Source organism: Chaetodon auriga, chromosome 14, assembly GCF_051107435.1.
Source record: "Chaetodon auriga isolate fChaAug3 chromosome 14, fChaAug3.hap1, whole genome shotgun sequence".
Lineage (NCBI taxonomy): Eukaryota > Metazoa > Chordata > Actinopteri > Chaetodontiformes > Chaetodontidae > Chaetodon > Chaetodon auriga.
The window spans coordinates 23225394-23348023 of record NC_135087.1 but is presented as its reverse complement, the minus strand read 5'-3'; the positions used below and the strand labels follow the sequence as shown (position 1 = coordinate 23348023).

Genomic DNA, 122630 nt, shown 5'->3' with positions numbered 1-122630 from the left:
ACTGTTCAGCAATTTAGGCACTCCCTACACATTAGGCCAAAGGCAGTTACCTAGAGCACATAGGTGGAACCACACCTGCCAGCATTGACAGGTGTTGAGTACAAATCCTGTGGCTGCTTCCTCTACTATAGATGTTGCATTAAAACCTTTAAAAGATCAACAAAAGATAAGATCAAAAGTAGTAGCAAATCATAGCATTTAACCAACTACTGTTTGATCCACCACAAGCTACAATGCAGCATTTTGGAACTGACATTAGAGAAAGCAGAATGTGTTACAGGCGAGAAAAACCAGACTGCGGCTTTGTGTGTGTGTCTTTATGTTTTACACATGGTGTGGGGTTAAGAGTTTGGCAAATATATACATAGTGAATGCAACAGTCCCTTATGGTACTTGCCAGTTTTTATTCAGGCACAAGCTCATACACACATACATAAACATCACACTGCAGCTGTCCATTTAGAACTATATGGGTATGTATTTCTTTATTGATGTGGTTGAAAATGACTTTAGCAATCTGATTTATACAACTTTGATTTTACCAGCACGGCACAAAACTTACAAGAAATACTGAGAGCATATATCCAACAGGAAAAAAGAACGACATGCTCTCTTTCTCTTAGAAACTCATAAGGAACACAAATTCACTTATCAGCTGATTTACACAGAACCATATGTCTTGCATTTTGGAAGGTGGGGGTGGAGGATGGGGGGGTGGCTTTGACCCCTGTCTCTAATTTCAGTGTATGTGTGTCATGCTGCTTCTGGTATTTCACCTGAACCCTGTATGTTCCCCCAAATATACCCTCGCAGGAGGCCTGCTCCCAGGCTGCACACCAGAGAGCACTCTGGGAAGGCTGTGTGGTTTCATGGTGGCAGTCAGGAGAATGTATCATGTTTGTTCCAGGGCATTCCTTGGTGCCACAGAAAATACTTCTTGTGTGGTTCCTTGTTTTCAATAGAGTTGTCTCTCTCTCTCTCTCTCTCTCTCTCTCTCTCTCTCTCTCTCTCTCTCTGTGTGTGTGTGTGTGTGTGTGTGCACGCGTATGCGTGTGGAGTTGGAGGAAAGAATTGAAGAGCACTAAGCTTGTTAACATCAAAGTGCAAAATGTTGCCCAAAATTAAAGCAAACCAAGTTAAAAATAATGATAATAATCATATATATATAAAAACTGCAGAAAAAATCTAAATAGTCCAAATACCAAATGAAAGCCTTGTTCCCTGTGTGTCCCATAATACCTACTTGCCCTTGTTCCCAAAGCAAAGATTTTTGTGACTTAGAAAATCAGGTAAAAAGTCCATGCGAAACTTATTAAGACAACGTAAACCGTTAGTCCACTAACACAAGGATGAGAGAGAGGATTGTGTGAGGTTAAGCTATTGCACAAAACATGCTTCACATGGCTTCCAAATGGTTTAACATGCAGCTCTGCATTCCTTCAGGCTAGGCCATGTGTGTTTGGGATATTTTGTGTGTGCAATGGCCTCTGTGAGAAGAAAGTCAGTGTTGGTGTGTGCTATCAGTCATTTGGTTCAAAAAGCTGTCTTGCAGGTTCCCCTTGCCATGCAGGAGGAACAGAAGCTGTGTTCGAAGAACCCTAGAGCACTTCAAGACAACTTCAGAAATGTACCCTTTTCACATGGCTTTCAGGTGGTGTAACATACCCTCTGGCAGCCATGTTGGAAGTGTGGGCAAGACAGTCTGAACTTGTTCAGTTCAAAGTATACAGTTTGCACACCAGTTGCTACCAGTATGTTAAGATAAAACGTTTTGCAACATTAGCCCATAGAAGTACAGTTGTTTTCTGTTGCAGCACCTTGAAGCCAAGAGCAAAGGCAGTAAAGACAGCAAATTCATCTGCTACATAATCTAAATGTGGAAACAGATGTTTTTTGGTTTGATTTAAAAGGTTATTAAATGAATTTGCTCAGGCCATTATCTTTGTCCAACATTTTGTCTTTTTGTATTGTCCTTTTTCTTTTTCTTTTTTTTTTTTTTTTTGCACATTAATTTAGGCACTATTTCTGTACAGCTGGTTCTCCAGTGGACCTCCAAAATGTTTTGTGTTCTGCAAAAAGTCCTTCAGACAGCGGTGAAGTCACTACTGTATACTGTATGTGTTGACAAGAAGATCCAGTCACATGGTGGTGCATATCGCAACCACGTCCACAGTTTGAACCACAAGCATTCCAGCTGGACCAAATAGAGAATTTCTTGCAGTTGTGAACGCTGGAGCCGGTGACAGTATGCCATCTGTAATACTGTACAGTGGTTTAACAATATCACATGTATTTTGTTTCACATCACTCCTGAAACTAGAAGATTGTGACCTTTGCATTATCAATGAGGTCCTGTAGAGTATGACACACGACACACAGTTATTGTTTGCGGAAATCCTTGACATGTTTTCCCATGACAGGGAGATGGCCATGAAAAGCAAAACCTTAACATATGGAGATTATATTACATGATATCAAGCTGGAGCTTTTGCATACAAAGTGCAGCTTTTTCAAGTCCCATGACTTCCAAGAAGGAAGCGGCCACATCCACTTTCTACAAAACAATTATACAGTGTAGTTAAATCTGTTTCCTTGACAGAAAAGTGCACGCAGTAAACATCAACCAAGGGCTGGACTGGGCTTGTTAGGGAGCTGTGAACTCTTTTTTTAATATCCTGTTTTGGTCCACGAGTTGTCTTTAGCTTTAGCTGACATAGCTGTGGTTTCACCCCAAAAGAGGCAACCAACTGTACTGCATGAGTCCGACACACGGAAACTGACTTTGAATCTGGATGCAAGACATTTTTCAGAACAAATAAGTGACAAACATTCTGCTTTTTTATCTTCACAAATGTTGCACGCAAGCAAACCACACTCAGTTCTTTACTCTGGTAAAGTGAAAGGTCATAGGTTCAAATATCTATCACTTTTTACCCCCTTTCATCTTTCCATTTCCTGTGTTAGGTTTACTGGAAGATCAGGTGACAATATAAAGTATGTAAGTGTCACAATGGAATTGTCACCATGGATGATGATTACACACGCTGACATGTGCAAGCATGCACACACACACACACACACACTCACACAAACACATGCTTCATCAACTCTGAAAGGACGGAAGAACAGTAGAGACTGTTGTTCTGATACAGATAAAGGTTGAGGCTTCAACGAAGTACATTACAAAACTTGCAGAACCTTAAAGGCAAAAACATCTTGTGCTCTCATAGCAAAAAAAAAAAACCTGTTTTTTCAGTCATCTTTGCCAGCATTCAACACCTTTGTCTCCAAGCACTGGCCTGGCAGTTAATCAAAAAGGTGTGCTCAGTGTCAGGGGATTTCAACTTGAGTGTATTCAGCGCTCTCCTGACAGACTATTTGGTCTGGTTTGTGGTCGTGATTTTGTTTGGATGTTTGCAACATTACTTGTTGCCCACTTCAATGCATGTGCTATTAAACAGGATTACATTTGTTGCATGCAGTGCGGATAAAATCTAAAAATGACCCAAACAGAAAAGCAGATGGAGGAAGATGCAGTTCTTGTTCCTGGATGCCATACATGTCCACCCTTGGATAACATACAACAACTTCACATCTTGAAAAGTCCCTCCTTGAATCACATTTAAAACAGCAATTACAATATTTCCTGTTTTTCGAGGAAGACGAGATGTCTCTACAGTTTCGATTCTTGTCATAAAATCCAGCTCCATTAGATAATGCACAGATGCAAAGAGGAGGATCACGCATCAACAGTACTTGCCACTGCTTGTTTGCTTGCACTGCTAGCACCAACAGTAGCCTGACAACTAAGCACAAGCAGTACACAAGCAATTTGTGGGAGTCTTTGTGTTCCTCTGCATCTCTGTGTGTGATTAGTTACATGAATGTGTGGGTTTATACTGTAAATATGAGCATTATTTGTGAGCGCACATTCCCAGTCAGCAAGCTGTAAACACTGTACCCTCCACAGCTCCTGGCTAATCAATCCCTGCAGACGGCATCTTGGCATTCCTTTCAAACAGGGTGGTTTAGATTTGGCCAGGGCATTATTACAGACTAGGAGATGCTTCAGTTCAGGAGCTGAGGGGAACTGCAGAGTTGATGATAATTCTTTGTGGGTTTTTCATTACAAGGGGTTCCTCTGACATGACGCAAAATATTGATTTGTGCAGCTTTAATGATAAGATGTCTCCCAGACTAAACTGCATGTCTTGCTGCTTTTGATCTGCTAGACATCCTCCTACCTGGCTGTGTGTGCATGGTATGTATATTTAAGTGTGTGATGTTAAAAACAGAGTAAATCACAGTACAATATATTTAATGTCCCTCTCAGTATGAAGACATTGTAAATATATCTTTTAATCTAATTTCAGTTATGGCCAGAAGCAACACTAACCAAAGTGCTGAGTGTTTGAGGCGGTCACCAGCACTGGAGTCTGTGCTATTTAAGTCTGGGGTTGCAGCAGCTCTCCTGCCTTCCTCTACAGTGCACAGTTTTCTGGTCAGTACTTGTGTCCAAGGGAATTCTTTTGGGCTTTGGTTATGTGTTATTCTCTGAGGCTTCTGCCCTCTGTTATGCTTGCTAGGCCCAGGCATATCAGACTTCAGTCTGCATTCTTGAAATACTGTATATGAATCTCCAAGACCAGCAATATTGTGGGATGGACGTAGGGATGAGCAAGAAGTCATGGACAGGGTGACATTTTGCTTTTTTTTTTTTTTTTTTGAATCTGCTGGCATGTTTGTTTTTCTGTCAGTATGAAGAACAGTCAAGGAAATGTGAAACTGAGAGGTGTATGCGGGGAATGTTTTGCTTTGTTTTTGCTCTGCACTCAAAACGAGTTCTGTTTCACGGCAGGCAGAATATCACGTACTCTCAGCATGAGGCAATCTGAATGTAAAATACAATCCAGAGTAGGAGGAAAAGGAAAAATCTGATATTTGACAACATCCCATGACATGAAAATGCCTTTGCCAAGTAATTATTTTTCAGCATTTCAGTGACTTAGAGAAAGTTGAAGTCCTTTTTTTTCTTGTCAGTATCTAAATGCCACACTATTACCAAAATCAGCTAACAGTACATTTTAACACATCATCTCATTCAGTATTTTGGCTTTGCTCTGCCATCAGTTAATCCACTCATCCACCTTTTCCACTGTAATACTATGTTCTCACATAACTCTCTTTGTAGACCTCCTGATAAGAGCTTGATAAACACTCATCAAAGTACTTCCAAAATGACTGAATGTATGTACAGCTGATCCATTTGCCTGGAAAATCTGACGCATACCTCCCCTTATTATAGTAACTTGCTATAAAAGGAGAAGGTAGTGCTATTAGCAATTCTCATGCTTGACATTTTTAGCAAGGGGGGATTTTTAGGCCATTGTTGCATAATGGCCTGCATGTCAAAAGTTTTCACTGATTGCAGCCCAGCCAGTCTCTCTTGTCTTTTTCTTGTTAGACCCTTGGAATTCATTGTGACCATCTGTGTAAATAACCACTAAATATTTTTCTTAAGTTGTTATGTTCTCCATTCTCAGCCCCTCAGACATTTGTGTACATTCCTGTGAAAACATCTTTTGGAAGAGATGTTTGTGAATTTATGCTCATGTAAAAGACTATAATTCACATACAAGTGGGGATACAAGTAAGTGAACTGCACAGCATTTTGGCTGTTTGTCCTATAGCTTCTCATACACTTCATATAGTACATGCTTGTCATGTGTCTCTCCCTCTCCATTCCTCCCACCGTCTATTCCTTCCATGCACACCATCTCTCCATCACAGCTGCATGTGGTCAGGAGTTTGGACAGTGGGCAGGGACATGGCTGGGCGGTCCTGCTGGCCTGGTGCTTGGCGGTGGGGAGAGTGGGTGGATTAGGCCCTCCCTCCATGGGTCTAAAACGCCTGGAGCTCTGAATGCAGAGCTAACCACTCTAACTGCACAGTATAAATAGAACAAAGTTGGGTTTGAGAGGGCCCACATCTTCACGTCTTAACTGTCAAGCAGATAAGAGAGGCAGGAGCATGAAGGACTGAGGCAACAGACAGAATGTGCGTATAATGAAAACATAAGTAATGTTATTGAGAGGTGGAATTTCCTTGTGAACTTTTGTAGGTAGTTGGGGAAGAAGGATAGGGAGTACAGGAATGGAGAGAAAATAAATGGATATGAAATAAGAGACAGGGTTGAAAGAGCACGAGAGGAATATTTGCAGCTGGAATGACAAAGTTAGTAGCTAAAGGAGCTGTAATGTATTGGAAAAATTGGCAGAATTTCCACAGTAAATCCATTTATCCACCTTTTCGAGGCGATGACCGGCCAGAGCTAGCAACCTTCTGTTCAAATCCACTTCCCCACACAAGCCAAGCTCAGGTGACAGTCCCGGACACATGCAGCATTATATAAGAATAGCGGGAATGCGTTCTGGCTAACTGTAACAAGCTGAGTTGGAATTTGACATGAGAGCCCCTGTAGGTCCGCCGAATTTCTGCTGCCGTGGAGGATTCTAGCATCCAAATTCCTCTCCTCCACAGTGTGGTAGAGTTACAATGAAATACCTTGTGGTGCTGAACCCTACTGCCTTTGAAGCCCTATTCAGGGCTGTGCGTTGGGCTACTGTTGTTGCATGCCATTCCTCACACAATAAGCTGTGTTATGTCACGATAACCCCTGGCCAACCCCATGATGTGCCGCACCAGAGGAGGCAGATCCATACTCACATCAACCCAGCCAAAAGATTTCTGCTGAAATGGGAAAAAAATCAGGAAAGTCAGATTGGATGCATTGCAAAAACCACTAAGTGGTCTCGAGTGCTTTACAGTGTAGATCATCTGTTTTGATAAAAATATTATTGCTATGCTCTATTGACCACTTGATTACATAATGCTATAATGCAAACAGTGTGACTCCAGCAAATATTACGTGTAGAGTGTGTTTATTGAGAATCTGTGGCACAAACAGGAAGGGAATGGGACAGTTCACTGAGGATATTTCCATAGCAACAATGGGTCTGTGTATTGATTAGTAGCAATGTGTTAACTTTCAGTCAGGCAATACTGAAGAGACAGAATGTGTGTGTGTGTGTGTGTGTGTGTGTGTGTGTGTGTGTGTGTGTGTGCGTGTGTGAGTGTGTGGATGCTTTGTTTTGTTGTGTTTTTTTCTGCTGGCCGGAGGGCAATGCAAATCCTATTTCTTCTGTACTTGTTGTTGAAAAATCGATATTTCTGTCAGCATCAGTGTCCGTGTAAAGGCTTTGCAATGATATTGCTTTTAAACTCACACACAAGCACAAACACATCCACTATCTGACCATAAACCAAGTAGATAATTGCTTCACTGCTCAGCAGCTGAGATGGAGAGAAAGACAAATGTAGAGAGACTTTAATGACAGCCAGGAAATGAAAGGGAATGTATTACATAAGACAGAAACAGAGCAGAGAGCCATATTATTGATTCTTAGATTTTGCATTATAGAAGTCACAAAGTATATAGGGTGAGAGGAAATGGGAGAATGATGGAGGCACGAGGGGCCAGAGAGGGAGGGAAAACACACAGAGGTGACTTTGTATGCTCCCAGGGTGAAAGCTAATGCAGAAGTTTTGTTGGAGGTGTAATCGAGCTACTCTTTGTCCTTCTGTCTTTCAGTCACCATCAGGGAGGTTACTGAGAGACACACAGAGTGGATGAGAACATAGATACTATATGGTGTGTGTGTGTGTGTGTGTGTGTGTGTGCATGTGTTTCAAAAGAGAGTAGACAAAAACCCGCAGAGCATGCAGTTTGATGGACGACGTGAGCCTCTGTGTTGTCCGGGTCAGCTGTTCAGAACATGTCATCTGAGCAGAAACAGGAAGCTTGAAAGTTAAGGTGACAGTGGTTTTCATTTATTCAGAGATTCAAATTAAAGGCACGTGTCTCTGCTGCAGGTCACCAAAACACCACCTTCCAAATGAAGGATGGATACTGTGTAGTTGATATCACGCCTTCAGTATGTTTAGACTGTTGGTGCATGTGTTATATATCCTGACACAACTCTGAACCTGTATAAAAGACCTGTTTGTTATGCATGTTTGGGCCATAAATACAGATTGGGCATCCATGCTGCCCTTTTCCCAGAACGTGTCACTGCATTCACTTTGGAAGGACTGTTTTTAGGAACCCATATACTGAGTGCAAACCCCACTGTCAGCCATAAAACCAATGGAACAATGAATCTTCTATCACTTTTATGTTTTGGCAGAGACAATATATGTCAGTCAGTCATGACAATTCATGACAATATGAAATATATGTGTTTTCTAGTCTCTCGTGTTTTCCCATGCTGTTTGTTTCTATGTTTTGTCTAAATTAACTTGAATTTTGCCTTTTGTTTTACAAAACAAAACAAGCTGCTTCTGGTTTTAATTGTGGGCCTCCTGATGAGCATTCAGAAACTTCTCAAACCAGAACACTTATTTTAACAAAATAAAGTTGTGACTAGTTTTTATATTTGTTGGCCCAGGCCCCATCACATATTTCACTCCTCACTCTGGAATGATCTGGGCTACACGAATATCTTTGTGCTTTTATTCTCTTAGTTAAATCTTGAGGTCAAACCTCTAAAACACACACGAACACTACTGTGAATAAATACAGCAGGGAATATTCAATTTAGCTGCAAATTCATCATTTAGAGTGCATGTAGTCATTTCCCTCATTGCAATTTTCCATGATCACTCACACACTACAGCTGAATGGACACACTTACCAGAGTAATTTTCACCACTCACATTGAAAGTTTCAGTCATTTATTTGGCAGGCTTGTTGCTCAGGCAGTTTGGGGTAAGTGCCCCTGGTCAAGGGCACTGAGTCTTTTCATCCCAGGAGGTAGACCTGACAAGCAATCCCATATCTGGAGAACCACCACATTGTAGCTGCACCATAGTGTGAATAAAAATGCACCATGAAGGTGCTTCCAGGCTTGTGTGCCATGGCAACAATGTTTATTTTGATCCAGACAAACATTCAGTAGAGAGAAACTGACTGGGCTGAATATTCAAACCTGTTTAAATTGTTTTGTGATAAGCAGGTCTGAAAGAGATGGCACTCCTTAAAGCAGTACTCCAGCAATTTAGATCTGCACTTTCATTAAGTTGGGGGACTCATGAGTTACAGATTTAGAAATAGAATGCAGTGGTCAAAATAAAAGCAGAGGGTGAGACAGCTTGACTTTAAGTAAGTCCCTAGTATTGGTCAAAACACTATACTTGCAATAATGCAACTAAATAGCATCATTCACTGGGCCTTCCATGCCTGGTGATGGCTGCCCTTCAAACCCCACTCCTAAGTTTGCAACATAGGTATTCTGTTTAAAAAATGTCTCCTTTTGTCCACAGTTTGAGACAACCACGTTGACATCGACATGACATCACATTTTCTCAGACTTTGGAAAAGTCCCTGCTGTGCCACAGAACATTATACAACTTTGTGGCATATAAATTGGGTCTGGAATCAAGTCATGTTTAGGGCAAGGCCAATCAGACCTTTAATAAATAGACATTTATTGGGGCATCACAGCCAAAATGTCGGGCACCAAAGCCAAAAGTAGTTCTTAAACGTGCACACAAAGGGTTTTAGGTTTTTCTAACATAATGTTGGATACAAATAATGTACTGTAATGTAGTGTTTGACTGTTACTCTGGCTGCTCTTTATCCACTTTTGCAGCTCGTAGAGATATTTTGATACTTCAGCGATATGTTAGTTTGAGCATGTGTAATGTACTGTATATGCATGGATCATGCATGTCTGCAAGTTTCACTGTATGTATGTGCATACTAAATGGACATGTGTGAATTCAGTTAGTGCCATTTCTGTCCTGCCAGACACCCTTGAGACGACGAGGTGTCGACTGGACCTTTCCACATCTGCAGCCCTGTCAAATCAGCTTTCTGCGTCAGACATGAGCAGGGATATAAAAGCTATACGGTTTCAAATTATTTGAATGGTTTGAGGTGTGCTTGATTTGTCTGCCTGGACATTCCAGTAGTCTCAGAAGTGGGCCTTTCCCTTGTGAGATCCTCAAGTCCAGCAGTCCTCATGTCCTCCAAATTTTTAAAGAATTCCAAACAGACTTGAGCAGCGATTTTGTCTCGGCCCGTTCCCCACAAATCTCTCTGAGGTCTGTAAAACCTGGAGCAACTAACTCTGGGCCTTGGACAGATGTTCCCATTCACTGGTTCACTGGAAAAATACTTCATTTGTTGTGGTGTTACTACAGACACTGTTCACGCTACATGATGGCTTAATTATATAATGTCATATACTTCCAAACAACAGAATGGTTAAGATAAGTCTGAACAAACTCCTGGCTCCCCACAAAGTAAATCTTTTGCCATAGTGTGTGTGTGTGTGTGTGTGTGTGTGTGTATATATATGTGTGTGTGCGTGTGCGTGTGTGTATGTATAGCCATCTATTCCTCATGTTGTGGGGATATATACAGTCACATTGTGGGGACTCACCTTCCTTAAGGGGACAAATCATTAAATTTTAGGATGAGGACTGGACTTAATGTTAGGCTAAGTTTAGGTTTAGGTAAAGGTCAGGGTTAGGGTTCGGCAAGTAGCGGTTATGATTAGGATAAGTCTCCAGGAAATGAATCTAATTCTATGTAAAATCCCCCAAAATGATGGCAACATGACTGTATGTGTGTGTATGTGTGTGTCCACATGTTGCCAAGTCTAATGCACTGACTGAGTTCGGGGGGCAGGCTAATAGACTCAGGTTAAAGTTACTGATGGAGTGTCATTATCTGACATGAATCTACTGTAACTTCCCTATGATATACTATCCGCTCTGGATTATAGATTTGACATCCCCTCAGTTTGGCTAAATTGAAGAGATTAATGGAGGCCTTTTGCCTGGTTTTCTTCCAGGAGCGCTTCCACTGGATAATGTCATCCTGGCTTTGACAGGTCAGGCTGCTGAGCTCCTGTACAGCTCTTTCTCCTCCTGAAACTTAAGTCAGAGTAAAGATATATGCTCACCATCTGACAAACCTGGCACTTACAGTAGCTGACACAATTATTTCTGACCAGAAAGTGAAACAACTTAATGCTGAACTCATATGCTGTCTTGACATATTTTAAGTACATGAGGATTTTTAGTCAAAATGGACGTGCAATGACCACAGATATGCCCCCCTAACAGGTATACTATTCTGTATGAGCTAACAGCTTTGGAAACTGTTTCGTACTTGAAGCATGAAGGTTTTTACAGAATCCTAAACAATGTATTTAACAGCTGTGTTTTCTACTTTCATTCTGACACCATATAGCTGCATATTTGTCACGCTGGTGCAGGTTGGAAACCCTTTACTTCTGTACTCACAGAGGGTTGAATCAAGAGCAACTGGACTTGGTTGTAGAAACTTGAAAACCTTTAGCCTCTCATCCAAGTAGCTTCTCCAGTTCTAACTGACTGTTAGGGAGTCCCAGGCATCTATTAAGGTCATCAATGAGACTTGGGTCATTAGCGACCCAAAACAGTGTGAGGCTCAAGGGACAGTCTACTCTTTTACTCAATGTTAGCAGACATGCACTGAAAAAGACCAAATAGCTGGAAGACAATTCAGGAAAACAACCTAAACAAAAATTACATGAATAATATGATTGCAGAAAACTATCCAGGAGGATGTTTGTTCTGAGGCCATCTGGAATTGTGTAATTCACTGAATTTCATACAAATTCATGCAGCCAAATATGAGATATAAGGCCCATCTGAAATTCCACACTAACATACTATTGAGTATGCTAAATTCGTTGAAAACTGTGTCATGGACATAACACGCAAAAGTCACAGAATAACTGGAAATACTCACTGTGACAGGAACGCTGGACACAAAAGGAATGAAGACGAACTGGCAAAGACTGAGAACACAGAGACTTAAAGACACCGAGGAGGGAGAACTGATGAGACACAGGTGAAAACAAGCAGACAATTAGACAGGCAGGAAAACACAGGAAGTACTGTGACACATACGGCAAACTTTTCAGTAACTTCAGTAAATTTCACACAAGGTAGACGCTACATATTAAAAGCCGCTGAAGTACTGTGAGTTTCGCTCCTTTTCCAGTAGTTCAAGGCGCTTATTTGGCACTGAAAATACAAAATAATAACAATTATTTGTATTATTCAAATAATTCAAACAGGCTAGAGTATTCATTAATGCATGTACATCAAGATGTATTCTATGAATATCGTTATTATCATGATTAGCACTCCATAGCGCTCTCTGATGACTCTGCCATTGCCGGCCTCATCACAGATGGGGACGACAGGTCATACAGAGGACTCATCCAGGATTTTGTGGACTGGTGCCAGCAGAACCACCTCCAGATTCATCTTCTTTTACCCGCGCATCCCATTTCGGGGTTGCGGGGGGCTGGAGCCTATCCCAGCTAGCAATGGGCGAGAGGCGGGGTACACCCTGAACCGGTCGCCAGCCGATCGCAGGGCTACATACACATACACACAGACAGACAACTCACACACTCACACTCACACCTATGGACAATTTACAGACCAATTAACCTAATGAGCATGTTTTTGGTCTGTGGGAGGAAGCCGGAGTGCCCGGAGAGAACCCACGCATGCACGGGAAGAACATGCAAACTTCACACAGAAAGGCCCTGCCCGACCCAGGGTTCGAACCAGCAACCTTCTTGCTGTGAGGCACGCGCACTACCTGCTGCCCCACCTCCAGATTAACGCGGGTAAAACCAAGGAGCTGGTTGTGGACTTTCGTCGGCGCCCGCACTCTTCATCAACACCAGTGAAAATCCAAGGAAAGGACATTGAGATGGTGACATCTTATAAGTACCCGGGTGTTCATCTGAACAACAAACTGGACTGGACTCATAACACCACTGCACTTTACAAAAAAGGACAGAGCAGACTCTATCTGCTCAGGAGGCTGAGGTCTTTTGGGGTGCGTGGGGCACTCCTAAAGACCTTCTATGACTCTGTTGTGGCCTCTGCCATTTTCTATGGTGTAGTCTGCTGGGGGAGCAGCATCACTACAGCTGACAGGAAGAGGCTGGACAAACTTATCAAGAAGGCCAGCTCTGTCCTGGGATGCCCTCTGGAACTGGTGGAGGAAGTGGGGGGGGGGAGGATGACAGCCAAGCTGTTCTCCATGACAGTCAATGACTTCCACCCCCCCCAACACACTCACTGCACTGAGGAGCTCCATCAGTGACAGGATGCTACATCCAAAGTGTGTGAAAGAGCGGTATTGCAGGTCATTCCTCCCTGCAGCTGTCAGACTGTACAATAAAAGCTACTCCAAGTAATCAGTGCAATAGTCTGGACAATAAGCTGTGCAATAAAAACATGTACATAACAATCTGTAAATGCGATCTACAATTTCTTAAAATTTTTTTACAATTTCTTTCTTTTTATTTTTATTTAAATCCTCACTCTTTTGTATATACTGTTTTTGTTTCTAATTTCCATGCACTTCTTATATTAATCTTTACTGATGCTGCTGTATTCTGGAATTTCCCCTCGCGGGACAAATAAAGGAATATTGATCTTGATCTTGATAAGGGACTACTGCAAATGCCAGGAGAGGTGAGGTTGGTTGGCACGGGTTACCATGATGACATGTCTCCGACGGGGGCGGGGCTTGCAGACAGGTAAGCCAGGCAGTTGCTTGGAGCCCGCGGCCACTTATTTACAACAATGATTATTGATAGGCCTGGGCTTTAAGGGACCTCTGTTGGTCCCTGGACCTCACTTTGAGAACCACTAATCTATTTTTTCAGTATTCATCTCAAATGTCCCGGAAATTGTGCATTTATGTGTGCAAAAAACACATTTTTCCAGCGTGCACGGGTGGCGTGGGGGCCCCAGGGATTTCTTGCTTGGGGCCTCAAGTGACCCTAGCAATGCCACTGCTCTCCAAGGAAGCTTTCAGAAAGTGGCGGATGCGTCATTTCCACACTGACCAGTACAATTAAACAACAGTACAACAGTTTATTTACACAAAACTATGTTGTGCATACTATGGAAATTCGGACGGACCATTAAACCTTTCACATTTGGAGCGCCCCCTAGTGGCAGAATATCCCAAACTTAAAAGAGAAACATGAGAAAAAAGAATAATAATGAGAAAAAAAATAATGTGAAACCGTAATTAAAGGTAATGAGCTTGAAACATCTGAGTCGGTTATCATCCACACACACACAGACACACACACACACACACACACACAGCAGGGCGCAGAGGACGGGCGGACGGAGCGCGGTGGCTTTAAGGCGGAGGCGTGGAGCTGCTGCTGTTCTGTCATCCCTTCACTCTCCTCGATCATTGAGCTGAATGAAGCCCCGCTCAGCCAGCGCAGGGAAGCGGCTCTCTGTGCTCACCCCGCCGCCTCTCTCCAACTGCTCATATCTGCCTGCTGACAGCGACAAGGGATTATTATTATCGAGCAGTCATTGTTTCTCCGCAACGAAGCTGGAAGGTAAGTTTACTATTTCTCTGAAAATCGCGCTGGATCGAGCGGTGCCTTGTGATGGTGCCCGCTCCTGGTTCTCCCTTCAGCTGCCGTGGCAGAGGGGGCCACCGGCTGGGAATGGTTCCACTGAGGGCTGGATGTAGACCAGGACATGGACGTGATGAGGGGTGTGCAGTAGTGTGAGCTGCCCTGGTCATCCTGCATTAGAAGCAGACTGAGGCAGCTCTCCTGTGTTTTCAGATGGAAGTGTGCTTTGACTGGCTGCTGTTTTTCTGCTCATCATGCCAATTAAGATCCAGCACCTGATTTGAAGCCTGGATTCATTTAAAGGAGAAAATGATTATGCCCACTGGCTTAATATCACACGCTTCCCATCAAATAGAACACGTTATTGACCGCCATTGGATTCAGATTGGTTCATTTCTATGCAATTCTGCGCAGGAGACTCTGCTTCTACCGATCATTTCTCTCTACATTTGATGTTTGATGACACTGTTGTCGTGTTCAGTTATTAATACCTGATTGTGATCTAACGATGGGCTGCAGTCAGCCGTCACATGAGGCGCAATGCATTTGACCTCAATATTAGGCGGCTGTATGTTGATTGGGCTGAACGGACAGACATTTGATTCCCGTGGCCGTCCACAGGGGGCGCTGTGTCCCCTCAGCTGCTCTTTCAGCCTCAGTCATGCTGCAAAAAATGTCTGTTCAGAAGAAGCAGCATGAGTAGTGTTACAGAGAGTCTGACATCACATTTTGTTCAAATCAAGCGAAAGATTCTTCCATCTGAGTGAGCTTCTTCCACTGTTTTATCTTTTTTTCTCCAAAGAAAAAGGAAGAACCTTAAGAAATGTACACTGCATTTCTGCAAATAATTTATTTATATTTGTTGCTGTAAAAGAAAACAGGTGTCTCTTCATAACTCCTCAACCAGAGTTTTAGACATTAGTCTGGACAGTGCTGATGAAGGCTCTTGCATCGGGTTTTGCGCTGTTGTTTTGTTCCAAATAAAAAAAAAAAAAAACCAAAAAAACAAAAACAGCATTCTGTATGTGTAATCAGGAAAATGTAGGTGAATACTTGCGTACTTTGGGGCATCCACATCCTCTAAAGGCCACACTAAACAGTCAGTTTAAAGGATGGGAAGGCATCAGGAGCCATTTAATCTAGCTGAACATCTGGCAGATGTGTAGTGTTGGGTCCTTTTCATCAGTGTTTGAGGCTTTTCAAGCACTGCACCACGCTAAGCACAAACTGATCCCCTTCTCACCCACACAGCTCTGCCCATGGAGCACTTAGCATCTGCTCCATTCCTCCTACTGCATCAAGACTATGCTGCTTGGGAGTTAGCCTTCACTGGTTTTGGCCACGGTTCAGAGAAATAAGAAAAAGAGAGAAAGACATAAAAACAATGATTATGGGTGAAAGAATTGGAATGGATTATGACAGAGAAATGACATTTTAATCATGCTAACCCATTGGGAGTAAGTGGCTTGCAGGATTTGTTCATGTAAGGCTGCTTTTCATCAGTGTGTAATGTACAGGCATCAATAGGCTGCCCACTGAACCCAACAGACTTGTGTTAATGGACGTCAGTGCTGGATGGATTTATTGAAAAACCCTGCACCATAGCCGGCTGTATGAGCAGAGCTGCAATCCACTGAGCTTTTAATACACTCTAAGCTTTTTCACAGGTTCAGCTTCAAGTATTTAAAATCATACATAAAAACAGGAATATTTGTCTGTTTACTCTCAAATCAAATGAGAGCAGCTGATCCAGCACTTCAGCTGGAGTATTTTTAGGTCCGCTGTTTTCATTATTGCGCATACCCTTGTCCAGTTACCTGTGTGTTTTCAGAAGGGAGGGAAGGAAGAAAAATAGATTTAACTTCCAAGAGTAACAAGGTCCTGGCCTGAGGTGTTCTGCTTCTGGCTGTGCCCCTGCTGATAGATGCTACAGGGCTTTTGGATGTGTGTGTGTGTGTGTGTGTGTGTGTTTCTGTGGCAGAAGGACAACTGGAATCCTCGCTCAGCTCAGAGTGGCTGCATGTGTGTTACCAGGTATTGGAGCGGCCACACATGGCTGTGGTGTGTGCCCAGTCTAAGCTCCTCTTCTGAGGGTGGCTAGCTGGGGAAAGACAGGGCCATTGTTCCCAACCAGCTGCCGAGGCAGAGGTTTACTCACTTCCACCACGGCCAGATGTTTTGGTTGGCAATTGCCTCTGAGAACTGGGGCTGTAAGGTGAGAATCTGGTGTGGCGGGCAGGAGCTGAGGCAGGGTGGGCTTTTTTGTCTTTACCCTTCACTAACACACAGAGCGGCCACAGTGCACATACAGTATAAGGCCTGGTGCCCGTCCAGCGCACTCCTGTCTTTGTGCAGTGGACAGGCAGGCAGCATGTCGGCGTATCTGTATCTGTGCAGTTTCTGGCACAGACCAAAAGAGTCTGGGAGTAATTAGCTGTGAGGGTATAATCCTATACCAGACACAGCATCTGTTAAAAGTGTGCACCCCCCTCCTTCTCCTCCCAATTCCCAGTCACAAGTGGTTATGACTCCCACAAACTCCACCTCTCCTACTTTACTAGCACCTTCATTTATGAGTACATGAAAAAGTGAAACTTGTTTGGTTGGCAGATTTGTTTTTGCCGCAGGGGGCGACCATATTTTCACACCATGAATTGCACTTACATAGCCAGTGTATGCAGTGGCAAGTCCCTGAAGATAAGGTTTTAAAGTTGGCTTCTTTTTGAACAGTAGTTTTGGTGCTACCTGTCAGACTCTGAAATCCAAAATGAGGGACAAATTGTTTAGTGACCAGAAGCACCCTTAAAAACTGTACAAGGTTGGTCAGGCTCATCTAATGGCTGCACACTATTGCACAGTCACTGTGAAAGAACTTAGATCATAAACCTGATTAATATAGAACTAAAATTGCTTCTTAAATTAGACAAGACATGGAAAGGTTTACATTTTGAACACAGGACACTACAGGTATATAAAGACCTTCAATCCTGACATTATGTCCTCATTCTGTCTGTCTCATTCTGGAGATTCCTGAAGTGTGTGGTTCAGGTTGACTTTTTTATAGGGGATGCTAGATTAAATACAGGTTTGGATACATTTATTTGAGATTCAAATATCCTTTTTGTTGTATGTTTATAATAAAAAATAGATGACAGCACAAAGAATAGCCTGATCTCAGCTTTGTGGAGCAGGTCCTGGCTACAGGGGCTCGGCATGCAGGTCTTGTTGATGGGTGGTTGCTGCAGGCTCTGGTCTGTTCCTTCCATACAGTAGTAGGACTGTTTTCTGCTATGAAGAATCTGAGTTGGAGAGGAACGGCAGTATGGCAGGGCTGCCCCAGCATGCCAGAGATCGTTGGCATTAGATCAGCATTGGGGTTACACAACTGTGAAGCAGTCATCTTAATGTTCATTTGCTGGCGTCTCACCTCACTAATCTGGATATCTCCTAAATGGACTTACTCCTTCTGTTCTTTGCATCACTTGTCCATCTTAGTCTAGTTATTGTGGTGTGTGCATACTTGAAACTATGAATCTATTGCTTGGAAAAGCCAACATCCCCGGGTCTTGTGTCACACCTCTTCAGTGAAGGAGGAAACCTCTTGTCCAATGGGACCTATTAAACAAAACAGTGAAGGAGACTTTCTATTCATCTGCCAACCTTCCCTTTCCTTTTTCCTCCTGTAATCTGTCCCTATAGTCTAATTTCCTGTCAGTCTCATCACACCCACTCATTCCAAATGTAAAAAAAAAACGGGTTATGCAATCATGTGGTTAATTAAAATATCATAAGTCCGGGATATTTCATTATAGAATAGACACCTCAAGTTCTGTTGTTTCACAGTTCTGCACAATGTGTCATTGTTAGCCAGGTTTTTGTGCACTCGTGCCACTGTGGTGTTTTTGGAAACAGTAGCTTGCTACCTTGACGACCTGATTAGACTCGCATTTTTCCACCACTGGTTTAAATGAGAGGCAATTTAAGTCTTGGTTTCACCATGCATTGTTCTGATTCTACAGAAGGGAGCTTGTGGCTACAGTAAAGCTGGTATTTTGCATTAAGTGTGCATGATGCCTGGGTGATTGGTTCTTCAATCATATCAGGGCTAAACACACAGGGAGCAGGTGCTTGTGTAAGATTGCTTCTTTAATGTCTTGAGGAATTATTTCCCCATCACTGGGAATGATTTAGCACTGGGGGTAATGGAGGTTGAGAATATCCTAATATGTCCTCAGTTCCTGACAGCTCCCTACCCCCTACCCCTCACTCCTTGTTCCCAACCTTGGTCCCCTCTACCATCTTTCCCCCCTCAGACGACTAACTCAATGCAACACTTGTTTCAATTCCCTGTCTCTATGTAGTCACAGGCAATTAGCTCCCGTCAAAATACGCTGCTGGATGGAGGGTTGAGACTCAGGCAAACAACAGCCTGCTCCTGCCCCTACCCTTGGATAATATTACTCTGAGCTACTGAGAAAGGAATAGGTTTTGTCAATAGATGGAAGGGAAAGAAATGAGGGGGGCTTCACTTGGGACCTGTGCGCATGCTACCTCGCCGAGCACAAAGCAGCTCTTTCACTTGGGATCTGGAGCACATATGGAATCGTTTATCAAACCGCCAGTGTGCCAATCCCCCGTATTCTGTTGGCTGCAGGTTTCCCCTCACCTCCACATCTCAGATTCACTTTGCCTCTGAAATTAGCTTGAGACACTGCACCTGGTGATGTTCCTCCCTTAGTCTTTTCTCCTTGGTTCTTCTCAAAACCTGGATCCAACGTTACCCCACAACCTACTCAATTAAGTACCCTTAAAATCTATTATCTTGTCCTTCAGTTTCTGACATTTTCTGTTTTGACCTTGTGGTCTGTATACACCATCCAGTGGACATAACTGACCACTGTGACTTTTGGTTTTTGACAACAAATGATCACTTACACACTCATCCACATGAGGTAGATCATTTTATTGTGATGCCTAGATTCAGATCGGCCTGGTTGATATCACAGGTAATTCACCGGTACTTGTCATTAATTTTTTGTTGCTGCTTTGTTGAACTGTTTCAGTTAAGGTAGACCAATGTGAATTCAAGGTTGACATTTGGTAGTTTACTTTTTCCATGAATTAATTAGTATCCACGCAAAATTATAGGGACACTGTTTTAACAGTAACACAATGCCAGCATGACATCATTTCCAAGGATTGGCTTCGAAAGTGCACAGCTGGGTGTAGATAACCGAGCAGTTTGGATGTGTGTTTTTTTCCCTTCTGCATTCCAGCTTCTTATTTATAATGGCTTGGGGGTTACTTCTATAAAAGGAAGTTTGAAGACTTTTGCCGACCCACTCGAAAGTAGACTTGCATACCACATTTTCTCAAGATGTAACCTTTAGATTTCCGGGAGAAGGACATCAATCACACAGCAAAAGAATGGTGAGTTTGGCTTGGTTCAAAGACAGTGGGATACATGACAGTCCAAACACTAAGCTGTCAACTCCCTCAGTAGGGTTCTGCTTTTGTATCATCCAGGTGTATCCTCAAAGCAGTGTTAAGTTTTTCTCCACTCTAAATAGTCAAAACTACAAAAAGTAATTGTGAAAAGAAGCTGTGCAAAGTGATCATAATAGATGCAGCTCTTTGTATCAGAGGTCAACCCTATGTTTTTGTTGGGAATAGACTCCACACATAGTTAACTGTGGTGAAGGGTGACCTTTCACATGTGACCTGAAAACTGCCAGGCTGGGCCTCAGATTGTGTTTACAAAGAAATTGTCTTTATGTGTTTTAGATTTAATTATCTTGACATGTTGGGTCGGGTAGCTAATAGCATTCTAGTGTTGTCATGACACTGGAAATCTGATACAATACCTTGAATAATGTCAATATTCAATACCATTTCCGATACCACATGGAAAAATTGACATAACACTGAGGGCAATTTTTATTAAAAGATAAATATAACAAGCCTATAACATAACATGATGATATAACATGACAATGATGACAATGTAAAGTTAAAAGTAGGACTGTCAAAATTATATTGAAAAATGTCAAAAATGACTTTAAATTACTCCTTCTGAAAAAAATTGGTTCGAACAATTAGAATATCTATTTTTATACATTATATCATAAGAGGGCAAACCAGTACAAGTGGCATACTACTTGTGTAGTTATATTTATTTCAAAATTAAATGTCTTTTAAAAAATCTACATACTTACAGATTACAAAATAGACAAATAAAAGAATGTCCTCTGCTGTCTTGAGGTATTCCCTCTTTTCATCTTGAGCTACATTTCATTTTCAATCAATGAAAGTGAGGTGTGCAGTTTCCAGTTGGTGCCGTCCACGTGTCCTGGATGTCTCAGACAAATGGGAGGAAGCCCGGTTACTTATTATCTGTGATTATGACCCTATTTTCCCATGTTTGTGTGTACAGGTGACAAATGGAGACAACAATTTGTAAGTGTTTTAGTACTCAGTGTTAGTATATAATGAGAGCACAGCAATCGGCAGCCATGAAATGTAATCCCGTCAATGTACGTCCAATAAAAGTGTTTGTTTTTGCCACTGATGAGCTCAGATTGTTATAATAAGTGTCTGACACCATTATGGAAGGGATCCCTTCAGAGATGGACTTTTTGTTAAAGAGTAAGATCCGTTTTGTTTGACCAGAAACAGCTGTTATAATGCTTTCGCCAAAAACCACCAGACTCCATTTACAGAAACAGTAATTTTATCATCATAAAACACACTTCAATCAAACTTGACATAAACTAAATAAAACTCACCAAAACCTTCTTGGTTTATCTTTCACTGTGCCAACAATCACCACCAACTCTGGTTTGGGTGAAATAAACTCTTAATTCACCAAATCAGGAGGGGAGCGAGGGGAGAGGGACATTAGAAAAGCAACAAAAACAGTGTGTAGAGCCACAATATTTTCACCGGACATTGTCACCAGGAAGATTTAAGTATGTCGAACTTCAACAGACTTTACTGGTTAAAAAAAAAATTACTGGATAATGCAAATCATGGTTATGTGACTCTTGTTTGTCTAACAGTGTATTTAGTGCAGCATTCCAGGCCCATGCAAGACCAGCTGCCATTATAGTGCTGCTTTTTGTTTGTTTGTTTGTTTGTTCATATTAAGTTTGATCATATTTTCAGCCCTAGTTAACAGTACTTTGTGTCAAGGTCAGTACTGCAACAGACTCTCAGCTAAGTTACTTCTGAACATAGTCAAAAGTATTTTCCTGCCTGAGGTGGCTGTGGCTCAGGAGGTAGAGTGGTCCTCCACTTATCAGAGGGTTGGTGGTTTAATCCCTTGGCAGCTTATGTGAAGAAGTGTCCTTGGGAAAGATACTGAACCCCAAATTGCCCCCCCATGTGCCATCAGTATGTGAGTGTGTGTGAATGGTTAAAAGCTTGTAATGAACAGGTGGCCTTGCCATCATATGAATGCTTGAGGAAGTGTGAGTGCAGACTTGTGTTGTCCATTTACCATTTAACTGAAACTCTGCAGTCTGAGATTCCTTAGGCCTGTTAGCTTAATTAGTGTCGGTATTAGTATCGGGGTTAGCTTAGCTTTGAGAATTACAAATGGCTGTTGGGCCAACAACAGAACAACATACTTATCAACAACAGTTTACTGGACCATCTTGTTTAATGCTTCAGTGATTTTGAAATGGAAGGTCAGCATGTCTGTCCTTTGCTAAATTTGTTGTGTGAGCACCTTTTGTTAGCACTGCTCTGTAGCATTTATTGCATAAGGTCTTGCTTGTATCATTTGCCTTTCCTTGTCAACCTTATTAACCCAAACCATTGTGGAGGCTCTATGCTTGCCATCTGTAATGAGCTAACACTGTGAGTTAACTGCAGTGAATGAGGCAGGTGACGGGAAGAAGACAGCACTGTGAATGAGTGAGGGCACTGCAGTGGTGTGTGTGTGTGTGTGTGTGTGTGTGTGTGTGTGTGTGTGTGTGTGGGTATTGAAACTATGGCATTCAAATCTGTCTGGAGTCACGTGGCTTTGTTTTACCCAAGACCTAACAACTAAGTTCAGGCAGTTCTTCCTTAACCTGAGAATTACCTCTGCTTGACTAGATTTGGTCCACACTGCCAAACTGATGACCAGTCATTTGGCCTTGGATTGTCTGCCTTTGAGTTTTCGTCATGCCCTGTTCGTGTCACAGGATTCAATCCTCCAAAATTATCCTAAACTCTTTGACACTAACAATCCAGATGTCCCAACACCCCATTTAATGCCTAGCAGATGGTATCTGTAGTGATGGATTGTGCTGAAAACAGATTACCTTAATGAGGTCATGTACCAATGAACTGTGTGGGTCTGGCCTCGTCATCTGGTAGAGGCCCATACCTGCCCTCTAAGATTCTAAAATTTACTTAAAGTTACTTACAGGTCAAACATGATGGGAGAAATGTTGAGTCCTTGCTTGGACCACTGAATATCCTTAACAGAACATTGTTTGTCTGTAGAGTGCATCCACTGTGAGGGGCCTCACGAGAGATGCTGGATGCGATGTACTTCTTTGGCCTGTGTTATTCTAACTATCAGATCTTCCTCCATTCTCCCTCCCTCCCTCAGTCTCTTTGGTGGACAAGGGTCCTTTTCGCTGCCCTGTGTGACTCTGTTTGTGTGACTGATTGTGGGAAAATTTCTTGACTGTCCGTGAGAGTCCCCCGCTCTCTGTACTGGCTTTTCCCTTGGGGTCCTCCAGGCTTGGAGGGGCTGAGCCCCACCATTGCTCTGAGGTCCTTCTCCTCTCAGTAACCCCTGGTGGCAGTAGCAGTGGTAGCTAAATTCCCCTGCCCTGCCTTTTGAGTCCTGAACTACTTGTCTAAGCTGTTGTGTGTAATCAGTCACGAGGTTCGACAGTGCAGTTTATCTTTTCAGATAGGGGAGATCTTTTCAGGCTTTTCAGCACAGCGATAAAGAAGCCTGGTGAAAAGCACTCCCTGCCAATGATGGGGCTGAGATCGAGTCATGGATATGTAACACAGTTGGGAGAATGGTCCCGACTGTGATGGGTTTACTTTGGTTACTTTTGCAAAATATGTCATTGTAGATTGTGAATTCCAGTTTTCCTTTCAGTGTTTGCATTGTCATTCTCATGTAGTACAGTATGTGTCACTACAAGTTCTCCGACTTGAAATTCCTCACTGACTTGCTTGTGTTTGACTCTGTGTTGAACAACAGATGAATAGCCTGTAATTCTTTCCTGAAGATAAGACAGGCTGCCAGATAAACAAGCCTCCCACCTCCATCCTCAATTCAATTTATGGTACTGTAATTCACATTACTGGTGTGACAGATGTGTTTTATCGCAGTGTTGTAAGGCTGGAGCATCTTAACAAGATTTAAGATGTAAATGCATCCCATTCACCCACTTTGTTTTCCCTTCTAATCTGTCATGATATTCTCATCATATCCTCACATGCAGGGTTTGGGAGCCAACCATAAATTGTTTGACCTGAGGAAGAAAAAATGGATTAAAACATACATTATCAGACAAAACCTCCCCAGTGATCTCACTTTGTTTAAAACCAAAGGCCATTACTAAACAGTAAAACATTTTATAAGCTCAACACTGTCATAATTCTTGCTAAGACTTTTGGATTACTAAATTTGGCCTGTGTATTTTTTCCAATGATGTAATGACTTTATAGTACAGTTCAAAGCTCTTAAGCAGACTATACTTTTACTGCGTTCTACAGACTCTCTCCCACCCTGCCATCTTCTTGTGTTTGAGATCTGAGATGGATGAGCGAATGCATATATGGATCTAGGAATGAATCAGATGGTTCTGTTTTTTGCTATCGAGTAACTCAACAGACAAACACCATCTGAACATTGAATCTGAGCCATAGATCCTTCATTCCCGGCAAGTTCTTTTCAAAAACGTCTTTTTGCCAAGTGACAAACCGCGTGGCTGGCAACAACTAAAGCATTCAGAGACCGTATGAATAGGGGTCTGTCTCAGGAGAGGCTTGTTGAAATGGGGCCTTTGGCTTTTATCCCTCTGGAGAGGCAGACTGATCTCGCACAGGTTTTATGCTGGCAGTGCACTTCAAATGGACTGTTGAAAGGCAAGGCGTTTATTTGTGCTGCGTTATAAACTGTATCCTTTTCCCAGATTTAGCATCTGTGGGTGTTCTCCATCATCCGTAAGCACTGCCAGGCCATCCCTTCTACCCTTCTGTTCTTACGTTCACATGTAATGCTACCCTAAACTCTCCCTCTTGACCTGTTGTACCTTGCGTACCTTCATTCTCAAAAAGTTCCTCCTCTCATCTGCTCTGTCTGAGTGATGATGGCATTAACCACAATTTTTTTTAAGTTTTGCAGATGGAGAGGAGATGGGGAAGAAGCTGTTAAGTGTTCCTTCCTCCTCTGATATACGCTCCATCACCCCTTCATGGTAAATCACATGTGGACATCAGGTGAACCCCCTTGGTGCTCTTCTGGTGGTTACTAGGATACTGCCCCCCCTCCCCATCCTACCCCTCTTCCTCCTTTGCATCATGCAGCAGCCTTTATAGCAGTGGGCTGTTTTTCTTCTCCTTCCACTTGTATAAACCAGGAGACTATCTGCCATCAGCATTCAGGAAGTGTGGGGGTAAACAAACGACAGGAGCCAGCAGGGAAAACTCAAATGACCCAGCCATGTCATAGCAACCTCAGAGAGCAGGTTATTTTTGGTAGTTTCTGTGTCCATGAGCATTGTGTTTATAAGGGGCTGTTTCTGTTTGTTTATGTGTCAGGATAAACTCGTTTGTGCACTTATGAGATTACATGAGTTGGAAAAATGAAGGAGGGTTCAGCTTCCTTTCATTTTAAGCATCATCACTGACTCTGCCAGATGGTGTATAATGTAAGTTCTTTCCAGTCCTGCCATTGACTAATGAGTCATTTAGAGTGTATTCACTCCCATGCAAACAGTTCTTTGCTACTGTGGTTGTGAAGCTCTCTTCAAACTCCTCTCTACTAATGTGCTGTTGGCAGTATTTGCTCTCACCAGTTTTGCCATTACTGGTGTGTAGTTAATGAGTAAAGGGTGGCTTTCTCTAACAGAAGTGTCAGCATGAGAGAGCGACAGATCTAGAGGCGTAAAAGCGCTGCATGTGTGTCTGGGTGCACATGTGTGTTGAAAGTTCTATCCTGTCAGCAGTGGAGTGATGGAGAGATAAGCCATAAGCAATTGTTGTGTGTGCCAAACCGTCTGAGTGGTTCAGCCACACAGGAATTGGCCTGCATTAAAGCTACTGGAGGCTGATGTCTTCTCTCTCTCTCTCTTTGTCTCTCTGCCTCTCTATCTATCCCTCTGGATTTCCCATTTTCAAGCAGCATCAGGTCTGGAGTATTTCTTCAGGCAGTGATCCTTCGAGAAAATGGCTTTTAAAGTCCAATATCCCTCAATCATCACCCCCCCCCCCCAACCCCAACCCCAACCAACCCCCTGTCTTCATATTGTCCAGCAGCCACACGGATTAGCTGTGCCATATAGCAGGAGGACACTGAAAGATATAATGATAATCAGCCCATACACATGTCCCTGTCAGCCCACCCCCAACCGCCATCATGCTGAGCTGACAAACAAAATCCCTTCAATGTGCACTTACTTGGGGCTGTTGCAAAGGTACAGAGATCAGCTTTAATATGGCAGGAATATGGGTGGGATTCTTTTTTTATACTGCTGAAAATTCAGTGATTACAGGATGCCAATAGCCAGCTTAGCCAATAGCTAATATATCAAGTTGAAGCCTTGCAGAAATATTACTGGAATAATGACTAAAATCCATTTAGTGAGAATTAAATTAGATTTTCTAGTGGATTTGAGTGAGGGACCTCCTGTGAAGTCAGTTTAAAGGCAAAGCACTTGCCTCAGCCCTCCCATACGGTATTATCATGAATGTAAGAAGTGGGAAATACAGTGACAACATGATGTACACTGCCATAGCTCCAAGATTAAAGCGGGGAGATATTTAAAGAATCTGATCTAGATCAGCTTTCTTAAAACAACTAATTTTTGAGAACTGCTCAAAGCCTGTTTCTAAAACCACCTTGTCTCCTTCCCTCTCTCATTCGTCCCCCTCCTTGGATTGCTACCACTGTTGTGCTTAGCCCTGATTGGCTGCGAGATTGCCTTGACGACGGGCCGCAGTACATAAACGGGGCAATGTTTGTGGAACGCAGCACCGCAAGGCAGGAAATCTTGTGCATTCTTATCTCTCACCCCTTGGATGGTGCTCCCGCGGGCCTCAGTGGGGAGCAGGAGCCACAGAGGCAAATGGAAGCCTTATTTTTATATCTGGCCCATTTTCCACACTTTGAGCCAGAGATAAACAAAATCTTTGAGGTTCAGACAACCCTCATTTCTTTTGCAAGTATAGGGAAGAACATGAAAGGAAGCAAGCGAGTATACATACATATCTATATATGTACATACACTCATGTATAGCACACGTGAATGAGCACACTCGCACACCCTAGCCGTCGTTACCTTGCCTTCCTGACATTCCATCCAAGAGCTTGAGGAAGAGGAAAGGGATCTGCTGATCTGCAGCTTTGGCACATGAAACAGAATGGAGGGAACAAGCCCCGCTGTGATTCATTGGTGTGTTGCATACATTTGAACTCACTCACATACACACAAACTCTCTTAGAACACAGTTGAGAAAGTATTAAAACAGACACTCATCATAAATCTGTCTCGTGCTTTTGGCCACTGGTCAGTGGTGTGCAGTACATTTCCCAGACTTCACTTCTCTTCCTTTTTTTTTTCAATCGAATCCACTCCATTTAAACACTTCAGATGTAATGGTATATCAATTGTCAGTACTTTCACTGTAGTGTATTTTTAGCTGTGGTGTTCAGCTTTGGGTGGACAGTTGCAGACACCTCTCCAGTTTGGCTTGGCGTCCTTTGTTCACCGTTGTCTCCAGTGAAACTAGAACACTAGGCCAAAGCTGAGAAAGTTGTTTCGGCTCCACGAGGAACAGTGGTACTCAAATCGCAGGCTGTTGACAGCGTAAGTGCACGAAGGTGCCGTTGAGCCCTTTTTCCTGTTAATCGATCAACTGATGAAATTATAATCACTGACTGTTATAATGGCAGCTTTGTGAAACGAGGTTGTGAAGCAAGGTCACTGAGTTCTGTTTCATATCACGCCCTGCATCTCAGAGGGCAACCATGTTAACGGTCTGTGTGCACTACATTGAGCATTGTGGTCATAATAATGCCAGTTCTCACTACAGCCCTACTGTCTTGGGAGGAAAAAAAGGCAGACTCATTGTTCTACGAAGGAAACTGAGATGCAGGAGAGGAAAAGTTGTAGGGAAAAAAAATGCTGACCCACATTTTCTTTGCAGTGTGCAATGGGACAACTTTTCGTGGCCCAACCTAACCATTTAACTTAAATAGCATGTAATCAGAACAATATGTGTTGTTTGTATGCTGCCAGAGCAGATGTGATTAACCCAGATTTCTACTATGGGGGTCAAGGCTTTTTGTTGGAGCAGGTTTTCATCCTGTGGAGGCCAGCGATTGGGACAAATTCTCATGGTGTGACAACTCTTCTTCCTTTCTAACCTGCGGACATATTTCTGCAATGCTATGCATTTTAGAAGCATGGATAAGGAAACATCTGCACTACATTTAAATAAATACAGTATACGGTGACTGATGATGCCTATAGTGTTGGCATCAGTCTTGCTCATTGGGTGCTACACATGACTGCAGTTATAATGTCCTTCATGACACACTGCTCACTGCGTTAGTATAGGCCATATTCTTGAGCACTTCTGACTGGCAACCATGTAATTGTGTCAATATGAGTGTGAATGTTTTGCTTGAATTACAGTCGTGAGGACCAAACAAGAACAGTGTTTTAATGAAACTTATCATTATTGAATAATGACACCGTCGACACACGTACATACAACATAAGCGTCACCTTCACTAAGCAGTTTTGTCTGACTGGGTACGATCTCCTGGGAAAATGAAGGCTGACTGGAGATCCAGTCCGGCTGGCACTGTTTCTGTCTGCTTTCATGTCTCTATTATAGACTAAATGAATAAATTAACTCATGCTTTTTCTCCCAATGTTTCCTATTGCTCCCCCCTCCGCCATGATGCCAAGCCCTGCTGTAGTTACTAGTTTGCAAAGCAATACTCAAACTATGTTATTACTCCCTATAAAATTCTGACAGTTTATTATTGACAGTTCACTGAACACACTTCTTTCTTCTCTCAAATTTCACTATTTTCAAAGTGGTTTTTGATTGTTTCTTCATGGAAATTTGCAGCGTGTCCTGTGTTGTTGGTAGTCAGGCTCTGTGGTGCCATCAATGATACCACCTGGAGACACTCGGGGGGGTTAAAAAGTTCTCTGCCTCCACTTTAAACTGAGTGCACTGTGGTCCTCCTTAAACCTGCAGTAACAGAATCTTTGGCCGCTCGGGTACAGAAACACAACATCAACGATTTCTTAGCAAACGGTTGTCTAGCCGATAAAGAGCGACATCAGCATTAGTTTTGATTGTTTCTGGCCACCTGGTGAATGTACATCCAATGTTCCCTTTTTTTCTGGCTCTTTAGCTGCTAAATGCACCACTGTGTTAAGCAACTACTGGCTGACTTAGTGTGCTTGATATTTAGCACTCCAGTGGGTTTGTTAGAGCACAAAAAGCATCTGCCTCTGATGTGGGTGCTGAGAGTGAAACAAAACCGTAAAGTTGGGGGCCAGAAAAACAAAACCATGAGCTCATATAAAGGAACTATAAAGAGGAACTGCAGAATGGAGTGATAATTCTCTGAGTTAGTCACTACAGGGGACCCCTTTCACATAAGAGTAGTTGTATGATTTATTGGTAATATAAAACTAGAATGTGCATTTTCAAAATGGTGGAAGAATTTAATAGGCAGAAGTGGGCATCATCGAAGGAATACACTGTGAAAAATGTTGTTTTGCTACGCAAAAATGCATTTCCTGAAGAGAATATAGTGTGAATGCTGACAGCAAAAATGAATTTCAAAGCTTTACACTGTACTGCTGAAACACCTGGAAGCTCAAATGTTAGACTGGCAGAATTGGAAGCTGAACTACATTACCAAAAGAAGCTAAGAGCTGAGAGACATTGCATGGAAAAGCTTTGTATTGATATCACACAGACAAACTGTGTTGCAGCTTGGAACAGAACATTGTGGCTGTGCAAAGTAATGCATGGAAAGTGAGATGAATTGCTAGAAGTGGAAGATAAACTTTATTAGGGATTGTGAAGACAGCTTAATCTTTCAAACAGCATAAAAGATAACAGTTGAATAAAAGCAAAAATGTGTGTGTGTGTGTGTGTGTGTGAGTGTGAGAGAGAGAGAGAGAGAGAGAGAGAGAGAGAGAGAGACACAACTGAAACAGCTCAAGGTTTGAAATCGACCATTATCCGCAGTTCAATAGGAAAATAGGACAGAGGTCTCAAGTGCCAAAAATACCTTAATCAATCCAGGATTACATGAGTGTGAGAGCCGTGTCAGCCCTCACATTAAGTAGAATGTGCATTTCCTGAAGAAAATGCATGTGAGAGCTGGAAGCTGTTAGCTGCTGCTGCCAGCTGCTTCTACAGCAGCAGAAAATGACCAAGTGTGCAGGACTGACTTGTCAGTGTGTGTCACTGAGATGGATTCAGTGGCACGTGGTGCTGGATGTGTCTGCCCCTCCAGGAGCCTGCCCTGTGCTCAGCTGGCTTTAATCAACAGCATCACTTACCCCTCTTGTGGGTCATCAGTGCATAATGGGCCTGCTCAGCAACGCTTCTCTCCACCTTCTCTCCCCCTCACCCCTCCACACTGCCTTTGCGCTGTATGTATTTACATTGTCTCTCTTGCACACACTGCAGTGAGAAGATGTGTGTGTTCTCCCACACTCACACCAGCTCATTCACTCTACATACACTAGACTCACACCTCACGGCGTGTTGTTTGGTAATAATTTTACAATCCACCTGTCTTTTCTCTTTCAAATAAGTTTAGCTCACCAACGGGTTTATTTAAAATCTCTCTGATTATCTGTCTGTTCATATTTATCACAGATGGGAAAGATGGCTAAAACTACTAAAATATGATCCAAGTTGTGTTCTGTGAATGTGGCCGATTTGGAGGGAGGGTTGATTGTTCTGCTGCTGTGCACTGTGACATGGATGGAAAGGAATGGTGTGACAAATTTAAGATTGGCTTCTTACCACTTAAATTTGAGTGTAATCTCCATTCACTTGGTTTGTGTCCATTTATGCCAGATAGCTTCTTGCAGACAGGGCTGAGTGCAGCTTATCAGCCAAATCAGAGGGGTGGTCCCTGAAACTATGCATGTCAAGGACCCTTTACCACAGTATATTCCTCCCAACCACTGAAGAAACGTGCTGGCCCAGCAGACAGCAGCATAGTCCACGTGACAGTCAAAAATAAAGTCACTGAGGACACCGCTCAGTAACTTTTAGTGAGCCCCTTCTCAGCTGAAGAACAGGATGTGGCAAAGGGCTCCCTAACTTAGGGGGATAGTAAATCATTGTAATAACATGTCTGACCCTTCCCAGCGTATAAGAGGCAGCTGGACAGACAAACTCTCTGTGTGGTTGGATGGAACACGAGGGACGTGTGCTTGAATGGTGCTGAAAGTTGACTGTGATGTAGTCTGGCGAGTTTCCTACACGGATATGTTATATGTTTGCAGGGGAAATCCTTTAGATTTGCTCCAGTTTTTCTGAATCTCATAGATCCATGGATTTCCTGTTTTGGATGTGAATTTGCGATTTTATTTTTAATGTTACTGTTTTTCCCTTTCACAATTGGAAATGGTACTTGTTTCTTTCAACACTGAGATAATAACCACTGGATTTGTGTTGGAATGGACATCGGCTCAGAACAGACTGCCACAGCCTACTGTATAGAGATAAACAGGAAGGGTTTGTTATTATTCCGTCGTCTCTGGAGAGCTCATAAGACAGTTTCAGTGCAGTGCACAGCAACACTAGGTCATCATTCTAAGCATTACGTCAATTGAAGTTAGAAATTCTAGTATTGTAACATTGTATTTTAACACTAGCCTCTACCAAGAAAGAGAAAGAGGTCTTTTATTTTCAGCAGTGTCACTCAGAGGTTTGCTGGGTCGCTTGGACCCATTATGGTCAAGCCAGACTAAAGGATTTGAGAATAAAGTTGGTGGGCTATTTTTTATGAAGTCCACTTCCTCTGGTCTGTGATAAAATCTTTTGAGAGAGGATAGAGCAGTTCCCTTTTGTCACAGTGGCTTCAAAGCTTTGCTCAGTTCTTGCTTTTGCAGTCGCAGCATTATGCAAATTTATAATTACAATTGTGTTTTGTTTGCTTTGCTTATTTCTGTGCATTATAATACTAGCTAATCATCGTAGCTCCTTGGGCACCGTCTATCATTAGCTCATTAAAATTTCTGATGCATGTTTTCTTTTTGTTTCAAGCTGTAATCTGCAATTTTGGCAGTGGTGTGCAACATATCTGTCCCGATCACTGGCGCCCTCACTATAAGGTAATGTAACCTCAGATGTTGAGACAGGACTGTCCGTGTCCAGTGGTGCCACTGGATTCAAAGAGTTGCCCACCCATTACAAGAGGTCAAGGGTCAAGAAAAAGACTTGCACCTGTTCACAGCGGGCCTCCTCCAGCAGAACAGATACCTCCTAGATGTTTTTATGGAGATACTGTGACAGGCCTGACCATGTTTGTGTAGCATGACGATACGATAGAGTAGGGTTACCCCTTGCAAGTGCAATGTTTAGAATTGGACTAAACCTCCCACCATACTCCCCAGACATGCTGCACCAGACATGGACATATGCAATGCTTTTAGGGACATAAAAGCCATGATTTCCATAGTGTTGAATGTATGGCAAGAGGGAACATTCTAAGACCTCAAAAAGCCCTGATGGAGGATTGAGTCTTGGGTTCAGTCTATGGTCAGCAAAGAACAAACTCATTCTGAGAAGTCTTTCCTGAAAAGATTGGTACATTTGAGCATTTTCGTTTGAATGGCGGAATAAGAAACGGTGATAAATTGCAATGTCAGTCGTGCAGCTGAAGTCCTCTGTGGAGAGAAGTCCTCATGTTGCCAATATAATAGCAACTGGAATGTATAAACTTTGCTTTTGAATGGAAGCATCTGGAAAAAGAGCATGGCCTTTTCATTTCATTTTACTATCAGTCTTTTTTCCCATTACTGTTCTCTGTCAGTCTCTAGTCTTTTACAGTTCACACACCTGGTTTCATTGTGGTCAAAAAAGGAGGTATGAAAAGTGATGTATTAGAGCATGTATGGTTGTCATGTGGGCTCTTTGTACTTTGCATTGCATATTTCTAAAGCCTGAACGTGATCGTGGAAATATTGTGTATTACTACTTTTCAAAATGGATGCACTATGAGATGTAGTTATTGGGACATTATTCACAGTCTAATAGTGATGGCCTTCAAGCCCAAAGACCAAGGCGTTACTGGTCACTGGTTAACATGATGAAACTGTGATGAGTCAGACAGCAGAAAGCTGGACCGTTGTCGAAACATGACAGCATTTAGGTGGCACATATCCAGACAGACAGCAGAGGTTCTGTGAAAGCAGGCAGTTGGATGACCTCTGACCCTGCCCGGTCTGCCTCTGGGACAAAAGAGCCATTAAGATGCCAAGTATTTTCGCAAAACACCAAAAAAGCACTCAGCTCACAGTGCAAATGACTGGTAATCCTGTTGAAATACTTGTTTACTCTCCATTAGAACTGATAAAAGCAGGTGGATTACCATATATTTGTGATGGAAGAGTAGAAAATGTAGCAGTAGATAGGAATAATTTATACAGGAGGGGTGTAAATAATATAGACAGGAAAAAATACCACTGTAAGAACATAATGACTACAATTAGATTTATGTTTTATGGCTTTACTGTCATTAGACTACTTTTCTGCGCAGGCTTTTGAAAGATGGATAGTATAGTGTTCCCCACTATCATGATTTATAGCTAACATACAATTAGAACATGTATAAAAATGTGACCTCATGTTTATTCTGTCAAGGGTTCAGGCTTTGTGTAGCGCCACTATTTTTCTCACTGGCAATTTATTTCTGTGCGGGCGTGAAAGAAATGGTTGTGTGCTGTCAAAAGGAGTACCTCGCTTAAACAAAATAAACTTAAATGAGAGCTGCCTGCCAAAAAGAAACTCTAAATAATACATTAAGCAACAACATGTCATAAAACATGACTGTTTGCTATGTTTGCCCTGGCAGCTGCTGGTTTGGAGGACCCTTGCCACTTCTCTTCAGTGACAACCTTTGCAAGTCTGCTTCAGTCAATATCTGCAGTTTTAAATGCTTCATTACAGCCACTCCTCCAGCTGTTTCTTCACCCATTTTCAAGTTTGACTGCCCTTCTTATGAGAGGTCTGAACCGAAAAAGTGCTTTATGAGGCTTGAGGAGACCACTTTGGGTGACCCCCTCTGCTTGTTCAATATTCCATTTACCTTTTGCCCAACATTCCATGAAGTGCCAAGTTCCTTTTTACTGCTCCCCCTGACTAAATTTAGCACTTGTTATCCAAATGGTGATCGTTGTTGCACTGTAGCAGTGCATTTTTGTTTGTGAAAAATCCCTGCCTGGAATGCTCTGTGGACTTTCATCTGCTTCCTCTGTGGGTACAGGAAGATTTAGACAGCAGCTCAGCAAGTTTCACCAAGCTGACTGACAAGTGAGTGGCAGGTTGTCTCGAGGTACATGTCATTTCACCACACACAGATCTGCGAAAAGGAAAGCACCCTACCTGAAGTGTCAGTCTTGCACGATGTTCTAGTTCATCAGTCATAACTTTTGCTATCTAGTATGGTTTACTGTGACTAAACACCAACCTCACTTCTGTTTAAGGGAATAACCCATGGGGGGCAGTCCAAGCTCACTGAAGCCAGATTTGTAGAGGCCACAATCTGCCTGGTGCAAACAGTGACAATGTGGAGTTGCAGATGAGGCTCTTATTTTATCTCTTTCTGCAAAATGCATGCTGTGCAAGATTAGTAAAACAAACATTCCCCCCAAAAACAATAGGAGAACAGATGGACATATAGGGTTGTTGAATTTTCAGCCCTCTCTCTTTGGATCATGATGTTTATTCCAAGCATTCCTAACCCACTCTATCTACATCAATTAGCTGATGTTATTTACTAGGCTGTGATGGATGGTATTCCATGGATGGTTTTTGGTACAGAGGTCTTCCCCTAGAGAGAGAGTAGACGTGATGCAAAACTCACTGTGATGCTGCTGAGAAAGATAAAGACAGAGGCAAAGAGACAGTATGGGAAGTGAACATCATGGAGATATGCTGGCTCTGTCTAAGAGCTGGGCTAATGGATGCGTCCCCAGGGCTCGCTCAGGAATGCACACAGACCTTACTGCCAGCAACTTGGTGTCATCTGTCTTCTGTCCCCAGGGAAAGATGACAAATATCATGGTATTTTGACTCCCCCTTTCTCCATTCTTTAGCATACCAATGGCTCCAGTTTGTATGTGTGTGAGTATCACAGTAAGTACCAGTTTCACTAAGAATGGATGGTGGTTATTATATGCATTTGGGTCCAGCTTTATAAGCTAGGTGACACAGACTCTTATTTCCCATTAACAAGTATTAATATACAGTGCTGTGGTATGGCTGATACCAGCTGTAAATTGCAAATGTGTTTTCTTTGCATCTGTTGATTTCCTAAAAATGACACAGTGCAGTGTCATAGGTGCTACATGTATTAGTCTTGCTCCAGGTCAAACAATGAAGCAAAAGGAGGGATAGTCTCTACAGTAGCTGTCTTCTGATACCCAAAGTGTTTTAATATTGCCCTTTAGGTTACAATCCTTTTCCAAAATCTGGTCAGCAGCCCTGTGCATGTCTAAATGCACAAATAAGCAAGACTGGCATCAATAGTCAAGCATTGATAAGAAATCACCACCAGACAAGCCATCACCTCACTCAACCCGTGTAGCAGACAAGCAGTCTAGGAGGATAAGATCACTCAGTATGAAATCAATTCACATTTGACCTTTGTCTTCAAAGTGTTGGGCAGCAAAGGTAAAAATGCGTGGTCTCTATAAATGTCAGACGATTTTCTATTGATCAGGCAGTTTTGGGTCAAGAGGCTGTCAATGATGTCTTGCTGATTGATGTGTAAACATTTTTCCAGACATGCTGACTGAGGACAATAGCTGATAGGGTTTGAATTCACAATGAGTTCATTTACTCAACTACCTTGTTGGTTCAATTTTGGACATAATTTTGTTTGGAGGTCTTTTTGGACATTCGTAATTTTCTCAGCTGATTAGGGCTATGTGAGGTTAGGGGTGGTATCTGTGACCTGGTCAGTGGAATGGTACTCTTAACTTTTTGACGATCATGTTTGCACCCGGCAACCCCTCTTATTACCACAGTAAGGTACTTGAACACCATTTCACAGAACCATCTGGTGTAGCCCTCCAACGGATCATTCAAGCATTACATTTGGTTGAGCTAATGGTATGAACTTGACAAGGCTAACAGAGCTTTGTACATCTCACCGTCTTCTTCATGAATGCTGATTGGATCTCAGGGGAAGCCTTTTCCTGTGTGTGTCATAGGAGTAATTCCTGATGGAGATTCCCATATTTGGCATGTCTTTGTGTGTGCATGTGCTCATGTGGGCTTGTGTTTTTATGTATTTGTTGGCGATGAGAAGACGGGACAGGAAAAGGGGTTTCCTTTGGGGCGTTGTCTGTCATATCCCCCAACCATGTTTTTTTTTTTTTGTCTGCTCAGTGAGGGAATGCATTGGGTAAAGTAGGGATTGTGGGCAAGGGTGGGAAGCACAGGCCACCAAGGATCGTTTCCTTTCATCTTACCCTCTGCCTTGGTGTCACACAGCAGGCATATACATACATACATACATACATGCAAACTGGACAAAAAATCTTTTCTATTCAAAGAAAATCCATCACCTTCTTGCCAACATCCACATAGATGCCGTCATATGCTGGAGCCGGGCTCCAGAAGGGGAGGGGAAGGGGGACGAGTCATCTACAGACCAAGAGTGAAGAAGGGAGAGAGAGCAAGAGAGAGCAAGAGAGAGAGGGGGAGAGAGAGAGAGCAGGGACAGTGTCTACAGCTCAGCTCCCAGCACAGTCAGCTGAAATCCAGACTTTGCTCAGAAGCTAACAGACAGCAGACAAACGGAGCAGCTTTGACTGGGAAGCATCGTGAGACTTGGCAAAGGCATGGAATTTGGCCATGAAACACAAACTTTGAATGGCAAGCAGGGGGATCTAAAGCCATAAGAGCAGGAATGCTGTAAAGTTTTCTTGGAATCTTGCTTCGTTGAACAGCTTTATTATTCATTTGAAGTCACGCGACACAGGGATAATCCATCTCTCAAGGCAGCCCATCTGAAGTGGGTAAGTAGGAGATACTTGATCTTGACAATGATACCCGTAACCCTACCCAGTCATTGTGACCAATAGCTACACAGTAGTGGTGTTCACCCATTAGATTGCATGCACAACAGGCTGCAGATGTTTAAGTGTAAATCCAGTTTGCCCATGCACTGCATCCCACTGCTCAGTTCAACCAGGAAAACACAGACTACTGCAGCCACTAAATTAAACATTAGTCAGTAGGCTCCGTAGAAAGCTGAGCAAGAAAGAACTGTTGGGCAAAAAGGGACACTGATCACACTGGGATGATAAAGTGTTTGATGATGATTTTTGTGTTGCTATGAGTGGAGGGACAGGCAGTATTTGCAATCTTGTGTTTTGTTTTTTTTTTGTTTTTTTTTGTAACTATGGTGGCTTTATAGGTCAGAAACAGCAGCAAAAGCTGTGTTGTGAAATACACGTGGTCTTTATGGTTCTCCAGTGGTGTTAACAGCAGGGTTGTTATTGGAACTATAACTGAAACTAAAATGAAAATAAGCCGTGCAAAAATTGTTATAAACTGCTAAACTGCTAATAAAAATGACCCTTGAAGAAAAACTGAAACTAAACTGAAACAATATTGCCTGATTGCAAAACTAATTAAAATAGAATGAAAATTCATGTAAATTCATTTAAGTTTTAGTCATCCGGTTAATTTTGCAACACAAGGTTCCACAATGACATGAAAGCTGTAGCCCCTTTATGCTACACATACATCAGACATATATGCAAATATTAGAATTTAAAGCATTTAGTAGCTGATCTTTTTGAACTTGCATCAGGGGGAACGCAAACAGTAGCAACAAAAACAGACGTGAATTTTCTGGAGAAATAATTAAAAAATATTAAACATTCAACGTCTGTGAAACATTACTCATGAATTTTTACTGTGTTAACGCACCAAACATCATTGATTGAGTCTGCCCTCCATTGTCTTACCTAAGGCTTGCGTTCCATTTTCCTGTGACTGGACATTAGCCAAGAGCAGTCTGAGTAGTGGATCAGCCAAGCAGGGGTAACTCAGCTTTGCAGCTCTCGTCCCGCTCTTCCTTGTGGCAATTGGTCTGGCTGGACGGGCTGGGTGGTTGGAAGATGCAGTGGCCAGTGATTGTCCCAAAGTGTGCTGCACTAATCCAGTCCCTGTATTTTGTTTGCATATACTTCTGACACATTATGCCTTGCCCAAACAAAAACAAAGTGGACTAAAAATAAATATGTAAAAGCTTAACCTTTGTGAAAAAGTGAAATTAAACTTATACTACCAAACACACTCTGAAAACTGATTAAAATTAAACTAAAATGAAATCTAAACGTCAAAGCTAAGAATAAACAAAAACCAATTGAAAATTCAAGCTGATTATAACTTTGGTTGACCACGTGCTTTTCTCCAACCCCAATGTGTGCTGGTGCATTATATGAGCAAGGGTTTTTGGCATTGCTGGTAGGATTAGATTCAGGTTTTAGCTGAGACTGGTTGGAGTTTATTTTCTTTTGAAAGCTTTGCATGATTTCAAGGGAGGATAGGGGTTCAGCCATACTAAGTGCTGGGGGAGTTAAAATAGATGTGAAGTCCAGGACTTAAGTTCAAGGAAGTGTTTTGCATTTCAGTAATTGAGGGGGCATGGGACAGTGTCAAATGTAATGGGGCACGGGTCTATTTTGGGTCATAGACGTGGACCGATCAACATGCTCATCAATAACACAGTCAGCCCTTTGGTGTATGTAGTGGCCTGGCAGCCAGACATTCCATATATGCTATACATCTCCCAGCAACAACTCAACCCAATATGGAACCAGGGAAGCAGACTTGCACTTACCTCTAAATGTAGCCTGCTTTTGCGTGGGATGTTGGCATTACTTTTTTCTAGACTGCCTTTCCAGATTTCCATCAAGGGAAGCCAGTACTCCACAGCAGCTCATACCAACATAAATACAATTCTAATCTCCTGGGGTTCCTCATTTGAAGAAATTGTGAAGCCTCCATTCCCATGTGCAAGCATGGCTTGTTCCAGTTGAGAAGCTGTCATCTTGACTGTAAATCCTTTGTGTGATGACGGGTCATGCACCAGCCCTCCAAATTTCCACCTGTGAAATTGGTTTGGGATGCATACGTTAGGTTTGTCTGAGTCCAGTGGCTTGTGGACAGAAAACATTCCAAACAGATACCTCAGCATTTAAGAACCTTTTACTGGAGGCTGGGCTTTTAAATAGCAGGTCTTGGATAATAGCATTATGAAAAGGCAAAATGCAAACATAATTCCTGCAGCATTCACAATAATTCATTTCAGTGGCTTTCATTTCAAGGTTGATAAACCAGAGGCAAAACTTGTTTATAGTCATGTGTGTTTTCTTTTATGGCTTCTTTCATTATGAACAAGATATTATCCATTTCCACCACATTAAAGGCTTACTCTCCAGTCTGATGGAAATCCTCCTACACTCAAGTGCACTGGGGCCAAGCAGAGTGACATCGCTAAAAGATTCAGTGTGTTGGCAGGGCTGTAACCAAAGTTGAAGACTCACATGTAGCGTACATACACAGCCTCTGCTGCCATCTGCACTTTTAGGGCTTTTCATATTTTATCGACCATTATGGATACATGAACTGCACTCTCAGGATTAGAGGGAGTGACAGTCGGCCTTTTATCGCTTCAGCAGTACTGTTGACTTGCAGCTCAACGGCCTCATTAGGATACGGACAGAGAGAAAAAAATGAGGTCTGTAAAGCCGCTTAAACGCAACATCTGATCTTTTTGATACTATTATTGTCATGTTGTATTTACAGTAGAGTGGTTACAGTGTCTGAGGGACAAAAGGAGTATGGCTGCTGTTCATCTCTCTCCTTTTACTGAAAGTCCCCACACCGAGTGTGTGTCAAATGGCACTATTGTATTTGTGCCAGTGACACACTTTCTGGGGCTTATGATGTGTAAGCATATCTCCTCTTTACAGTCAGAGGAGATATTCAGTTCAGCGTTACTGCAGGCTATTTAAAAAAATGCTGGTCACTTCAGAGGGCTGTCCCAATCTTGGTTGCTATAACTGTCTCAGTAGAGCATTCCAGACATTACCCAGAAGCCCTCTGTCCTCTATGCTGCAGCTGTTGGCCTCTCACCCAGGCAAGATTAATAACCTAACAATGCACAATATAGAGTGCCACAATCCACTCACTGACATTGATAGACATATTCATACTTTGAGATGACAAGAAGCCAAATGAGCTCATCAAATGACGAGAAGCCAAAGCATGGCAAGTTGGCACACTTCTGTTTAGAACTGCTGAGCTAACGAGATAGTTGCCAGTAGCATAAGCATGTATCGAAAGAAATCGGTAGATAGTGTTGATTCAGTGTTGCCCGTTTCACCACCCAGAAGAGCTGGATCTTCTCAAGCATCTGTGAAATTTGTAAAAGTCCACTGTACTAATTGAAGTGGCTCATTCCCTCAACAAGATGAGACTCTGGGGTTTGAAAAACATAGAGACTCTGGGAAGTCCAGCATCCCTTCTCTCTTGAGAGTCATGGTAACCAGAGTTGAGATTGTACTTCTGCTGTTTTTTTTTCTAAATATATAATAACAGGTCTTTAGTTAGACTGGGAGCTTGTGACTCTGGCGTTCCTCCCATATGAAATAAGAAAATGATTTGACACGGCAGGGTACCGCTTTGGAGTTTGAGGAAAAGGGATGCCAAGTATTGGATTTCATTCCGAGCCCTGTTAACATGTGGGAATGTTGGGCCTGTGGAATGTGACGTGGCCGACTTTCTTGTCATTCCCAGTATTAATAGCGAAGTTATCCCAGTGATCCGTTCTATTTGAGCAGAGATGTGACTCGCAGAGATGAGCCTGTTGGCCAGTAGAGAAATGGGTCAACAGTGGGTCTGTCATCTGATGTTAGCCCCCCCAATACGACCTCGTTCCTGAGCCAGCATTAACATCTGTATTGTAAACTGGGGGACTTGCTTGTGCAATATGTGCATGACCTTCTGAGTACAGTTACTACTACAGAAGATGAATCCTTGAGAAAAAAGATGTGGAACAGAAATGCTCTTTTGAAAAAATCATTAGCGAGGTGTAACACAAAAGGTCTTCCCCCAAGTCGTCTGCTTCTGCACGGGATCTTATTCCAGCTTTTGTTCCTGCAACTCATGTCTGTGGTTCATGGCTTCTATGAAGGGGTTTACTATGTTTGCAATAATTTGTTTTGATCAAAGCCAAGAAGTTAATCTGAAAGCACAGTTGTAACAACGCCCTGGTACTTAATGTGGTATGTACCATTATGAATGTTCCTCACATTAGGAAATTAGGAATTTTTTTTTTTTTTTTTTTAATGAATCAAGCTAAATGAAATGGGTATTAATGACAGCCCTGGAGGATTGGAAACATCTGCCCCCTCCTATTTTTCCAGTGGTTTAGTTGAGGCATTTCCTCTTTATGGGTGAGATGGGTTACTGTGCCTCATGGCCCCATTAAAACCAACAGTGCTTATATGTTTGTTTTGACTGAGGCTAGAAGTCAATAAGACCTCTGAGAATTCTCAAATATTGGCTGTGAAAGAGTTCACAGTTTAAGAGTTTATGATGTAATATTGAAAGACTGCCACATATAGTTGGTGGAGATCTGGCTTCTCATGTTATTTAAACAAAATGGATTAATTGGTAGGAATGATACAATATGGACATCACAGACAGTTAAAACAGATTTACCAGTTTGTAGCAATTGTGTCTCCAGTGATGATAACAATTATTGCTATTTTTCCTAAAGGGATCTGTGTTCTTCATATAGAACATCAGTAACCACTGTGTAGACCTGGGGTGACTACATGGAGTTATGCTGTCCTTGCACTGGCTGTTTGTAAACAAAAGAAAATAAAAAAAATGTCTCCATGTCCAAATGTGATTGCATTTGACTTGGAGACAGTCTGGAAATATTTAAGCAACAGTATTAACCACAGGCTATTAAAGTAATTAATAATAATTGTGGTGGTGGTCAATTTAAATGGAGGCACTTGGACTTATTCATTTCTTCCTTGTGTTGTGCACAGTGCAGGCTCTGTACTGTATGGCAGCCCCATGGAATCGAGTCAAGCACCCCTCCTTAACGTTGTTCTGTTGCTATTGTTAAAGTTTGTTACTGTATATACAGTGACTAGAAATGTGAGGCGCTTTATGTGCTTGAAGTCCATTGTCATGTCAGAATTATCATTTGACTTTGAGGTTTCCTGGTGCATGTTTTGCCACTGACTCAGTGTCTTGCCCCAGACTATGCCCTGGCGACACTGTCTGAAGGCATTGCTCCCAGTCCAACAGCTGTCTTTTCAGCTGTCTCACCCTTGCAGTTTCCCCTATCTGATTGCAGGGCAGAAAGGAAGCGATGGAGGGAGAACATGAGGAAAGGGATGAGGGAGGTTTGGAGTAATAGTTAAAAAGAGTGGCACAGGGGGTGGGGGGCTAAAGAGAAGGGTGGGTTTCTGATCTTGTGATTCTGGGCTCTTTTCCTGGAAGAGGCACGTAGGCATAAGAGCATAGACAGCTATCAGTAGCTGCCTTAAACCCTTAGAGAGTGTCTGTGGATGGGGCCAAAGCATGGTGCCAATGAGTTTGGTGTCAGTAAGTGCTTATCTTTATTACTCACATGCAACATATAAGCAAAGCTTTACTTCATATTGTATTGCTGTCAGAAAGTATATTGAAAAGAATCCTTTATTTTTATAATCATTATCTTCCTGCCAATTTACTTTGTGTATCATGCCAACAATGAAACTGCAAATGTTTTGGAGAGAAACAATGCTGTCATGGCTAAAAATAACTGTCCCCTTGAAGATCAGATACACATGAACTCCAAAGCTAGGGGAGGAACTTAAAATGTTGTACAAGCCAAAATAACTGTCCCTGCCTGCAACAGCCTACCTGTTAGGTCCCAGCAGGATTGTCCAAAGCAAATCTTCTTGCCTATTGTCCAGTTCCACATGAGAAAGCCACTCAGTGTGCATACTCTTATGAAAGCACTTGTCTTCCGTCTGGTTTCAGAATGAGTGGAGAATGCATCACATGTAAATGTACTGCGAACTAGTGGCAGTTCTTCAACTGTTAGCTCTGGTCATTTGTCATTTGAGGCTGTAACTCGCTGCTAACCATAGAGACCTGCACCGGAATAGATGGGTGATGTCACATCTCAGGAATGCAAGTCACAATTTGTGCAGTGGACTCAGTGCTGCATGTTTCTTATGTATAGTGCATTTATGAGGTTTACATTAATTTGATCTTCATCATCGATGAATCTTAGACTGGCTGTTTTACTAATATATCACCATTTCTTTAACCTAAGTCTTGTAATCCGACCACCCATGGTACTCAACCCCTGTGACTGAGCAAGTGATGCATGAATAAAATCTCTGTAATTAGTGTGAGACAAAACAAACTAAAATGTATGTGTTTATGTGTATGTGTGTCGGGATGCTTGGCACTATGTTGCACTACTGTTACTGAGTAGCGCTACAGTGTGGCCTCTGATCCTAACAGGGTAAGATGTACAATGTGTACATGGCTTCCCCAACAAAGCATTGACTGTGGGTGGGCCACAGATATATTGGGGTCCATGGGAGAGTGAATTTTCAGTGTTCTAGGTGATCTGGCTTGGAGCCAATGGCTTTGGGGGGGGGGGGGGGGGACACTGAGTGGTAGGTCCATTAGTCATTGGACAGGCAGGCAGACACTAGACAGGGAGAGCATGTAGGGCAGCTGTTGTGGCTGTGGAGGTAGAGAAGGTTGTCCACTGATCAGAATGTTGGTGGTTCAATTGCTGGCCCCTCCAGTCTGCATGTTAAAGTTTTTTTGGGCAAGATACTGAACCTCAGATTGCTCACCCATTCGCACTCACAGTTTGAATGGGGACAGAATTTAGATAGGAAGTGCTGTACCACTCCTGATAAGCAGGTTGCATGGTAGCCTCTACCATCATTGTATGAATGTGTGTGTGAATGGGTTAATTTTGACATGTGATGTAAAGCACTTCAAGTGGTAGGTTAGAAAAAGCACTTCATAAATACAGTCCATTTACCATGTGGAGAGGGCATGTCAGGGGCAACAGCACCCAAAGGGTGGCGTGGCTCCAATGGGTTGAATGTGTGAGTTGAATAGTCAAATTAATGAGTGTGATTTATTCACTGCTCTGGTTGGAATTTCTTGAGCAATAGCCATTCATTGGATTTACATTCTGAAATTGCCCTTATGTTATAATTTTCATTGTAACAGGTTGAGTCTTTCCTGTGCAAGAATCCAGTCGCAGACTAAAAGCACAAGGGAAAACATTTGATCATGAACTCCAAATTACCATGTTGCGCAACTACCCGTGCACCAATTCGATATTGATGTCAGATATCAGTCTAATACTGACCCATATGATAGCTGGACCAGGCACTGGTGACAGGAATTTCCTACTGTTGTCAGCAGTATTTATATCCTTATCGCTGATAGGGATATAAAGGGATATCCCTATGCAAATTGTGGCATGTTTACTGCCCCACACCAGTTCACATGTGTGCCATTTAAAATGGAACTCTGGGAACTGGGTAATGGTAGATGTCACTGAATCAATCTGGACCAAAATCTTAGGGATTCCAGTTTGTTGGTGCTTTTTGGCTTCCAACACTGGTGTTGGCTCAGTCAGATCTCAGTCTTCTTGCCAGCTGCATGCCAACAGTTTGCCGAAACACTGCCAGTCCCTGAATCTGCATTGCATTCGGCATCATGTTCCTGCCTATGCCCGCATGGCACTGCTCCGTCATCTCCGCTGCTAGGTGCCTAAGTAAACCTGACTCTACCCTCCTCCATGGCCAGGCGCCACAGAGGAATGGTCTTCATTTGTGGGACCCAGAAACAATGTGTGCAAAAAATGTGTGCTGCAAGCTCTGATCTTTTATTCAGTGCCTCCTTAAAATAATCGTGTTCTTTCTTCTGTGCTTTGTCTATTCTAATTATTTGTTTCAACCAGTTTTACTCTTGCCTTCCTTTCTTTGCCTCTGCCAAGTGCAAGTGGCAGGAGCTGCACCATAAACTCCAGTCGTAAGAGAGCATGCTTGTTTGGTACAGACCCCAGCAAATATCACATCATCATTGTCATATTTTTTCAGTGAAAATGGTGACTCATATCACATTCACAATCTCAAAATAGTTGTGATATGATTTTTTCCGTATTGTGATTTTCTTCGTCCATCCATGTGTTACAAAGGATATGACAAAGGCACTTCCTTAGAGTGAAAGTAAGAGCAACAAAGGACATGTAGCAGGAGAAGGTGAGCAGGATGCATTTTAATGCAGGAGCACACTGCAGTGGCTGTGGATTGAGGAGAATGAAGGAGGGGAGTGTGCAGGGTAAAAAAGTAAGTAGAGACAATGAGCGAATGACGCAGCTTTTTTGATTTGTTCCAAGTGTGTCTCCTCAGGAGGGATGGACAAAACAGGAGCTTGATTTGTATCCGATTTTGTATTTAATACTAAAAGCATTGCGTTGTGTAACAGATGTTGGGGAGAGACTTGAAATTATGCAGGCACAGATGTTTGAGAGACTGATCTCTGCATAGATATACACCTCTTCTTCTGTCTCTCGCCTGCACACACACAGACAGACACACACAAACACAAACACACAATCCTCACTGCCGCCCCCTCCTACTCCTCTTCCTCCTCTTCCACTGACCTACTTCCCGGCACTGGGGATGAGGTGGTGAGATAGTGGGCTGAATGAGAAGTGGCAGTAGTATCTCCCTTTATCCCTGCCTCCCTCCCTCACCTCCTTCATCTCTCTGTTTCTGCTCGGCTGCTCTCCAGACTTTTCAAACACAGAGCAGGAAGCATGCTCCTCTCTCTGCTTCAGGGCTCTTGGTGTGTGAGTATGCAAATGCTGCATGTTTGTATGTGCTTGCATCTGAGTCTTGAGTGGGTGTGTCTGAATTTGGAAATGTGAACATGTGACTGGCTGTGCACACACGATGTTGCGTGTTTGTTGCAGTAGCATCGACAAAATGTGTCTTTTCATGGTTTCCATTGGCGTGCATGCGTGTGTGCATAAATTCTCGTCTTCCATGACAAGCAGTTTGCAGTGACAAATCTCTATGCATTTCTTCCTGCATCCTCCCATTTTGACACACACAGATGGTTTTAATTAGCACTAGACTATAGAGATCCACAGGCTTTCACTCTTTCAGTGATAGCTTCCTTTTCCTGTGACATGTAACGCCATCATACATACATCTGTTTCCCAGTGATGAGCAGGAAAAAGTTAGGAAGTCTGTGTGTGTGTGTGTGTGTGTGTGTGTGTGTGTGTGTGTGTGTGTGTGTGTGTTTGTGTGTTTGTGTGCAGTTTTCCATGTCACGAGCATCGGATGTGTGACAGCTCACTGACACGAAAAAGACCAGAGAGGGAATGGTGGAGAGACTAGAGCGAGTATGAAAATGGAGAGCACAGCAGAAGTGGCACACAAAGAAGAATGAGAACAAGTACTGGTAAAAGACATAGAGTAACATTTTGCTTCTCTGTGAGTGAGATACAGCGAGAGGATTGATATCAGTCTCATATCTGTGTTAAATGGAGCTAGAGTTGGGACAGGGTTAGCCTCGCCAAGCATTAAGACTGGGACGTCATCACTTCATTGGTGTACTCAGTACATCTGTGTTGCATTTTTGGCAGTAGTGGGAGCACAGGTTTTGCTGTTGTTTTCTGTACTGGCATGATATCACTAAACCAGGCGCTCTGTGACACCAAGAGCTTGGGAGGCTGCACACAGTCATTGCATATAGCTATTGTTAGCCAAGAAATTGTTCTAGCATGTATAGGGCCCTGATGCCCTTGATGCAGAAAAGAGAATCGCAGAACATGATTAAAAAAAAAACGCAATCAGCTGTAAAACACAGAATATTGCCGAAGTTGCCAAAATATCCATGCATTTTACAAAAATTGGGGTTTTTCCTACCATTATGAGCTATTTTTTACCGTGCCTGAAAACCATGCTGCTATATTTTTGTGTCTCACACACACACAGACACACACGCACGAGTCATGTTGCAGATGACGCCCTGAGAGAGAGGGAGACAACAGTATGAGGAATTCATAGTTAATTATGTGCCAGTATTAATTCTGTTTGATGCTAATGAATATTGATTTAGCAAATGCATCATTTGGCCTGTTTAAGGTGACCACATCCACACCCACTTCCAATCTTTTATCCGAATAAAGACACAAACACCTTTGTCGTGCTGCGTAGGAAATGTGTTTGCCCTTGTTAAATGTTTGTTAAGACATGGAGACTTTCTCCCCAACACTGAGGAGGTTCGCTTCTTGAATTAATACTATGCTCTCTGGAGATAAAAGTATATCAGACTCTCTCTTAAGAAATGACATATTAACAATCCTTCTGCAGAAAGACATTACACTGGAACACAAAATAAAAGGCGTCAGGTGCCAACAGTCTTCTAGTCAATTCAGCATTAATATTATCCATATACTGTATTTCATGTCCAATAACATGGTTACAGCTGTTTGCCAGGTGTCTCGTTGTCGCTTTCAGCCTCAGCAAAAGCCGTTTCCTTTTTCTTGCTGCAGTGCTTCTAACTGTGCATTAATCATCACTCTCTGACTTTGATGTCTATTTATTGCTGAGAAAGCTGCTCTGGACTGTCAAATCAGGAATTTTGTTTTCTAGTCATGTTGCAGCTATTGAAGCGAACAATCTGTAGTCTATGTTTAAAACAGGTCTGCATGAGATGCATTCCATCCTTTCTTTTCCCACCTTTGGGATCACAGATATTTTGGCTTGTTTCCATGACACTGGAGTCTCTCCACCTTAAGAACATACTTTAAGTGTTTAAAAATCATGTGTGTCAATCAGTCTCTTAATGTCGTATGCCACTGTACAATGTTATTTGCTCCATGTCTATTGATGGTACATCTAGAGATTCTTTTATGGCTGAAGGTTCTGCTGCTGTAGGTTGGGAGTATAGCTCCTTATATTTTTCAAAGTTGTTGTATATCTTCAGGTTTATGACACATCTTGTTGATATCAGGTTCTCTGATTTGAAAAAATTATCTTTCACATTGTTGTTTACAGAGTTTCCACACCAGTGTTACAGCTGGTTACAGCTAGAGACAACAGTCTCTATTACTTCACAATGTTTTAAGTTATTAATGAAAAATTTTTAGGGGGAAAATGCTATCCATAGTACGCTTGAGGTCTTTTCTTCTTGCTACATGTTTTTTGTGAAGACAGGAACCAATCATCCATGAGCATCAGGCTTTTGAGTTTCCTTGTTCATTAGCTTGCAGCGTAGACATAGAGGTGTCAGGATATTCCACCTGCAAACAGCATTTGGAAGCTTGGTGTGGCCTCTGGGCTGGGGGTTCTAGGTCTTCTTATTGGAGGTGGTAAGGTTATGATCAAATCAACCATATGAGAAAAGCTCACCGGTTTACCTCTGTCGATAAATTCCTCTCTAAAGTCTTTCCACCTTGGCTCTGGGATCATTTTCTCAGTACATACTCTGTGTTTTTACAGTCGTGAGCGGGAAGGCTTTCCTTCCTCTTGCACAGCCTCCTCCTCCTCCTCTGTCCCCCCTATTACATCCTCTGGGTCTGAGTGTTGTAGTCCTGAGAGAGAAGGCTTTTCACTATCTTGTGGCAGAGTCAGAGTTCATTCTCGCCTTGTTCAGTTAAATAAATTTGAGAAGTTTGATAACGTTGCACTGAAGCATTGTACTTTTTTTATTCTTTCATGGGTCTGTGTGATCCAGGTCTGGTTAGATACATATGGCTCTTTGGTCCTGCTGACACAAACTCCAGATGCGTCACAGTATGTATGAGAGAAAGGGAGATAGCAGCCAGAATTCTATGGTTTAAAGCTAGCAGTGGACATTTGAAAGATCCAGTTAGCTCTTAGGCTAATAGCAAATATTGTTGCTAACTTAGCTTGCAAGAAGCCCTGGTCAGGACGGCGGTTAGCTAGCTATCCATAGCATATAGTTTCCTCATGTGGGATTTCAAGTGCTCCAGCAATTTCTGCCCATGTTTGTCCTTCTCCACTCCATCGTGGCACAAATGGAAGACATGTCTTTGCTTTGGTGATGCTCCAGTCCAGTCACTGGTCCTGGGGTGGGGGGAGGGAGTGAGGTGCGTTTTGTTTTTTTTCCCCCTCCCCCTCAGTTTTGTCCTGTTGTTACACAGTGAATGAATAGCTGAAGCTTTGGCAGGTTAACCGTGCAACAAATAAAGATAGTGGCTGTGAGTGAAAGCAGCTGGTGAAAGTGGTGCTAAATTTAGAGTCATGTTTGATTAGGAAAGACAACTGTAATTTCTCAATTCACCCAGTTTACAGAAAAGAGAGTGCCACTGAGTGACCCTTAGCTGGTCGCCGATGAGTCCACGTGGTTACTTCAGATGGGTGTTGCAGTGCAGCGATGTGGGGTGAAGATTCAGTTCAAAACCAAGGTTAATGCAGATAGAATGGGTTCATAATGCTGGTAACAAGGACGGCTGCCCTTGTGTTTCAGTGGCGGCCTTTTATGTGGACAGGAAATTCTGAGAAGCTTCTGGCCAATCAGCGGACATGCTCACCTCTGTTTGGGTATACCGTCCCTTGAATGTTAGAGGCCACACGTCTTTCTTAAATAACTGTAAGATCTGGGGTCTAAATGTCCAAAGAGACCATACACCACCTGTTCATCTTTTGATACATCATTTGACCAGACATACAACAGACATTGTGGTTACTGAAAGACAGCAAAGTTGTATTTTAAGAATACAATACGCACACGTGATGAAACCATTGCATTATAGCATTTAATAGTAAAAATGTTTCCTGAAAACAGACTCTTTGTTTGGGCGGACAGGAGAAGACCTTTGATGAGATGAAGGCTGTTCAGAATGCTCAGAGTGACTGACGAAATGTGTTCAGGCACACATTTCAGTGTAGCAGCTCCTTTTCTTTTCTTTCAGTCCAGCAGTAAGGTTGAATTCTTTTCTTTTTTCTTTTACTTCATGTTGATGAGTATTCCCTTCTCCTGTATTAGAAAGCTTTGGAGCCTGAGATTCAGGCCTGAAATACCAGGCCCACCAGGGGTGCAATACTTGATGTTAGAGGCGGTAATCTCCAGCATGGCTCTCTGGGGCCATTAATAGTTAGTTGCAAATCTGTGCTGTCCTTTATCTCCACAAGGAGAACTTTGATCTTTGATCTGTAGATGCCTACATTTAAGAAGATCAGTTTTGGTATGTGGTCAGAGCTGGCCAAGTGGTCTTCCACAGCTGTGGAAGAGGAACTAGCATCCTTGGTGTTTGAAGGGGGCTTTAACCTTTAGCCATGGCACATTGAATCTCTGGACTCTGCTCGAGAATATGCTACACAAGGAAAAATGACAGATGTTACTATCAGAGGGGTGTAGATGGAGGGCATTGTCATACCATTCACCCTGAAAGAGACGAATAATGGGAGATGACAGCAAATCAGAGGAGGGAGGGAGACAGGGATGATATGAAAAGCTAAGAGATAAAAGGGGCTCTCAGGGCACATATGGCAGTGGACATGGTCAATTTGGATTGTGTTGGTGCGGTGACTCCACAATACAAAGGTTACACATGCAGTGTTCATGCTTCCCTATATTTCCCTACATATACAGTGTATACTGTGTCCCTGTGTGTATATACTGTTAGTGTGTATTTGGATTCCTTGGCCTACTTTCCCTGGGCATGGGCTGGAAGACGGCCAGCAGGACTGGTGCTGAGTGAGGACTGGCCGCACATGGGGCTCTGTGGGCGAGTGAAGATAGAAACAGACAGACACACACACACACAGTGGACAGGAGTTTTAGGTTGTGTTTTTTGCTGAATGGCTTTAAAACCCCCGTAGAGCGGCCTCTTTTCCATTAGGCTGTGCCAGCTGTCCACAGCAACAATAACTAAGGAGCCGTGTCCACCAAAGCCAGGCGCTCTTCTGAAAATGCCCGACTGGGAGTGCTAGGAAGCACTTTTGTAGTGGAGACACTTTGGTTTGACTGTACACACACACACACACACACCTAATTTCGCAGATAGTTTGTTTTATCACAAATGCTGAGTATGTCAGCATTGGGTGGACTGCTTGCTCTGGATGATGACGGAAGCATGAAGGCAGAAAGGACCCTAATTTCTCCTCTACTGATGTCGCTGTTCAGCACTTGTAAATGTAGGATGTGGCGGTTGGTCTGTGCTGGGTAAAAAGTGACAGTGACGAGCTCAGCGTTTTACCGAACGTTGACCATTTTTCACCCACCAAACGTTAAGCGCTCTGCGCAGAATAGAGGCTCAGCGCCCTTTTACGCTGCTGCCATTTGTAGCATAGTGTAAATACGTGGCAGTCCTGTTACAAACAACTGAAAACATGTGCTGGCCTCAGGAAAACACAGCCACTGACTCACCACCATAAAGATTTGGCCCCAGCTCATACTGTATCTCTCAGTAATAAAAATGATGAAAAGCTGTCACTGTTAAGAGTTCGAGGAAGAGCCTTTCAAGTGTAAATGCAGGAAAAAATCTCCATGATTTAGGTCTCTGAATTGGGCTTTTGTCACTGACTCAACACATTGAATTCTCATCTATGCTTACAGCACTGGGTGCCCTTTCAGTGGAGAAAGCATGTTGCAGTGCCACATTGGCTGCCCTGCTGTTGGTCTGTATGTGCCTCTAAATGGCTAAATAGTAATAATTCCCTATGTTTTGATTACAGAGGAGTAGTAGTTATACTACTGATGCACATAATAAGGTGAGCTATATGACATATTGATGTGCAACAATGAAGCCATTTGGAAGTACCATATTCTACATAATTATATCACAAAAAGCAAGACAGTAACAAGCAAATGTGAACTTGTTTTGAACTCACAATATAAAAGCAAATTCTTCAGGGCCGTAAAGGATAGGTTCACATTTTTCAGGTCTGTCTGGAAACAACGCTCACATGCTCATATGTATATTGAAACAAGTTTTACTGTTGTAGTTTTCTGTCATGTCCATACTCGCCTTCCAAGCATGGCTCCTATTTTCAGCCAAGGCTAGTGAGGCTTTGCAGCATCAATATGGAATCTTCAAAGTTATGGTTATCGTAGTACAAAAAGTCTTATTTTTGTACAAAATTCACTGTCTGGGGAAAAGCAGCTAGGGAATTTCGTACTAAAAGGTCTTAACTGTTGGATGATATTGTTTTGATTTGTCTCACTCACGCATGCTTATTGTGGATTTTGCCTGCAGTGTCTTACATCAGAATTGAGTTAGACAGGGACTTCTGCACAGACATTATGGACAGGAAGAGCGATTACAGTGACCAACTGTTCCAATGTACACTATGTGCATTTGAGTGTTGTTTTAAGACAATCCTTCTAGGTAGTCTTGCATTTTCTTGCAGCGCTGTCTTATAGAGCATCCCTGTTTCAAAAGAATTCAAAATAGTTTTAACACCTTTATTATTTCAGTTGATCCTGGGCCTGTGCCTGTACAAATACATTTGTATGTATCATCGAATTAAAACATACTAAGTGACACTGTTTCCGGGGCTCTGCACGAGCAAAATATTTTGAAGATGCCATTTGTCATCCGTAATGTTCGTTCACACCCAAAGATTACTTACTGTAAAGGCAACAGGAAACATCCTGGACATGATGCACAAGGAATGGGAGGAAAAGCAGGTCAGTATCAGCCTGCAGGTCTTTTTTTTGCCCTGGAGCCCCATGGCAGGTTAATCCTGCCCTCATGGGCCGTTCAGGGATTGTCACCTCGGCTATCATAACACACACACTGGCGCAGTGTCAAATGTAGCTCACATGCCGGCACACATATGCACTCTCTTGCTATAATTGACATTCATTCTCCATGTTTGAAGGTGATAATACATAATCATTTCAGATGGAGTATTTGTCAGAACATAAGCCAACTGATGGTTGCACAGGCATCTCCATGTTCAACAAGCCAAAGCTTTGGTTGCTTTTCACGTAAAATAGCCTCCAGTTCATTTATAGCTGTGGTAGAGCTGTCAACCCTGGTGTTTTCCCCTGGATGCTCATGAATTTTACCCCTCTCTCCTGCTGTCCTCTTATTTAAATATTTTCCTGTCAATTTCCTGTATTTAAAAAAAAAACAAAAAACCGAACAACAACGACAAAAAGAAAGTTGGCTGTTACGTTGATGTAAGGCTTAACCGCCTGTCTGATGTGTTTGCTACATTCCTCTTCAGTAATGCAGGTGGCAGTTTGTAGAACATTAGCTGTAATGTAGTGATGTGAGAGGGACGGACTACCAGCTGAAAAGACTAAAGGTTTGTGTATGTCACCATATGGGAGGAGGCTTACCCGTACTTTTTGTGGTCTAAGTCATGCTTTTTGTAGAATATGCCACAAGGAGGGAAAAGCAACACATCTGCAAAGCATAAGCACACCCAAGAGGCACGGAAACATGATCCACCAGTGACTGTTTATACACTTTGTCTGATATCAATGGGTTGGTGTTGTTCCTTCAACAGCATCATCAGTGTTGCAGCAAGGCCATCATGGTAACTGACCAAGAACTGACAATCTTTGCACAGGGAACAGGTTGTGATGCCCAGTTGCCTAGTGGTGATTTTAGGATTCACTGTGTGTCCCCTTGTCTAAATGTAAGGGGTATATGGACAGTGGTAAGGGTGGTGCGATTGCCTAGAGAGGGGTGCTGAAAAATTGCTCTTATTTTCAAATCCCAATGTTGACAGGTATGAGCTGTGCACAGCTTTCTGTTGCCCTGAGTGGAATGGCAGATTCAAAGAGGCGGAAAAAGCAAATGAGCAAAAGACGAAAAGGCAAAATGGAAATGTGGTGTTTTCTCTTTTCATTTTTTCCCCTTTAAGCTCCTGTCGAGGGCCCAGCACATTCATAAAGAATTTACCGTCCGGCTATTTTTAGATGGCGCAGTGAGAACTCCTAGGCTGAACAACTGTGTGAGAGAGTAATGGCGGAGAGATGTGCTCAGTCAAGATGTAGTAGATTGTGGCTCCTTGTGGGAACTCAAGTCATAAACTTTCACTGCCATATTAAACAGACGGGTGCAAAGCTCTAACCATTACATAATGCTTGTTTAGTTATGTACAAAATCTCAATAAAAGCATAACATTTGACAGTGGAATAGAATTATTTTCTTTTTAAAATCTGCTTTTGTTGGTCTTGGTTGTGCAGTTGTGTTCTTGATGGCAACTTCATGGATTTCTTTTTATTGTATTTGACATAAATGGCTCCATAATTGATTTCTTGGTCAAATATGTCAGCTAGATTTGCATGTCCGTGGTATTTGCATAACAGACTTGAGGTCGATTCATTCACAAATGCAGTAAACTGTTGCATAAAGAAGAGCTTTGGCAAGTGTGTGAGCCGCTGCGGGTGTAAGCTCACATTGTGTAAGAAAGTATGTGGTTGATAGGACTTAATATGGCGTAAAGAGTGTATTATTCATACAGTCAAGACCACCCATATCCTTTTCGTAGCGTTGAGGAAATCCTCCACGGTGTCTTGGCCTCTTCAGTCCTCTGCTCCTGTTGTAGTGGGTGTCATTCACACTACTGTATATACACATACACACAGTGTACACTCCATTGAGGGAGCAAGGGCACTGCTAGGGCTGCTCTCGGTGCAAGTCTGCACGAACAGCACAAACAGACATACTCACTGCGCAGGCACCATTGTACCCCACAAACAAGAGATTTCTTTGTTGTTACATAAGAGCAGCCGATGTCAAGACGGGGATATGATGGCAGCCCTTGCTGTCTCTGTGCCCTTTTGCCATGCAGCATGAGTATCTCCACCCAGGCACATGTTCCTATGGAGACAGTGAAGGGAATAAAGATTTGAAAAGAGACTACATTAAATGAATGGCTCGTAACTGTCTTGGACTTGCAGCTTCCTCCATGTTGATGTTGGTGTCATCTGTGGTGAGGTTGTCATTGCTAAAGCATTTCTGTAAGGTACTTTCCAGGGACTGCTTCTTAATTGGTCTGTATACTCAGGGCTACATTGTCTTTTAATTTATCAATTATTCCTTTGCTTAGCTGTTGTGGTTGTTGCTACTCATTTACGTTCCTGTATTTATTCTATACAAACTGGGGCCGCTGGAAACATAAGTTGCTTCATCTCATGTGTACTGCAAATCATTTCTTTCTGTGGAAGCATTGACCAGTTTATTAAACATTATGAGATTAAACTTGCTTGTCTAAAAGTATTGAAATCCATTGAAAACAATGACACCAGGGAGATCAAATGTAGGTCAGCTTGCATTGTCAATATCTCTGTAACCTTTGCCCCCTTTCTTCTCTCTTCTAGACCATGCCCCCTAGATAGCAGCCTCGTCCTCCTCTCCACTCCCCCTCCCTGCCCCTCGCCCCTTCCTTTACCTTCCTGGTCCAGCACCATCACTGCCCTGTGTGTCAGCACAGTCACCATGCCTCCCAGGAAGAGGACGCGGCCGGGCCTTGGCTTCCTGTGCTGCTTTGGCAGCAGCGAGCCCCCGGAGATCAACCTCAAGGACAGCGTACCCCTGCAGCTGCTGGAGTTCAGCGCACCCATGCCGCCCGCTGAGGAGCTGCATGCACGTTTCTCTGAACTGGTGGTGAGTAATAAGAGCAATCTTAAAACCTGAGTAAGGTAGTCTAATGATTTCTTGGAATGTCATCCTTAGCAAAAGCATGTCCCAAGTGATTGGCCTAGACTTGGGCCTCTGTCTTTACACAGACTGCATTGGATTTGTGGTGAGGGAGTGTCTTCTAAATCTGAGGTTCAGATTCATCACCTTTCAGTTGTTTCCGTGATGGAACAGAGTCACGCTAAGTGACCAACTGGGTGCTTTAATTGGCTGATTATTTCTGTAGACTCAGAACTTATAGGAGTGCATTTTCAGGACAGTATGGAAAAAGTAGCCGGTTAATCTATGTACCTGTTGCCATCCACTGATTTAATGAACCTGTTCAACTTGAATGTAATGCAGTTCCGGTGTATGGATGCTGCACTAAGGACCAGTTTCCAAAATTAGTCACCATATGGAAATACTGCCCAAAAAGTGAAAACCCAAGTAAAATATGTATTGGCTCAATGCGGTGTTTTAGCACAATGTGTAAACCCTGGAATTTCCTCTTTTCCTCATGCTGAGCAGTCCAATTATTTCCCTTTTCCGTCTTTTGCGTCTTGTTTGTTATCCCAACTAAACAGGATTAGGGACAGGGATCAGAAGGGCTTGGTGGCTTCTGGTGGAGGGCGTCCTTATGGTTGGAAGAGGCCACGTCCCAACCCCACCTCCAACCCCCATTTCCGCAAATTCAGAGAATCGTCCTTTTGATTACACGCAGCCCATCCTTGCGTGACAGTTCCTGTCTCACGTGCAGATCACACTTATTGACAGCGTTTGATGAGCTGTGCTGGTGCCAGACTGGCATGACTGTGTTGGTATGTGCCCATGGTGTGGAGAGGAATCAGGGCGCAGCTGTCAGAATGGAGAAGTCTGCTGTGGGTTTCAGCTGCCACGCAAGCCTGTTCTTTCTTTGCTGGAAGAACAGGGCTTTGCTGTTTCTGTATTCTTGTTTGCTCAGGTCCTGTCTGTTGCTCTGTTTGGGTCCTGTCTGTCTCCATCTCAGTACTATTGTCATCCTCCTTCAACCTTAGATTTCCTTCTTCCTCTGTTTCTGTCTCTGTCTCTGTCTCTGTCTTCCCATCTCAACAATGTGCTCAGCAGCCTGGCTACAGGACTGCTTCTGGCGCTGTCAAGTCTTCGTCTTGGGGAATGCTAAACTTCACCACCTGCAGGATATATCACTCCTCCAACTGTCAAAATCAATTCAGAAGATTAAGTGAAATTCCATTTGTGATAGGAAATTATTCACTGTTATCAAGGCATCTGTTTTCCCAGTGGTGATCCTTTCCCCATTTCTCCATCTAATTGACCTGGTTTGACCCTAAATTTGCTGTCTAGGCCCCTTTATAATCACTGGTAATGCACAAGCCATTAAAACCTCAGTAGCTGTACTATATGTATTGGCTTGATTAGAAATAAATAAATAAAATTTAGGATTGTAGCAATCAAGACATTGATTGCCTCCAATCAGTATTCCTAGGCTGGAATGACCTACTGCCCTTTCAGCTGTGTAATAAGTAAAGCTTTGTTTCAAAGGACCAACAGGTTGTTATTTGATGCACTTGATGCCCTATGTGGCCTGAAAATGCATACATGAATCAGATTTTTACATGGAAAAAGGTTTTGGAAAAGCAACCAGAGACATATAATGTTGGGATGAAATAAAAACATGCCTGGTGCTCCCATATGCCATGTCATATGGGAGCACTTAGCTAAATCACAGCAGTCCCTGAGATTGAGGGGATTGAATGACCCACAGCTTATTTTGGGGTAAATATCTGAGCATGCGATGAAGCTGACGCAGATGTATCAGCTGAAGAAGAAGCAGAGCAGACAGATCCTGGATTTTGAAAACCTCTTTACTTGCAGCTTTTCGACCCAGGAGAGAAAGAGGATTTGGCTTTTTCTCACTGGATCCAGGCCCTTCCACATGTTGTGAATAGATTATTCTTAAGATGGTTGTCGGACGGCTACATCTGATGGAATCATTCACAAGCATAGATGTTTTGTCTTTGGGGTAATGTCTGTTAGGGCCTAGTTCTTCTGGGCTTTACTACAGAATTCCAGCACTGAATGTAGCACTCAAAAGTTAAAATTCAACTGCAATTGAATTGCATTTTTATGTCTGCTATGTCACAACATATGTGCTCTGTAAATCACTTGTGTTCTCCTTTGAGAAAAAACTAAATCATCAGTAGTTTTGTACAAATTTAATGGAATTCAGATCCAGTATCAATCCACATAGATGGATATTTTGATACAACCAGTCGAATCATAAAGTATAAAGCTGCACTTGGCATAAGGTCAGCTTTCTATAGCTGCCTGCTACACAACACAAGAAGCACAGACTTTGAACAACAGCCCAGCTTTAGCTTCCCTGCTAGTCTCCTTATCAAACTTGTAAACATGAAAACACTTCTCGTCCTGCACCTTTGCTTGTTAAATGAGCCACCACAAGCATTCACTGGGCAAACGTGCACTGTTAACAGTCACAGTCATCAGTGAGCTGCTCAGCGGCGGCATGTTAAACAGTGCGTTAATGGACCTTTTAGGGATGGGTATACTTAAGATTTTATCAAAACCAGTATCGATACTGATACTGCTTATCAATACTGATACTTATCTAGACTCTTATTGATACTGTTCTCTATAATTTGGTGCAAAAGTACAGACATGATGTTAATAGAGCCAACAGTTTACAGTAATTATTACTTTTTTGCTGTCATAACAAGTTGTAAGGGCTGTGGTTATTTCCCTACAGATGGAAATATTAACAACATAAGCAATACAAAATGAGTTATGTCTAGTTGTCAGGACAGTTTACACAAGTCCAAACTTAGGCTACCCAGTGATTAAAGATTTATGCTATGCTAGCTATTGGCTACCTAGACCATATTCCAATGTAGTTAAAGGCTGGAAATCTTTCACAATAAACTTGGCGACAGCCCTGTGACCTTCTGATGTTTTGTCATTTTCCATCATCTAATGATGGAAAATGGGTTGGTCTCTGACTGACTGACATCTATGGTATTATTTATGAACATAAATTAGAAATGATTCAAACTGATGCCAAATTTGTCTTGAGTTAATAACCACAGACTTATTTCTGTAACAATAACAAGTGTTGGCTTGAATTGACAGTGCCGCTTGTTCAGAACTTTATCAGTATTGGCACTGACCGATCCGGAGCAAGTACAAATGTTGCACTGGTCCTCAATGCCCTAGTGACCATCCCTAGTCACTTGGGTGTGGCTGGATGCCGGTGTGGTTCCTACTTCTAAATCCTGCTGACAACCAGTCTTGGAAATTAACTTTTTCTTCAACCAGCCACTTCGACATGTATGCACTCCCTTTAGACTAGTCCAGATTATATCTAGATATGAATTTACCTGATTAAATTTACACCTGTCCACATTGAGATCTGATTTACATGCGATCATTCTGTCCAGCTTCTTCTTTTTCTTGCTCTTCGCCTTCCTTCTTACACTGTCCTATCATTTGTGCTTGCCCAACAAATCAACAAATAACATAAACAAAAAAAGATGGCAGACATCCTTGAAGCTGTGCTACTGTATGGACTTTTGATTGCTTTTCCAAGTGGAGGAAGAAGCTTTCGTTAACAGCTAGACTGCTGAAGACGAAAGCAAAGGAGAATGCTGTTCAATGCCACTGTCCAGAGGGCAATCTGGGTATGGCAACACAGTCAAGACTGATGGGAGAGTGATCGTCATCGTGATGCTGACCTTTACAGATGAAGACTGGCTGTCAAACCTGCATATGCACCATCAAACTCTTGACTACAATGTTAGAGAAGTCCAGTTAGAGAAGAGGGTCGTGGTTAGCATTTGGTACCTAGCAACAGGTTTTATTTCTGTGGATTGAAAGCACAACTGCATCGTGACTTTTGTTCAATGTGGTCACAATGTGTTCCTGACCATCTCTGTAAGTGGCTTGGCCAATTAGATCAGAGGCCATTCTCTGTGCGTCTTGGGTGCATCTACAGCTGTACTTTGATGTGGTCAAGCACTATCTGATTGCAATCCAATCACTCAAAATGCATTTTAATGCAACATGTAAAGGGGGTCAAACTATGTCAAAATACAAACACCCAAAGAGCGGTGCTCTGTAGATTCATGTAAAATCTCAACTTAAACTCAGGAACATTAACTGTGTGCCACACACGTGCTCACGTGCACGCAAGCCCACAGTCACACACACAGAATCTTGTTTGGGTCACTAATGGTAGCTACAGCTTCCTGTGAGTCCTCTGGAGGCTACATATGACTTCCTGCCATCTTCCCTGTCTTTGCTCTGCCTTCCTGTCTTGTCCAGGGACTGCTGCATGATATATATACAGTGTGTGTGTGTGTGTGTGTGTGTGTGTGTGTGTGTGTGTGTGTGGCACCAGGCCTGGCCCCACAACTAGTCCTGGAGTCCTTGGCTGTGACTCATTAACCACAACTTAGAAAAAGTCAAGAACCAACCTTTTATTCTGAGGATGGATTTAACCGCTTTATGTCCCATTACAAATCGTCACATCACACACACACACACACACACACACACACACACGCACACACACACAAACAGACTGTACTAATACAACCTTGCAACATTCCCAGGAGTCATAGTATCCTCTCTTTGACAAGTCCACCAGTGGCCGTTGGTAGCCTCCTGCTCTCCCTTTGTCCAAATGGGCTCGACCACTTCCGTGATATGTTGGCTCTGGACAATAAGAGCTGACTTTAGAACAGAAGTAGGAAGAGAGCATTAGAAATGGAGAGCCAGTTAGACAAATGCAAAGAACGGGAGGAGGGAAACAGAAAGGAAAGATGGTCCATCCCAGGGTGTACACTGTGGAGGAAACTCACTCCCATTGGCTCAGCGGATGGAGAACATTTCCATTCCCTCTTGTTATGCAACACATTTTTGATTTGTGTCCGGCTCGAAAGTCACACTGGAGGGAACATTAGGAGAGGATTTATGTTTTCAAGAGTCCAGTTCTTCTGGAAACACAAGTTGAGGTTTCAAATGAGGAAGGCTAATTTTACCATTGCTACTTTGAGAACACAATTTACATGCTGCTAAAAACAGTGATTGGGAGTCATATCGAGTGGATGCTGTTAAAGGTTGTGGCACACAAATGCTGTGCCTGACACTGCACAGCTGAAAGACTGCCCAGAGCATTTGGATTAAAACTGTCCCAAATGACGAGACCGAGAAGGAAAGAATGAGGCTCCCACAAAGGGAAAGAGACAGACAGACAAAGCAGACAGAAAAAGAGGGCAGAGAGAACACACACTAATCTGATGTCTGCCAGTACTGTACTTGCCAGATGTTGGCCTAGTAGACCCCATTCAGTTGCGCCAATTTGGCTAGATATACTGTACATTATATCCTCTCTCATCTCAACACTCAATTCATTGCAGATGGGTGAAACACGGGGTCTCCCTTCTTAATAATTAGAGAACCAGTTTTACTTTATAAGCAAACTGGCTGCAAACTGTATGCAAAAGCAATAATGGCAATACAATCTAAAGTGAACCATTGGATGCAGTTATATACGACAGCAGGTTCTGTACCCTGAGTACCTCCAAATTGGTTGCTTTTTGTCTATTTCTGTGTTTACTTTTCTCTTTTTAAAGCATTTTAGTCTGCAATGGTTCAGCGGCACTGTGTAGATGGGTTCAGGCACTTGTAAATATGTTGACACATTGTGACCATATGCTGAACTTTCCACGGAAAATGTGTTCTTTGCCATCAGCTGAAACTTGTAATAGTCTGGTTGCCTCCAAACAACCTAACACTTTGGTTTCTTTTTGAAGAAACTCAAATTGCATTATTATTTACCACATGGCCACCATAACAAAATGTACCCAAGTACATGATTGAGCAGGGCTATTGTCAATTACTTAAATATGAGAGCAATTTCACTTCTGCTGATACCAAGCTATTCAAAGGGAATTGCCTTGATAAGCAAAATAAAGGTGTCATTGTTCCTGAAGGTCTGCCAAATTTCACACATGGCTTATATATATCAACTATGCGTGCAAGCTTTGAAACTCTGGTGGAAAGAAACTGTTTAAACTACACCCAGATCCAAAGACCAGAAACCAGAGTGGCACATTTGTTATCAGGAAATTTGCAGCCAACTGCACATATGTAATTTAATTGATGCAATCCATTAGCTCCTCTGATGTGGTCTTTGTTCATTTTGTCCAAATCAGTGGCGATTGCTTCCAGGTTCATTTGCATGGTTTCTCAAGGGCATTATTGACACAGGAGGCTTTCATATGGGTTTATGGCAGACTTGGAAGCAGTTTTATTCTTCATACTTTCTTTAGGATAAGTTGTTTCACATTTAGAAGAGGAGAGTAAGTGTTTGCACAGGGGAACCAAGGATTGATCCCACACATTCTTATTCTGCAGACAATGAGGCTACTTTTCTTACATTACTTATTTTATACCCTTTGCATTTTTCATGAAGTAGCATACAAGTTAGTAGAGGTTGCTTAAAGGTTATAAATTTGAGAACTCCTTTGTGTTTGGGTATAACAGTAGAGAATTGACAGCAGATGTGGAAAGTGTGGTTCTGAGATGCCAGAACTTGCTGGTGTGTCTTTCAGTAACAATGGCTCAAATATATTTGATTAGAGGTACCTTGTTCATCACCATAGTAATGTGTCTGTTTATCCTATTCCACCTCCATCATCCAACATGGGTGACCTTCCAAAAAAAAGCACAAGGGACAGACACATCATAATACATAATTCCATCTAAGATTCCAAGCAACAACCATGGTACAATAGACAATTTACAGCTAAGGACTTTCTGGCCAACAATTTTTCAGACAGTATTTCTGACAAGTCATCAAAAGTCTTTCCTTGCACTAACAGTGTAAAGCTGAGTGTACACTGTGCAGTCTCTAGACACAGTGGAAGACCCCATTATGGACTTGAAGACACGTGGACATGGTTTAACCCTCCGTTTGGCCCAGATCTGTCACTCTCACTCTAGAGGCTCCATTGAGTCTCATTCTCCTCCTCAGGGAAGGCTTTCATAACAATAATTCCTGTCTCCTGTTGCCATGGAAACACTCTATGCTATGTTCTCTATTTTTCTTTATTTCCTCCTCTGGAGCACAGCTCCTCACCTCCCTACATCGGCTGTCTATGTCAGCATTACAGGCATTGAATCCAAAATGACTGACTGCTTGAGGTCTGGTTGTACAGATTTTTGGATGACCAGTCAAACGTGTCAGCATGTCAGCTGCACAATCAGTAAAACAGATTTGAGGGACCAATTGCTTGGCCAGATGACCATCGTTGAGCAGAAGCAGTGCATTGGCCATCCAATCAAAGCAGACATGAATCAAACTGTCATGGATTGAATGATCATCTCGATGGAACATCATTTTTCTTTTCCAAAAACATTCAAACATTTTAAAGTACAAGTGAAATCCCATGTAGTCATCCTTTTTTGTAGTAAAAAGTGATGTCAACATGTTAATTAAATGTAGTGTTCATAGTTTTTTGTTATTAAAAAGGAAGGAAAAGATCTTTAGGGAAATAGCAGAAAGTAGCCTACATGTCGTGAGTAGACACTTTGATCCACCTACCAGCCATTGTGGCAGGTAAACAAAGAAGTCGTTTAAAAGAAGATTGAATCGTTCTGTGAAAAAGTCAACTCAATTGTCAGGCACATAGTCGACTGGCTATTGGGAGCACCAATAGAAATCCTGGTGAACTGGTCACTTTGTGGACCAGGTTAATAACAAATCACCTTTACCGCTGTTACCAGTCAATCATCTGAGCATGCTGAGCATTGACAGGAGAGAGACTCTGTGTGTGTGTGTGTGTGTGTGTGCATGCGTGCGTGCGTGCGTGCGTGCGTGACCCTCTCAGCCACTGCGGTAAGACTTCACATGGAGTAAAGAAATTCAGACGCACTCTGTAAATGCCACCTCAATGACGCACATGTATGTGAAAGGAAGTGATGGTGGACTGCACACATTTCCCATTTAGGTGGAGCCTCGCACATTCTCGATGTGTGTCTCAGAGACACACCCACCCCTACTCTTATGCCAGTCACGTCTGCTCACTCACTGACCCCTGGAAACATGGAGAAACACCTCCCCACTCTGTTTTATACCCCCTACCTCCACCCCTGTGGCTCCTCTCCACACACTTAACCTGGAGCAGACATGTAGTCTAAACAACAGTAGCAGTTATTTAGCTTTTCCTACACTGCTCTGACTCCCCTCCCATGTTTCATTGCAACTCATCCCTCTCCCTTCCTTTACGCTCTTTCCATATGGTGTAGATAATTATTTAAATCACCTACAGACATGTTGTATCATCACATATTCCTGTTATGTCATACGAATTAATTTATATAGGCCATGACTGGTGGCGAATGTAAAATGTTATCGCCATCATTATAATTCCTGAGAGTTGTTCCAGTACATCATGTATATGTTAACTGTCCTCACTGTTAGCATTGTTAGCACTGTCAGCAGTGCACTTATTTTGCTTGCTAGTTACCTCATTGTATCTCACGTGCGTAGAGGCTAAACAGCTGCTGCTCATCTTTATACTAAGTTAGGCTAATGTTAAACATGTTCTTATTCCAGCTCCATACTTCATGCATAGACAGAAGATTGATATTCTTTTCCTTATCTCACTCTTGCAAAGAAAGTAAACAAGTGTACTTCCATGAAATGTTGAATTATTTCTTTGAGTAAAATTGACATTAGATCCACCTTTATGATATGGTGTAAATAAAGTAATAACTATTTCAGTTTCACATGCAAAATTGTACTGGAGGCTAGACTTCCCATTTAATCCTTCGGCGATTTCTGTCCACCATATCCTCTGTGTTATCTCTGCACAATTGAGAGGCCCATCGGTCTTGAGAAACAGGAAATTGAATGACAGGGCAGGTCAGTCAGTCTGCAGCAGACATGACAGACAGTCTCACAACAGCATCACCCTTTTTAATTTTTAACATTATTCAAGGGGCAGTTGCAGAAGACATATGAAAGAAGGTTGGGAGGCCTTAGGTATGTATTTTTCCCCTCTTGAGCAGCAGGTGTAACAATATTAGCTTTGGTTTATGTGAATTCCCCAGTGGAGCGTGCTGCTGAAGGAGGATGGGCGCACATCAAGAGAAGGTTTTACACAGCGAAGTGGAAAAAGGTTCAGCTTTGTTTTGGAAGATTGAGCGAGGGACTGGGTGTTTTTTGGGTGTTGCTATGGTCATGACGAAAGGCAATGTGATGCGGATGTGGTATTGGAGCAAGTTTTGATGGCATGGGCATGGGGGTGGAAGAAAACGGTGGGATATTGCATAACTGGAAAGTGAAGAGTACTCTGGCTGGCATGACATGAACATTCCTCCACCCACCCGATGTCCTCATCCTCAACTTCATCTCTTTTCTCTTTACTTGGATTCAAATGCAGAGCAGCAGTTTGAAGTTCCATGACCTGGATGAATGAGAATCTTCACAGACATGTTAGCCCTTAGCCCACCTTGCCACTTCTTTCCTGTTTTCCCGTTGGCTACGATATTTGACTTTTCTATTATCTTATTTATACACCTTTATTTCTATGTAAAAGCCGTATGTAATCATTGTTCAACCCCAGTACCAAAAAAGCTGTGATGCTGCATAAAAACAGAATGCAATGATCTGCAAATGAACTGTGTTCCTGAGCCCATGTTGAAATATCCTTTATACAATCATATGTTCACACAGTGGTGAACCTCACTCCGTCCTTGCCTTCATACCCTATCATGAAACTGTCACCTGTTACCAATTAACCTGTTTACCTGTGGAATGTTCCAAACAGGTGTTTTTAGAGCATTTCACAACTTCCCCAGTCTTTAGTTGCTCCTGTCCCAACATGTTTGAAATGTGTTGCACAAATCAATTAATTTGATGAGGTAAAACATTACATATATTGTCTTTGAACTGCTTTCAATCGGTAAATATCAAAAAGATGAGCCAATGGCCACCTTCTGTTTTACGTTTTACATGGCGTCTTAACTAGAAATACAATTGGGATTGTATTTCTAAATGGAATTCTGAAAAAACCCTAAACTGTTGAACCTGTGTGTCTCAGACACCTAAATCCTCATTTTCATTTGCTGACATACATGCTCCTGTCATTTAACTCCCATCCATATAGACCTTTAATTGAGCAGCTCAGGGAGTAGCGGGGGGAGATGGAGCATAGAGATCAGCTGCAGGCTCAGCTCCCATCTGCTTCAAATCCTGGGGTCTCATTCTCACTGATTCCTCCACCAGCTCCCAGTATCAGCTCCTCCAAACAGCAGCAGCTTGGACAGCAGGGCTTTGACCCGGTGACCAGGCAACAGGCCAGAGACGAGCTGGCTTCTCTTCCTCACTTTCTAAGCCTGGGGATGTGGAGAGAGGATCATGGTCGAATCCAAAGTTGAAATCTGTAAAGATTGAAGGACAGAGAGTCGTAGGCTAGATGTTTTGTCACCGTGTGATAGCTAGCTTTCTGTTTGACGCTTAAGAATGTACGGGGTCATTCATAAGAGCAGCATGCATTTGTTATAACTGGTAATGTAGACCCTGGATGATCAACTCTGTGTGTGAGTCACAGTTGAAGCATTCAATTCATTCTGCTGAGATGAAAAACACTTTGATCAAAGATTCTAAAGCCTCTTTGTGGTCTATCTGCATTAGACCCCCTTGAAGTTCACACCCTTCAGATTTTTCCTTTTTTGCCAAAGCCACAATAATGCTGGTGCTGGTTATCCCATGATAGCACTGGGTGAGAGATGATGTCATTCTTCAGAGTGTTGGATGCTTGGAATGTGGGCCACCTCAGCCCACCCTGTCCAGCTGAATGGAAGAAAACAAACCCTGTGAATCTACTGGTCGGCTTTAAGGGGCCCCACCTCTGGCTGGTGCTGGTAGCCATCTTCACTCTGGGGGGCCCAGGAGGCCCGGTACTTCTAGCTGACGTCATGGTAGCAAAACCATTATGATGAGATTAGTTTGAGCTTGAGTACAAAGCCCTTGCTGTATAGCATCTCATCCTCTCCTTTATTTTTTGTGCGTAGCCATTTCCAGACTCCCATAGTCCCTTTCTCTTCCTTCCTTCTTCTTTTTCTATCAATACGTCTCTCTTTCTGTCTCTTTCCTGCATCTCTCTCCTCCTGCCCTCAGTCCTGATTTATCCGTCACTCTTTTCCAAGACTTTACTTTTCCTCCCTGGCACACACAGACTCATTTCCTGGTCTCATATGCATTTCAAAAGGTGCAGGAGGCTCCTTGTACCAAGCTGACGAATTGAGCCGAGCAGCGCTGCAGCAGCAGTGAATATTAAAACACTCCTCTGTAGTCTGCGGAGAGCAGTTTTCACTCAGACAGTGGGAAGGTTGGACACTCAAACGTTACTGTGTAAACTGGATTCACCCAGTGATCTGCAGTCACTACTCAAATGTTTTGCTCTATGCCTACAACTATATAGAGAAAAATCAAAACAACAGGGATTGTGGGATTGTGTCCTGAGGGGATGGGATAATTATAGTCATGTTTCTCTCACTCATTACTTCAAATCATTTTTTTTCTTAATCATTGTTTTTCTGATGCTTGGCGTGCTACTATCTAAATCATTATCTAATATCAAATTTGGGAGAACACTGAGCACTGGTTTAGAAAATGAACACAGCATGTGCCTCTCTTCTTGTCGCAGGATGAGCTGGACCTGACTGATAAGAACAGGGAAGCCATGTTCGCTCTGCCCGATGAGAAGAAATGGCAGATCTACTGCAGCAAGAAGAAGGTAAGTTGATCTTTGCATTTCTTAAATGTACATGAGCGTCAGTCTCTGGCTGGCCCTCAGTTGACTGGTTTCTTGAACCCACAGCTTAGAGCTAAACTGTCAGCAATAAATATTACTGAAGGGCAGCTTCTTACCGGAACCCAGTTTTCAGCCTTTCCAGCCTGTCATTTCTGCATATGCACATGTTATTTCAGCTACATATTGCACAATGTGTTTTGCAGGCAATATTGTGTGTGCACTTACACGCACAAAGTACACAAATGCACCCCTAGCCCCTGTTTCAAGACCCTCAATCTCCAAATCTCCCTCCCCATTTTGGAGTAAGCAATTTCCTTGTGCTGCTTAAGAATTGTCAACATACCATGGAAGCACAAGAACATTCTGGTTAGCCCTCTCTTTCACCCCTTCCCTCTCGCCAAAACAACTCTCGTTCTCTTCATACTCTTCAGCGTGTCTCAAATATCCTCCAGGAAATGACATTGTGTTTGGAGAAAAAAAGGGAGTTCAGCCCCCCTCTCTCACTCAATAGCAAATTGAATAAATAGTCATAATCCCTCCCCTGTGTCTCTTTGCTAATTTGTTTTTTGGCTGAGGGTTTTGTGCTTGAAGCAGGACGAGGATCGGACTCCTCCTTTCTCTTTCCAAGGCATGCGGGCTCAGCTTAGTTGATATGATAGGCTCTGACAACCTTTTGAAAATGGAGTAAACACACACCGCTTTGTGTGTGCACACGCATGTGTGTGCACCTGCATGTGTAAAACTTTGTACTTGTATTCAGGCCAGTATTGAGTTACTAGCAAAAAGAAGAGCAGTGGAATTGTGGTGTATTTCGAGGGATGTCAAGGCGAGGATGGAAGCAGGAGCGCCGCACCAGTTTACAATGAAATGTAATACTGGTAAAAATAATACAAGAGGAGGATAAAACCTTTTCTTCTTCTTAATACATAATGATGACCATAAGACATGCAGTGTGCTATGCCTGTAGAGTTCATAGTGGGGGCACAATGTGCATTTGCACATATGAACCCACATAAAAAGTGCAAGTTCAGTAGTCCTGCAATATCAGTTATTGAGTAGCTCACTAAAGCAGCCACAGATGTTAATGAGAACCCTTTGAACTGGAGTAGAAGGTACTACAAACAAATTTTGGGAGCAGCCTGGGCATATTTGAACAAAAATGGTTTGCAGTGTGCTCCTAAAGTGGGTTCAGAGGTAGGGTATATTAGTTTGTCGTTCCTCCCCCATCACTCCGTCAGAAATTATTTCCTCTGTGAGGCTAAGGTGAAAAAAGCAGCTGTATGTCCAGGCCAGGAAACACAGAGCAAAACCGGGGTAGCAGTGCACAGCGGAAAGCTGGAAGAAAAACCAAACAAACCCCCCATTCATGGAGAGAGGCGGCACAATGGAGAGTGAGGAAAAAAAAAAAATGGTGTGCAATATCGGATAATAACCTGCATGTCTGTGTGTGAATATGCAGGCGAGTCGGAATGAATACTGTCCCCACATGCACATGCCCACACAGACATGAACAACCATATATGCAGGAAAATGCACACTGGCAGATTATTCCGACATCATGACAGTGATTTGAATGAAGGGCACAGGACAGCAGACTTTCACTCAGCTGCTCCAGTCAGGGACAAACACTGGTTCCCTTGTTTCCTCCCGCCAGGCGACAGCTCCAGTTGTTGTGGTTAGATAACACTTGGAGGGAGGCACTGAGGGCATGACGAGGAGGCAAACCAACTTTGATCACCTGCTAAACAAACTGGCCAACACACTTACCCCAAGCCACCCAAGCTTTGCCAGTTCCATTGCTTCGTTGTCCAGTGAAAACCACCTATTCCCCCAATCTAGTGATTTTTATGTTGTCACATAAACTGAAGAACTAAATGTTCCTTTGTAGGGTGAGAAAATCCAGCCACTACTTAAACTAATAAAACCACCAGCATCTACAATTGGTCTTACCCTAATCAAACTCACTGGATTTATTTCAGGCAGAGTTCTTCTCCCCTTCAGCTATCCAACTGTTACCATTTTCAAAATCGCTGCCGCTATGAGAAACAACAGCAACACTCTGAACTAGCAACCTATATGCTAGAAATGGCAAGTTACCCGAACCCTGACCTGGTTGCTAACGGTACGAACATAAACCAGCTAGCAGCGGTTACCTTTAATTTTGCAGGGATTTAGTCATTTTAATGCTAGGTCAAATTTCCCACTGACAGCAGAATGATAATGGGTGCAGTCAGACCTTTGTCCAGCACTGACACAGTGCTGCGGAGACAGGTCTGGCTATGCGACTAACCCAAAAGTGGCTTCTCTGCATCTTTGTGTTAAATCACCATAATTTAATTTATGCATCTGCATGCAGACGAATTTGAGAAGAAAACGAATTGACAGACACACAAACCAGTATTCTTAGAAAGTTGTAATGGCAAACAACTTAGCTAACAATTGGCTACTTACACAGACACAAAGTACCATTATTGTCCAGTTATAATTGGATTTTTGGCCACCTAATGAATGTAGGTCCAGAAACTACTCTGGTTTTTGCACTGGTTTTGGTCTCCCTGAAATCCTGAGGAAGAATATCTGGTTATTGTGCTTTCTAGTTGTCCCTACACGAGTTCCTTTCAACATTGTTCATTTCCTCCCGAACAAAGAGTTAAAAGCTCATAAGCCTGAATGAATTAAGTAAATTTAAACTATGGTGTTCTGCTTGATTGCATCATTTATACCCCATCATCAAAACTGGAATTCAGTAGTTTGGCTTAAGAAGAGCAGTTTTAGTTTGTCTAACAGGACACTGGTCCTCTTGCACTGTCTTGCTAATTCCAGTCAGCAGTTATGTAAGGAAATTAGTGCAAATATGGTCTCTGTGTACCATGACTATCTCCAATATCTGGCCCAGACCTTCTGGCTTTACATAAGCCAAACATATCTGTATCTCTGATCTCAGCCACCCAGTCAGCCACAGCCTCCTCAGAGAAGGATTGGCTTGTATACATATTTAGTGCACAAGTGAAACAGACATGGCATGACTAAATCCCTGTATGAGTATATTACATTCCTGCCTGTTAGTGAGGGTGGTTATGGGTGAGTGTGTGTGTGTATGTGAACGCTTGTTTTTGCAAGCATTACTCGTGTCTAGCAGCCCCCAGGTAGAGAACACGGTGTAACATCTAATAGCTCATGATAATCGTTCAGTGCCGGAAGCCAAACAGAGTCTCCTGACTCCTATTAGTAGCGCTGCACTGACACATCACACAGTGTTTTCAGCCCATGATCGCACAGTATGGACCCTTTATCAGTGTCAAAACATGGACAAAACTAGCAATGATTTATTGTCTGCTATCTTACATTTCCCTGAACAGTTGATTTCCTGCATAATATCGGCTTTTCTGTCCAAAATCACACAACTACATATCCTCCTCAGCTTTATCTCCGATTCTGAGTGGAATGCCATTAACATGCTTAACACACGCTGGCTGTGTGGGTTCACATTAGCCTCTCAACTTGGCTGCAGCTTAAATATTAAATTATTAGCCATGTGTGTTTTATTCCCATCACTGAAACTAATGTGTTCCATTGTTCCTGAAAGCTGGACTTGAAATCAATATGCATACAGGTTTCTTCCGATATGTGAGCTCAATTATTATTATCAATGAACCCTTTTAAGGGGTTTGAAATCTTTGAGAGGGCTTGTTGTGTAACAGCAGGGGGGCTGAAATATGTAATTTCATCTACTCTTTCAACAGGTGCCTCTGCAAGTGCAGTAGTCTGCCAAACACAGGGATATTTTTTTGAACTCTGGCTTTAGTCCACTGGGTCTTCAGAGAAACAACATATCCCTCAGCAGATGGTTGTAATGAGATGACACCTTACAGATAAAAATGAGAAGCCGAGGATTCCTGTTTTCCTTAGCTGCAACTTGGATTGTCAATCATATTTAACGTCACCAGATGTGGAGAATGTACAGCGTAGTCTAACTGTGTAACTGAGTAATAGTATAAAGGTGCTGACCTTAAACTGTCACAGCAGAGCATGTGACTGGAGTATTTTCATCCAGAAGAGGACCATTAGCAGAAGAGCACTCTGTATTCAAAAGAAGTGTTCAGTGCTATCATACTAATGTGCACACGTACAAACACGAACTCAAATATTCAGGAAGCGTATGGGCTGATTTGACTAGGACTACTTTACTCCGGCTCGTGAAACAGCCAGAGTAAATGTTGCCTTGGACTTGGTTTTTGAGGGCGTGGTGGCAGTTGTAATTCAGCTGAAGCTCGAGAGAGAGAAGCAGTTAAGTTGTTAATCTCAGCGTCAGAATCTGTCTGGCATCGCTTCCCCGGCTTTTCAGCAGTATAGTGGAAACGACAGCCAGCTTGAACACAAGCTGAGTAGTACAGTGAGTTCTATTGTTTTTGTTTTAGTTTAGCTCTTTAGCTCTTTAGCTGGAGCTCAAATGCTGGCACTGAGTTTTGCAGATCAGGAACAGCGGTCATTACAAGGGCTGAAATCCACATTGGCCAACCTTATACTCAAACCCAAAAAAAGATGAAGTGGAGCTGTTTGAGTGTTTATGGTTCATAAATCAGTGGATTTGCTCTTTCTGCATCTCATTTTTATGCCCAGGCTTGAAGTTCATTGAGTTACCTGAGATAATGAGGGAATTTTATGTTGGGGACAATCAATTCAGGCTGATCCCAGAAGGGAGTACGTCTGGCTTAATTAACAGAAGAAGGTCGTTTGCTTTTACTTGCAGTGCCACCATATCAATATTGAAGCAATATTTTAGAAATGAAGGGACTGGTTTCCATTAAGTATTGATTTTCCATATGAAGACGGAACACAGAGATTGGATGAGCTCGAGCCGCAGCTTGAATGACCTTGTATGAAATTAAGTTGTTAAACATGTTTAGTTGACAATCTTAGTAATAATCTGTTGATGCAGCATTTTTATAATAACTTCTAGAATATGCTTATTATTTTAAGGATAAGTGCTGTCATGCAATGTCTCCTTTATTTTATTATGGTCTGCCATAGAGTAATTTCAGTTGATGGCCCTGCCTTTCCACCACATTGATAGAAAAAATAGGCATTTTTTGAATACCTTTTTAATTTTTGGACCAAATGGTAAAGTTTTAACATATGTAGAGATTTTCAAAACACTTAAAGTATTGACAAAGCATTTCTCTAACTCATCATGCAAAACTATCCTATTCTGCATAAAAGTGGCATACTGTAAGTTTCCAGTTCCCAACGTGCACACAGTAACAAGAACAGCAACGCTCCACCAGTGCTCTACACCGAGCTAAACTAGGCCAGATGTGAATGAGGAACATGGTCTCTGTTTTCCCCTGTGCTTCGAATGCTCGTGGCATCACGCTTCCTCTGATTGGTCCGGACAAATTGATCTCAGGCAGAGCTATTTGAAAACTATTGTGGAGTGCATTTCGTTGCTGCAGGCAGTTCTCTTGTTTTTTCTCTTTCTCCATGTGACAAGAGGCAACTCTGAGATGTTGTGACCCACTAATTGTTGACTGGACTGCCTGAGCCATTAAGTCTTCAGGTGGATGTTGAATTATACAGCTGAGTTATAAAGTGGAGGAAAGAAAATGTGAGAGTGAAATATTCTGAAAATGATGTATAGAGTTAGGGTGAGCACAGTAACAGGACAAAGGCCTGTTTTTTTCATCAAATTCCATGAAGGTTTTGGAGAAAAGTAACCATGTAGTCCTACTGATGATTTCCTGAGATTCCACCAGATTAATGCCTAATTTGACCACCTGCTGGGCCTAAGCATCTGGGAATTTTCCTTTTTTCTTCATGTAAACTATTTTTAACATGTTTTTTAAACTACAGGGACAGCTCGGTTGGAAACATAGATATATTGGTTTGAAAACTCACTAGCAACATCTGTTGGTGTAAATGTGAACGCAAAAAAGGAAAATAGCAGGTCTGACATCAGTGTTCTTCACGCTTAGTGTGCGTGGAGACATTCAACACTTTACACTTCCAACTATCAAACTATCAAATATTCAACCAGTCAGTCAATAACCCAGAGAACAACTTCCTTTGGGACATTTAGGGATAGTGTCAAGGAGGACAATGTGCAGCCGGCGGACACCCCATCCTCGGTGACGCTGATAGAACAAGAACAGCTAAGTATAGATAACATTAACATTGGACGGTTGAAAAGAGACTGCATAGTTGAGAGCAGCAATACCAGTCCAACTGTTAGTCAAGGTTTTGCTGAAGCGGAAAGACAGACTACAATAAGATGAGCAGTGTTGTTTTGGCTGGTTAGATATTTAGCTATATCAGGTACCTTTGTTCAAAATGTTCCACTTTTCACAAAGTCAATGTGCTTGTCAGTGGTTTTTTTTTTTTTTTTTCATAAACCGACGAACCACAGCCTCCATGGGGCGGGACATTATAAAAGATCAGGCAGTAAACTTTCGCAGTGAACTTTGGAAATGTTTCGTTCATTGTTTTGCAGGAATGGTTATGAATACTGAAAAGTTATTACTTAGCATTGACAAATTAGAAACTAACCACCATTGCAGACCACTTTTCTTGCACAAGGAGTTAATCAAGGATAAAAACTTACAAAATGATCAATGTTGGGCAGGCTTGCAAATGGGGATGTCATCTTACTACAGAGCTAGCTAGCTAGCTACATTAATTAAAAATAGCAACAAGGGTGGCTGAAATTGACGTCTTAACTCTTAAATTGACCTGTTTCTTTGATGAATATGAAAACATGGACCGCTCCAAGCAACTCTACTGCAGGTTCTGTGTCAACTGAACATGGCATTGGTGTAACAGATACATCACTCAAAACGAAGTGGTTAGGGTAATAACCACCCCTTCCAACAACAAATCTACTAACACACACACAATGTCAAGCTGAAAAAATGACCTGAATGTAAATGGCAATTAGGTGTGATTATAAGGCCACTTCAATGGACCCAGAGTATCCCTACAGAGCTTCTTGAAAATCAAGTTTGTAGTTGTTGAGATATCTAACTCTTGACCAAAGTGTTGGATGGTCAGGCCAATGTTACCATTCAAGGCCTCAGCCACTAGAGTAGCAAGAACTTCAACATTATGCTTAATTGCTTATGCTTAAGATGTGTATCACAGTCTTTGCAGATTAGTGGGATGTAGCTAACACTTTCTGAGTGATTGTTAAGTGACTCAGTCTGTCTTGTCCACGCACAGGAGCAAGAGGACCCCAACAAGCTGGCCACCAGCTGGCCCGACTACTACATTGACCGCATCAACTCCATGGCTGCTGTAAGTGAAACTCATGTCACATAAGCACAGTGTTTACTCCCCTTTGTTGAAATCCACAGATTAATCAATATTCCTTGCCAATTTTAATTTCACTTATTAGAGTGTAATTCACGTACTTCAAGCATTAACCGCCACTGCTAAGAGGTCACCGTTCACTCATTCTCAAACTCTCTGGGCTTGCTTTATTTTCCTCCCTGTTGACTGCTTGTTATATTCGCATGACCACATTCTTTCGCTGTGACCCCAGCATTCACACATGCTGTGATGACAAACAGACCATTTAGACACTCAGCAGTTCAGTCAGTGGGAAAGACTGTCAAAGACACGGAGCGAAGCCAGGATGACAATATTCATTATTTCTAGCCAGTATGGCTGCCAATAAAAACAGCACGATACCGTCACAAAACTGTGTGCTACCATGATCTCAGTATCATTTCAAACATTACTGCTGTTATGTGAGTTGAATTATTTGATTGGACATTTGGTCATTGACCACTTTGTACCAATGACCTCTGACCCCGAGTCCTTATGTAGACGACAAGTTGGCTCCCAAATGTTTGGAGATCATAAAACATGACGTTTTAAGAGGGGCTCTTCAAGCATGACATGTAAGCATGAACTGTAGAGACTAGCAAGTATGAGTGAAGACAGTCTTGAAATTCCAGAGAGAGCCTCTCATATCAGTAATGACCTTTTCAGCATTCCACTTGGTTGATTTTTCTCTTTTTTTCAAATATTTCTTCCAACATTTACAAGTCTTTCCAGGCTGGATCAGATCACTGTTCAACCATAACTTAAGACCACCATAAACATAGAGCCAAAACGTAATGGCATTCAATATGTTTATTGCCATGTTGTTTGTTTTTCTGGAAAACATGCCTGGAGCAATGACCCTTGTTGAATGTTGCTTTTTTTATGGCTCTTTTTGTTTCCTAGCTCCACACAAGGAATGAGAATGAGCTTGTGAATGTTGCACCAGCACCTGAGCTTCATGTTGAGGAGAAACAATTTTAGGTTCAGACAGCATGCACACACACACACGCGCGCACACACACGCGCACACACACACACACACACACACACACACACACACACACACACAGACATACATTATATTGTATATTGTATTATAGTGTAGTCAAGAGAAAGTGCTGATTTGAGAGTTAAGATAAACCTTTGTTGATCCCCTGAGGGGAGATACAGTTGTTGTAGCAGTGCGGTATGATAGTATAATATGATATATGACAAAGTATATCAAAATATATGACAGGTATAGAAATTAGTTCAGTGGTCCAACAGAGAAGGAGTATGTATGTTGTCAGTGTGCCACACTCTGTGTGTTTAATTGACTCATTTTGACATATAGGCATTGTTACAGCTCAATAAAATGCAACTGAAGCTATAACTTCTAGCCATAGCTAATTTGCCTGTCCCTCAGTAGTATGGAGGGTTTAAAGGGCTGAAACTAAATATATAAATACATCAATGATTGTATGATTCAATGCTGAAATAAATATATAGTTATGTAATATGTAAAAATATATATTTTTTTGATTTATTAATTTATTGTGACAAGCAGTAACATTTAATTCTACAATTTGTAAAGTATTTATATCTTTAGTTTCGGGATAAAATGCATAATCAAAACACTGTAATACAAGCATGGAGTTAAACAAACAGACAAAAAAGCAGTGGCTGAATGGCTGTAGTGGTGCCTCTGTGATATTAGGTGTCAGGCACTTCCACTTTCTTGCAGTTTTTTCCCCTTATTCTACACATTTCCTTGAAAATGCAGCAAGGGAAAATAAATGTATTCACATTATAAGCAAATAAAATTAGATTACATCAATGGCAGAACTAGGTTTGCATGAATAAAGAAGATTAAAAATGTATGACTCTGTAATAGATGAAATAACTTGTTGGGAAGGATATTTTTACTGTGTCTGTTCCCCTTTTTGCACAAGCTGTCTCTTGTTCCAGCCCCATTGGCAGTCTCTCTTATTCACCATAACTGGACCGGTTTCCTCCCCTTCATGAATCATTTTTCACTCCCACTATCAGTCGTCCATTTTCTCCACCGCTGTGTCCCAGACAGCGCTTTGTCAAGAGCACATTTTAAAGCTTGTACATGACTTCATGTCTTGGCTCCCAGGCCAGCTCACCAGGGGCAGCCCTTCTACAGTAGCTGAGTTATTAGATGAGCTCATTTTCGCTTTGCCGCCCGGAGAGATTACTGTACAACCAGCATCTTAATGTTCATTCATAAAACCATGTCAGAGTCGTGTTGTTGTTGGTTAACTGCAGAGTGATCACTCAAATGTCCTTGTGAGTCTGACCAGAGTTTCACTGCCTTACTGTATCCCGGTTTGTGTGTTGAGCTTCAGATTTCCTTCCTGGATAGAAAAAGAGATCATACATGGAGGCAAGAGGAAGAGCTTCTTATATGCCAATGATGCAAAGAAACATGCAGAACTAAGTTTGTTGTTGCATTTTTGGAGATTTTAAAACACAAAATCAGTTTGTAACATCAAGCGTTTTGCATTTTGTATGTAGTGGAGCATTTAGCAGCTGAGGAGTAAGATATGTCCCTCCGGAGTTGGTAGAGACCAAAAACTGAGTTACATGGAGAGAAAATATTTGGCTTTGCAAGGTGACCAGAAACACGACTTCAACTAAATAAGAATGTTGCTCTGGAACTGCTGGATATGTAAATAAGCAAGTGTTTGCTAACAAGTTTGCTATGTGTGTTGGTTCATAACTTTCTGCTGCCACAACATGGCCAAAAACAGTTAATTTAGGTTTTTACACTGTAGCCCTCATCATCTGTGTTTGCAAGTTATTTAGATTAAATAGACATGATTGTTAACTGCTGGCTGTCAGTTGTTCTGTAGCTCTATCATCTTGTGCTTGCTAGTTTTGAAAATGCTCGGGTTCCTGTGCAACTTGACAAATATCGTTTTTAGAAGTTTTCTTTGGACTTAAATATTTGTAACCCACAGAAGACAAATTTGTACCATGAGCCACAAATATTTCACTGTCCACAAACATGTAGTTTTGTGCAAAGTCATATCCACAGAGCGATATGCATGCGTAATTTACTCTGTAAACACATATTTTTAATTTCACATAAAACTGATCTAGGTTTTACAAACTAACTGCAGTTCATATTTGAAGATGTTTTTCTACAGATCAGCTGTGGAAAATTTAATATAGAAAACTTCTCCACATGTACAAATGGATCCACCAATACGTATATATCACTTATGTGGATTTTTGTGGTGAAACTATTTACATTTGTAAAACAGAGATCATTTTAAGTGAAATTAAAAATATGTTTGCGTATTATGTTATGCATATTTGCAAAATTGGTCTTTATTTCTGTGGATATGACTTTAAACAACACACATAAAAAACTACATGTTTGTGGACAGTGAAATATGTGTTGGTCATGGTACACATTTGTGGATTGTCCTGTGTGGGTTACAAATATTAAAGCCCAGTGAAAACTTCCATAGACATAAAGCTATTGTTATGAAATATATTCTCCCATCCTAATGTAAGAACAGCTTTCATTGGTGTTAGTTTGCATTTCAGTGGGTTAGTCATATCATTTTGTCTAATTTTCACACATAACCAAATGCAATAGAGGAGAAAAGATAGTGGCAGTATAGCAGAAAATGGTCCAATTTACAATTAAAGGCCAGTAAATTTGTTTGAAAGTTGTTCATTCTGCTTGTTTCTAATCGCCGGATTCCACTCAATTTCACTTGGTATTTTTTTGCCACATAGGAACAACAGGATAATGGCTTGGATTCAGCGAACATTTTGTTAACTTAATTAGGTTTTGTGATTCTAAAATAATGTTGTTTGCCTTTTATATTGACCAAATTCTTTTTCACTTGGTGCATCAGTGACCCACATGGTCCAAATTAAGGTTTTGATGAGCTGTGCTCATCATTCACTCAGTTAACGAGGCACTGATGACTACCTTGAAGGCATAGTTCTGACTCTGGGGGGCACTTCCCATAATAAGAATTTAGGGAAGTACCTTCTGCTGGTTTACCAACTGGCTATAATAATATCCGTATGTGCATGCTGGCCACAGGTTAGAGTGAGCTTACGAATAGCAGATGTAGGAAGGAGCCATTTGGCTAGACTCAGTGACACGGTGAACTGGCTAGCAGCACGACCAAATCATTCACTCTCTGCAACACTTGTTGTGTCCAACTTCCCATTGACTATGAACATATTCGTTTAGACAAACAGGAGACAGAGTCTTTACTTCTTGGCAGAGGCCATGAACCATCTGGACTTGAGGCTAAGTCATCACAATGGATGTTTTGACTGCACCGTTTCTAGATTAAACACTCTCACACACCGGACAGAACAGAGCTGTTGTTAAGTAGTCAAACATGGGTGCTTGAGCTAGCTGTGTAGGTGCTGTTGATCCAAAAAGTGTCTTGCCAGGAATATTTGCATCCAACTTTGACCTGTATGCCTTTTTAAGAGTTTACAGATTGGAAAACAGGGTCACATTTAAGCTAATATTTTTTCAGGCAAATGAAAGGCCAGTCACTGTGACTAGCTTACTCAACTGCTGAAACACACACTGTTTGAACCTCAGCACTTGGCAGTGAAGTGCCATGGAAAAAGCCTGGAGAGGCTGAACAGCAGCCCTGTGGCCTTGACTAATGGGAGCACAGCAGCTCTCTGATGTTGCTGAGGGGAGGCTTTAAGTGATACAGAAATGCATTAACGCCACCACCAATCTGTTTGTTGTAAGCTTGATTGCTACTAATTGCCTGCATGACTTATTTTGGTGTGTTGTTTAGCTTCACACAGTTCTTTAACAGAAAAATGTCACTGGAAGGGAGGAAAATACACCTGATCTGTTTGAATCGTGGTGCCTGAATCATTAGGCCTCTAATGAGCCTCTGATTATCTGTGGTGCTTGGTCTAACTGAAACAAACACATTTACTTTTAAAAAGGAAGAAATTTGTAACGTTGGTGTTTCATTGCTGCCAAATTAAGATGATCATTCTTGTGTTTACACAGTAGAAACAATGAAAGGCTCATAAGTAAAAGTGAAAAATACAAATGCTCTCCAAATGGCACCTGCTATAAAGCCAAAATTCAGGAATATTCATCAGTTGTTTTTTCCATTAACTTCCATTTTCATTTCATTTCTTACCTTTTCTACAGATGCAGACCCTGTTTGCCTTTGATGAGGAGGAAATGGAAATGAGGAACAAAGTGGTGGAAGATTTGAAGACAGCACTTCGGACTCAGCCAATGAGGTACGTGAGTCTCTCTGTCCAACTGCACTGTTCCTCTGTTGCAAGTAATCCATCATTTTGATATATCATTGTAATGATAATGTTCATAAGGAAACTTTTTGAAATAAAAAGATTAGCTCTGTTTTGCCTGGATAGTTTAAGGAAATGAAATTTTTTTTACCCCCCTTTAGTTTGTATTTAAATGAGGGAGACAATAATTTCAGACATTCATGGTCAGGAGAGAATATTGCCGTGACAATACATCACGCACAACAATCAAAAAATAGGGTTAAGAAATGAAGCTTTCTCAGGACTTCAATGAGTGAGAGTTATGAACACTTCCATTTAGCAACTTGTTGCATTGTGCAGCTGGGACAGTTCAAACTGTAAATAACGGGACATTATAAAAACCTAGTTTTTACTCCATAGAAACAGCGATGAACTACCCTAACACAGTTTTAGATACTTCAGGTCAGTAGTGATGTGTTTTTTTTTTCACTATTTTGATGGTTTGCAGGTTTTCTGTCTTACTCGTGAACTCCTTGTATTCAAGTTTGCTTCATTTCCCTCCTTAAACATGGCTGGAATGACTCAGTCAACACTATTCAGCAATACACCTGCACCCATGCTTTTCACACAGTGAGTTATTGCTCATTAGCACACAGATATTTTTAAGTACTGTAGCAGTGATGTGTGTCCCACAGAGTGTGGGTGTTCAGGGAAAGTGCATTCATGTCCCTCCAAGTCTCGCCTTTGTAACAAATGGGTGGCTCATGCAAAAAAGATCACGTTGTGCTTGAAAGCTTAAATGTATGGGAATTGTGTGGTTTAATGTGGCCATCAGCTTCACCTAAACATCCCTTTTGTGTCGCCTCTGTGCTCTTGTGTTTGCACGTCTTTTGTATGTCTTTATGGCAGCATTTTGTGAGACATGGTGGTGTCTGTCTGTATTCATTTTTGATTCATGCCTGCCTTTGGATGCCTGCCTGAAATGGCCTCCCTCCCTCCTCCCCTCTGGCATTACTTCGAGGCAGCTGGGCCTGGTTGTGAAGAGGTGCCCTTGTGCTGTGAGCACGCTCTGCAGGGCCACAGGACCCAAACACATGGTGGGCATGCAGGGTGCCAGGCAGAGCACACAAATCAGCACATTGTCAGCAAGCCACCCACTGTTGTCACTTTCACTCAGGCTGATTATGAGACACTAAAACAACAAGGTGACATGTTTAGATCGTATGTTCTGCGGTGTGTATATGGAATGTGATATTAACACAGGCAGAAAGTTCATTTCAAGGTATAAACAGTAGTTTCTTTGTCATGCCAGCCTTACCATGATTCTCTTGAGGAAATCAAGTGGGCATGCACCAATCAAATCCACCAGATCAGTCTTGGAGTCGATACTAACCGTATTAAGCACATCAGGTAAATGTGGCATGACGATCCACATTAAATACATTTACAAATGCGTTTGTCATGATATCATTCTGTGATTCTGCCACCAGTTACAGTCATTAAATCACAATGGCCCTCTGACTCTGTTCTTCGTGTCACAACAATCCCTCTCCTCATGTTAGCTTATATAAAAAGATCTTAACCTGTTCTGCACAAGATGCCAAATACGGTGAGTTGGAATATCAGATGGGGAGAAAAAGTTGGAATGGTGCATCCCAGGTAGAATTATCCAAGAGAAAAGCAGAAAGTAAGAGCTGGTCTTTGCACCAACTTGCACCAGACATCAATTTCAGGAGTAGACATCGGATTTTAGTGTTTGTCCAACAAAAGAAACGGCTTTTCATGGAGGTTCATTTGCTGACTCAAATCTGTTCAACAGAAGTATCATTTGATAATGTAGTTCAAAGTCTTAGCCAACCATTTTCCCTCAACTGTTGGTTAAATGCTTTACATGATGAGTCTGGTAAATACCAGCTGTGTTTTCTCCAGTATTCTTGTCCTCTGCAGTTAAATGTGTTAAAGAAAGTCCACTATTTCACTAAGAGTTGTTGCTTTTTGAGACATGCCGTGTTTCTGCTTTCTTCAGTGAAAATTCCTTGTCATAAACTTTGTTATTCATAATTGTTATTATGCTCTCCCCTTGGCATGGAAAACCCAACATCTCAATGCAAGCATATCAGTCCTGTTGTCTTTATAACATCAAAACCATTGTGGGTAATATAGAGAATGTGAACTCAAGTAGACAGGATGGCAACAAGCTTGGCACAACAAAAATAAGATCCCAGCGCTTCATTACAGAGCAGCTGGACTGTATCAAACTTTGCCTCCAACAGTGAGAGCAGACAGCAGGCAGGTATGTTCTTGCTGTGAGTGATACTGTACTTCATTTGCTGTTTACCAGAACTTGTTTTAATAGTTAGAATCATTAAAGCAATTTAATTGCCCAGATGTCTTATATCAAATATAAATTTGATAAAATTATACACAGCCATAAAATTGAGACATTTGGGAAATTGTCTGAATGTCCCTCTTAATTTACAGCTTATCTCATTTGCTGTGCTAGTCGTCATTGCTTTGTTTACCAGCTAGTCAAATTGAGCTTGAACCATCGCACTGGGGTTGTGTTTGTCCTCAAATACAGCTGAGGCTCAACTCAAGTGGGCATGTGAGAGCCAATATGCCAACACAAACTACTACAGCCAGCTGTGTAGTGACATGAAATACATTTTTTGCAAACATTTTAATTTAGCTTCCAAATGCTTAAATATTTAGACCCTCAACTGGTATTTTAACTACACTGTTAAGTGTACTTACATAAGTACTGTTGACCTATTGACTCATCTTCACATCAGCACTGATGTTTATGCCTGTGCTGATGAGCATGCTGTGTGTGCATTCTTGTATCTAAGACATGATTCTCCTCAGTCGCTGTCATTTCCGAATGAACATAACTGCAGGAGGACAGGAAATGAAGCTTTCCTGGAGGTCACTGAGGCCATGCTGGCGCGGAATGCACTGAAGTCCCAAGTTCATGTCAGCAGAGCATTGCAATGCTTCCCAAGACAGCTCTCTAGGCATCGTTTCTGCAGATCTCTTCCAGCAAGAATATTGACTTGAGTCGACTGCAGCAGCTCCCCCTGTTCCTGTGTCAATAGCCCACTGGACGATACACTACTACCACATGCAGCAAATGTTATCCTTCAAAACATTTTTTGTCAGATCTCTGACAAGTTCCGCTTAACAGAGAGTGAACTTTATATCTGTTTTCATATATAACCAAATACCTTAGTGGGGGAGCGGACTATCACACCTTTACAGAGTCTTCAATGGAACAATGTTTTTGCTTCTCTCAGACTGCAGATTTCTCACCCCTTGGTAGGGTAGCATTTAAGGGAGAAGTTAAGAGAATTGAGGGGCCAGGTAGGTAGATACAGGTAGGCTTAGAGGTAAAGAAACTGAGCATGCTTGAGAGGGAGGTTTGTGCTGGAATGGCAGTAAACGGACGGAGAGAGGGGACAAAGGTGGTGTAAGGACAGGGCATTGTGTTCTGCCTTTTGATTCCCAATACAGCTGACTTTTGCTGTAATTATATACTGTACATCCTGCTTAAAACCACATACATACAAAGAACACAGTTCCAGGGAGGTGAAAAGTTTGTGTGTAGACTGGGTTGCATTATTGGACTGTTACATTAAAGGACAGCTTTAAGCGACAAAATAAATGCATTAAGTTGTCAGCATATACACTCACTGCACAACATCATGTCAACAAAAATGCAACAATTAGGCAATGTGAAGGGTGCAACAAGCATACATAAATGAAATAAGCTGTGATTTTTATTGCAGAATAAAGAGCAGAACAAAGCATCACCAAGGCATAAAACACAGACATGTAGAAACAATATAAACTACACAGTGGCTGATTTGGGTCACAGCATAGTCGCAGGGTGGTGCATCATTTTGCAGCCTTTTTTTAACCGATGCAGACAAACAGTAACCTTTATTGTTCCTTGAGCTATACCTGTAAAAACTAAGAATCCCTCTAATATATACATTTGAGTTGCTTCAAGAAATCCTTTACGTATGGTGAGGTTGCTCAAATATCCAGTTGGTGAACCATCATGAGTCAGCAGCAAACGGAAAGGACGGGAAACTCCAGGTCTGATTGCTCATTTATGCCATGGGCAGTAAAGCTGAAAACATATTGTGCTCTTTCAAGTACGGGCCTCGTTTACATGGATGCATACCCTTACTGACACGCAGACATAGAAAGTGAATGAATGAATTTGGCTTAACAACATTAACTCCTGCATCTCAGGTGAATGACCTCCAGACAGCGTTTGGAGAGATGTTTCAAACCATGTTCCATGATTGTTTTTACTCTGTAGTGGCTGTGACTTGAAATGCAGCAAGTACAGTACAATTCATTTTTTTTGTATTTTTTTACATACATGTATATATACTGAAAAAATGGCAGAGAACATTAAGAAGAACACAAAAATCGTCTTTGTTGCAGTACGACGAGTAAATGTAATTCATTGCTTCCACCCCTGACTTCCACCCTGTGGCATAATAAACAAGTCACAAGTCACAGGAGCCACTGTGGAAACATGGCCCGCTTCAGTCTAAGTCATACACACATGCACAGACAAAGACTTCTCCCTGTAGTTTCAGCGATAAATCTGGTCCATAAGAGCCATTCGCTCCATGCCAAGATATACTGAGCACGTCACAGATGTGCACCTCAGCCAGGCATTTTATTGTGATCTGTGTATGTGTGTGTATGTATGTCAGTTTTATGTGTGTTGTCCTTTGTTCAGCTCTTCTTTTACCACAGTTGTGGGCCTCACATCAAGTTAAATTTATCTGAGTGAGAACTTTGGTGATGTCATATGACTTCCCTTCCAGGCGCTTCACACACCATTCAGATAGTTTAAAGCAGAACCTCTGAAGAACCTCTTGGGCCCTTGTCCACGCTCACGCCCTTTTATAGTAGAATAAGATGTGTGTGTATTTGTGTGTGTGTGTGTGTGTGTGTGTGTGTGTGTGTGTGTGTGTGAGTGAATGTGTGAGTGTGTGTGTCCTGCCTGAACATAGTAAGTGGATGTTTGAAAGAGATGTTAAGTGCGAGCAAATGTGGTGATTAAATGAAGGGCGGAAGAGAGGCAGTGAGCACATGACTGCTTGAGTGTGATGGGGGTTGTGTGTGTGGGTCTGTGTGTGGATGTGTGTGTGTGTGTGTGTGTGCTTATGGAAATGCCACACTTTGATAAGTTTGTATGGTTAGGCTTTGAGGCAAGAATAAACTCTTGATTGACTGTCTGCCACACGTGGGTCATCCACAGTTCAGAGAGGCAGAATGTTTGGCCCGAGCAGCTAAACCCTCCAAAAGTCAAGTGGGTTGGAATGAATTTCTGAATTCAGATTTTAACATCTAGATTACTTTTCTGCACTGTTCTGCTTATTTAGAATATTGTCTGCCTCCGGTTGTGGGGTCCTACACTTTTTATATCGGTGAAAATTACACAACCCTAAAGGTTTGTCAGGGTTTTGTTTAATCAGCAGTGAACTTAACGTTCCATTTCCATCTTTGGCGCACGCTCTGCAGTCATTCTTTACCCCGCTGTCACTTTGGTTGTCTCGTCCAATTCTGAGTTATATTCCTTTCTTCTCTCTTTCGTCTGTCTGAAGAACTTCATGTGTGCGTGTGCATATTTGGCTCGGCCTCTGTATTGTTCAGCTCTGCCTGAGCTCATATTGTATGCAGAAGTTGTCGAGCTCTCACTGTCTTGAATGCAACCCAGGCGGCTTTTCAAGTATGCAGTGGTTGTTTCTAAAAAAAAAAAAAAAAAAAGAAAAAGGCTTGCATGCCACTTGGCTGAGTGTGAATGTCAGCGGATAGAAGACAAGAGGAGACTCCAAAGTCAGAGGAGATGGGAGCCATTGGTTCAAGTAGAGAGAAAATGAAAGATGGGGGAGTAGGAGGGGGAATGGTTGGTAGTCAGCTCACTGGAGGGTTTTGTGAACAGTACAGTGGATTAGTAACTGTTGAATGTGCTTTGAGGAGCCACACATGTGTTTGTGCATGCATGCATCCATCCTCCTACTCCCTCCTGTACAATGCACTTGCAAAGGGTTGTTGCATAGTGTGTGTATGCATTTGTGCATGTGTGCACAAGTTTCTGGCAAACTGACGGCAAACCAACAGAGCGAAGCGAAGCAGGCAGCGAGCAAAACCTCGAATCTCTTTTGAAAATCTTTTTTTGAACCCAGACTCCAAGAACAACATCTCTCGCCCTCTGCTTTCCATACATCAGAAGGATGTTCAGCTTAATTTCTCTTCCAGTATGAAACCTCTGAGGTGGCCTCGCAATTCACAGACAGGCGTATAGTTATTTCTGCCTTCTGTGCAGGCCAAAGACTTGTCACTGATGTAAGATGTGTAACTCAAACAGCTGGATCAGCTCTGCCTTGCTCTAGTTTCAGTGTCTGTATTGCATCTAAGTCATATCTAATGGATTTATTTCTCACCACCTCTGTGTTGAGTTGAAGCTGAGATTGCAGCGTCTGTCCTGAAACAAGAAGCACATGTCTGCTGAAAGGTTGTGTGCGTTCTCTATTATTTCAACGCATTTTCAAGGAAGGTTGACTGTATTCATGCATGCGTGCATGTAGTATGACCTTGATCTCCTCCAGGCGCTGCTGGAGATCAGAGGATTATATCTCTCTAGCTGTATTCACACATGCACTGCTGCCCTTCCGGTCTTCAACCTGCCAGCTCTCTAGTGCAAAGTCTGTGTAATGTCCGATTGAGCCCATGTGTGAGTAGAGCAGGTCATCTTCAGGAGAATTCACTGCAAGCGGATGAGCAAGCTGATGATGTTAATGATGCCGGGGAAGAGCATGCAGGAAGCACACCTTAATCAAATGGAGTATTTTGAGTTGATGAGAGTGTGCCTGGCATGGACAATATGCTGTTGTATGCCAGATGTGTGAAAGGGCAACTTCAGACAGTGTCTGGATCTGATCCTCCAGACAGCGTTCATATGAGAAAACCGCTTTGAGAGATTTACTAGTCATGCTAGGTGAAGAGTGTGTTTTTGTGTGTGTGTGTGTGTGTGTGTGTGTGTGTGTGTGTGTGTGTGTGTGTGTGTGTGTGTGTGTGTGTGTGGTCTGACTCAAGGCCAGTTGAGGTTCAGGTTAGTGTAAGGGTTAGGGTTAGGTAAGTAGTTGTTATGGTTATGATAAGTCTCCAGGAAATGAATGGACTGTAACAATTTCAAGGACACTGACCGGAGAATTGACCTGAGACATGTTTTGATGGCCTGCTGTGCTGCTGTAGGACTGAGTGTGTGTGAGCAGATGAAAAACCGTGCTCTCAATGTACAGGATAATAATTGGATGATTTACTTGTTTTGCGTAGTATTTGTTCCACGCCTGCCCGAGAAGACGGCTGTGGGAGGGGATGGAATTTCTGACATCAAAACAATGTATCTGTTAGTAGCAGTAAATCTCACTGTCCTTCCATGTCCACTTTCAGACTCTGTCCTTATTTTCTTTTACAATGTCCATCCATCCGTCTACAAGCCCTCATTTGTTTGAAATCATTCATGAGGCCTATCAGGAATCTTACTGAGTGGGAATGTCATTTACAATACAGCCCACAGTTTCACTAGATGTGACATCCATCAGTGTTTACATGGCCTGCCTGTCCTTCAGCTCATTGGCAGTACCTGTTCAGCTTTGGAAAACAGTGGTTGTGGAGGAGCTTTGAAAACAATGCCTCGTGATGTCATCAGGGTTGTCTTTGCCAAAGCAAGGAGACAAACCAAAGCAGAAAGCGTTCATGACAAACTGAAGCTGTGAGGTTTGAAAGATGTGGGAGTGCTCTGGCAGAGAGGGCCCAACCATCTGATGTTATTGTTGCATTATGGGAAATGTAGGATGCAGGGACTAAAAGTTTAGGTATCATCTTATTCGTTCTTGAATGTCTCTGTCTTATGAGTCCCCAAACGTTTTTATAATTCTAAACACACAGCATATCTTTTTAGAATTACTTGTGTAGAAGAATAACTTTGTAAATAATGTATCAGGATGTAAAGATGCATTAACGTGTTGCTGGCATTTACCATTGCCAACTATAGCAATGCTTGTCCCTTAAAATGTATTTTTACACTTGTAATAAATCATGTCACCATACCCTCCTCATGTTTTACTTTACTCTGAGTATGTACTCATTTTCCTTCCCTCCTCGTCCAGGTTCGTCACACGTTTCATTGAGCTCGATGGCCTTACCTGCCTCCTCAACTTCCTGCGCAGCATGGACTACGAGACATCAGAGAGCCGCATCCACACCTCCGTCATTGGCTGCATAAAGGCCCTGATGAACAACTCCCAGGGCCGCTCGCATGTCCTGGCCCACCCACAGAGTATCAACACCATCTCTCAGAGCCTGCGGACGGAGAACATCAAGACCAAAGTGGCGGTGCTGGAAATCCTTGGGGCGGTGTGCCTGGTCCCCGATGGACACAAGAAGGTGCTTCAGGCCATGGCACACTACCAGAAATACGCTGCTGAGCGGACTCGCTTTCAGGTGAGGCAATCTGAAGTGCTCTTTATCAAAAGTTTTAGACGTGTAAACAGGTGTCACATTACTTGAATTACTGGAGACAGCAGAAGCATTTCAGAGTAAAGTTCAAATACATCAAGCTGTGGTCATTTTGGTAGGTTGGAGCATCGTGTTGCAGCACCTCAGACTGGTAGCCTCAGGTTAAGTCAACACTCTGGCTATATTAAAGGCATGTGAGGGCATCTAGAGTTATGGAGGTCAGAGTATGTGTAATGCTTTAGTGACTAGCAGGACTGAGTCAATGGGCCACGTCTCACATGTCCCCCAGGGTGTGTGATATATTGTACCACCTCAGGCTAAGCTAACAGCACAGCAGCTGAGTGACTCCAAACTTATAAAGCCTTTTTATGCCTCTACACCGGCAACTGTCATGGCCGTCCAGCCGTATGACCCGTTCTTGTGAATGTGACATCTCAGGAACGCCTTGAGGGAATTTCTTCGAATTTGGTGACTGCTCAGAGGGAAAACAAATTATTTTTCTTTTCTCAGTAGTGTTTGTGTGTTCATGGAGGAGTATTCCATTAGTACTGTACCTCTAGAGCCAGTTATGTATTCTTTAAGGATATATTGTAGGTGAACATTATGGTTCCAGCCATGAAGATTGTGGATTTTACTCACACTGATATGCAATTTTTTCCTTTGAATGCTTCCCTGAACTGTGTACACAGTGTGCAGCAACTAAGTAATAAAGCAGCTGTGGACCATATATCTCTCCTCTGCATCCTGATTCTGTGACTGGGGTCAAGTCCATATTTGCTCCCTCAAACAGCTAAATTGTGGAGCTCCTTGTCCTCTGTTTCACATACACTTATCATCTCATAGCATAAAATGATGAACTGATGACATTTTACATCCAAAAGGTCAAAGGTCAACTTCACTGTGACACCATAATGTTCCCCAAAGCACTTTCCTGGCCTTTTTTAACACCATAACTCAGGAAGGACAGATTGTGACCATATTCCACATTTGGTCGGATGATGAATTTGTGACACTAATCTTGGGTGTCCACCTTGAAACTGTGCTGATTGTATGTGTGAGGAGTGAGAGCAGTGACCCTCTATTACCTGATTCTCTTCAATGTGAAATCAAGTCTTTCTTGTCGGTTCAGAGGTATGTTCCTTTGTCTCTGACCCTGTTGCTGTCTGATGATTTCAGTGTTGAAATCTATTTATCAAATGCACATGCTGGTTAACTTCCCATATGTCCTGATCTTGTAGACGCTGCTGAATGAGCTGGACAAAAGTACAGGCCGCTACAGAGACGAGGTCAACTTAAAGACTGCCATCATGTCCTTCATCAACGCTGTGCTCAACGCTGGAGCTGGGGAGGTCAGAACAGCCATGCCTTTTACAGTATACCCTGTCAAATATAGGCAAAACTTAGCTTGGTATAGTTTCAGTAAACAAGTAATAATAGACTTTTTTTTAAATTTTTTTAAAAGGAAAAGGTCATGGAAAATGTGTAGTTTATTTTACTTACTATGTTTTAACCAATCAAGAATCCCTGATTATTTTTCAATTTAAAATGTGCTCCACTAAAATGTCATCAGACAGTTTGAAAAATGTGCTTATTTGAACAATGATACATCTCTCATGTTTCTGTGGTATGAAGCTACAGTAAGCAGCTTGTTAGCTTATCATAAAGACCAGTGTTGAATAACTTTGTCAATCACAGATTTCCACTGGTCACTTTGTCAGTGCAAAATCTGGTGTCCCATTATTACCACTTGTGGATTCATAGAAATGGTATCATCCCTTCATTGTGTGTTCTTTTATTTTTAGGACAACCTTGAGTTCCGCCTTCACCTAAGGTACGAATTCCTGATGTTGGGCATCCAGCCGGTCATTGACAAGCTCAGAGAGCACGAGAACGCCACTCTGGACAGGTGAGAGTGAGACCTAATGAGCAAACAGCCATTAAATGATCCTCCTCAGTCATAATTCTGCAGGGCAGACCGGCAATGAAAATTTTTTTTTGTTTTGTTGAGATTGACTTTAATTCCTTATTGCTTGGGTTCCAAAGGACCCCACTGCTTAATGTTTGAAAAATCTATATATATTCATATAAAATCAACAATTTTCCTCCTGTAATTGTATTATTTTGTTCTGAGCTCATTAAAATCCAATATTGTTAGGCTTTCACCTGAGAAATTTGTTAGGACCCAAAGATGCAGACCAGAGACAGATATAAAATAAACACAATGTATTTTTTTAGACACAAATGGTGTAACAAAAAAATGCATCAAAAACAAAAACTCATAAGGAGTGGATAATAACACGACAGAAGACTGAATCACAAAAAAAGCACACTACAAGTGGCAGTCCAAAAATAGTTAACATTAGCAACTTACTAGGAGAGGAGATAGCATAGCGTTGTACTCACATTGATTGAACAAAGACATCGCCAGGATGAGCATCGTCAGTATGCGTTACAAGCTGTGCATGAACACGTATATATTTCTTTTTATGTCATATTTGTCAATTTTGATTCTTCTTTCTACCAAGAAATCTGTCTTCCAATGCATGAAAATAAACAAAATTCTGCACATAGGTCCTATGCCAGACTTCCTCAACTAGTCCTGATGGTGGTGTTACAGCAACAGCTTTAAGATTAATAATAAATCAGTCATACATGCTGTGACTGCAGCTTTCAATAAAATGTTGGCCTGATATTCAGATGCCTTGAGCTGGCAGGAATTATGGGTTCCATCACTTGCTTTTTCTCAAAAACTGTAAAACTCATGAAACGTGCCTCCTCTCACACTTTTTGATTAATTGACACCATACTCCCTGCAATGCATCCTCTGCCTGTCCTCCACAAATGATCCATCAGAAAAAAACTGAGCCCACAGTGCATCAAACTGTTTTACTATAAACTGTGCTCACTAAATAAATCTCCAATGTTCATGGAAAAAATGACAAAATTTTGATGTCATGGTATCAACTATTGGTATCAATTATTATTCTTAATGTCTGCTAATAACTAAACCAACTCCTATGCTGTCTTATCCTTTATTTTGAGGTATGTGTACCTTCACCGCTCTCATGGGCATCACAATTAGGGCCTGGAGTCTCCAGGAGCCAAACACAACATTAGGGTTCAATGGAAGTGTGGTACTCTGTTAAAGTACTGTTACTTCTCTCTGTCCAGGCATTTGGACTTCTTTGAGATGGTGCGGAATGAGGATGACTCTGAGTTGGCCAAAAGATTTGATTTGGTGAGTAACATAGTTCCTCTCAGCTTTACAACTCTATTTTCTCATTGAACTAATATTGGTGCCTGTACTTCTTTGGAACATAGCTCAAATGAGCCAAAGTCAAGCTGAGCAATGGGCAGTCTTAAGTAATAATTCAAGGTTTGTTGTTTCTGCAAATAGACCCATGTAGATACTAAGAGTGCCAGTGCTATGTTTGAGCTGATCAAGAAGAAGCTGAGCCACACGGACGCCTACCCCAGCCTCCTCTCCATCCTTCAACACTGCCTGCAGATGCCCTGTGAGTAGCTACATAACAAGAGGTGTATTTCGCCTGGTTGATAAGGTTCAAATTTGTGAATGAGGTTCCAGGACCAGTTAAGTGTTTGCAGGTTGTTCACCATATCTGCTATATCAAATCTGCATACAGGGGTTTTGTGAGGTCTGTAAAATCTTCAAATACACGGGAAAAAAAAAAAATCATACGACAAGTATTCCCAGATTATATTGGGAGTGTACATCATCGGCCAATTATGATATTGAACTGAAACCAGTTTATTGGGATTACCTTACCATTTCTGTCTGTGATTCCACACCCAGATAAACGTAGCGGTGGTAGTCTGCAGCACTGGCAGCTCTTAGACAGGATCCTTCAACAGATAGTCCTACAGGACGACAAGGGAGAGGACCCTGACATCGCCCCTCTGGACAACTTCAGTGTTAAGAACATCATTCGCATGTAAGTGGACTCTTGTTATGTTCAATCAAAGCAGATGTGTCACACAAGAGCAGACACACAACCTCTACAGCATTTGCCCATTGACAGCTGTATATTTACTATTCTTTTGCATATATAAGTATACTGTGTATACTTATGTGTGCGTGCATGTGCATGTATACATACGTGTGTGTGTGTGTGTGTGTGTGTGTACTTCAGAGCTTTAGTGTAAAAAAAACATTTACAGTAATTCAATATTCAGACTTGTTTCAGCACTCTTTGCCTATTGTAAACTATTGTGCCAGTGATGGTAGTGGAGAATGTGAGGTGAAGTGAAGGTGGCAGCAGGAGGTAGAGAGGAAGAGTGTGAACTGGCATGAAATCAGAAGATGGAGATCAAAAGGAAATTGCTCTAATTGAATTAAGCGGGTTGGCCGGCGAAGTCAGCCATGTTTAGGTGCGGTGAAGCAGTCACTTGGCTTCATGTACAAGACAACGGGGAGTCGTAATCATTTTGTAAAGGAAAACCGAGCATTATGAATTGGAAGTAGATGTTTTCTGTGTGTCATCGTGGGCACAGTCTACACTGTCACTCAAAGAGATTCATTTCCAAATGATCATCAGCAGTTGCTGGTTTTTGTGGTCTGGATTTCACTGACTTTAGAAACTAATCTTGTGTTCAGCAGCAAAAGCATGTGCTAAGTGTAGGTTGTATTAAAAGATGACATTCTGGACTTTGTCCATATGACACAATTTGCTTGCAGTTCTCCCTCTAGTTTTCTCTTTCTGATGTGCTGTCCTTCTTTTCTGTCACCATCTTTCTTCTCTTCCACTCTCCCCCTTTCTGTTATTTCTAAGCCAAGCTTCAGGTCAGTGATAGATGTGTTTAGTCTCAGCGGTGAAGGCACAGAAAATGTAGAAACAAAACAAAAATTTAGTGTGGCAAACCTTGGACCCTGCTCACTCCTAATTTGTTCACTAATTCAGCCACTGTCTTGTAATTCTTTCCAATCGTGTACACAAAGTAAACTTGGATGCTGCACCTAATCCCAGATGTCCAATGCTGTCCATTGCAGATCCATCACAGCAGTCAAAACCTTAACATTGCCAACGTCTTTTTTTGTTTCCATAAGGGTCAGGGATAGGGTTTACTCCTTGAGTAAATTACGCCTGGACAGAGGGTTCATAAACTTTCCTCAGACTTTGGCTGCATGCCAGAGGCCCTGATGGTTAATGGGTGAAAGTGTGTAGTTTGTCTCGTGCAGCAGCAGCTCAGAGTAGAAGGAGGGTGACGTTAAAACAACTGTTAAAACAACTGGGAGACAAAGTCATTCATCATCTGCGGTCACCACGATGACGTCTATGACGATACACGTCTGCCTGACCCAAAATTAAGACTCTTGTGTAAATCACATTTTTCCACAGCCTTCTAAAGGTATTTATTTGACGAGTCAACAATAAAGAGATTGAGTCTTCTTGATTTAATGAGCTGGATCCATGCAGTGTACCTTGATTTGTAATTAAAGCAGAACTGACTTTGTATTCAGGCTCAAGCTTGGTTTAGGCTTCTGCGTCGCGGCGACGCCGTACCTACGCCGTCGACGCAGACCCCTACGCGGACCCTACGCCGTAGCCTGACGCGCACCTCCAAAAAATCCTGACTACGCGTCGCGTCGACGCGTAGTGACGTGAACGTCGAGGACTGTGATTGGTCCGTTCAGAACGTAATTTTCGGTTCAGTCGCAGCCCTATGGTCGCAGCACAACAACACCGCCATTTTCAAAGTTTCTGTGGTGAGAGCTACAAGAAAAACTGGACCAAGCCGAAGAAAGAATTATCGAGGAGGTACGCAAGTACGACCACCTCTACAACTCCTCTTCGCGGCAGCAAGAGCCCCCCGAAACCATACAAAGACACAGCCGCACTCCCCTAGCGGCTTGGCGGTGAATTGCGGAGCAACGCGTTCCCTCGACGCAGAACTACGAATGCTCAGTGACGGCGTAGGGTGTACGCCGTAGGTACGGCGTCGCCGCGACGCCGAAGCCTAAACCAAGCTTCAGACAGTCCTGTTCACTAACACAAGCATTAAGATCTGATTAATAACTAGTTTACTTTGAAATTGCCTTGTGGGTTTTCTTGTGTGAATTGATTACAATCATTTAAGTGTGAATCATAACAGTGAAGTTACTTTATTCTTACTAGCAGTTGTACCTCAACACTTTCCTTGTTCAGTATTTCCTTGTGTCATGCTCTTTAATTGTTTGTTACGTACTCTGTGCTTAATGACACTGAAACATGTCTGTTCCCTCAACTCTAGCCATGGCTTCCACCGATGCTCAAGGTTTCACTTCCTCATCTTTCTGTGTCTAAATGAATGATTCAGAACATTCCATTTGATAATATTTTCATTTAATTTTCCATTTAAGTTTTGACATCTTACTTCCTATTAACTTATATCAAACCACAGTTTCCCTGATTGGCTCATTATCAGGAACACTCATTCTCACATCAGTTGATCTTACATTTATATCAGAACATCAGTGTAACCCTGCTTAACCTCGAGCAGAACCAAGTGCCAAAATTCAATTGATTTCAGCCCTGCAGGATTTCTTTTTGCACTAATGTTGTGTTATGCAGCTTTAAAGAGCAAACTGTACCTACCCAGTCAATGCTAGTAATGAATCAGAATTCCTCTCACAGAAAGGAAGTCAAGAAAAATTGCCAGTGATCAATAGATTTCCAATACATTGATTGAATTTCCTCAAAATGTCCTGGCTTGACTGGGTTGGATGGCAGTTATGCAAGCATTTTGTACAAGGCTGTACTCAGTCTATCCGTCTGTTTTTGTGTCTGTGCTTACTCTTGTCTGTCTGCTTCACAGGTTGGTCAATGAGAATGAGGTGAAACAATGGCGAGACCAGGCAGAGAAGTTCAGGAAAGGTAAAACTTGTTTTATACACTGGACTCTGTGGAAAGGGCAAATGCATCATGGAATGCATCATGCATTTTTTTTCTTCAACAATCTGTCTTTTAATATATTTGCCTACAAATCACTATCTGCTTCTCTGTATGTACCTCTTCCTGTTTGCTTCTCATCATCTGTATCTACATTGTGCGGATCTGGCAGACATTCAGCATAGTTATTGATGCTAATAACTGTATTAATTTCAAGAAATGATTAATAAGAATGAATAATAATGGGACACGACTCTGAAATCCAGACTGACAAGATGGCGGACCCCCACCAGTTAGTGAGTTAAAAGACTGTTGTCTCAGCTACTTAAAGTATAAACATTTGATTAGGGATGACACACCTCCTATAGCAACTTGACGTTGCAGTGGAAAGGTGAGTTAGAGTGGGTCTCATTGATTTTTAACGTCCTTGGTGATGTCATTGCCGTCACAGGGATATCTGAGTCCCTTTGGGTCTCGTCCAATGGGAAACCAGGATTTGGATTCAAACTGAATCTTGCTCTCAAGTGTGATTTGTGAGGCCTGATGTGTTTTTGGCACCATTTCTTTGTTCTTTGTCCAAAGTTTTTTTTTTTTTTTTTTTTTAATCAGGCTTACATATAGGCCCCTCATTGCTCATTGAAGTGGTGAGGTCCCAACAACATCATATGAACAAATTTATGCCCCTTTGTTTCCTCTTAGATCATGTGGAGCTGCTAGCTAAATTAGAGAGAAAGGAGCGGGAGTGTGAAACCAAGACCCAGGAGAAGGAGGATATGATGAAGACTTTGAACAAGATGAAGGACAAACTCCAGCGTGAGGGGGTGGAGCTCCGCTCAGCCAGGGAGCAAGTCCTGGACCTGTCTTCACGGATCAATGACATAGCTGTGAGCAGTCTTGAATTTGATATGAGATTACAGTGTGTTATGTACAGCATACGGTATGAGTCAGTGCTATGTTGTCCTGCAATTGTGTTGTGAATAGTAATTCACAAGTAATTTTTTCATCTTATTAATGGACATTTTTATTTTTTTCTATATATTTGTTTGCTTTCTTGCTGAAAATTGGATCAGATTGATATTGACCTTATTAGTGCACTTAAATTTGAATGCACCTATTGTATGTTGAGTTGGACAGAAGTGTCCACCAAATGAATGTAACTTACCTTTTATTTTCCTTCTCCTCCCAATAGGGTGGAAATGTATCCTTCCCACCTCCTCCACCACCTCCTGGCGGCCCTGTGCCTCCACCTCCTCCACCTATGATGGGTGGCTTTCCTCCACCTCCTCCTCCACTACCTTTCAGTTGCCCACCTCCCCCACCACCTCCTCCTCCACCTGGAGCACCACCTCCTCCACCAGGAGCCCCTCCCATTTTCGGAGTCCCGCCTCCTCCTTCATCATTCAACTCAGCGACAACCATGCGCTCCAAATCCATCCCTCAGCCTTCTCATCCGCTGAAGTCCTTCAACTGGGCCAAACTAGGAGAGGTGAGAGAGCAATGAGAACATCTGCTTTGCCAAACTGAAAACATAAAAAAACTTCAGTTGAAAGAAAGAAGTGTGTGTGTGTGTGTGTGTGTGTGTGTGTGTGTGTATATATATATGGGATATATGGATATATATATGAAATATATATATGAAATGAGCATAGTTATTCTGCAGTGTAAAGGTATGGTCTTTTAGCTGATATCATCACACCAGAAGTGTTTAAGTGTTAATCCCTTATGACCCTTTTGCCCATTTTCAGAATATGATCAATGGCACCATCTGGAATGACATAGATGACCTGAGAGCTTTCAAGATTCTTGACCTCAAGGACATAGAGAAGATGTTTTCAGCTTATCAGAGACAACAGGTTTGGATTTGTTCACAAGTGGGATATAATATTCTGGAATGCAGTTTTCTGACTGGCGGTTCAGTGTGTGTGTTTGTGTCTTGGTGAGCATCAAAATATAGTCACAGAAATCCCTTACATACCTGTTGTTTTAATCACTGTGAGTGAGTTGCATTTGAAGTTTGAATTGTGCGCTGATTCTTTAACTTGTGGCTAAGTGTGAGTGTGTGCGTGATGAACTGAAGTGTGGGATGATGTTGAAGTGCCAAGGGTCCAGCTCCAGGCTACCATGAGCAGCTGTTCACTGCTGAATGCCTTATTGTAGAGATGCCACAGAGCTCAAGCTTTGCCCTAGTATCTTAAAGCATTTGTGTGAGTATTGAGGAACTGACTGGGTCTTCAGAGGCTCATGATAAGGACAGCACAGTCAATAGCACTGAAGTCACGGGGAGTCATGATACAGGAAACACTAAAATAAAGAGGCAATTGACAAAACCATGTTGAACCAGACACTAACTAATAGGGTAATTTCACTATGCATGCTTTTGGGGTAATACCATACAGTACATAGCAATTAGTTCCCTCTGTGCTACAAACTAATTACACACCACTTGTCATGTGATAATATTGTGTGCAGTTGCATAAATCAATTGACTGCCTCAAATGGGTTTAACTGGAATGTTAATAAGCCCTAATGAGTTTCTAGTAATCATAGTTTAAAGCAAGGTCTTTAAGGCTGAATGGAAGAGCAATACTTAACCTCTACAGAGGCATTACCATCATTTAATTCCTTTATACTGCATTTCACTGCCACGCTTAAAAGCCTTCTGTCAACTAAAAGCAAAACCTCTCTTTTCAGGCTTTTATTAAAGCGTAATGGGTCATTTGAGGTTGTTGCTGGCAATGATTTACTGTGGGTATTTACTGTATTTATACAGAACAGGTTTTTATTGGCACAGGCCAGCGGTGAAATGCAGATCTCTATGGATATGGCCACATAAAAACCCAAGATCTTCCTGTTTTTGACAACTCGGTTCCATTTGGCAAGAGCAAAATTCTGTTTAACTGGACAATATTGCAGTGTTTATACATGGCATAATTGTTTAAATTATTTATTTTAGCTTATCATTGGTCCATCTTTCAAAATGGGCTTTTGTTTACATTTGCCTTAGAGGATTAGTTACCACACTCATTTTTCATGTTCTTGGTTTCGATGTCAAGAAAGATGCAATCAAAAGAACACATTATAGCAACTGTGACCTCTTTAAGAATATGGAAACAAAAATAGAATAGAGTTAAACAGCTTTTCTGTTCACCTATGCAGCTCAGAAATGTTCAGATTTTTAGTATAGATCTCATGAGCCCCTGATGACTTGGTCAGTAGATTATTGTTTTTCCCCACAGAGGCCTTCCAACTTCAGCTTTTAGTGTGCATAGCTGTAGCTCTTTGCTCCAGCCACCCCTTTTTCTGCTTGAAGTGCTAATATTTGCATGTGTTTTCAATTTTTTTGTCTCTCTGCACTCTCCGACTGCCTGGGCAGGACCTGCTCACTAACCAATCCTTCAAACAGGTGAGTTAAAGATCTTCCCGCATCTTTACCTCATTGTTACCTACCTTCACAGCTCTATCACCTTCTCCTCTGCAATGCAGCTGCTGGATACAGTGGTCAGTTGCTTGTATAATTCATGTATTATTATGTGACTGGTTGTAGAATGTGTACACCATGTTTGCTGTTATGTTGTTTTTTTTAAAAGTCATGGGATGTGTGGACCTTCATCTTGCATAGCTTATTGTTTAAGCTGCTCTAATCAATACTTCTGTTTCTCTTACACTGTGTCTTCTTGGGAGGCATAGTGTGAGCAGCACTTTAGCAAAGCAGCAGCAGCAGCAGCAGCTTCATTGCTCTACGTGTGTGTGTGTGTGTGTGTGTGTGTGTGTGTGTGTGTGTTGACACAAGATGTGTTCAAGCACAGTATTGAGCTATAGGTCACCTTTTTTGCAGAACTCATTGCTCAACACACAATCACTATAGTTATCCGGTGAAACAGAAGTGTCAATCTTTCAGGCTTTCTTTATGTGCATACAAGCATATAGCACCTCCTATTTAGGAGCTTTACAGAAATTAATAGTGTCTTTCAGAACATTGTAGAGCTGTCCGGTCTGCAAATTTTTGTTTTGGTGCACTCACACCACTGTCATGATGTCTCTCTAAAAACCCACTTACTGCTCAACACCAAAAGGCAGATAGACAAAGTTAGCAGCAAGCTGGTGAACACAGTAAAGCATTTAGCAATTAAGAGTGTGATATTTCTCTCAGGACATGGTATAGACCAAAAACACAGTTTAGGGTTAGGGTTAGTAAAATACTGGACTTTCATTTGTTATTTGTCACCCGAAACACGACTTCAGATGAATGCTAATGCTGCTCTGTGTCTGCATTATGTATAAATGGGAAACATCCTCACTATGTCACCTGTTTAAGGTGAAAGATGATATGTCTAGTGTTGCATTTACAGTATCATGTGCTCCTTGTGTTTAAAAGATAAATTACTGCAGATTGAAAGACATGTTTTCACCACTTTTTGAAATAACAGTGTAGAGGAAATAGCAAATTAAAGAAGGTGCATAGCTGGTTGGCTTTATCTTTTGGTGGTGGTTCAGAAAAGCCTTATTTAAATCCAGCATTAATCTTAATAACCATTGTCTTATTTTTCTTAATCATCCCCATTTCCATTTTAGTTACTGTGTTGATTTCCGTTATAACCATCATCTTCTTTCATTGCCTTAATTATCATAATTTATCATCGTGAACTGAGCACGAAAAGCCTAAATGTAAGTGTAGCCACTTAGATGCTAAAAAAGCCTTCACAGTCAGGTTGCCTTGCACAACAGAAAACAAACAGTCCAAACACCTCACCACATTTCAATTGTGCCACTTAATTATGGTTATTTAAGATGAAGTCCCCAGTTACATTAGGTGGTGTGCACATGCTTTACACAAGTTGGCAAAATTGCTTTTAGCGCGGGGGCAGACGGGTTTGGCAGGCCTAGTGAATAGGAGTTGTCCACTTAACCCAGTGCCAACCTCATTCTGCTCCAGGCACCCTGGGTCAATGCAAGCATGGAAAAAAAACCTTTTTTTTTTTTTTACAAGCTGCATCTGTTTTACATACTACGTCATAGCCAGCAACCTCAAAAGGGTAATTTCTGGCAAGCAGGAAACCAGTGCAGACCATAAATAGAATGTGTTTAACATGCAGCCCCATATTTTTGTCATGGCATGTATTCTTTCCCCTCGTGGATTTTTAATACTACATTTGTGGGAAGCTTACAAAAATATCTGAAGGGCCTGAACCACGTTTTGAACACGTTAAGACTGTGATTTCTGTTACCTGAAGAAGAGGAATGATGAGAGGAATACAACACATATAGTATGGCATGTCATGTCTCTCGGTGGCCTGACGGAAGACACCTCTGTTGACTCCTGAGGCAGATCTCATTATCTTTCAGTTCCCCATAAGCTGGTTCACTGTTCCTGCGATCTTGAAGGGCTGGATTGACCGGGTGCTCACACTGGGCTATGCATTCTCACAAGAAAAGCAATACAGCCTGGGTGTCTTCAAGGACAGGAAAGCCATGCTGTCCTTCACCACTGGGTCTCATGAATCCATGTTCAGTGCAAATGGTATTTGTACTTGGACATGGACTTGTGATGATGTATGAGAGGCCCCACCTGCACACAGATACATCCGTCAACCTGGTCATCCCTCACATCAACAACCACTCTTCATTAAGCCCATCTGAGCAGCGGGGCAACCTAGTGTTGTACTTTGTTCCTGTCCTTCAGGGATCAGAAGTTATACTCATAACAATTTGTTCCCTTTCAGTCAATTCACTTGATACAACACATACAGTATGGGACATGCAGTTATGCCCCGCAGAGCAGCCACCAAATTGGCATCAAACCTCTGCATCATAGACCCAGGAAAAAGGACAGAATGAATGTGCAGTGATGATCAAATGGCTGCAGCATAGATACCCATTTAAACAAAGCCTGTGGTGTTTCCATGCCCCTGGTCGGATGTACCCTCACACCATGAGGCAGTGGAATACTTTTGCTGTCAGGGAGATAGCTGCCAGTGAGAAAGCCTGTTCAAACAGACCCTGGCTGGATTAATAAAAGAGACAAACAACTGGTAACATAAAGACACACTCTGAGTGCAGTCTATGCAGGTTCATAGCATACGCACAGGACATAGCAAATGTATCCTCCTCTGCTTTTTGGATGCAAAAGCAGGAGGACAAAAGCTTTAGAGCTCAAAAGCCATAGTGTTATAAGCTACAGGGATAATCTTATGCAAATATGTTGCCTTTGGGCGCAATGTAACCTTGGAGCTGTTCAAAGTGAATGAGAGGGAAGCATAGACAAAGCATGAAGGTTGCCCGCTCACTTTGTGGAGGTCAAAGCGAGAAGCAGTGCATTCTTGTATGAAAGAAAAATCATATCTACTGACTGAATCTGCTCAAATGGGGAATCACAAAGGGCCTCAAGCACTAAAGCCAAATCCCATGAGGGGATGCTGGATTTAACCACAGGCCTCAGCCAGCAGACTCCTTCAAGTACCGCATGGGAAGAAGTTGAGTGCCTGGCATCACTCCATCCAAGCCAACACGACAGCCATGACAGTCTCCTGAGAAACATTAAACACAACCAAATCGGGGACTACAACCTGAGGCAACAAAAGCACATTTCTGTACATGGAAGGGTTTTGCAGTGCAGTGTACAGTGTTTTCTGACATTGGACCCCTGAGTAGAACTTAGAAAAGCCCCTCTCCACTCAGCCTCAGAGCTAGAAGGAGTGTAATGCTAAATCTCTCTGGGATGCCTAGTGGTGGGCTCTTGCTCCAAGTCGAGTGTTGTTGAGTCTGAGTAGATGAATGCAACTTCACCAGTTGGTAACCCAAACTCGCAGAACCCCTAGGGGCAGATGGTAGTACTGCAGGCTTGTGAGGCCTCGCAGACAACTTGGGTTTCAGCTTTTTCAGCTCCATCCAGATCCAAATACTGTCAATAGCCAGGCACTGTGATAAAGAGCAGCAGAAGACTTTTTCTTCACCTGTTTGGCCTTGGTGCTCTTTATGAAATACGAGGCTTGAGAGAAACGTAGCAGTCCACGTGCAGCTCCACTCACCAATCTGAGGTAGTAGTTAACACCAATGGGGGTGTTAAGCTAACTTTGAGCTGGTGGTATCCTGCTGAAGAAACAGAGCTAACTAGCTGTAGAAAGCTACTCCAATTTGATGGATGACTATGTCTATGAATCCATATATGTGCAGGTCGTGCCTCACCTACGTCACCACAGGTCATCTGCCTTAAAGACGTGAATAGATGTGTCCTTAGTCAGACCATGAAAGGTGTGATATCCTGTGCTATATGTGTTGCGTGAGAACTGGCTAAAAGGCAACAACTCTCACTAGGTCCTACTTTGGATTTCACTTTCACTCTTTTTTTAAGATGTTCTGCAATTCAGTCCAGGATTTACAACTTTTTAATCAGTCTTGTATGATGGCCTCTGACATGTGATGAACGACAATTTGACACTCACAGTCACTGACTGTGAAAGAAAGTCAGGGAACTGAGGCCAACTAAAGTGCTTGGATCGAGTGAAACCTTTTAGTCTGTGCATGATAGTGACAGTGATTAGCTGCAACAGCTGGACTTGGTTCTTTTGGGTTTTTAAATGTTTAAGTCTTTTTTTTGTAATATATCGTCTCCAAGTGAAGGCATTGGCTAAATGCTTAGAGGGGGCCATTTCATCTTTAGGATAAAAATGTCAAAGATGTGAGGAGGATACATTTCAACTTGCAGGCTTTGCATTTTATATGAGCACTCTTATAAGTGAAACTATGTTGCAAAGTTAATCTGCTTCTTTGTCTTCATCTTTCTGCAGAAAGACACAGGCTCTATGGATGACATATACGTCAGCACGCGGAAGGTCAAAGAGCTGTCAGTCATTGATGGTAGACGTGCACAGAATTGTATCATCCTACTTTCAAAGTACGGGTCCCAGCCAGAACTCTTTATTATGCTACATTGTACCATCAGTAGATGACAAATTATGATCTGTTAATTAGTCTGTAATTCTGTAAGATGTCCAGAGCACCTGCTGTTGTGAAATAAGTGACACTGCAACCTTTGGGATCAGGGGTTAGAGCTGTAACACTGGTGGAGCTGCTTAAGGCAGGTTCTTCGTATGTCTAGTGGGAAAATGTTTTTTAATGGACACATCAAGACATCTGTCACCGTAATTAAATTAACATCCACTTATTGTTTTGAAATGACAGACTAAAGCATTGTCTGAGTGAAGATGCATCTTTGGAGTGGTGGTCAGATTTCAACAAGGTTTTTGTCTGTTATTAAATATTTAAGTACTATCAGTGTCTACGTTAAGTCATGTAGAATAAATTAAGACACATAAAACTGACCCCTGTCCCAAGGGGTTTTCAGTCCCACTATATCTGAATTGGAATCAGCTGTCATCAATTAAGATTCACCCGACAATATGGTTACCATTTGTATGTCTCCTAACAGCAATGTTCCAAAGCCCCTTTAGAGAATTTGAAGCCTAACCCCCCTTGACAGATCAATAAACAGGCTTCCTGAAACCTTTCTCTGTCTGACAAAACTGCAGCATGGTCCCTGAGCTCACTCTCATGTCAATAGTAAATGACCTGAGGGTATAAACTAGACCCAAATGGGGTCAGCAGTTGGTCAATAAGGCTTTGATGTGCAGATTTACAATGCTATTATTGATGACAAACCAGTACACTTAACACTCATAACAGCTGGCAGTGCTCCCAGAGTTGATGCTGGTCCAGATCAGTCTTAGAGTATTAGAATCAACCCACTCACAGTTTTCTGCATTGTGTGTTTGTAATATGAAAAAAAATATATATATATATATATATATATATATATATATATATATATATATATATATATATATATATATATATATATATATATATATATATATAAAAAAAACAACTGTCATTAAATTATTTTCTCCCTTTGCAGGTTAAAAATGAGCAATGAAGAGATCAAAAGGGCGATACTGGAGATGGATGAGAGAGAAGAGCTAGCCAAAGATATGCTGGAGCAGGTGGGGTTTAGTACTGGATGTATGATCATGTACACTGTATATAGTTTGTAGCAGTAGCATTATGCATTATGACTGTTTGAGTAGGTAAAAATGGATTTGGTTGATGGGGAAAGATTAAGAAATCTCACAGCTAAGTAAAGCTTATCAGCTGCATAGCACCCATAGACAACTGCATTACCATTTGGAGTAACATTTCCTTCCATTTTTGCAGCTGCTTAAGTTTGTCCCAGAGAAAAGTGATATTGACCTGTTGGAGGAGCACAAACATGAGCTGGAGCGGATGGCCCGGGCTGATCGCTTCCTCTTTGAAATGAGCAGGTACACATTACTGTACAACACTCCGCCTCCGATAACAACATTTGTGTAACTATTTAGCTTCTGTTGTATACTAGATTTTTTCAATGCATGGAATCTGCCTTTTGCAGGATCAGTTAGTCTTTATGTAAAACATTTGTAAGAAAGTGGGATATGGTGATGACCGTACTGTGTAGAGTTTATCAGTTACACACAAGTCAGTGTTTGTGTGATAGAACAGATGTAATGTTTGCATCATGTAGTGTCTGAAAGTCTTTGGCATGCATCTGAAATGGAAGATTTCAGATTTTGTGTGGAATCAAGGTACAAGTAGATCCAACTAGTCACCTACATATAGATCTTAAAATATTGAAAAGCACAATGTCTGTTCAAAAAGAATGATCTTTTGAAGCAGCCTTGAAGGCTAGGATCAAGAACAAGCATCAAACTTCAGGCTGATTCATCATTTAGCTGAGAAAATAAGTCATGGCTGCCCTTTGAGGATTCCCATCACGTCAGAGTGGGACATTTTAAATCAGTGCTTTTTTCCACATTCCATCCTTTCTCAGAGTACTGTTTGTACAAGATAATTAAACCTTTTCATTTCCTTCTGTGAAACATTACCCAGTCCAACTTCTCTCCTTTTGACCACATCTCCTTTGGTCTGAGGAAAACATCTGGGATTTAGTTATTTCCTTTTTTTTTTTTTTTTTTTTTTTTTGCCAGTTAATATCCCTGGTCTCTCTTTGAAAGTCCCACTTCCTCGCTCGGCGAACATTTTGGCAAGTTTAACATACCCATTTGTCAACTCTCCAAGGTGATGGGACCCCATTAGATGATAACAGACCTGTGAAAGAAGAGAGAAGGAGTTGAACTTTCACTCACCAGGAGACAAATGTAACTCACCTCCTATTCTGTTTTTCTTCCCTTTTCTCCTCCTTTTACTTCTTTCTTCCTCCATCAGAATTGACCACTACCAGCAAAGACTGCAAGCTCTGTTCTTTAAGAAGAAGTTTGCAGAGCGTCTAGCTGAAACCAAGCCTAAGGTTGAAGGTAAGGACAAAGATCTCGGAGGCCACTAAAAGGCAGAGAACTTGACTCTCAGTGATTGCTTATTTAAAGGATAAGGCAAGTAAAGTTCATTAATCTTGCTGTCAACAAATTCCATAAAAAACACTAAAGAATGAATTGATCATAATAACAAGTGTCTGCCAAAGCCTGATACATCTTGTTCCACTGAGCTCCATTGTTGTCCAAGAACTATGAAAAACACATCACCGAGCCACTCTGTTACACTGGCTGCCATGTTACTGCTTTACCATGAGTGCACACACTGTGTAGTTTATCTTTATTAGATCCTACATACGCTGACCTGCTGCCAGAGATACTCACTAAAGCACCAAGTGTGTTTTCATCTGTGGCTGGAAATAGTCCCAACAAATGCATCGTTTCCTCCAGTTTTGGCAACATTTGCCAAAAGGAAATTAAAGAGCTTTTCTAAAAAACAAAACTTCATTTGTTGTTTTTAAAGATTAGCTTGCACAGGGACCCATGGGCTTGGGACTGAGTGCCATGGACAGTGTAGATCAGCGGTCCCCAACCTTTTTTGCGCCACAGACTGGTTTCCTGTAAAGCAATATTTTGATGGATAAAAACAAATGATTAAAAATGCAACTCACCATTACACTGAATGTAGGTGTTGTAATTAGTGGGAGCTCTGCACTTGTTTCTCTCCAACAAGAAAGCGTCATTGCCTCATTTACTAGCCTGTCACCACATATTACACAGAGCAGGCTTGGTGCGTGAGAATCACCGGAAGCAATAAACTCATATTTTAAGTAGGACTGCTGATATTGTCTCTTAAATGCAGCTTTCTTTTTCTTGGATGTTGTAGGCTCTTCTTCTGTCTCATCATTTGGCCTTTTCCCCTTTTCAAAGAAGCTCTCCAAAGACGTTTGTTTTTCACTCATTTTTGCTAGCTTGTGGACTTACTTTCTTACTACCGTATCACGTGACCGAGCAGTTTGACGTGGACAGAGGCACAGGCAGATGCACCTGATTTTCAAAATAAAACCTCTTTCAGACTCTGATGATCAATAAAATATGTTTTGTTCAGTCTCTCTGTGCAGCCCGGCACCAAATGGCCCCCGCTGGTGTAGAGGATTCAGAAAGGATTAAGAAACAGACACATTGGGCCAAATGCAAGAGCATTTTCATATTCTTATCCTGAACCTCTCTTAAATTTTCCTGTGAGGGTTGCTCATACGAGCGTTCCAAATAGGACTCAGCAAACTTAATTCTTAACTGCATAAACTTGTCATCAGTTGTTTCAGCCAAATGAAAGTCACCTTCATTAGACGTGCATAATTAGCACCCCTAACATACCATATACAGTAAGGCTGCTTGCTGTCAGAATTCAGCAGGAAAAAGCAGAACTACTGGCAGTGGAGTCACTCTGGAGTCACTTGTATGTTCCACTTGAAAAACACTGTTTAGACAATGGGTTCTTGCATGAGGCCCATTGTTTATTTTTGATCTTTTTATGGGATTTGTTGACAATAAGAAAAATACAGAATAACAGAAGTTTCATCCTTTCAAAAGTCTAAAGATTAGTTCCTTAAACTGTGCACTTCTGCCATGTTTTAAACTTGTTCTTACAATGCTGTTTATGCATAAATGAAGCAGAAGATTTCATTTTGGGCATTTGGGCATTTCAGGCATCTACATTGGCATGATTGTGCACGTTCACGCGAAGTAAAACATAGTGTCAGGCACTCAAAATGTCATTAACTTTGAACACTTTGACCCGTGCTTCTCACACTGCCTTGTGAAATCCCTTCTTTGTTTTAAGTGTGCACATGTGCACATGGTGAGAGCGGGTGGCCAACTGTATATTGGCCCACTGTAGTTTTTCCCTTGAAGCCAGCTTCCATTTTACCAAGAAGGCTGTTTTGGAAAGCTGGCTCATGTTGAGAGGGGAGAGCCTTTCTCATAAACACTGCAGCTCACTTCAAAGACTCAGGGAAAAGGCTTCCAATGAGGTCTGTGCACATGTGCGTGCACATGTATGTACATGGGTGTGTCATGTACATGAAGCTGTTATAGTGTCTGTTTGAGCCAGAGCTACTTGAAAGACCCTCCTGCTCCATTGGCTTATATGGCGTTCTCTGTTTTGATGAGTATACTACATTATTTGTCATATACGCTAGATGAGACGATATTCCCCACTCAGCATGTTCAATAGCATGGTCATGTTCAGACATTTCAGGAAACAGTGTAGTTGGCTGCCAGCCCCTTCTGCAGCAGAACGCTGTCAGCAGAGCCAGAAGAAGCATGGTTCCCATGCTGCATTTCAGCAGAGAGAACTGTAACAATAACAATATGGACTTTGTTCATGATCTTCACATACACACTGAGGTTTGCTCTTGGAGAGGGGGAACCACCTGCACTGTACATGATCCGTCTGTTCTCTGGGGGGAAAGAAACAGACAGCACAGGGTTGTGTGGAGTATTCCCTTCTCCCTGCTGTTTTATGGATGGATGGAAGGACTTGATGGGTTTCCCTGCCGAGCTGCCCAGTTGTTGTGGAGAATATTGATCAATCATCGTGAAGGATGTTAAAAATGAAGGAAAGGATGAGAACCTTTGGGCCATGTACAGTTCAGAGTTTGCATGTGTGTTCATGAGGGCTGAGTAGAGAAACAGAATGGAAGGGGATGGAATGGAAAAAGGGCAGTTCATTATGTAATATAAAAGGTGACGCACTAAGCACACATATCAATCACCTACTGTATGACCTCTCCAGCTGCTTCTCACTCTCGGTTTTCCTCCAGCCATCCTGAATGCATCCAAGGAGGTGGTCCGGAGCAAGAGGATGACTCAGATCCTGGAGGTGGTGCTGGCCTTCGGCAACTTCATGAACAAGGGCCAGAGAGGCAACGCCTATGGCTTCAAGATCTCCAGTCTCAACAAGATCGTTGACACCAAGTCCAGCATAGACAGGTGGGCTGGGGGCACTATGGATGACAAATGAAGTACTGTAGCACCTGAGATTGAAGTGTTCTGAAAAAAAGAAAAAAAAATCATACATTCTACATAGTACATGTTTACAGTGCAGCATGGACTGTTAGCTGCTAAAGTAGCATGATTTTCCATGGCTTAAAATTGGAAATTGGCTAAATGCAAACAAATTGGACTTTTTTTTTCTTTACATTTGCTGCTTGTATGTCCCACAGCATGATGGGAGTGGAAATGTCAAAATAACTTAGATCCCATATGGAAATAAAACAAGGAAGTGACAAAATCAGTGGAAATAAAAGTAGATTATTTGAGAGTACTAAAGCTAAAAATGTCCCATCAACATGATGCTTACATCCCTTGATTCCTGTCAGTCAGTTCATATCCAGTTCCTGTATTTTTTTTATACAGGCAAAAGTAGTGACTGTGCCATGAGCCTGCAAATAATATGACATCAATGAGCTGAACCTGAGCAACACAGCATAAATAAGCAGAAGGTGTACGTCTCTGTTTCCTAGATGACTTTTGTTCTAAAACTTTCTTCTGATTTCTGATTCAACAGGAACATCACCATGTTGCACTACCTGATCATGATCTTTGAGAAGAACTACCCTGACACACTGCACATCCAGCAGGACCTCAGCAGTGTACCAGAGGCTGCCAAAGTCAAGTTAGTGCACAACATCTCACTGTAGCGATTCTTACATAGCTAATAAAGATACCTATGGATCTTTATTACAGCACAGTGTCAGTCCTAACTGCATGTGCTTTAAGGTATTGCAGTGCCAACAGTTGTTACTGTAAAAAATACTCTGCAAGATATATAGTTAGTAGGTAATTTTGATTGTAGTCATGTTCTTTTTCAAGTATTTTGGAGTCTTTTACCTGAAAAAGTCATCGAAAATGTAAATTAGGACAGTTTTTCCACCCAAAACTTGAAGGAAAGTGCAGTACAAGACAACAGACAAAAATAGGCTCTGTAACAGGTTTTTTTTCCCCTTCTTTTACTAGTTTGGCGGAGTTGGAAAAAGAGGTACACAACATCAAAAGTGGACTGAAGGCACTAGAGGCGGTGAGTTGTAATGCGTTTGTGTCATGTTCCGTCCCATTGGTTCTTCTCCTGTCTGTAATTATGCTGTGGAGCAGGGCAGAGCTGGGCAGAAGGGTGAGGTGTTTAAATGCTGGCAATGCTGACACAGAATGGCAAATGTCACATTTGCAGCCACACACAGAAACAAGGGCTTATGTGCATGCACACATGAATGCACATACACATATTACACTTCACAGAATTCTGCTATTTTTTTTATAATGTTTGGTAACTGAGGAAAATGTGCTTCCCTTAGCTTAAAGGAAAAATCACTTTTCACTTTCTCTATCTCTCTCTTCCTCTGTCCTCTCTAAGTGCATGAGACACACAAGAATGTCATAACTGCATCAATTTCCCTTTTGAAAATCATGCATCTGTCGTCTGTTTTGCCCTCCTCCAGGAGCTGCACTACCAGCAGAGCAGGACGAGGGAACGTGGGGATAAGTTTGTAGCTGTGATCGGTGACTTCATCACTGTGGCTGGCTTCAGCTTCTCTGAACTTGAGGACCAGCTGAGTGAAGCCAAGGACAAGGTAGCTAATGGCATAACCACTCAGGTGTACAGTGAACAGTGTGTGTGAGTGCAGAGAAGCTCATACTGTAGGCTCATATGTCCATGTGGGTGGCTTTAATGCATCCTTTACTAGCTGTCTTCACTGCCAAGCCTTCATGTCAGACAGAGGAGGAGGGAGGAGGGAGAAACAGAATACTGAAAGGAGAAACCATGAACCCTCTGTGTGTCCCTCTTAGTCCAGTTTGATGATTCCAGCAGCGTCGGGGAAACCCAGCATTGACAAATGACCATGGATTCCCCCTCATCCTCCCTTTGTGTTGTGTGTCTCTCTGAGTTAGTGGTTTAAATCCACACTCTCCTGCTTTGTTCTACTGGGAAAAGTGGTCTTTTGAACTCTGCTGGCTGAGGTGTTGATGTATGGTTGGAAAAATGGAACCAAAGATGTCAGAGGGACTGTGGGAATCCCAAAGTAAGACTGTGTTGAAAAGATGTATGTGTACATGTTATTTAATTTGTCTGCCTTTGGTGCTCTGTGGCACATTTAGCATCCTGATGCTGACACATTGGAAGCTTTTAAATGTTGTAGACTGCATTCAATAGTATCATTAGCACAGATATTACATCTCAGTTTATTAAAGGTCCCATATTATGAAACTTTTTCAATAAGTTACATAGGTCTATGAGTTCCATAAAAGATGTTTTTGAAGCTGTTTGCTGGAAATAGCTTTTAGGAAAAGATTCTCGCCTCCCTCTGTTTCCCTCTGTTTCAGTCCCTTTCACAATGCGCTGTTTCTGGTGTCTGTAGCCTTAAATGCAAATGAGGTGATGGGTGGGAATATTCAAATGTGCCTGCTTCTTATGTCATTGTCCACACCGAATTTGATTGGCAGACAGGGTACTTTCAGATATCTGTATCTCACTCAAAAAAGCATGGATGGTCTTATTTCACAGTTTGTATGTGTGTGGCAGCACCAGAGACCCGCAGTAACACCCCAAATCCCAGAAAAAGTGAGTTTTTCATAATATGGGACCTTGAAGATATTACAGGTCACATCCATCCCACATATATTAATGAATTCAGCACATATACCACCTGCCATCAAGGGGCTCAGTCGGTTCTCAGAGCGTGCGAACCCCTGGCAATGAGCCAGAAACTCTGTAATTCACAGTTCACCCGCTCTACAGAAACAAATACTCTCCAAATCCATCCTGTCTGCTCTGTGAACCCACCATGAAACCGCTCAGCTGACATGTTGACCCTTCCCTGAAGCCGACAGCAGCGCACTCGGGGAGGTAACTCCAGAGCTGTCAGATAATCATCGAGGTGAAAGAGACTTCACTTTTTTTTGTCGGCCAACTGTTGCATTAAGTCACAAACTGATTATGTTTGTTTGCTTGTTGGGATCCTGAAGAGGAGTTTTTATTTAGGATAGGGAGTCATTCATTCACTGGTAGCTGAACTTTGGGTTTTGTGCTGAACACTGACTGCCTCCTTGGTGGAGGTCTGAGAGCATTTTCTAGTTAAGTGTCTAATTATTATTATGGATTTTCCATGTTTTTAAGGAGTCTGTTCACATTGAACAGACCCCCACTGTGTCTGCGTTCACAGTGAACCTGTCTCCAGATGAATGTGGTTTTAATGTGGCTGATTTCCCTGTCGTTGACAGCGTTGTCGTAGCGACGTTTACTGCTGCAGAGAGTGTTGTGTGTTGTTGCTGCCGAGTTCACACACTAACGCTGCACCAGAGGATTAGCTATCAGCTCCTAAATCACAGATACTGAGTGTGTCTCATTTTCTCTAGTTCAGTTCTACAACTGGTGGAAATGTAGTTAAGAAATAGATACGGACTGACTGGCTGAGCCTTGTCTAACTCGGCTTCGTGCTGGCCCAATCACAACAGATGTGACGTTAATGAATTGATTAAATGTAATTTTGTTATTTCCAATCGTTCCGGACTTCTGACCTTTGAGTAATGGGTAATAAGCAAACCCTCTCTGCTGCTCTAAAGACGCAACAGATTGTGAAAGAGACAGAGAAAGGAAGGATAAAGGGCCAATGGGCTTCATTTTGGAGCCTCCCCTCTCTTAATTATTTGTTCAGGGTGGAGGTTGGTGAAGAACTGGAGGGAGAACAGGCCAGTTGGTACATCACGGGAAATGAGCGGGAGGAGCAGGGCAGCAGTTACTGCTGTAAAACAAAAGAACCTGTGTTCACCAGCTCAGACTCTAAACACACACTTTCCCTGTATGTATGTGTGTGTGACTTTGTGGTTGGTAAATGGGGAGTGTGACGCTCTCGGATGCGCCATGAGGTTTCCAGTGGAATACAGATCTGGAAGTGTGGGTGTGTACTCTGTGTCTTAAGAAGGTAGAGGAAGATGAGCGAACAGCAGGAAGTCCAGAGGAGGGATTTTCCTCTTATCCCTCTCCTCAACAACGTATGCACACACCCACACATCGACTTGTTCACAGACAATACAAGATTCACTCTCTATCCAAGAACAAACCAAAGCAGGAAAAAGCAGAGCAGGGAGTGCCTGAACACAGTGCATCGCCACATGTGCTGCTGGAAGGGGAAATACAATCTGAAGATAAAAGAATTGAGTTCAGTTCCTTCAAGCCTTCAGCATACGTGGTGGAAACGTTGGCCTCCTCTTGCCTTGTAGTCTTCTGCAGACTGTAGATTGGCGGTATCTGGTGTCAAAGGTGTGGTGTTAATAGTTTTCATGTCATCTATGGAGAGAACACATGCTAACTAGTTATGACAAGTGGACAGAGCACAGACTGAAGCTATTCTGACACATGAAAATAGCCTAGTGTGCCATATCCAGCAGCCTTAGACGTGCAGTATATTTAAGGTTCAGAAAACAAGAAATCAGTTTCAGATATTCTTTGAAATATGTCATTGGGGTTGGAAGTAAGGGCCTGCACTCATCACTGTTCAGCATGGTGCTGAGAAATAGTTTGTGTCAACGACAATAAAATGATGAGTCGTGCTTTCTAACAAATATCATAGACACTTCATTTCTTCACATAAAGGGACAGCTCCTGTTAGTTTCTGCTGTTCCTGCATCAACGTCAAAATAAAACCTTTCAGATAGGTAATGAAACAGAGCTTTTTGATTGAAATGCATTTTAATTGTGATTGAAATCAGTTTCTTCTTTGTTCCTTTGCATTGTGGGCTGAAAACCTCCCCTCCCCATCCTGGAACGTGGGAGTTTTAGTCAGTTGAGACTGGTGCGAAGCCCGCTGTCTGTTGTAAATTGTCCACTTGTCACTTAACTCACCATTAATGCAGTCCTTGAGTTTGAGTGGGGCCTATTTTATACTCCAGAGGTCAAGTGAGCGAGAGTGTGTCAGGAATTCATCCGTTCTCTGTGAAGCTGTAAAATTATTCATGTGTCCTTAAGGAAAAACATAGAATTCACACAATACAATTAATGGATCAAAGCTATGAAATAGTTGAAAATGTTGATCCTTCTCTTCAGGTGCATCTAACCAAAGCTGTACAAAACCTGACTTCATTGCTGAGTCTCTGCACATACGTAGTATTTTGTTCCTGTTTTCATATCTAGGTCAACACCAATTTCAAAAACTTACAGTAATTCCCGCTTGCACACTTTCATTGGCCCGACCACCCACCTACCATCCCTGTCTTCCCGGACGAATTCTCTGTGCTGGATAAAGAAATGACATGCTGCATGCTGTTTGTGAAATGATGTAGTTTAGTTGATTAGGTATCCTTTGAGTGCATGTGCACAGCAAGTTCTCACACATGCAGCGCAGTCACAATACCTCTGCATAATTGGCAGGATTTAAGCAGCGGTTGAGGAGTTGGTGCCAAGCAAGACCAAATCCATGATGTGTTAACCAGAGCCAATCAGAAAGAGCCTGTAAAAAATGTGTGGATTCTGACCAGTTTTAACTCCAAGTGCTTGACAAAGACCAATCAACATCCATGATAAACACATAGAAATATGAAATTCATCACAAACAGTGAGTACAACACAAAAATCAAGATAATTAGCCTCTCACAGAGTGTGTGTGTGTGTGTGTGTGTGTGTGTGTGTGTGTGTGTGTGTGTGTGTGTGTGTGTGTGTGTGTGCGCACGTGTGTGCACGTGTGTGTGTGTGTGCGTGCGTGCATGTGTGTGTGTGTGTGTGTGTGTGTGTGTGTGTGTGTGTGTGTGTGTGTTTACTCATGTAACACAGACCCGAGGGGACGAGAGGAAACAGATTTGACCAGACACATAATTACAGAGGGGGAGAGGGATGATGGTGGGGGTTGCTATGGTGACCAGCCCATAATGACAGGATGATTTTGTATCCTGAGAAAAGAGCGAGCCCCAACTCCTTCATATCACAACACTACAACCACATACAGTACGCTCCTCCTCCTTTATACTGAAAACACTTTACTCCAACATACGATGAGGACAGAGCAGAGCTCAGGGAGAGACTGCTGCTCTCCAACAGCAACAGAGATCATTATGGGCTGCAGAGACATACGCCAGCCGTTCTGTATTAGACGTGCTTTTCCTTTTGATACTTTGAAGCTGCACCAATCAGTATTTCTATATAGAGAATGCAACACGTCTCTGTGCAGTGTGAAAGGGGTCACTGAAGGGTATTTTGGATCATCATCCGCAAACTCAGCTTTCATCAACATCATTTTCAGCTGCAGTTGGCAGCGAACAAGCTCTAGTTGAGCTCTGCTGTGTAGTTGAGCTCAATATTTCGAGGAGTTGGTGGAGAGAGAATGAAAGTGCATCTCTACGAGTTGTTTAGGTGACCAAGTGATGAAAAGAAATGACAATGAAGACAGTTTTACACATATTTAGCTGATATTGAGGGCTAAAATCATTCAGATAATCAATGAATCTGTTGATTATTCCTCCCATTAATCCATTATTATTCAAATCAAATAAAAAAAGCTAGGTTTTATTATTTCCAGCAACAAATCCCTCATCTTCCTGTATCATGCAAATACTGACAAGCCACTACAATAAAACAATGACATTAAATGAATGCAGCCATGCACTGAGAATAAAGGGAAATGTAACTGAACAGACTTTGTTTCTGATGTGTAGAATTAAGGATTCACTTCAGACTGTCTGACTAATGGCATGAAATATTTAAAATACTTTAATGTTACATGATAAGTTACTTCAGTGCGTCTCTGACCCAGTGTCAGCTAATTAGTGTTGGCTAAACCTGCTGTTTCTGGCAGATTTGTGTCTGTGTTGACACACAAATGCACAGTTTGGGGTTAATCTAAAAACACATGTAGACAGACACACCTCACAGCTGATCTCTCTCTGTTTTGTGATGGATCAAGCTTTATCTTAGGCCTCATCAAAGAGCTGTATCAGGAGAGTTTATCAAGCATTAGCTTTATCAGGGGGTACATACAGTGTATACATTGATCATCACAAAACAGAGACAACAGATGGAAGGGAGGTTTTTTTTTTTGATTAAAAACTGTAATTGTGTGTTCTTCGCTGTATTGTGAGTCTCTGCCATTTCTCAAACGCTTGCCCCAGAGACGGCATCATTTCGTGTAATTCATCGCATGTGCTACACGACACGCGGCATTGGCCAACTTACTGCCCCCACGTTAAGAGACAGTGTGTGTTGTGCATCATAACATAGACCCAACTCATCCATGATGAAATTTGCTGCCATTTTAATGGATTTATTTGTGTCTTTGTTGCAGATGTACTGATATCTTTTATGTTCTTTCACGTAAATCACATTCTGAAAACATGGGCTTTGCTTAGAATAGAGTATTTAGAAACTGTGGTGTAGTTATCTTTACTGAAGGATCTGAGTACTTGTTCCACCACTGCTTTCATTTATGTACATTTTGAGAATAATAGCAACAGCAAGGGCAAGACTGAAAACCTGCAGTGTCTTTGAGAAATAGTAAGTGTGGTTGTATTGTGTCAAGTGGAAAAGCTGCATGTGTTTATTTCCTGAAACCAGTACAATCAGCATGAATAAGCATGCACTTGAAAAGGAAAAATGATCTGCAGTCTAGTTTTGCCAGAATTCTGCAGCCACACATGGATATTGGATAAGGATATTGGCTTTTTTTGCTGTATACTACAGTTCAAAGGTGTGTGTGTGTGTGTATACACGTGTGTGTGTGCGTGTGTGTGTGTGTGTGCGTGTGTAGGAATGTATAAATGTTTGACTGCAGGCAACATCTTGGCACAGACCAGTGGACAGCATGGACTGAACAGAGTGGACATACGGTGCTCAAATGCACGTATTCGTGTGTGTGTTCTGCTGTTTTTGAGGACATCAAGCATGCATTAGAGCAAAGGCTAACATGCTAACATAACGAGCTTGGAGAGATCTGAGCCACAGCAGAGAATACAGTACATACAATAAAGCATTAGTTTTTGGTGTGTGGCCATGTTCATCTGCCAGAAGCTGCTTGCAGACCAGCTTTTCACTCACTTCCCATCAGAATGTAAAAATGATATGCGTGTTGTCTGTGTGCAGTTTACCAAATCTCTGAAGCACTTTGGGGAGGAAGAAGGGAGGATGCAGCCCGATGAGTTCTTTGGGATCTTCGACACCTTCTTGCAGTCGTTCATTGAAGCCCAGCAAGACCTGGAGAACATGCAGCGACGTAAAGATGAAGAGGAGAGGAGGGCACGGATGGAGGCCATGGTGAGACACACATTAAGAGAATAACCTCGAGGAAGCAGCAGTTTGGAAAAAGCTCTTTGCTTTATTGTGTTGCCAAAGAAAGATTAAATTCTTGTCTGTTATCACCAACAAATACCTTCTAGTTTAAGGTTTTAGAAGAAGTGTTTCATGTCCCCTCTGTTTCTGTCTTTGTCCCCTCACTTCCTGTCTCCATTTTCCAGCTCAAGGAGCAGAGGGAGCGGGAACGGCGGGCCAAGAAAAGTGGGGGCTCCGATGAGGTCGGTGGGGAGTTTGATGACCTGGTGTCGGCATTGCGTTCCGGTGAGGTCTTTGACAAAGACCTGAACAAATTCAAGCGGAACCGCAAGCGCTCAGTCAACCAGCTGGTGGAGGGCGGGGGCCGCGAACGAGCTGTCACCAAGGTCAACTACTAGATTGGGAAAAGGAAGGAGAGAAAAAAAAAGACTAGACGCCTGAATTCTGCCGTGGTGTAGATGTCGGAACACCTTTATTCCAGATCCTTGAAAGGTGACCATTGACTTGGAGAGGATGTAAATAATGGCTGAGCTGGACGTATAGTGACATGTATGGACAGCCTCGCCGTTTTTGAAGGATGCAGCACTCTCCTCTGGTCTTGTAAAGCTATTTCCAACACGTGTTTCCTGGACGTCGTACGGTCTCCTGAGCTGGACGAAGAACAGTTGGGATTGATGGACGGACAGACAGACCACTGTGACACATTATCCCATATCGTTTGACCATATCCTTTTAACACTGTGCTCAAACTTCCAGCTCTCTGTCTCCTCCTGTTTTTCACTGCTCTTTTTTCCTCACAAACCCTTTGCTGTTCCCCAGTAAGTTCCTTGGTGCGGGAGCAGCTCTTTCTTTTTTTGCTATCTGGCTCTAAAACACACAGGACATCGGGATCAGCCAGTCACACTGTGCATATATACACGGCCAAGAGAAACGATTGGAAAAAGGACTTCAGGCAGATTTTAAAAAAACACACAGAATAAGAAGGTGGGATGGGGGAACAAAGCCATAACCTCTGCAGTCGTGGTTGCTTCAAGTGTTCCCCAGAAAGAGACTTATCAACCACAGAACAGGTGGATGTTGATCAACTTCCTTTCCTGCAAAGATGGGCGTGCGGTCAGAAAAACACAGAATGCTTTGAAGGCTTCTGAAAGAGTGAGGAAGGATATGTGACGGGGGGGGGGGTCCCCGCTTCAAACCAGAGGATTCATTCCAATGTTCTCCTCCAGCACACAGCATTCCCAGGGAGGATGTGCGGACATCCAGAGCTGCGATTTCAGACTCAACTCAAGGAAAAAATAAAACAGCAAGCTCAACTTGATCCACCTGACAAAGTGATGACTGTGCCACAAGGGTCAAGCCTCACCGACACTCCTCAGTGGTTTCAACAATATTCTGGCATCAATTTGTGCCAAAGCAAAGAGAAAACGAATGGAAATGTATTATTACAAAACATACTGCAATTAGGCGTTGATATATATTTATATTTAGATGCAGACAAGCTAATTGCAAAGATTTAGAGGATTTTTTAAGTTTTCATGGCATTTGGAGGTTTTGTACATGCAATACATTATTTGTTGGTGTTGCAAGTTCACATTGCTGTTGAAGTGAATTTCTATACGGTTTGCGCCATGTAAAAAAGACAGTTGCTGATCCTTTTCTCACACCTGTATGTCTTGTTTGCACTGTAGCGTTTCTGATAAACCTTAGACTCACAGGCGTCCACAAGCCGATCTGCAGCGTCCTCTCTGTGCTTCAATGGGCAGCAGAGATAATGAAGGAATGCCATGTATGGATTTAAACTGAATGGCACAATCTGCAGGTAGTTTACAGCGCTCTCCCTGCTCAGCTGCCAGTGGGTTCACATCTGAATGTGTAGTCTGCTCCATCAGTTGCAACTAAAATGCGGCGACTAAAAGCTGCATAGCAGTTGTGACTGAGCCTTTAATTCCTCTCTTCTATAGTGTTTGTAGGATCTGCTCCACCGGTGCTGAAACATGTGGACAGAGCTCATCAGTACAGACATCTCAAGTTAATCTAGGGCTCGATTACTCTGTTACCACCATTCAGGCTCCTCATACAGTATTTCTGTGCGTTCATATTTCTGTTGGCAGTGTAATCTCAGCCCACACTATGTGCTGAGTCTGTTATTACAAAGTTGGGGTACAACAAAGCATTTAAATGGTGTGGCTTGATCAGTTTAGGGTTCTTTTAATGTGTACGTTGACAGGAAGGCAGCAGCCTCAGAGAGCCTCGTAGAAATCCTCATTTCCATCTTTCCTTCCACCTTCAATTACATGTTTGTTTACATATGGCTAGACCCCGTTACTATGGGCAACCTTTTGCCAAACAACAGTCAGGCTGTCAGACCCCCACATTCTGTACGAACTGATGCCAACCTAGGTCAATGCAGTGTTTTACATGTTTTTCTAAAACCTGAGCCTTAGGCACGACTAAGGCTGTAATGTATGAGCTCGCCTTGGTACAACATTCAGATCAGCTTCTCATAGAAAGTGAAGGTGCTGTATCTGCGAGGTGTCCAGCAGTACAATTGGAAAAACTGGCACATCCTGTGTTTAATCTCCTCTGTCGTGCATATTTTCTAATAATCAACACTTCCAAGCCGAGGCTGTGTATTCACAGCGTCAGTTTTTTGGAATATGCCCTCATTAAGAATAGGTTGGTTGGTTGAGAGTCTGACAGGTCAACAGATTTGCGCAGCAGCACCTGGATCAGTTTGTCAGGGGAAAGAGATGAGTAGTTTTTCCTCGTAGTATCACTTTTACCACTGCACTTCACTCAATAAGCACTTGATGTTACAAGAAAACCAATGTTGGATTATGGGTCATCAGCTTTTATTTAATTTCCAGTCTTTCTGAACAAACTCTAGATGTACTGTATGTCATGAAGATAACTACAGTAGTAATAGCTATCCCAGTTTGCCTTTGTTCCTTCATTTTGTCAGCGTTTCTCTTTTAAACATATTCAAGTGCCTCTGACCCACTTTTCACTCACACACCATTCCTGTTACTGTGTTTTAGAGCTTGTGGCATTCCAGTGTACAGTGTTAGCTGGTGAAATGCTGCTGACAGTTGGAATGAAACCGATTGGCGCCATCTTGTGGTGTCAGATCTGACATCGCAAACAGTGAAAAGCAGTTCTCCAAAACTTGACCGCAGCTCGAGGCACAATAAGTCACCAAAGTCTCCTAAAAGTCCAGCAGGTATAGACCAGAGAGTCTGACCTACAATGACAGCCCCCCCCCCCCCTCTGATCCTGAACCTTTCATTTGTCCTCAGACTGAAGTGTAGAGAACCTGGTGAGTGCAGAGAGGAGTTCTCATGTCCCACACATAAGAGATTAACTGCTAAACCAAACAGCTTCAAACCTTCAGACACTTTGAGAAATCAGAAGTCCCTTAAGTCCTAAGGAGAAAATGACATGATTGCTCATGCTTTAACCAGCATCTCATGTATATTTGAGCTATTCCATTTCCTAATCTCTGCTTTTGTCTTTCGAGTTAATCAGATTTAGTATATTAGACTTTGGCAGACCCTTTAAACTCTTAATCAAGAGCTTTAACCCATATTGTAGTGCAGACTATTTACTGAGGGGTATTGCAACATTGTCAGTATTATTACATGTTTATGTTGTTACATGTTTGGATGTTTATTTGGCCATTGACTGGCTGATTTTGGGGTGTACAGATGGAAATCAGAGGAATGAAATTAGTAGCTTGTTCAATGCACTTTTATTATGGGACATTTCCATTTGCAGCGACATTTTGAGGGCTTAGATCCCTCTAGAATTGAGAAGGGTGCAACGAAAGAGTGGTGCAAAAAAAAAAACAAAAAAAACAAAAAACATGGTGTGAAGAAGGAAAAGAGAAAAGGGGCGACTGAGGTTGGGGAAATCCAGCTGGGCCCTGGAAACACATGAGCAGTCAGTGTTGGGTGGGTGGCAGGGAGACAAAGAGGCGACGCTCGTACGTAACAGGAGTGTATTGAGTTTGAAATCCTCACTTGTCTGTGTCACCTGCTTTGGTGTGTAAAAGAAAAAAAAGTGGAATGTTTTCTAACCACATTTCTGTCAAATCATGCACTTGGCGTTGACCTGCATGCCCAATGAAGGGTGCACAAAGTGTGATGTGTTGACTTCTCAATAGAAAATTGCTTGTAATATGGAACACACCTGTTGCACAACAATTTGTACTGCCTGAGAAAAGTTGCACCCAGTTTAGAGGTTGTATAATTGTGAGGAGTCAGTATTTTTATGGTTGGAAAAAAGTATCCTCCACCGAAAGATGTACAGTTGGAAAAAAAAAAAAAAGCATTTTGTACACCATTCTTGATGTTTGAGATAAGATTTAAAAAAAAGATCAAAACATTGAGGAATGTTCCATTTTCCTGTAAGTTGTACCTCTATTTATTTGCCTTATTTAGTTTGCTATATTTTGTATGTACACACAGCATTACAACAAAATGTTATACTAAAAATATGAATATGAATAATTAAACTGTGGTCCGTGTATGATGGATAGTTTTGAGACTTGTATAAGAATGAGAATCTTTTTTTTTTTTTCATTTCTATAATTTTATTTTTGTTTTGTCTTTTGTAGGGTTACAATAAACTTTTGTCCCTAACAACTGATTGTTGTTTTTTTCCTTTGCAACCATTGATTGTGATGAGTGTTATTGACAGTGCAGGTGCTCAGTGGTGTGTGCTGATCGACAAGAAGATGGTTTCCACATGTCTACATACTGTTAGTAAGAAATCTATATTCGTGATCCATGTTGGATTTTATGGTTTATAATCCATTAATCCAGCGATTGATTTATTGTCCATGGACTAATATCAATAAATGTAATAGTTATTTATAAGTTAGTTATTTATTAGTTATATATAAGTTATAATAAGTTATTTGTCAAGAAAAATGCCAAACATGCTGCTGCTTTTTCACTAGTTTCAGATCATTTATAGACCAAACGCTTCACAGCTGACAGTGAGTATTGATACATTAATTGATGAACTTATCTGTCAGTTGCTGCTTTGATCTAGATTTACACAATGCATAGGCACAAAAAGAGATTATATGGATGCACTATATGAGTCCTGTGATATTTCTAACTTGCAAAGACATAGTGAGGACAGTTGAAGTGAAGTTATAGACAGCAGCAAACTCCAGCAGTTCATCAAGACTTTTGGAATTAAACAAATATGTTAGTGGTGTTTGTAATATTCAGTTCACCACAGATGCTAATAGAGGTGGATAAAAGGTTGGCGTTATGCCCACTGATGGATGTGGAGGTGTAGTAGCTCATATTGTACTAGAATGCAGTCAGTGGTGCAGTGGCATACACTGTTTGATAGCACATGCATTATGAATACTCTCAAAATGATTATAACAACAGTGATGGAGTAATGATAAGAATAATCATGTCAAACAATATATTATGTCCTTTGAGTGATGTTGTGATGTAGTTCCTCACTGTCA

The 122630-nt window shown here is 42.1% G+C and overlaps 1 protein-coding gene across 3 annotated transcripts; it reads left to right on the top strand.

Moving 5' to 3' along the window:
* Window positions 1–14355: 14355 nt before the first annotated feature.
* daam2 (dishevelled associated activator of morphogenesis 2) lies at window positions 14356–120973 on the top strand. Of its 3 annotated transcripts, none has more exons than XM_076749069.1 (27): window positions 14356–14510; window positions 55389–55674; window positions 67419–67508; window positions 74739–74813; window positions 80017–80111; window positions 88298–88631; window positions 89885–89995; window positions 90449–90552; window positions 91818–91884; window positions 92044–92161; window positions 92461–92599; window positions 94896–94919; window positions 95460–95518; window positions 96233–96417; window positions 96723–97019; window positions 97279–97386; window positions 98907–98936; window positions 103318–103424; window positions 104445–104529; window positions 104741–104847; window positions 105788–105876; window positions 108657–108825; window positions 109403–109510; window positions 109852–109912; window positions 110331–110462; window positions 116954–117124; window positions 117325–120973. In XM_076749069.1, exons 2-27 carry the CDS (start codon window positions 55507–55509, stop codon window positions 117535–117537), a joined length of 3246 nt encoding a protein of 1081 aa, XP_076605184.1. In that variant the 5' UTR covers window positions 14356–14510; window positions 55389–55506; the 3' UTR covers window positions 117538–120973. The 3 variants fall into 3 exon arrangements, with proteins under 3 accessions (XP_076605184.1, XP_076605186.1, XP_076605185.1); XM_076749070.1 differs by lacking the exon at window positions 14356–14510 and adding an exon at window positions 36760–37015; XM_076749071.1 differs by lacking the exon at window positions 94896–94919.
* Window positions 120974–122630: the final 1657 nt, after the last annotated feature.

Bases quoted from the DNA above. Each gene is read 5' to 3' on its own strand.
- daam2 (XM_076749069.1), top strand. From the start codon at position 55,507: ATGCCTCCCAGGAAGAGGACGCGGCCGGGCCTTGGCTTCCTGTGCTGC. The intron at 90,553-91,817 runs GTGAGAGTGAGA...CTCTCTGTCCAG, and splicing joins GAGAACGCCACTCTGGACAG to GCATTTGGACTTCTTTGAGA. The intron at 105,877-108,656 runs GTAAGGACAAAG...GTTTTCCTCCAG, and splicing joins AACCAAGCCTAAGGTTGAAG to CCATCCTGAATGCATCCAAG.